The sequence below is a fragment of the Rhyacophila brunnea genome, unplaced genomic scaffold (assembly GCF_057557595.1).
Source record: "Rhyacophila brunnea isolate RB1 unplaced genomic scaffold, BYU_Rbru_1.0 scaffold_11, whole genome shotgun sequence".
Classification (NCBI taxonomy): domain Eukaryota; kingdom Metazoa; phylum Arthropoda; class Insecta; order Trichoptera; family Rhyacophilidae; genus Rhyacophila; species Rhyacophila brunnea.
In genome coordinates this window covers 45,078,052-45,195,000 of record NW_028232763.1, presented here as the reverse complement: position 1 = coordinate 45,195,000, position 116,949 = coordinate 45,078,052, and the positions used below count along the sequence as shown (strand labels likewise).

The 116,949-nt window shown below is 35.6% G+C and overlaps 3 protein-coding genes and 1 long non-coding RNA gene across 6 annotated transcripts; 2 read left to right on the top strand and 2 right to left on the bottom strand.

The window, feature by feature from the left end:
* The first annotated feature begins 31,505 nt into the window (after positions 1–31,505).
* LOC147078755 (uncharacterized) lies at positions 31,506–39,790 on the top strand. Of its 3 annotated transcripts, XM_085960432.1 has the most exons (7): positions 31,506–31,840; positions 31,923–32,253; positions 32,813–32,945; positions 34,508–34,658; positions 37,386–37,607; positions 38,952–39,309; positions 39,536–39,790. In XM_085960432.1, the coding sequence occupies exons 1-7, from the start codon at positions 31,577–31,579 to the stop codon at positions 39,571–39,573; spliced, it is 1,497 nt and encodes a 498-aa protein (XP_085816558.1). In that variant the 5' UTR covers positions 31,506–31,576; the 3' UTR covers positions 39,574–39,790. The 3 variants fall into 3 exon arrangements, with proteins under 3 accessions (XP_085816558.1, XP_085816556.1, XP_085816557.1); XM_085960430.1 differs by having other exon boundaries at positions 38,952–39,540; XM_085960431.1 differs by lacking the exons at positions 37,386–37,607; positions 39,536–39,790 and having other exon boundaries at positions 38,952–39,516.
* A 2,184-nt stretch (positions 39,791–41,974) lies between these two features.
* Positions 41,975–49,640, top strand: LOC147078754 (uncharacterized). Its single transcript, XR_015072208.1, has 2 exons — positions 41,975–43,222; positions 48,335–49,640. It is a non-coding gene; the product is annotated as an uncharacterized LOC147078754 (long non-coding RNA).
* A 308-nt stretch (positions 49,641–49,948) lies between these two features.
* On the bottom strand, positions 49,949–52,171 carry Ssb-c31a (single stranded-binding protein c31A). Its single transcript, XM_085960433.1, has 2 exons — positions 52,001–52,171; positions 49,949–50,432 (listed from the first exon to the last, which is right to left on the bottom strand). Exons 1-2 carry the CDS (start codon positions 52,058–52,060, stop codon positions 50,148–50,150), a joined length of 345 nt encoding a protein of 114 aa, XP_085816559.1. The 5' UTR covers positions 52,061–52,171; the 3' UTR covers positions 49,949–50,147.
* An 8,084-nt stretch (positions 52,172–60,255) lies between these two features.
* LOC147078752 (uncharacterized) lies at positions 60,256–113,286 on the bottom strand. The gene is made up of 25 exons (XM_085960428.1): positions 113,025–113,286; positions 112,754–112,892; positions 109,879–110,060; positions 107,990–108,168; positions 106,511–106,725; positions 104,898–105,015; positions 102,798–102,885; positions 102,603–102,705; positions 99,284–99,437; positions 97,918–98,047; positions 96,595–96,823; positions 96,317–96,414; positions 93,336–93,503; positions 92,137–92,306; positions 91,840–92,004; positions 90,657–90,863; positions 83,958–84,544; positions 80,624–80,821; positions 71,612–73,024; positions 70,804–71,016; positions 67,675–67,720; positions 66,568–66,671; positions 65,587–65,715; positions 64,614–64,743; positions 60,256–60,452 (listed from the first exon to the last, which is right to left on the bottom strand). The coding sequence occupies exons 1-25, from the start codon at positions 113,064–113,066 to the stop codon at positions 60,425–60,427; spliced, it is 5,235 nt and encodes a 1,744-aa protein (XP_085816554.1). The 5' UTR covers positions 113,067–113,286; the 3' UTR covers positions 60,256–60,424.
* Positions 113,287–116,949: the final 3,663 nt, after the last annotated feature.

Genomic DNA, 116,949 nt, shown 5'->3' with positions numbered 1-116,949 from the left:
CTAACCTAACCTAACCTAACCTAACCTAACCTAACCTAACCTAACCTAACCTAACCTAACCTAACCTAACCTAACCTAACCTAACCTAACCTAACCTAACCTAACCTAACCTAACCTAACCTAACCTAACCTAACCTAACCTAACCTAACCTAACCTAACCTAACCTAACCTAACCTAACCTAACCTAACCTAACCTAACCTAACCTAACCTAACCTAACCTAACCTAACCTAACCTAACCTAACCTAACCTAACCTAACCTAACCTAACCTAACCTAACCTAACCTAACCTAACCTAACCTAACCTAACCTAACCTAACCTAACCTAACCTAACCTAACCTAACCTAACCTAACCTAACCTAACCTAACCTAACTAACCTAACCTAACCTAACCTAACCTAACCTAACCTAACCTAACCTAACCTAACCTAACCTAACCTAACCTAACCTAACCTAACCTAACCTAACCTAACCTAACCTAACCTAACCTAACCTAACCTAACCTAACCTAACCTAACCTAACCTAACCTAACCTAACCTAACCTAACCTAACCTAACCTAACCTAACCTAACCTAACCTAACCTAACTAACCTAACCTAACCTAACCTAACCTAACCTAACCTAACCTAACCTAACCTAACCTAACCTAACCTAACCTAACCTAACCTAACCTAACCTAACCTAACCTAACCTAACCTAACCTAACTAACCTAACCTAACCTAACCTAACCTAACCTAACCTAACCTAACCTAACCTAACCTAACCTAACCTAACCTAACCTAACCTAACCTAACCTAACCTAACCTAACCTAACCTAACCTAACCTAACCTAACCTAACCTAACCTAACCTAACCTAACCTAACCTAACCTAACCTAACCTAACCTAACCTAACCTAACCTAACCTAACCTAACCTAACCTAACTAACCTAACCTAACCTAACCTAACCTAACCTAACAACCTAACCTAACCTAACCTAACCTAACCTAACCTAACCTAACCTAACCTAACCTAACCTAACCTAACCTAACCTAACCTAACCTAACCTAACCTAACCTAACCTAACCTAACCTAACCTAACCTAACCTAACCTAACCTAACCTAACCTAACCTAACCTAACCTAACCTAACCTAACCTAACCTAACCTAACCTAACCTAACCTAACCTAACCTAACCTAACCTAACCTAACCTAACCTAACCTAACCTAACCTAACCTAACCTAACCTAACCTAACTACCTAACCTAACCTAACCTAACCTAACCTAACCTAACCTAACCTAACCTAACCTAACCTAACCTAACCTAACCTAACCTAACCTAACCTAACCTAACCTAACCTAACCTAACCTAACCTAACCTAACCTAACCTAACCTAACCTAACCTAACCTAACCTAACCTAACCTAACCTAACCTAACCTAACCTAACCTAACCTAACCTAACCTAACCTAACCTAACCTAACCTAACCTAACCTAACCTAACCTAACCTAACCTAACCTAACCTAACCTAACCTAACCTAACCTAACCTAACCTAACCTAACTAACCTAACCTAACCTAACCTAACCTAACCTAACCTAACCTAACCTAACCTAACCTAACCTAACCTAACCTAACCTAACCTAACCTAACCTAACCTAACCTAACCTAACCTAACCTAACCTAACCTAACCTAACCTAACCTAACCTAACCTAACCTAACCTAACCTAACCTAACCTAACCTAACCTAACCTAACCTAACCTAACCTAACCTAACCTAACCTAACCTAACCTAACCTAACCTAACCTAACCTAACCTAACCTAACCTAACCTAACCTAACCTAACCTAACCTAACCTAACCTAACCTAACCTAACCTAACCTAACCTAACCTAACCTAACCTAACCTAACCTAACCTAACCTAACCTAACCTAACCTAACCTAACCTAACCTAACCTAACCTAACCTAACCTAACCTAACCTAACCTAACCTAACCTAACCTAACCTAACTAACCTAACCTAACCTAACCTAACCTAACCTAACCTACCTAACCTAACCTAACCTAACCTAACCTAACCTAACCTAACCTAACCTAACCTAACCTAACCTAACCTAACCTAACCTAACCTAACCTAACCTAACCTAACCTAACCTAACCTAACCTAACCTAACCTAACCTAACCTAACCTAACCTAACCTAACCTAACCTAACCTAACCTAACCTAACCTAACCTAACCTAACCTAACCTAACCTAACCTAACCTAACCTAACCTAACCTAACCTAACCTAACCTAACCTAACCTAACCTAACCTAACCTAACCTAACCTAACCTAACCTAACCTAACCTAACCTAACCTAACCTAACCTAACCTAACCTAACCTAACCTAACCTAACCTAACCTAACCTAACCTAACCTAACCTAACCTAACCTAACCTAACCTAACCTAACCTAACCTAACCTAACCTAACCTAACCTAACCTAACCTAACCTAACCTAACCTAACCTAACCTAACCTAACCTAACCTAACCTAACCTAACCTAACCTAACCTAACCTAACCTAACCTAACCTAACCTAACCTAACCTAACCTAACCTAACCTAACCTAACCTAACCTAACCTAACCTAACCTAACCTAACCTAACCTAACCTAACCTAACCTAACCTAACCTAACCTAACCTAACCTAACCTAACCTAACCTAACCTAACCTAACCTAACCTAACCTAACCTAACCTAACCTAACCTAACCTAACCTAACCTAACCTAACCTAACCTAACCTAACCTAACCTAACCTAACCTAACCTAACCTAACCTAACCTAACCTAACCTAACCTAACCTAACCTAACCTAACCTAACCTAACCTAACCTAACCTAACCTAACCTAACCTAACCTAACCTAACCTAACCTAACCTAACCTAACCTAACCTAACCTAACCTAACCTAACCTAACCTAACCTAACCTAACCTAACCTAACCTAACCTAACCTAACCTAACCTAACCTAACCTAACCTAACCTAACCTAACCTAACCTAACCTAACCTAACCTAACCTAACCTAACCTAACCTAACCTAACCTAACCTAACCTAACCTAACCTAACCTAACCTAACCTAACCTAACCTAACCTAACCTAACCTAACCTAACCTAACCTAACCTAACCTAACCTAACCTAACCTAACCTAACCTAACCTAACCTAACCTAACCTAACCTAACCTAACCTAACCTAACCTAACCTAACCTAACCTAACCTAACCTAACCTAACCTAACCTAACCTAACCTAACCTAACCTAACCTAACCTAACCTAACCTAACCTAACCTAACCTAACCTAACCTAACCTAACCTAACCTAACCTAACCTAACCTAACCTAACCTAACCTAACCTAACCTAACCTAACCTAACCTAACCTAACCTAACCTAACCTAACCTAACCTAACCTAACCTAACCTAACCTAACCTAACCTAACCTAACCTAACCTAACCTAACCTAACCTAACCTAACCTAACCTAACCTAACCTAACCTAACCTAACCTAACCTAACCTAACCTAACCTAACCTAACCTAACCTAACCTAACCTAACCTAACCTAACCTAACCTAACCTAACCTAACCTAACCTAACCTAACCTAACCTAACCTAACCTAACCTAACCTAACCTAACCTAACCTAACCTAACCTAACCTAACCTAACCTAACCTAACCTAACCTAACCTAACCTAACCTAACCTAACCTAACCTAACCTAACCTAACCTAACCTAACCTAACCTAACCTAACCTAACCTAACCTAACCTAACCTAACCTAACCTAACCTAACCTAACCTAACCTAACCTAACCTAACCTAACCTAACCTAACCTAACCTAACCTAACCTAACCTAACCTAACCTAACCTAACCTAACCTAACCTAACCTAACCTAACCTAACCTAACCTAACCTAACCTAACCTAACCTAACCTAACCTAACCTAACCTAACCTAACCTAACCTAACCTAACCTAACCTAACCTAACCTAACCTAACCTAACCTAACCTAACCTAACCTAACCTAACCTAACCTAACCTAACCTAACCTAACCTAACCTAACCTAACCTAACCTAACCTAACCTAACCTAACCTAACCTAACCTAACCTAACCTAACCTAACCTAACCTAACCTAACCTAACCTAACCTAACCTAACCTAACCTAACCTAACCTAACCTAACCTAACCTAACCTAACCTAACCTAACCTAACCTAACCTAACCTAACCTAACCTAACCTAACCTAACCTAACCTAACCTAACCTAACCTAACCTAACCTAACCTAACCTAACCTAACCTAACCTAACCTAACCTAACCTAACCTAACCTAACCTAACCTAACCTAACCTAACCTAACCTAACCTAACCTAACCTAACCTAACCTAACCTAACCTAACCTAACCTAACCTAACCTAACCTAACCTAACCTAACCTAACCTAACCTAACCTAACCTAACCTAACCTAACCTAACCTAACCTAACCTAACCTAACCTAACCTAACCTAACCTAACCTAACCTAACCTAACCTAACCTAACCTAACCTAACCTAACCTAACCTAACCTAACCTAACCTAACCTAACCTAACCTAACCTAACCTAACCTAACCTAACCTAACCTAACCTAACCTAACCTAACCTAACCTAACCTAACCTAACCTAACCTAACCTAACCTAACCTAACCTAACCTAACCTAACCTAACCTAACCTAACCTAACCTAACCTAACCTAACCTAACCTAACCTAACCTAACCTAACCTAACCTAACCTAACCTAACCTAACCTAACCTAACCTAACCTAACCTAACCTAACCTAACCTAACCTAACCTAACCTAACCTAACCTAACCTAACCTAACCTAACCTAACCTAACCTAACCTAACCTAACCTAACCTAACCTAACCTAACCTAACCTAACCTAACCTAACCTAACCTAACCTAACCTAACCTAACCTAACCTAACCTAACCTAACCTAACCTAACCTAACCTAACCTAACCTAACCTAACCTAACCTAACCTAACCTAACCTAACCTAACCTAACCTAACCTAACCTAACCTAACCTAACCTAACCTAACCTAACCTAACCTAACCTAACCTAACCTAACCTAACCTAACCTAACCTAACCTAACCTAACCTAACCTAACCTAACCTAACCTAACCTAACCTAACCTAACCTAACCTAACCTAACCTAACCTAACCTAACCTAACCTAACCTAACCTAACCTAACCTAACCTAACCTAACCTAACCTAACCTAACCTAACCTAACCTAACCTAACCTAACCTAACCTAACCTAACCTAACCTAACCTAACCTAACCTAACCTAACCTAACCTAACCTAACCTAACCTAACCTAACCTAACCTAACCTAACCTAACCTAACCTAACCTAACCTAACCTAACCTAACCTAACCTAACCTAACCTAACCTAACCTAACCTAACCTAACCTAACCTAACCTAACCTAACCTAACCTAACCTAACCTAACCTAACCTAACCTAACCTAACCTAACCTAACCTAACCTAACCTAACCTAACCTAACCTAACCTAACCTAACCTAACCTAACCTAACCTAACCTAACCTAACCTAACCTAACCTAACCTAACCTAACCTAACCTAACCTAACCTAACCTAACCTAACCTAACCTAACCTAACCTAACCTAACCTAACCTAACCTAACCTAACCTAACCTAACCTAACCTAACCTAACCTAACCTAACCTAACCTAACCTAACCTAACCTAACCTAACCTAACCTAACCTAACCTAACCTAACCTAACCTAACCTAACCTAACCTAACCTAACCTAACCTAACCTAACCTAACCTAACCTAACCTAACCTAACCTAACCTAACCTAACCTAACCTAACCTAACCTAACCTAACCTAACCTAACCTAACCTAACCTAACCTAACCTAACCTAACCTAACCTAACCTAACCTAACCTAACCTAACCTAACCTAACCTAACCTAACCTAACCTAACCTAACCTAACCTAACCTAACCTAACCTAACCTAACCTAACCTAACCTAACCTAACCTAACCTAACCTAACCTAACCTAACCTAACCTAACCTAACCTAACCTAACCTAACCTAACCTAACCTAACCTAACCTAACCTAACCTAACCTAACCTAACCTAACCTAACCTAACCTAACCTAACCTAACCTAACCTAACCTAACCTAACCTAACCTAACCTAACCTAACCTAACCTAACCTAACCTAACCTAACCTAACCTAACCTAACCTAACCTAACCTAACCTAACCTAACCTAACCTAACCTAACCTAACCTAACCTAACCTAACCTAACCTAACCTAACCTAACCTAACCTAACCTAACCTAACCTAACCTAACCTAACCTAACCTAACCTAACCTAACCTAACCTAACCTAACCTAACCTAACCTAACCTAACCTAACCTAACCTAACCTAACCTAACCTAACCTAACCTAACCTAACCTAACCTAACCTAACCTAACCTAACCTAACCTAACCTAACCTAACCTAACCTAACCTAACCTAACCTAACCTAACCTAACCTAACCTAACCTAACCTAACCTAACCTAACCTAACCTAACCTAACCTAACCTAACCTAACCTAACCTAACCTAACCTAACCTAACCTAACCTAACCTAACCTAACCTAACCTAACCTAACCTAACCTAACCTAACCTAACCTAACCTAACCTAACCTAACCTAACCTAACCTAACCTAACCTAACCTAACCTAACCTAACCTAACCTAACCTAACCTAACCTAACCTAACCTAACCTAACCTAACCTAACCTAACCTAACCTAACCTAACCTAACCTAACCTAACCTAACCTAACCTAACCTAACCTAACCTAACCTAACCTAACCTAACCTAACCTAACCTAACCTAACCTAACCTAACCTAACCTAACCTAACCTAACCTAACCTAACCTAACCTAACCTAACCTAACCTAACCTAACCTAACCTAACCTAACCTAACCTAACCTAACCTAACCTAACCTAACCTAACCTAACCTAACCTAACCTAACCTAACCTAACCTAACCTAACCTAACCTAACCTAACCTAACCTAACCTAACCTAACCTAACCTAACCTAACCTAACCTAACCTAACCTAACCTAACCTAACCTAACCTAACCTAACCTAACCTAACCTAACCTAACCTAACCTAACCTAACCTAACCTAACCTAACCTAACCTAACCTAACCTAACCTAACCTAACCTAACCTAACCTAACCTAACCTAACCTAACCTAACCTAACCTAACCTAACCTAACCTAACCTAACCTAACCTAACCTAACCTAACCTAACCTAACCTAACCTAACCTAACCTAACCTAACCTAACCTAACCTAACCTAACCTAACCTAACCTAACCTAACCTAACCTAACCTAACCTAACCTAACCTAACCTAACCTAACCTAACCTAACCCTACAGTTTAAGACTGGTGCGGATCATCCGGAGTCAGACAGACTCAGTTCAACGGTCTCACGCACTCGGTTGACCGAAGTTCGTTGACGACGTTCACTTTCACGAAGGGGAGTTGAACTTCCATCAATTCCCCTTCCTTAGACATGCCCAATGTGCTGAGGTCGCCGCCGTCGACGCCGTCTGGCGACGATGCCAGGCCCTCAGAGAGATCACGATCGAGCCCGAACCTGACTGAGACTGGGAGAACTTTGCGCGCAGCGATCGTGGGAACGGAGAAGAAGACCGGACTTTTAGACGTCCAACCCAAGCCACCATCCAAGCCCGTCACTATTCCCACCTCAACTGCAACAACAAAACCAGCCAAGTCTACAACAAAGATCACTACCAGGCAGACAAGGAAGGCGGTGGAGAAGGATCTCACTTCGGCATCTCCTGAGATGGCTGCTAAGAAGACCGCTCACACCCAGACGACACAACTGATCCAGGACGTCACCCCGACACAGCTTGTTTCCCAGCTTGAATCCGCGTCGTTAAAAACTAACACTGTAGACTCTCTTTCTTTACAGGTTATTAATTTATCAACTAAAGGCCTGCGCATGGTAGACCCCTTAAAGGGAAATATCACGAAAGAGACCAGAGAAGGATTGATGTCCATATTCACGGATATCATCGACCTGGCCGCCGAGTTAACAAAAAAATGCCAATCACAGGAAACGACGTTCCTGAAGGAGAAAATAGCGCTAATTTAAAAGAGCGCTATTATCAACCCTCCCTCAACAGCCGGACCTACCTCATTCAGCTATGCTTCGGTGGCAGCGTCGGGTTCTTCCCATGCTGTAATCGTCAGTGCAGCTGATAAAACCAAAACAACCTCCGATATTAAAGCAGCCTTAAGGCAAGATTTGTGGCCCTCTGAACTGAAAGTTGGAGTCAGCGACCGCCTACGAAATTCCGTCTTAACCGTCAACAGCGACGTCCGAGAAGCCATGATCAGCCAGGGAAGGATAAGTATCGGATACCAACGAGTGCAGGTAGAGGACAGCTGCCCCATTATGCAATGTTACAAGTGCATGGGATTTGGACATTCATTAGCCAGGTGCATGGAGAGCAAAGATCGATGTTTACACTGCGCTGGCGAGCACAAATCCATGTCTTGCACGAAGAAGGATCAAGAAGACGAACAGCACTGCTGGAATTGTATTAAAATGGCCAAAGGTAAGACCGAGGTGTCAAAACACAGAGCCAACGACAAGAACTGTCCTTATCGGATTAAAATGATGATGCGAACCATGGAAAGAGTCAACTATGGCTAACTCCATCGTTCCAAATACCACCGGGACCCAATTAAATACTACAGGCACCACAAAAGTAATTCAGTGGAATTTGGGCCGCTGCAAAGCGGCACAAGAAGAAGCACTAGCCAATAAGAGGGGCGCGGATATATTGCTGCTACAGGAACCTTACACTGGCAATACCGGCAGAATTAATGCTCCGGGGGTCACTGTTTATCGATCAGTGACTTCCAAGGAGCGGGTCTGCAAAGCGGCAATAATTATCTGCAAATCCACGATAAATGGCATAATGCTGAGCAAATTTAGTGACTCAAATACCACACTTGTAAGAATTACCACAGAAACTGGACCTCTTGTTATTGGATCTATGTACGTGGAGCCAAACGCTGACATTGCCCCAACATTGGGAAAACTCACACTACTTGGAGATGTTCCAATCCTCATAGGGAGTGACCTAAACGCAAAAAATGTGTGGTGGGGGAGCGCGAAGACCGATAGAAGGGGCGAAGAAGTCGCAGATTTCCTTTCAGAACTCAATCTGAACATTCTTAATGAAGGAAATCGACCCACCTTCGAAACCTATCGTGACAACCGTCACATCACAAGCGTTATATACATGACATTCTGCTCTTCAAGTTTTCTGGACACCGTTCACAGGTGGAGAGTAGAATCAAATGATAACCAACTCAGCGACCATAATCCTATTTCTTTCGAAATTTCCACAAAGATTTGGAATCCCACAGATCCGAAAACTGCCCTTTATAATACAAAAAAAGCGAACTGGGAAAAATTTTCGAAAGATATTAAAAATAAACTGACGGATATTAACGCTTCTGAAAACTATTTTTCTGAAGTGAGCAACTCGCTTGTGTTGGAAAAGAAAATAAACACATTGATGGATATCTCTGGAGAATCGTGCAAAGCAAGTATACCAATCAGGAAACCTTTCAAAAGACAGCCCTGTCCTTGGTGGAACGCTGAACTCGATAAGCTCAAGAAAAAAGCAATCAAATGTAAGCACAGACTTCAGAATTCAGGAAGACTCCGAAGAGAGACCATAACGCTTCCGGAATATCTTGAAGCGAAACAAACTTATAAAGATGCAATTGCGAAAACCAAAATCGAGTCTTGGAAAAATTACTGCGCATCACAGACAAGAGAAACCGCTTGGTCTGCAATTCAAAGAGTTCTGGTAAACCGAAGAAAGACTACTCCACCAGCGACGCTCAAAGATGGCGACGAGTATTATGCTTCGGCTGAAGAATCCGCTCAGCGCCTATTGGAGAAGTTTTTCCCGGACGACACCATACAAAATGAAACCAACAAACAGATTAACATCAGACGTATGGCGGAAATTCTACCCTACACCCCAAACGACCCGATATTCACTGAAGAAGAGATCGAGGATATAGTATCAAACATAAGTCCACATAAGGCACCCGGAGAAGATCACTTCACCGCCGACATTTGTCTTCATTTCTTCAACGTGGATAGGTCATTAGTATTGGGTATGTATAACGCATGTCTTAGAGTGAGCCACTTTCCAGTTTAATGGAAAATAGCGAGGGTTGTTGTCATTCCCAAGCCGGGAAAAGACGATCTTCAAGACATCAAGTCCTACAGACCGATCGGCCTCATTTCAGTATTTGGAAAAGTACTGGAAAAGCTGATGATAAATCGGATAAACGTGCATTTTCATCGAAAAGGTAAGTTGAGTCACAAGCAATATGGTTTTACGCCCCAGAAATCAACAGAAGACGCTCTAACGCTTCAGTCAACGAAATCAGGACTGCGCTGCAAGACAAGAAGATGATCATAACAATCTCGCTCGACATCAGAGGAGCCTTTGATAATGCTTGGTGGCCATTTCTAATGTGCCAGCTGAGAAGCAAGAAGTGCCCTCGGAACTTGTTTACGCTAGTGAAGAGCTATCATCAACAAAGGAAAGTCATACTGTCACATTTTGATGCCACGCTCCAGAAGGTTACGAACAAAGGATGCGTTCAGGGATCATCTTGCGGACCGAGCTTTTGGAATTACATCTAAGATGATGTACTTCAGGAGGACTTGGGCCCTGGAGCTGAACTGAGAGCATTTGCGGATGACCTGCTATTGATTGCTACAGCCAACAATACGACAGAGCTTGAAAATACGACTGACAAAGCGTTGAAATTCATCACATCATGGGGCTCAAAAGCCAAACTACACTTTGCAGAAGACAAAACCAACGCGATGCTCATTACCAGAAAAAAGGACCGACAACCAAACATTTACATGAACGGAGTTCAAATAAAATACGTGGATCACTTTAAGGTTCTCGGTCTCACCATAGATCGCCACCTTAACTGGTCCAAACACGTCGACAACATTTGTAAAAAGGCCGCAAGCATCACGAACAAATTGATCAGAGCCACCAAACCCAGATGGGGTGCGTCGCCGGGGGTTATGCAGCAAATATATTTAGGTGCTGTCGATCCTCTGATAACGTACGCTTCCAGCATGTGGGCGGACGCGGTAAAGAAAAAAGTCAACCGTAAGAAACTGAACTCCATTCAAAGACAAATTGCCATCAGTTCTTGCAAAGGATACAGAACGATCTCTCTAGTTTCTGCTCAGGTCTTGAGCGGCTTCATGCCACTTGACCTGAGGATCAAGCAGCTTGCAGAATCATATGAGGTAAAGAAGACTCTCACCCTGCAGGACTTGCCGCAAGACAGAGTCTACCAGGGAACCGGAGACTTTTTCTCACTCCCTCATCCCTCGGAACGCAACCGGATTGACCATGGATACCAGTGGCGAAGGGTGGAGGTAAGCTGTTAAGTTTCGCTATAAATAGTGCACACTAAACTTTGTTAGTCATATGTATTTGTTTTTATTGAACTAAGACTACAATTTACAGATGGTATTAGTTAGTTTTTAAAAATCAATTAAACCCTGCCTAAACGAAACCATAATAGATTTGGTCTAATTTGGGCAATGCGACAAAATTGTGTACAATTTTTCATTCATAGTTATTTGTTTTCGTTGGATTAAAACTACATATTACACATATTTTTGCTTCATTTTTTTGATTCATTAAGCCCTGCGTAAACCAAACTATAATAAATAAAAAATATTATTCTATCTATAAAATACTCAAAGTTATGTATGATTTAATTGCATAATTTTAGATATTTTATAGATAGACATGTATTTTTTGACTAATATCTATTATGGCTTGGTTTCTCAGGGTTTAATTGAATTTTAAAATCTAACCCACACTATCTGTTAATTGTAGTCTTATTTCAATGATAACAAATATGTATGTCTGAAAAAGTTTAATGTGCACTATTTATGGCGGATCTTAACAGCCTACCTCCACCCTTCGCCACTTATGGATACTATGATCAGACTCTGCCTGAGGCAACGCAGAATGAGCTGAGAATCTTCACTGATGGCAGTCTCTTGAACGGCAAAGTGGGTGCAGCATTTGTACCTTACGATGGCGTGAGAGAGTTGCCGTCGAGAAAGATCAAACTCGACGACATCTGCTCAGTGTTTCAGGCGGAACTCTTGGCGATCCGAGAAGCTTTGAGCTACGTTCTGAAGAAATCACCAAACAGATGGAAACAAGTAACGATCTTGACAGACTGCAAATCAGGCGTCCATGCAATAACGGACCGAAATTCGGTCAATCCTATTGTCATGGACATTAAAACTGATATCCAGGAACTACGATGCAGAAAACAGAACGTGCACATCGGCTGGATAAGGAGTCACTGCGGAATCCTAGGAAATGAAAAAGCGGACAAAAAGGCTCAAGAGGCTACTCTTAAAAAGACGGCCCCAGATTTTGCCAAGTTTCCGCTCACTTTTGCCAAAAGGAAAATAAAAAGCAGGACTCTTCAACTCTGGAATGATCGATATTTGAAAGAAACGACAGGAAATATTACTAAAATGTTTTTCCCAACAATTTTCCATGTCTTTGATTTCAGGAGAATGCAGGAAGTTGGCTTTGAACTCACACAATTCCTCACGAGTCACGGTGGGTTCATGAGCTACCTGCATCGATTTAAGCTCTCCGAGATCGACAGCTGCCCGTGTGATGATATGACCCCTCAAGATGTCCCTCATCTTTTTATGCATTGCCCCATTTTCAGCTTCCAAAGACAGCAGCTGGAGGCGCGATGCAGGAGTCTGGATGAGGACCTATGCGACATCGGATCCGTGATAGTTCACAAGGAACTATCACAAAAGGTAGTATCATACATGATTAAAATAGTGCAGGATATTGGCAAAATAAACGAAGCCAGGACACAAAATGCCGACCACTCTTCAAGTGAAACGGAAGGCCTGGTGATTTCTGTCAACAGTCCGTCTTCTTCTGAAGAGTTTTCTGTGGTTTCCTCTTCACAAGAGCAAATGCGGTGAAGTTCCTGTTAAGACCCACAGTAGTATATCCCTCCTGTTCCCAACACTATATAGTAAACACTTTAGACTAATAAATAAAGAAAACTCCAATTGAAGATCTACAAACCTTGTACATAATAAGCAAGGTCAATAATAAATGCAACTCCCATATAAAAAAAAAAACCTAACCTAACCTAATGACACGAACAAAAACGCCGACCTTCAGTTGGTGTTTGTGGCAGAGTATGGTTTAACGACATAAATATACGACTCTAGCCTTATAGTCAATTCTACTTCTCAAATAGCCGTGCGACAATCTCACGACAAAGTACAAACAGGATATATGAGTCCCATGGTTCTAAGCTATGGAAGGAGCAGAAATGAAATTGGTCGAAAAAGACCATGAACAGGTAACAAGTAGCGTAATCATTTAGTAGTAGAAAATAAATGTATATTGTTAACCTTTTCTTTTGAAAATGTAATAAAAATTTTACGTTAAAGTTTTGCTTCAGAAAATCGAGACTGCTCGAGTGTAATTGGAACACTGTGATCACAGGCCTCGAAATAAACGCGTCAAATATTTTGACCGCGATCTATTTGAAATATAGATTACCGGATAATGTTCATTAAACTTAGAAAACAAATTATGAGAAAAATTGTTTACGTAAAATTTGACAAGTACATGCTTGAATAATTTTTATATGAGTAATAGAAATGTATGGAAATTGAAAGAGAAAATTTAACATTTATAAATTTATTTACTGTATAATTATGAGCAACGAATTTTAACACTAATTTTATTGAAACAAGATAGAAGCAAACTATCATTATAAAAATATTATAAACGCGTACCTATGTTTATTGACGCGTGATTATAAATTAAAGACTTTAGTAATACTATAACTCGCTAACTATAATAAATATTATAAAAGTAACTACTAGAAAAACTTGAGACCATGGTATGAATGGGTTTCTACCCATAAACAATAATAAATCTCAATCGCGTCCTAGGTAAACAAAAGAATAAAGTATCGCAGCGTAAAACACAAAACAACACGCGACCTTGAACTTTGAAGAAAATCTATTCTGGTCATATGTTCGGTTTGGCTGTTTTACGTTGCGAAATAAAAATAGATTAAAGATTGCATTTAAATTACTATGTAAAAGCTACTATGAAAGATTGAATAAATTGGTAGTTGCTCATAATTAACATCTTGTTAAAATCAAACATTTATATACTTACGTGTAACTGTTAAGTGTGACATTATAGTATTTTTACGTAATAATATTTGCCCAAAAGGTAATTATCGAATGAGAAAGTCACTGCGGGACCAAACAGTTTTATTAAAACTTAGTAAAATTCTATTGGCCTAAAATAACCTAGAGTGGTGGAAAAGACCAGGACGTGGGTGTAGCCCTTTCGTTCTGTCATTTTAAAATTAAAGACTGCCATCCCTTTATCTAGTATGCTAATACCTATTCCGATACCTCGTTGGAAAGCTAAAAACTTTCCCATTTGTTTGAACACGTAAAATTATACAAAATCGACTATTTTGGTTACGTCATCGTAACTGCGCAATTAAGAAACATGTTCTAGAGGGTGTTAAAAACACTCCAATTGAAACCTTATTTTACAAAAATAACGTAGAGTAAATTCAACCCGTTATCTCAGAAGTTATCTCTATTAGAAAGTTGTCAGGAACAGGAGATATACGTAAATTTATCTCATGAGAGAAAGGGACAGATCTGCCATCCTTTACGGACTGTTTCCTATTAAACCTCTATCTTGAGGGTATAAAAGGTGACACTTTTTTCCGTATAATCATTAGTTTTTCTACACTATTCACCAGCAATCTTCAACAGAGCAGCAGTCCTTCCTGCAGTTGCGAGACATGGTTCTCATTAGCATTCGTGAAATCTACATATGGTAAGACCCCATCGGCGGGCAAAACGTAACGCGAATACCACGTATCTGTCGGTAGTGACGTGTGCCGCGGAGTAATTTTTCTTTCATTACGCATCGTACGAGGTGACGCAATCGGAATAAATTACGTGATCGAATTTGTTTAATAAGAACAAATTAATAAATTCAGTTTGTAATAATAAATTTTAGAAATTATTTCGGGATTATAAAATAAATTTTTGAAACTTTATTAAGTAAACAATAATCATAAAAACAAATTTTAGTAAATAAATTTGTCAACATAAATAGACAATAGTGAATAAGTTTGTAAACATAAACAAACCTTCTGTAAACAAGTTCGTAAACATAAATAAATTTTGTAAACAAATTTGTAAACAACAATAAAATAAATTCTATTTTTTTTATAAACCCAATACTATGTGACTAAAGAACAAATTATAATCTTTCTTACGAGAAAACATTTTATGAAATAAACATATTCAAAGAACATCTATGTATACATTCCCTGAGTTAGGTGTGACTTTTCGAAACTCGTGAAAGATTTCACAGAGATTCTATAGCGAACAAATAAATAGTTTACTGACACTTTAATGAGATTTAATTGCGAGAACAATGACAGATAACTTAATTGTGAGACCGTGAACAAGAACCTGAATAAATTCGGTACCACACCAACTGAGAGTTTTATTTGGGGAATCAAAAGTTTTATTACTACAAGGGAGATCCACACCTCCCCAGTTCATCCTCTGCATCCTTAGTGACAGCCCGGCCACATTTAAGAGCTAGCCGCGAGCCGGGTCATGTCACTAACCTAACCTAACCTAACCAGTAGTATATCCCTCCTGATCCCAACACTATATAGTAAAAAAAGACTAATAAATAAAGAAAAATCCAATTGAAAATCTACAAACCTTGTTCATAATAAGCAAGGTCAATAATAAACGCAACTCAACAAAAAAAACCTAACCTAAACTAACCTAAACTAAACCTAATTAGGCGTAATCAGCTTAATTCAGCCCAATTCAGCACAATCCAGGACAATTAAGCCCTTCGCAGACCAATTCAGCCTAATTTAGCCCAATTCAATCCAAGTCAATTCAGCCCATTTCACCCTAATTCAATTTTGGCTAATGCAGCCCCATTTAGCCCATTTGTCTGAAATAGCTAATCCAGCCCAATTCAGCTCGAATCAGCCTAATTCAGCCCAATTCAATTCATTTCAATTCAGGCCAATTCAGGTCAATTCAGCCCAATTCAGCCCAATTCAGTCTAATTCAGCACAATTCAGCTTAATTCATCCCTTTTCAATTGCCAAGCGTAATATAACGCCTTAAATAACGCATCATAGCGTCTTATAACGCAACGTTATGGCGTTGAAAAGCGTTATATACCTCAACATGGCGTTAAGTAACGCATCATAACGTTATATATCGCAATATGACGTTAGATTACGCATTATAGCGTTACATAACGCAACTTGGTGTTCGAAAGCGTTATATAACGCTGTATTAACGTTTTATTAAAGATAACGTGGAATAGAAAGGAAAACCAGTTGTGTGCGGACACACAACGTGGATTGGAAAGGAAAACCCATTTAGTGCGGACACACACAACGTTGCAGAATTCTTCCTTCCGTCCGTCTCCTCGTCAGGTCTCAGCGCTTGGATGTTCGATCCAGTTCCCTCGAGTTAGCAATTTATCTTTTTTGCTAGGCCCTTGATCTCAGTGATTTTGGTATTTGTTATTTTTAATACCTAGGGTGGGTGGGTTCTGAGGCTTGCACTTAAGTCAAGGATCAGACTGACCACCATCTTTTGATATTTAGTTTATACTCGAGGGAAATTCGATCTCCGTGTGATGCAATGGGGTCCCGATTGCGGCCGCTGAAAAGAAATGAAGGTCTGAAAGGAATGGGAGATGTGAGAAGCTAGGGGAAATCATCAGGAGGAATACCTTTCTGGGCCGGACAAATTCTGTTTGTGCGTGTATGTCATACTGTAAGAAGTGTGATATTGTAGTGCTGGGATGGTTGTTGATGGAGCTGTAGAATTGCTCCGTGAGCATGAGGATATGGCTGTGGAGGGTTTCCACGTTAAGATCGCTGTGGAGTGTGGTGTTCCTGACGAACCAGGGTGCATTTGTGATTGCTCTGAGAGCTTTTTTCTGTGTGATTTGGAGTCTGTTGAGATACTTTAGGCTTGCGTATTCCCAGACGGGGCACGCGTAGGTCATGATGGGACGGATGATAGCTGTGTATAATTAATAGCAGCTTGCTGCGGCAGGCAAGTTTGCTCCTATGACCTACCATGCGTCTGAGTTTAGCTAGGACTATGTCGGCTTGGCGTCTTTTTCCGCTAATGTGTTGATGTTTGATGCGTCTATGTCGTTAGGTCTGAATTGATTTTGGAGGTTATCCGTGAATACCTCAAGTTTCTCCTCTATGGTGTATACCGTTTTGGTGTGACCTTTCAGTGTAGTTATTGGACATTTCTTAGTCCTCAGGGCTTTAGAGAGTTTCCAGAAGGGGTCACTACCCTTAAGTAACTCTGTGAGTTTGGTGTTCCAGGCAGCTGATCCAGCAGCATGATCTGCGTTTAATTTCCTAATCTTTTTCCTTAGTTTCTTAAACTTGGAAAAAGATGGCTGATCTCCCAGGATTTGGGCGATCTTTCTGGCTCCGTTTCTCTCCATGATTTTTGGTCATGGTGGATTTTGGTATATCTAATCTATGAGTGTCAGTCAGGCTGATCAACGTGGAGGCGGCTTTGACAGCCTCATAATATATGGAGGCTGTTAAGTCCCTTATTGCTATTTTAGGTGTGGACGAGAGATCTAATGGAATCGTGAGGTGTTGCTCCAAGTGAATTGCAAAAATTTCCCAAGATACTTTGTATCTTTGGGAGTCAGGTGATGTAACTAACGGGTCCAATGCATCCCTGAGGAACATTAGGACCGATTTGTGATCTGAGTTTAGTTCATCTACCGTGCGAATGATGGGTATATAGTTTGTATTACGGATGATGGTGAAGTCGAGAATACTAGGCATGCCTCTGGTCGGGAAATTGGTGGGTGTCAGAGGTGCGACTATAACTAATTGGCTAGCTTGAATGAAATCTATTAGTAATACTCCGCGAGCTGTTAACCTGTAACCTTAGCGTTGCAACCCTTTGCCATGTGTCCGTATAAGTGGCACTTTGCACACTTGACAACTCCGCAAAAGTCACGCACAGGGAACGAATTCCACCCCATGAAAAGTCTGCCATCATTAAGCAGCGCCTCTCGAGCCTTTCCCGGGATCGACATTATCATATTTTCATACGTCATACGTTCGGTCTTCGGTCCCGCCTTGTGGCTCAGTTTGGTTCCAGCGTAACCCTCAGATGCAAGGCCAGACGCCTCCTGGGTATTGTTTATGATTGCCTCCTTGAGCTGCTCTTCTGTCGTCTAAATGGGTACATTAACAATTATGATGCGGGGAAGCTTTCTCCCCGCGACTTGGACCTTTAAGCCAGCCTCAGTCAGCCCAGGGACAATCATGAGCCGCTTAGCCTCGTCGTCACTTTTGGGATGCACGATGATCCCGCCTCCCCGGATCTTGCGTACCCCGGTGATGTGCACTCCCAAAGTTTCAGGCACCATAGTTTTCATGAGAGCTTCCTTTGTGGCAGTCAATTCTTGACCCTCCTTAGTCGGATAAAACATCACCCCCGGCCTGGCGACGGTTTTCGGAGGAACTGGTGGCCATTCGGAGGCTCTAGTTGGTTGAGCCTCTCTACGGGTTACGTCACTCCAAACAGCCTTGGGAGGAGCATTAGAAGGAGCCTGGATGATGGCTCTTGTTAAGGAAGCACGATCCTTCACAATTTCCTTGTGCGCCTCCAGCTCTATCGCCATGGCCCACGTTTCAGCGATTGCCATCTCAAGCTCCGTGGCTACTGCGTTCACAATTGCTCTGGCAATACGACTGTCCTTCTCGAGGGTGGCAAGCGCCCTCTTGATGGCAATCGTCGCCCTGGACGCACTCTTCTGAGAGGGAGAATACTCAAAGCCACGGGACTGATCTCCTCGCAAGATGCTGAGGCTGAACCAGCCCTTGACTTAACGCCCTTTCCCTTTGAAGTGGAAGCGCTCTGCTTTTCTTTATCTTTTTCTTCATTAGGCTTTTTATCCTTGACCTTGGGGGCCTGCTTGGGGTCACCAATACCCTCAGCCACGTCAGACTTCCGCTTCCTAGTGGACATTCCTTCCACTTGCATGGGGTCACCTTTGTGGTTGACCATGGCGCTGGGTAACACTCGTCACACGTTACTCACTCAAACACAATTTATCGCACAATAAATATTATTGTTACAATAATTAGGTAACTATTATTAAACGAATTAAAAGTCACAATTCCCGGGAAATTCCAACGGGAAAACACACAAAAGTTTCACAAATTGTATTCCAAGGGCAGGCGAAGGTATTAGTGAAGAAACGGGATCAAAAACTTGTGAATAGTAGGGTCAAAATTGAAAAAAACGAAAGCGAAATAATAGCGATGCAAAACACGTCCGCACGGCTCGACAGTTCAGTCTCTTCTTTTGTTTCGGAGGACAGAAGATAGTTATGAATTTAACTAAGCCGTAATTCTTCGTGGTGACTAATATCGAGGTTGATTCTATTGCCAGACGTGTGGCGCGCGCGGGTGGCTGTAAGTGTGTTGAACAGTGCTCGATATGAGATTTTACGAGGATGGCTGTTCCGCCACCTTTAGTAAGTATGTGGGTCCTGTGGGTATATGTAGTTCGGTATGGTAAATTGATGAGAAGGTTTGAGCCACGTCTCATTGACGAGAAGTATGTCAATGTCGTTCTCTTGAAGGAAATGTCGGACTTCGTATTTGTCATTGAGGAGGGATCCTCGTGTGTTCCAGAACGTGGTCTGAAGTGATGTTGGTTTTATTTTACCGGCCATATAAGGTGAGGCAAATCATCTCAAGAGTGGAGCGTTATTTACGCATCATAGCGTTGTTATATAACGCAATATGGCGTTAAATAACGCATCATAGCGTTATATAACGCAACATGGCGTTAAATTACGCGTTATATAATAACGCATCATTTGAGCTAAATTGGTCTGAAAAGGCTTATATTGGGTTGAATATGGCTGAATTGGGCTAAATTGGTCTGAATTTGCCTGAATTTATTTGGACAGAATTCAATTGGGCTGAATTCGGCTGATGTGGAATAATTTAGGCTTGAACTGACTGAATTAGGCTGAATTGAATTCGGCTGATTTGGGCTAATTTGGACTTTAATGGGCTACATAGGGCTGAATCGGGCGGAATTAGCCTAACTTCTGCTAAATTGGACTTAATTGAGCTGAATTGGCCGGAATTAAATTGGGCTAAATTTGGCTTATTAGGCTGAATTGAGCTGATTTTAGCTAAATTTGGGCTGAATAAGGCTGTTTTGGCTTGAATTGGTCAGAATTGGGCTAAGTTGGCCTGAATTTTATTGGGCTGAATTTGGGTAACTTAGACAGAATTGGGTTGATGTTGGCTAATTTGGACTAAATTGGGCTGATTTGCGCTAGGTTGGGGGCTTAATAGGCTTAATCAAATTAAGGTAAAATGGGCTAAATTAGGCTGAATTAGGCTGAATTAAATTGGCCTTAATTGGGTCAAATTGGGTTGAACTTGGCTGATTCGGCGTGAATTTGAATGAAAAGGGCAAAAATGTGCCAAATTATGCTGAATTGGGCTATGTAGGACTGAAATGAATAGAATTGAGCTAATTTGGGCCAAATTAGACTGAATTGAGGTGAATTGGCCTGAATTGAATTTGGCTTAATTAGGCTGATGTTGTCTAAATTGGGCTATTTTGGGTTAAATTTGGGCTGAATTAAGCTGTATTTGGCTGATGTGAGCTAATTTGGACTAATTTGGGCTCAATTAGGTTGAATTTGACCAAATTGGGCTCAATTGGGCTAATTTGGGATGAATTGGACGGAATTGAATCGGGCTAAATTGGGCTGAGTTGAACGGAATTGGCATAATTTTGGCTTAATTGGGCTGATTTGAGCTGAATTGGATTATATTGGCCTTATTTGAATTAGGCTAAATTTGGCCCAATTCAGCACAAATAAACCCAATTTAGCTTAATTCAATTTTGCCCAATTCAGTCGAATCCAGCCAAATTCAGCCCAAATTAGCCCAAATTAAGCCATATCAGCACAATTCAGTCCGAATCAGCACAAGTTAACCCAACTTAGCCGAAATTAGCCAATATCCGTCTAATTATGCCCAAATCACCCAAATTCAGCCCAATATAGCTCAATTCAGTCAAATTCAGCCCAATTCAGCCTAATATAGCCCATTTCTGCCCAATTCAGCCTACTTTATCCCAATTCGGCCAATTTCTATTCAGCCCCATTCAGCTCATCTCAGCCCAATTCACCCTAATTTAGCTCAAATTAGCCTAATTAGCCTTTATTAGCCTAATTCAGCCCAATTTAGACAAATTTAGCCCAATTTAGATCAAATCAGCCCAATTCAAGACAAATCAGCCTAATTCAGCCAAATTCTGTTTTTTTTAACATGAAATTACATGCGTTTTTGTCTACATGAGTCGTTTTAGACCTTTTTAGTCGTTTTGTCATTTAAAAAAAACGCCTTAAAATATACCAAAACCACATGTTTTTTCACGTAAGCATGCGTTTTTTGAGTCTTTAAGGCCTTTGTTAAGTCATTTTTTTTGTCGTTTTTTCATGTGAAAAACGCATAAAAAGACACGCATGTTTGTTCAAGTTAAAAATACATGTGGTTTTGCAGTCTTTTTAAGCCGTTTTTTCAAATTTTTAAATTCTAAATTCAAAAAACCAAATTCAAAATTCGAAATTCAGAATTCAGAATTCCAAATTCCAAATTCTAAATTCGAATTCTAAATTCAAAATTAATACAAAATCTTAAATTCTAAATTCTTACTTTTAAATGCACATTTAGAAATTCAAAATAAATAAATTTATTAGAAGGCAAGAGAACGAAAGGCAATTGATGCCTTTGAGATGTGGTGTTGGCGCCGAATGCTTTGCATTTCCTGGACAGAGCACAGGACGAACCAGTCAATCGTCCAGAGACTGAAGATAAAGGAACGGCTCTCGACGATATGTCTGAGAAGAATTCTGCAGTTTTTTGGACATATTGTCAGGCGCGGACCGGACAACCTGGAGAAACTGGTAGTTTTGGGTAGCCTCCAGGGAAGGCGAAGCAGAGGAAGAGCGTCTGCGTGATAGAGCGACCAAGTAAAAGAGCTGACTGGGGCACCATCCATTCTGCCCTGAGAGAAGCGGAAGATCGAGAAGGATGGAAAGTCTTGGTCGCTCAAAGGATGGCGAAATTTAAATGTGGTCACGATCCTCAGCCATGAGTGCACGACCAAGAAGGAGTTAAAGAAACTAAAAATATAAATGCAAAAACCCTAAAATATGCATTTATTTATGAAATATGCACTTATCTCCGAAATATGCTCTAACGTCTCAAATATGCATTTATATGCACAATACAATTTTATTTTTGGATTCTGTGTGTTTCAAAATGGATTTCTGTGCAACTCTCATAGCTGTGCATACACCCAAATAAAACATGCACTAGCACAGGGGAGGGCAAACTGCGGCCCGCGGGCCGCATGTGGCCCGCCGGGTATTTTTTTGCGGCCCGCCATCATTAACTGTACTTCTGATTACGAATAACTTTTTTTATACTTTTTTTAAAAAATATTGACAATAGATTAAAATTTGAAGAATTTGTTGTTTCGTTAATGTATTATCTCAGTACGTCTTCCTTGCGTCTCGTCTCACACTATGTTACTACTTACTATTTTCTATGTTGAACATCGTGACACATTTTAATACTTTTAACTCTGCGTTGCAAGGAAAAAAAATATATGCCCACGATATGGTGAAGAGTTTGAATGGATTTCAATTATTAAAACTCAAGTTGTTCCTTCGACAAATATCGAATAACAACGTGGACCACTTTTCAACTTTGAAGTTGCTGAATATACCAGAATATAAATTTGAAGAATATGGTAAAATTATTATAGCTCTGAATGACGATTTTTTCAACCTATGTATGTGAACAAACATTTTCGATCATGAACCTCAATAAAAATTCTTTACGATCAAATATCTCCGATGCCCATTTACAAGCAGTTTTGAAAATATCAACCACAAAATTAACACCTGAATTTGAAAAAATGTTGAAAAATGTACAACACTTTCAATCTTCTCATTAATTTTTTTGTAATGTTTATTTTTCGTGATAATAAATAGTGTATATCTAAAAATGCTATTTTACTTGCGGCCCGCCGCTCATTTTGAATTCTTGAATTTGGCCCTCCATCCAAAAAGTTTGCCCGCCCCTGCACTAGCATATAAATCCGGGCCCTAATTATTACTTCGTCGCTATTTATCGTCTAACCATCACTCTTCATGGTCCTTGTGACCGACTTATAGCATCCACAGTTCACCCTGAGAAGTAGCGGGACCTGTCAGAGCGAACTGCGGGATTTCCACATATATTACATATGACTCTGCTTTGTCGAGAGTCGTAAGCACATAACCGGTGGTACATTGACTATTACGATCAGATTGAGCGGCTGGGTGGCACTTCTCCTTATGGGAGCGCCCTCACAGGGGCACGTAAATTGTATTTACGTCAAACCCCCCTACTTAAAACCAAACTCCGCCAGAATTTGATCTCAATGCGCCAGCGACCACCCTCGCTTCCGCATTGCCAGGCACAGACAGTTCATGCAAAACTTAAAATTATTCACTATAATAAAGACACTCTACGCATGCACATGAAGGACAAAATTTTATTTTTCTTTCATTGGACTCCGCCCAGCTTCGGGATTCTTATACCTAAATATTTTATTGGCAAGAAATTATACAATGCAAGTTTCGATTAGATAAATATCATTCCCAAGTTGTTGGTGACAGAGTGGTCCGACTTTCTACCTTCCTGACGAGGAATGCGTTACTGGTTTCGGATCTCACGTGGTACCTTCCCATCAGTCGTTCGACGAGGTTCGGTGAAAAGTTTTCCCGATGTGGGCCAAGCAGCTTGTTCTGCGAAAATCGTTGACACATACTGGAGAGCTTCCCCTAGTATGTTTGCGACATGACGTTGCATAAGAGGTAGTTATTCCTAGTTGTTAGTCTAAGCATGCAAATGAGAATGAATAAAGTATATATAAGAAAAGAATCGAAAAAATGAGCAACCACACATTTTTGCTACGCTGCCTGCTTCCACCCTTCGTAATTTGGACAGCTGCAACATAACAATTTGGCGTCGCCCCCGAGTCACGTGCAATGGCCGACCACCGTCGCCTTCCAGCGTCACCCTATGAGTCGTTCATGGCTATCACACGCTTCCGCGGGCTCTGTCCCGGGCGCGATCGTATCAGCGGCCCAGGATTCCGCCTCTCCTCGCCACGGCAGACTCTGGCAATGCACTGGACGAGAGGGTACTCTGCGCACCTTCGTCGCTTCATCCAGACGTCGTGCGCGAGTTCTGGAACGTCGTGTCTCGCCCATGGTTCCGCCAAGTTCGCCAGAAGTTCAGGCAGGCGACGCTCGCACGCAACTCCTACCAGAATCTATTTTGTATGAGGCGACGTGTCACAATCACACACCAACGCACTCCAGTGTGCCCCGACAGTGCACTCGCGATTACTTCAGGCTCCCTCGATGCCGTATCTTAGGGGCGATCGTTTCTCGCCAACCAAGATTACATCTTCCCCCGTCACGGTGAACACTGGCGATGGTCTTTGACGAGAGGGGCAATCCGGCCACCTCTGTCTGGTCATCCCAGGCACGGCGAACGGGTTCTGGGACGTCGTGTTTCGCCCACGTGCGTGGTCGAAGCCACCAGAAGCTACGGCAAATGACGCAACACACCATCTCCGTGTTTATTAGTTACATCGAAAAAAAGATACTGCAAGTTACATCTCGAAATTCCTCATGCACAATTTAAAATTATTACTACTATTAATTTTTCTTAATTGTTAGTTTCAAATTTAATATTAATCACCATTAGCCGGCAGCGGCACAACGTTAATGGGTTATTTTTCTATACAACGTTGACGCCAGTTTCGACGACGCTACAGAAGTACCTACTGTTTGTCGAGCAGTCGTTCAACGCAGGCTTCGCCGCTTCCACCCTTTGGCATCAGTATATTCAATAAGCTATAACATGGCGATTTCATACTAAAATTGACTTAATATTATAGTTTGTTATTCTTAATACTACCTCCGCTGCCAGAATTTGAATTTAATGTCTACTAATCCTGCTAAAATAACAAACCCAAACTATGATTTATTTTCAACAGAGAAAAGAAGTGAATTGATGCGTACATTTTTGCAAATTCGGTTGGCCCCATCATGCATTGCAAAACACATGGCCTGACCCAAAACGGCTACCTGCCAAAATATGCCACCCTTGTTCGGATAGATTTTTGCAATTCACACGTTTTGCTGGACTTATGCAATTCTTAATCTAATAAAATGTGACATAATTTGAAATAATATTTGAATAGGCTTTCGGTTGCCTAGTACCTAGTTAAAATTGGACATGACATATAAATTTTATACAGGTTTACAAAAAGAATATATCTATTACGCTGTCGAAGAAAAGTCAATAATATTCGTCCATCCTCACGGCACTAGAAGCGTGTCCTCCATTCATCATTTCATATTTCACCCACTAACACTATTCTTGACAGAAGACCATCGTCAGCTCCATGGCTGATGATGCAGCGCCGAGCGTGTCACCAGCACTCTCCACGGCCGTTTCCCATCCTTCGGATGCCTCTGGTCCTGCAGGGGCTGCGTTCGCGTTCGCACGCGGACTTCTATCTGGATTCGTCTGCTCGTTCATGTTTCGTTATTGATGCAGCCACATAAAATGCGCGGCATCTGCTCGGCTTTTGACGGTTGTGAGTTCGATATGCGACCAGTTGTTTGTGTGCTCGGCATGATTATACTAATATCTTCGCTGTCTAAAGATGGGGCGCGGCGAGCTTTTGAGCGCGTGTCCATAAGATGTGATGACACCGATTAGTTTTTGTTCCGTTGCTCTAGGGCTTCTCGTTCGTCCGCAATCTTCAGGTGCCGAATTTGGCATGCCCCAGCTTAACTATCACTCCGGATCAGTTGACGCATTATTACGCTGTATCGGGTCGAGATGCCAGTTGACGAGTCGTTGTTGATGTTTACGCGTGTGTAAAAATTGACGTTTTTTATTTTAATTAAAGAAGATAATTGTTTTAATTTATAATTAAATTTATATTTTATCGTAGCGGCGATCATTTATACACGTACGTATTCACTGCACATAATCGGGATTGTTTTTAAAATGTTTTTATCCGATGACATTTCGAAGATATGTGAATTTATGTTTTTTTCAAAAACCATAGTTTTTTATAAAAGCGTTTTTATCGCAGTAGGGGTTGTCGATTTAACAGTACTATATGATATTGGTTTACCAAAACGAGTTTTTAAGATTTTTTGAAAACTATAGTTTTTTACTAAGTATTATATAATTGCGTTTTTATACACTGTTTACTTGTTATTTGATCGCGGTGTACGCATGGTAACACAAAATTTCCAGAAAAACATAGTTATTTCTTATATATTATTATATTTTACATATAGTTTTTATTTTTAGGTTGATATTTCTCAATTTGTATGCAATGGGATATCAATTATCATCGCTTATACGATTTTAGTAAAAAAAGTTGAAAATTATTGTTTATTTATTTATATAGTAAATTACTATATATTTTTCTAAGTTTTATTACTAGGTTTTATTGTCTTATTCTTATTCAATTCCTTCTCAACAGAGAATTATGAAAAAACAAAAAAAAATATTTTTTTATTTTTACCTAGAAATTTACTAAGTATTTTCCTAAGTTTTATAATTATGTTTTATTATTTTTATTTTTATTAATTTCGTACTTGACAGTTGATGTTTATAAGAAAAAGTTAAAAAATGATTTTCATTTTTTTTATATAAAAATTTACTAGGCCTATAAATTAGGTCACTATATATTTTTAAAACGCTAGGAAAGTTCAGTTTATTTGGCACTGCTCATCCCAGTGAGCTTGTTTAACACTGTTTAATGTTCAGTACTCACTGTTCAATTTGTTTTTCTTCTGAATGCTCAGTTTACTATAATTTAATTTATTCCTTAACCCTTTACTGCATGATTTTTTTTTTTGAAAATTTTTATTTTTTCTTTGTGTCAAAATGCCTTGTGAATGAAGGAAAAATAATAAAAAAAATATTTTTCGAAAATTTCATTAAATTTTGTATGTTACTGTGTGGTGTCGCAGATTTACGACATTTGGAAATCTTACATTTTAGTATGACAAAATACAAAAACAAATGAAAACAATTATAAAAAACTAATGTACACACCTTATTTGATGTGTAGATATTTTTATTCAACCTATTTCAATCTTCTGTATATTTTTTTTTATTTATTTACAAATGCGGATTTTTGCGTACATACGAATTCGTCAACTGTCAAAGCAGAAATGCAGAGACTATAATGCAGAAATGCTTTATTTCTTGAAATGTCCAAACAAAATCGGTATAGTAGGATGTTTATGGTAAAACAGTTTTTTAGGCATCGAAAAAGGATATTATTTGATAATTTACACAGATGGCATTGGCTATATAGAAATAGTTTGAAATGTCGCAAATTTGCGACACTATGCAGTAAAGGGTTAAGGTTCAAATAGACTATATGGCGATTGAACACATATGTGACAAGAGAGTTTTAGTGTATATGATCATATCTATGCCATTCCGTTTACACATAAGCCAATATATGTCAAAAAAATCTATGACAAAGGCGTGGGCATAGATTCTATGACACCCATATGTGCCAATCCGTCACACGATGCCGTAAACAGTGTTGCCAAGTCAAAATTTTTAATTTCAATAGAATGTGTAAAAAAAATTCAGTAGATTCGACAAAATATCAGTAGATTTCTGTTTTAGGAAAAAAATTTCGCCGCGGGCCGCAGGTTCCCAATTTTTCATAGTCGGCTTGTATTTTTTAGGAAAAATATTTCGCCGCGGGCCGCAGATTCCCAAGTTTTCAAAAATGGCTAGTTTTTTTCCCGGCTGGTGGGAATTTTGTGAAATGAAGAAATATCAGTAGATTTCAGAAAATATCAGTTGATTCAGTATATTGCTAAAAATATCAGTAGATCTACTGAAATTTCAGTAGACATGGCAATGTTGGCCGTAAAATCTAGTAGATAAAATCCACTGATAAATACTACCAACATGATGTTTATCAAACTTTATGGTTGGTACGCCTTCGTAAACGTCAAACAGATGATAATAATATAAAACGAAATAAATCAGTAGGCTTGTTAGTGAGATTTTAAATTTATTTATCTATTTATTTAACTATTTGGTTCTTGCCCATATCATATTATAATGCCGGCGGATGGAGCTACTGCCGCGGCAATTGTGGCATATTTTATTGTTGGTAGACAATAAAAAACCAAGACGTTGAAGAGCTTGGGTGCGTGAGTGGATTGCAAGACGGGAGACTCTCGGATGCTACAGTAATTTAGTAATAGAGCTAAGAGCTGAGGATATGGCAATGACTGTATAAAAATTTCGTATGCTTGTCGCTGGAAGATTTCGATGCATTATTGTTAAATGTTGAGCCGATTATAAAAAAAGACACCCATATGCGTAAAATCGTCTATTCCGGGTGGGTGCCTGATGAGGTGCCTCCGAATCCCTCGGCTAGCTCTGAGGGTGGGAGTGGAGGTTCATCGATGTAGAGCAGGCAGTAGTCTCTTGGATTGGAGTATTCATGAAGGGGCTTCAAATGAAACTCGTCAAAAATTAATTAAGTCCTTATATTGTCCACATTCACACTTGATTAACAAGTTTTAGTTTAATTATAGTCAAGGGATTGTTTATTGAAACGCAAAATTAATTATTATTTAGTTACACAAAGTCAAGTCAAGGTCCAAGTTCACAATTGTTCACAATTTATCAAAGTTCACACAATTCAAATAAAGCTGTCGCCGATATTATACAATTATTATTACAAAGCGCACGGAGCCGTCACGAAGAAGCTTTGGAAACCGATGGCCAATAAAATAAAAGGTCGAAAAAAAAATTCAGGGCCTCCGTTGAAGAGCCGCTGTTCAAAACTAAAACTTTCGCATCTCCAAATGATTAAGTATTGAAGAGGTATTTATCTTAAAAATCCCGTTTAGGCACCTATTTATAATTTTTCGAGTGAAATTTGAGTCCCAGTTAGGTATTTAACCTCAGGGGGTGACTTTGGTGTGGTAGATCTACTACACACGGAGCCACTAGACTTGAAGATTATGATTTTGTATGGAAAATTTTTGAAATCAAAGACAGAAAAAACACTTCCCGCGCGATCTATGACACATAAACAATAATATATGACAACATGTTTGGCATAGATGTCACAGACATGGAACTAGTGTCACACAAAATTACCGAGGTGTTTACACTGAGCCGAAAATCTATGACATAGAAGGCTGTCATAGATCGTTTGACATATATGTGACAGTCTATGACACTCTATGACATTGTATTTACACTCTGTGACACAGGACGCCAACATAAGAAACGGGTTTTTCGACATTATATGTGACAGATCGTCACAGAGTGTATTTTGAACCATTAAGGTTCAAATAGACTATATGACGATTGGGCACATATGTGACAAGAGCGTTTTATTGTCTATGATCATATCTATGCCATTCCGTTTACACATGAGCCAATATATGTCAAAAAAATCTATGAGAGAGGCGTGGGCATAGATTCTATGACACCCGTATGTGCCAATCCGTTTACACACGATGCCGTAAAATCTATTGTGTCACATATTTGCCACTGATAAATACTACCAACATGACGCTTGACAAACTTTATGGTTGGTACACCTTCATAAACGTCAAACAGATAATAATTATAAAACGAAATAAATCAGTACCTACCTAGGCTTGTTAGTGAGATTTAAAATTTATTTATCTATTTGGTTCCTGTCCATAATAAAAAACCAAGACGCAGACGAGTTTGGGTTCGTGAGTGGATTGCAAGACGGGAAACTCTCGGATGCTACAGTCAATCTGCAGTAATTTAATAAGAGAGCTAAGAGCTGAGGATACGGCAATGTATACAAATTTTGTACGCTTGTCGCTGGAAGATTTCGATGCATTGTTGTTAAAGATACACACGAAAAAAACATCAGGAATCAAGAATTGAGATCACAACGATATGGAATAGAGTATCTTTACCTAGCTTAATAGCCTAAACAAGTCATCAATTGAAAAGAGAACTGAGACTGAATGGTCATAGGATAATATTGTGTTTAATTTCACAGAGCATCTGCCTAATATAATACCAAGTTTCAGGAAGGAACGTACCTCAAGGCTGTCTACACTTTTGTGGATAGGTACCTAGGTACCTTTATACATTTCATAGAATAATAATATACTATAAATACTTTGCAAAGAGAGCTCGTTATCTGAATTGGAATAGCTAGCCGCTAGAGAAACACTTAACTCGATGTGGAATGTCTAATAAAAATCGTTGCGATACTTGCTAAATTTGAAGTAGTGACGACAGCTATCGAGTCACAGCCAAGGAACTTCAGGAGGCCGAAAAACTTTCATCTCACGTGGTACCTGTCGCTGGTCCCTTGGCCACTCTTTGTCGCCTTTTCCTTATTTTTATAGTCTTTGTATTGGCACCGCAAACTCTGCCATTTACGCGTGGCATCATCCACCGAGTACTGAGAACTGCTTTCAAGGCCCAAATCTTGTACGATTTGGACCCTGTTTTTATAATCAGTCAGTGTACAGTCCCACAATAGTGGATTACCTTCTACCAATCCGATTAAATTAATGATTATTTCATCCGTCCACTCCAACACGATTTTGCGACTTCTTCTGTCCATTTTTGACTAGGTATTGTTTCGTTTAGTAGTCAAGATTGTTAAGATGGCGTTTGAAATCAAAGACAGAAAAACACTTCCCGCGCGATCTATGACCCATAAACAATAATATATGACAACATGTTCGGCATAGATGTCACAGACATAAACTAGTGTCACACAAAATTACCGAGGTGTTTACACTGAGCCGAAAATCTATGACATAGAGGCCGTCATAGATCGTTTGACATATATGTGACAGTCTATGACATCGTATTTACACTCTATGACACAGGACGCCAACATAAGAAACGGGTTTTTCGACATATATGTGACAGATCGTCATATAGTGTATTTGAACCATTACATTTGTCATAGCATTGGCCATAGATAATATAGGTAAAGTGGGTGAAGGACAGCAACACTGGTCTCGCTTAGTCTATGACTGTTTTTCTAAACAATAATTTTGACACATTATTTTGACAGCGGTCTCCATAAAAATAAATAAAACAATGAATATTAGAGATGGTAATTCAGAAAATAGTGCATCAAAATTATGCCGCGCCTGTTTAGCTGACCGAGAAGATATGCAAGATCTTTTTCAAACTTGCTTTACTGATGTATTTATTTATTGCACCTCTCTAGAGATATCCGAAAATGACGGATTGCCTTCATGCCTTTGCCGTGACTGTGTTACATTGCTTAACACATTGTATTATTTTAAACAGCAATGCGTCAGATCTGATGAAACATTACGACAAATAATAATTCCACAGGTATTTTAAATTCACTAATTAACATTCTAAACAGCACATAATATACTTTTATAAGATACTTAATTTTTACATTATTTTGTAGGTTAATGGCAATATAAAAGAAGAAGATGGGGCATTTGAATCAAAGTATGACATGAAATACGACGTCAGCTTACCTAATACTACGGAAAGGTCCAATTACGACCAGTTAAGCAACCGTGAACACTCTTTCGGTTGTATAGATGACAATAATTACAACAATGAACAACCTGATTCATTTTTGGAACCGAAGATTCATATTTCCGAATCCATAAGATTAGAAGCTGCTCCCAGCCCCATCGACAACAGATTACCTAAGCCTAAAGCAAGTAATATAGATATTCAACACCCAATAAAAGAAATATTTAAAAGTAATGGACCTCAATTTATCAAAGGTAAAAAATGATTCACCTACATTACGTGTTTTGAAAAAAGCTTCAGCGTATTAGAATAGATAGAGTGGGATTCTAAAACATATTTATCCAAGTCAATACCGCTTAATTGGATCACATCAAGACTTGAGCCTTTGGCCCAATAAAGCAGCTGACCTAATTTAGCAAATTTCACATAAAATTACCCATTCGCTGCTGACCTTTTAGTTAATATTTGATTACCACATTTAATTATTTAACAGTTATCCGTCGTCAAGGAAAAGTCCGTCAAGATTCCAAATCAAGGCCATTTTTTTCGTACCAAAAACTTTCAAAAAACGATTGTATGCTATTTTACTGAAAATATTCCGAGATTGACTCAATACAATAAGTTGCTCAACTTTCGGTTATTGTAGTTATAGAGGTTGGTTATTGATTTGGTAGCATGTTTGAAGCCAAACTTACATGTATTTCGACATTTCAATCATTCATTGCAATCAATGAATCCTTTCCGGTGATTCAACCGCATCACTGAAGATTATATTATTATCCTATATTTTAACCACTTAATAACTTTTTACAGTGAAGAAAAGTATATTAGAACCGAAAAGAAGAAAATTACCGCCCATTACTTGTGAATTCTGTAAGAAACTATTCTCATCTGTGCCACTACTACATAAGCACGTTAAGGAAAAACACACAACTGCAATTAAAAGGTATAAAATCTACACATTTACTTATAATTTCATAACTTATAAAAAAATTGATCCGTGATCCCCCCAGCGACGCATGTATACATGTGAAAGGTGGAACCATAACCATTAATATGCTGAGCTGCGATTACTTCTCGTGTGTAAGAATTAGACAGGTCTTTGTGATTCTTGTTATGATTGGTACTGTACTTTCTCTCGCGTGGTTACCCTCTGACTATGTCTTGTGTCGTGCCAAAACAATCTCACGGCAATGTAGTTATTGTTTCTTAAATCATGATTATTCATTTACAAAATGCAGTAGTTTCTTGCTGTTACTTGGGGAAAATATTTATTGGAATGATTTCTTTTTCTAGTGCAATTTATATTATAATTACAATTAAATATGAAAAAATTTGGTGCAGAATTAATGTCTGTGAGCTACTCAGCACTATTGACGAATCTAACAAAATTCATATAGAGGAGTGTTTTAGATATTGTAAATAGTGCGGGAAAATTCAGTAATTTCTGTGTCAGCAATTTAATTTAATTTCTAATTGAAAAAATAAACGAAATGATTTAATAATATTTTGACCATTTAATGCAGACCTGTGCAAACTTTTTGGATGAAGGGCCACATTAGGAATATACAATGAACAGCGGGCCGCAAGTAAAATACTATTTTTAGACATGCATTATTTTTTATCATGAAAAAGGAATTTCAACATAAGAAAATAAATGATTCTCTAATAGCCAACAATTTAATGAGAAGAATGAAATTGTTTTAATTTCAGGTGTTAATTTTATTATGTAATTGAGATTCTTAAAACTGCTTGTAAATGTTCTTTAAATCTGTGAATCTTTAAATTAGTTGTTCGAATTTGTCAAAATTAAGAGTGTTGTATAATTTGCAGATTTCTTCTCGACGATGCAATTCATAGACATATTCAAATTTTATTTTTCAAAAGGCGTTAAAATGTAGAAAAAGGTAACTTTTTTGAGAACTACGATTAAAGTTCGCGGACTCCACAAAAATACTTGACGGGCCATAGTTTGCCCAGGCCTGCTATAGAGGGTATAAACAAAATATGTTTGCTTTTATTTCTTCAATATTTCAGCACAAACTTTCAATATTTAATTCACCATGGCTTTTAAAACAGCGTTAAATATTATTTGATAACTCAACGATATTTAAAATAAATATTTATTTACTATTCACTGGAACAGTGTTTTCCATCCGCCGGTCCATATAACTTTTCTACTGGTCTGCGAATAGTTTTTTTAAAATACCTCTGTCAATTATCAAAAAAAGTAATATTTTTTGGTTATTTGGGTGTTATAATATAAGATTTTTAAAATTAAACAAAATACTATATAAATAATACTTTTTATTTCTGTGTTGGTGGTCAGCGAAATGTTTGTCTTATTTTCACCAGATTTATTTATTTTATCATATATAAGTGTTACTTTTACCGGTATTTAATGCCTTTCTTTTGATTTGTTTTAATCGTTCATCTCATTACACTAGGCAGTATTTCCTGGTGCTTTTTGTGGCTTTATTTATGAACGAAATTTTATAAAACTTTCAGAAGAAAGAATTTAAAGATTGTGAAGGAAAAATCTAAAGGGCAGCTTTTTAAAAAGGAAACAAAGGCATTATTCAAATGCCCCAAATGTGAAAAACGATTTAAGTTGGCGGAAAGACTAGACGGCCATGTGAGAGAGCATTATGGACTAAAAGTAAGTAAAAATATCAATAATGTTTTCTGCCAGTTAAGTTGGCAGTGCTTCGGACAAGGCATTTAGCATGTGTCAATACCAAATTTGAATCTTGACTGCATCAAACAAGTGTCAATTTTTTTTGTGCAGTTGTTAGCTTTCCTGTGGGAGATATGGTAGCAAATAATATTTTGTAAATTATTATTATATAGGTACACATCAAAGATGTTTAATTATCTTCCTGATAGAACCGTCTGTGGTTTCCTTGTCGAAATTGTTGGAGCAAGCTTCAGTTTGTCATAAGTGTCATTTTTATGCACCAGGCAGTAAAACATACAAACACTTCCAGCGCATCCATTTTATACACAAGACTGCTTTCGGCCGCTATCTAGGGTAGGTTTGTATCAAAGTATTGGTACTTATTGTAACAATTACAATGTTAGTTGTAATTGTTACAATAAGTGCTATGTTTTAACAGCACCTATTTTGACTGTGGTAAATTTTAGAGCATGATAGACGGTTTAGACAGCTAACTTATTGTAATTGTTATAATAAGTGTTAATACTTTGATACAAACCTACCCTAGATAGCTGCCGTAGCGGCCGAAAGCAGTCAGTATAAAAAAGGTTTTCTTCAATTTCTTTGGTACACGGAGAGATTGGTGTACCTTTGGTAAATAGACAAAATATTAAACGTGTTGACAGCATTGTTTGAAAATAATAAAAAAACTGGCGGTATATTAATTACAGAGAATATTAATTATTCTATACCAATGAAACTATACCATAAACATTCTGGAATTACTAGTGTTGTAATATAATATAATTATATTCTACATCTTTATTATTCCAAACCAATAAGATTTTATTTTGCTACTAGAGATGTTCTTATATTAAAAATTTTAGTACTGTTCGGTTATACGGAATACAGCGGAAAACACATTTTGAAAATAGCCGATAAACTGGATTGTTTGTTAGGTTAACTTAACCAAACCTAACCTAACCAAACCTAACCTAACCCAACCCAACCTAACCTAACCTAAACTAACCCAAACCGACAAATAATCCAGTTTATCGGCTATTTTCAAAATGCGTTTTCCGCTGTATTCCGTATAACCGAACAGTACCAAATTTTTCATTACCCACTGCCAGTTTAGACTTGTATGTGAAGTTAGCTGCACAATAGAGAAATAAACCTGTTTTATAGCACACTGCCTAGGGTCGTATGCATGAGATTCCCAAAAACCTTATAGGCTATATACTGCACGTTTGTATGCACGAGTACAAACGTAATTCATTGTTTAGTGACGTCACGAATGTGACGTCATCATGTGTCATGGTGTCCGTATAATGGCAATCTTATAAAATTTCATTCTCCGATCAATAATTCAAAATTTTGAAATTGTAAATGTGTCTGAGTGTGCGAAATTGTGAAGTGTAAAAGTGTGCGAACGGTACCATATAAATTTAATAATTATAAATGAATAATTATTATGAACTTTAAATAATTTATCAGTTATTTTATCACATTTATTTTATAATTCTACTGTACGAAAGGATAAAGTATTGCCAGTAAACATTTCCATTTAGTGGCAATGCTGAATACATACATATTATTATGACTAACTTCACTTCAATTATGAGATGTCAAAACAAAATAAAAATAAATGACAGAAATGCAAATGGATTTAGATAATAATATGTAATGATCTCTGTATAATATTATCATTTATACCAATCACCAGATGACACTAATGATGTATCCAGTGTATTTGAGAGTTGTGCCTTGTTTATTACAGTTATCTTACAATAATTAACTTGGTAGGTAGGTACCATAATATTTTGAACAATGCAGAATGCTTCCAATTGCATATTTTAATGCCAGATTCAGCAGTAGGTACCTATTTTTGCGGTCGTTTAGCGGAAATATTTTATTGTTATCTTACGTAAATCCATCTTATCTCTCCATGAGAAATATTGCGCTTTGTAAGCGAAATAAGTACGACGCATTGTATCAGTTACCTACTATCTAAATTATAGACTAGGGATCAAAATTATACCTATTTTTAAACAGCACGACTTGGAACTGTTTTTAAAGTTCGCAAATGTTGTACAGAGTCTATAAAATGAACGAGGGCCTCAAGCAAACGTTTGTTATTATGAATGCATTATTTAAATGACATTTGAAAGTGACAGATGAAGCAGTCATTTTGAATGGCGTGTGACGTCAGATTCCTTACGTCACAAACAGTGCTATACACTATATGATGGAAAATCGGTTAAATAGCTCATAAAGAATTTGGTAATCTCATACATACGGCCCCTAGTATTGAGGTATATCCGAAGAGTAGGCGTTTGCTCATCTTCTTAGGGAACTTAGTGACTGAGGTGAGCATTATTATTAATTTAAAATGCGTCACCCTTGTCCAAGAATAGGCTACGTTCTATTTTTCTCTTGAGAAACATCTTAGTTCATACATACATATAGGTCACCGTTTAAGAAGTTGGTTTGAAAACCACTGCCTTACGCAAAACATCAAAATCAATTTTGAATGTCAAAAATTATGAATGCGTAAAATCTATGTTTTTAGGTTGCAAAATTAGCTAAAAGCGTCACATCTATGATCTCAATAGTTCTAAGTCTTTGATTCTAGCATATTTTCTTTGTGGTTGTTGATTATTAGTAATTAGTATACATCATGCAAAATTAAATGTTTAATTAATATATACACATATATCGTTTTCGCAGCCTTTCATTTGTAAGATATGCCATAAAGAATATTCCAACCCTCGCACCTTCAGAATGCACTTGAACCGGCACAGCGGGAAGCGAAGTTATGTCTGCAATGTATGCGGCAAGTCGTTCAATTATCCCACCGTGCTGGAAATACATAAACGAATACACAGTGGAGAGAAAAAATTCTCTTGTGAAATCTGCAACACTAGTTTCCTTCAGTCCAGTCATTTGAAGGTAAGGAGTAAAAATTTGTGATAATTGGGTAAAGCTACGTAAGTCAAAAATATCTACTTCACACGAGACCACTTTAGAACAGAAAATAGCGTCTAGAATAGGAGTTCCAAAAGTTATTCGGTTCACGGCACCCTTGGTGCATCAGGGTTTTTCCACAGTACCCATCAGAACATACCTAACAGTTGCAAAAAAAATTACAAAGAAGCCACTCTCATTCCAATTTCCAGGTTGATTTTTGCACGATACTGGTTTTTATAATAGCATATGTACGGACGAGGGTCTGATTTTGTTTCTGGTGAGCATTTAAACCAGTGATCGCCAAACAGTCGCTCGGCAACGGCGGCATTTTCAGTAGCTTTAGGATATTTTATCATATTATTTATAAATTGGCCTCTCAAATTTTATTATTGGACTCCGAACTGAAATATTTCTCACACTGACTCACAGATGTATAGATACTATCATGATAATTGCATTCGGATGGGTGGACAAGGTACTCACTGAGAATTGAGAAAAAGGTGCGAGGAAAGTGAATGCCATTCATTTCACTAATTATTTTTACACTCACTTATTTCAAGGTACTTTTCAATTATTATTTTGTTTAAAAATACATAATTAAAGTACGCATTTTATGTTTTATTGGAAATCCGATGTCCTAAATTATTTTAAGTAATATACCTAAAAATATTATGTATGGTACGATAAAGGACGATTAAAAAATATAAAGAAGGAATACCTATGTGTAAGTACTCATCTGCAACATCTTCTTGGCTACGTGTTAAAACTGTAAACTAACATGCTCCTCCCATTTTTCCATTATAAACTAACAAGCTCCTCCCATTTAGTCGACAACAGCGCCTAGAAGCGTAGCCAAGAAGATGTTGCAGAAGAGTAGCTCACCAGACAATTTCAATTTCTGTAAGTAGCTCACACCTCATTGAGTTTTTAGACCACTGATTTAAACGGTTATTAGTCACATTTTAGTGAAAATATTGGGAAATTCTGCGGTGCCTCTGTGGATCCTGCTGGTCTAGGACGGTTCAGCGTTGACTTCCAACAATTTTTGTTAAGTGTAGAGTGAAGTATGTTTAAAAAATTGGGCCGTAAATTTAAATTACACCATAGTTTAAAAAAGGATCATACAGCGAAAAGCTATATATTAAGGTATAGTGTGAGATGTGCAGTTATTTTCTGTAATGAATTCTTTAAAATTACAGTAGGTATATAGGTATATTTGGTGTAAAATTATAGTACGCTTGTCCAGTCCTTTATCTATAAATGCATAACGTTTTTCACTTTTCAAGTAAGTTATCATAATATAACTGCGTTTTTTTATTTTTACAGAATCACATGCTAACTCACACTTCTGACAAGCCGTACAGTTGCTCACAATGTAACAAGCACTTTAAATCAGACAGAATACTGAAGAACCACGTGGAGAGACACCGCGGCCTGAGAAATTTCGTCTGCTCCATTTGCGGCAAGAGATTCCTGTCAAGCGGCGAGCTGACCAACCACATGCGCTCGCACACCAATGAGAGACCTTACGACTGCTCCCTCTGCCAGAAGAAGTTCCAATCGAAGAGCCTGCTGGCTGTGCACAACAGAATACACACGGGCGAAAGGCCATATAAGTGTGAAGTTTGCCATAAAGACTTTATGACCTCGCAAGTGCTCAAGAGGCACAGCATGACTCATACTGGTGCAAAACCTCATATTTGTGAACTGTGTCATCGAGGGTTCAGCCAACGTTGCTCCCTCAAAACGCACATGAAGTCTCATCAGTTGATTCTTCAGGGTGTTTGTTTTGAGACTGGATAAATCTACAGCTATGCACATAACGTGACTGCTGATAGCTTAACTTGCATTCAGTGAACAGAAGCTCTGGAAACGCGCAACAATATTTAGTATGATTAAAAATCTTTGAGTTCACAATGACTGTGTTCTTTCTTTTCTGAGTTTCTGATGGAGTACGCGTGAGTGGATTGCAGGACATATCTTAATCGAGTGAAGAGGATACATGATTTATTTATTTATTTGAAAAAGACACGTTGAGTACATAACAAATTATTAATTCAGGACGTTCACAACATGACATTTAGAATAAAAATTACAAGTAATCAGTTCGGAAAATCAGAAAAAACAAAGTGGAGGAAAAAAAGAAAGCAAAAATAGTTTTATACAAAAGAAATAAAATTTAAAAAAACAACAATGATTCAAAAAGTACAAATGGTGTAACACAAATAATCGCAATGTTTTGAGACACTTGTTTTCATGACAAACATTTTATAAAGAAAACATCATATTTATTTTTTTGAAAGATAAATGCATTTATGTTTATGTGAATATTAGGTATTTTTTAAATATCAATATTTGTTTATTTATATAAACAATTAGTGTATGCACCATTTTTTTCATCAATAATCCCACTAAAATATCGTCTCTGTTCTGGCAGAACACACTAACTGGAGAATACTAGTTTTGAGTAATTTGACTTTGAAGTTGTTAAAATGTTTGAAATAATGGTCTATCATGTGAGTTTATTAAGTAATCGTAAAAAGAATGACTTTAAAATAAAGACTGTTTATTTATTAAGAAGGTTTCCAGACGGTAAAGTTTGAAATAAGGAACATTTTGGTACTAACTCAATATGTAATTTTTTCGAATTAGTGTCTTCTGCCAGAACAGTGACGATATGATACAGACATTGATCCATAAAAATAATGTTATAAATCCATAGAGTTGTTTCAAGAATTCTCACGTAAAAAATTTCAAATGTACTTTTTAACTTTAGAATAGTTCTATATTCAGCTGACGACTTGATCAATTGATGGAAAATACTTAGAAAATGATGCAGAGGTTTTTTTTATCATCTTCTATATCTCTCGACAAAAATTACATGTTCAGACTTTTTTCACAGCACATACCAGGAACCTCTCGCAGCACACAGTTTGGTGGACACTGGAATAGATTCTCCATACGGGTAATTGTAGAGTGCGAAAATAGTTGAAGTGTCATGGCCGCCGTCGTGGCGCTGCGGTATATTAAGAAAGGATTGTCAGTATTGTAGTTCTCAAAACAGCAACGCTTCACGTTAAACTTGCCGCAGTCTAGATTGTTTGGTTTTCTGGGTTTTATTATACCCTATTCTGTGGAGGTTCTTGTGGACTGCTTTGTGTAAAACTATTTTTTCCAAGGCAGTGAAATATCTGTACACCAGTGTAGACTAATACCCTGTTTACACGTGCATGGATTTACTGCTGACAGTACATATATTATTATCATGGCCATAACAAAAAAATGCATGTGTGAACACGTATTATCGTGCAAATTGTAAGATAGCATGCATGAACCAAAAAAGTTCAGAAGCTTCTGAATTTTCACGCAACAGTTGGGATTTGTTCCATATCTGCACCTGCTTAGTAGAACTATAGTGGTGGCGAACCTGCCAATAAAAAACGAACTACACCGCACACTCATTTTGAGGTTAACCGATTTTCACGACCTGTCAAATAGTACTATAAAATGACAACATCATGTCTCGCTTACTCTTGAAGAGTGAGATTGGCGAGACAGTCAGCACTTTTACGTGTAAACAGTTATTATCGCGATAGTTTAAAATGCACACTATTGGTGCAAGTAAATCCATGCACGTGTACAGGCGATATAAGGAGAATATCATTTAACCCTTTTACTCCCATTCGGCCGATATTTCGGCCCACCATACCTATGCGAAAACTCCATCTGGGCCGATCCATCGGCCGAAAGTTTGGAACCAAATTTACGATTTATTCCAAATTTTTTCCCGTCATATTTCGTCTTGTGTAGACAAAGCATTATATTCACTGTGTGTTGTGTGTGAGTAACATTTATTTTAGTGTCAGCTTTATTTATAATTATGTCATACCCTATTAACTCACAAGTCATAATTGCTCTGCTGTGGAACTTGAGACCAAAGAGGGTCATAAAAATAATAAAACATTATTTTTATGACACATTTTAAATTCTGATATTTGTTTTATTAGTGCAGGATCCCATAGACTTTTCGTATACATAATATGCAGAACGCATTCTGACAATTGGAATAGGTTTTAGGGGTCACCAAGATACGAGGGTGGGTCAATAAGTCCTTAGAAAAGCCGACAGGTGGCGCGACTAGTACTGTAAGCGGTTTGTTTTCATGCAGCGGCACTACCGATTCAGTATGCTGCGAAGTTTCAATCAGATTGGTCGGGTTGTTGTGTGTTTCTCGTACATTTAAAAAAAAAATTTGCTTGTGGAAAATGGAAAATGGAGAAAATTGAGTTTAGAGCTGTTATTAAACATTTTAATATAAAAGGGTTAACAGCAAAGGAAATAAAAAATGAGTTGGATTTAGTTCACGGCATATCTGCTCCTTCATTTGCAACTATTTATAACTGGTTAAATGAATTTAAACGTGGTCGTACATCAACAAAGGATGAACCACGCTCAGGACGTCCTGTAGAGGTGACTACATCAGAAATGATCAATAAAATCCACGATATGGTGTTAAGTGACCGAAGATTAAAGTTGAGTGAGATAATTGAGGTTACAGGGATCTCAAAAAGTAGCGTCATTTCTATTTTACATGACAAATTGGGCATGAAAAATATTTCTGCAAGATGGGTGCCGCGTTTGCTCACAGTCGACAATAAACGCAATAGGGTGGTGGCCTCTAAAGCCCTGTTGTCGCTCATGCAACGCAATCCGGATGAATTTTTTCGTCGCTTTGTGACTGTAGATGAAACATGGATACACCACTATACTCCCGAGACGAAAGAACAGTCAAAGCAGTGGATTGCGAAGACAAACCATGTCCAAAGAAGGCGAAAACCGTAAAATCAGCTGGTAAGGTTATGGCTACTGTATTTTGGGATGCACGTGAAATTATTTTCGTTGACTATTTGGAAAAAGGAAAAACAATAACAGGGGATTATTATGCATCTTTATTGGACCAGCTAAAAAACGAAATTGAAGAAAAACGGCCTCATTTAAACAGGAAAAAAATCCTCTTTCATCAGGACAATGCCCGTGTTCACACATGTTTACGATCAATGGCTAAAATTGAAGAATTGAAGTTCGAATTGGTCGACCACCCACCGTATTCGCCAGATTTAGCCCCCAGTGACTTTTTCCTTTTCCCAAACTTAAAAAAATGGCTAAGTGGACAACGTTTTTTTTCAAATGAAGAAGTCATCGATCGGACAAATGCTTATTTTGAGGACCTTCCGAAAACTTATTTTTCTGACGGTTTAAAAAAAATTGAGAAACGTCTAACCAAATGTATTGAGCTCCAAGGAGATTATGTTGAGAAATAAAAAAAAAATACAAAAATAAAAACTGTTTTAATGCTTTTTTCTAAGGAATTATTGACCCACCCTCGTATATAATGTCGATGTTGCCAGGGGATATTAGTGGTCAATTTTTTTTTATTGAGGTTTTAATTTTTTTTCTTATAACCCACCAAAAATTGTTCTGAGTTCTTCAATAAAACCAAGACGGGATCAGGGATTGATTGAAAATGCAATAATTGTACCATGCCATCGGCATGGTCGTAGAACGGTCCGTCCCGTTTGAAAAAATAAAAATAGCGGGTAGTGAAATGTGTTCAAAATTATCGATTCTTAGGACCCTTCTTGGCTTAAATTATTTTTTTTAGTAGCATTTTTGTATATAATCACCTAAATTGGTTTCTTTACTATATCTATGCATATGACATTCGTTTAAGTATTATGGTTAATCCAGAAACAGTGTAGCTTGCAGATATAGGTAGGTGAATAAATGAAATAACGATAACCACTAACCACACTAAGTACCTACACATTTATTAAAAAAAAGAAACAAGAAGTCAAGTGTTCAAACTGCTTTAGGTATCATGATCACAGTTTTTACAAACAATACTTACACATTTGCACAATGATATTCGTGTCAAAGCCGATTTCTTATAACTACGTGATAATGTACGGCAGTCAGAATTACATTTGCATGGTTTAACCAAATAATTTGGCAGAGGTTCATTCGTCATTTGTCTTGGATACAAATTATTTTCTCATAATTGTTAGAAGTTGTAGGAAATCAATAGGCTCAATAGTGGATCAGATGAGCTTTTCCATAAATAAACTTGTGCTGAAGCCCTTAAACAGTGTAAATGCTTATAATATCTAAGCCTTGGAGATTGTCCCTTAGTGTATGTAGTAGGTATGTGGTGGATTAATTGCAAAGATTTTTTTGTGAGTCCTCAAAATAAATTACAGCTTGTTAAATGTATTTGCAAAAATGCTCCCACATTTGCAAAAATCAACGGAAAAAGTGAGCTGTACATTGTGGTGGATTTGACGACCCCACACAATGGTTTAAATTGCAGGGATCAATTTACACTGACGCCATTGATTTAAAATCAAAATCATTTAGAAGCAGACTCTGGAGTCTAGAATGTTCTGTCATATATTTCATGCTGTAAAAATGCAAAATTTGGAGATTATCACAGTCCCGATACAGATGTTTTAATTTTAGGCATTCATTTCTGGAATTGGTTGCCATGGATTATGGTTTGAGGGATCTCAGAAGAAATTCCATGTTTTAGAATGCCATTTGGCAGCTGAATCTCTTGGCGAAAATATTTGTAATATTATACCAGCATTACATTGTTTAACCGGCTGCGACACCACTAGTGACTGCATATGTACAAAGAAACAAGCTTTAACCATCTCGTCAATGAGTTTTGTTCAGGATGCACTTTCAGCTTTAGGAAATGGTTTATTGGAGACCACAGCAGTTTCAAGACCTGGAAAAATTTTGCACTTACTTATTATATAAACAAAAACCAATAGCGAATGAGCTTCGGCATAAATTTATTTCCCAAAATATTGAATTTAGTTTAAATTTGTCAAGAGTGATATGCACATATGATTCATTGTATTTACACTGTTTAAAGCCTTCAGCATAAGTTTATTTACGGGAAAGCTCATATGTTCCACTATTTGAGCCTCTTGATGTCCTACAACTTGACTATGAGTTACGAGAAAATAATTCGTATCCAAGACAAATGACGAATGAACCTCTACCAAATTATTTAATTAAACCATGCAAATGTAATTCTTACTGCCGTACATTATCACGTAGTTATAAGAAATCGGCTTTGACATGTATATCATTGTGCAAATGTGTAAGTAGTGTTTGTAAAAACTGTGATCATGATACTTAAAGGAGTTTGAACACTGGACTTGTTTTTCTTTTTTTTTAATAAATGTGTAGGTACTTAGTGTGGTTAGTGGTTATCGTTATTTCATTTATTCACCTACCTATATATGCAACCTACACTGTTTCTGGATTAACCATAATACTAAAATGAATGTCATATGCATAGATATAGTAAAGAAACCAATTTAGGTGATTATATACAAAAATGCTACTAAATAAAATAATTTAAGCCAAGAAGGGTCCTAAGAATCGATAATTTTGAACACATTTCACTACCCGCTATTTTTATTTTTTCAAACGGGACGGACCGTTCTACGACCATGCCGATGGCATGGTACAATTATTGCATTTTCAATCAATCCCTGATCCCGTATTGGTTTTATTGAAGAACTCAAAACAATTTTTGGTGGGTTATAAGAAAAAAAATTAAAACCTCAATAAAAAAAAATTGACCACTAATATCGCCTGGCAACATCGACATTATATATCTTGGTGACCCCTAAAACCTATTCCAATTGTCAGAATGCGTTCCGCATATTATGTATACGACAAGTCTATGGGATCCTGCACTATATGATTCATATATCACATTACAAAATGAATTTTGTAATTTTTGAACTAACAATGAATGCCACTGTACTTTTGTTAAGATGGTGAAAAAATACATAAATATAAATATTATTATAAATGATTTAGTGCTTTGAAACTTATTTTTAGAAATTACTTCATTACCATATCAGTTAGTCCTCGATACTGTATCGAATTCTCTTGTGATTTCGTGAATTGAATAATATTCTTGAATACCTTGACACTATACGATTTTTTTTTGATTACTTTATAAAAATTCTATTTCATAGAGAAATAATAATATGTTTATTTTTTTTTCTGTTACTACATAAGGATAGATTATATTATAAAATTTGATATATCAATTATAAATAAAAAAATGTTGTCACACTTGTTTTGTAGTTCAAAATAGTTTTATCCGTTCATTTCTAAATAAATATTGATACATTATTTTTTTCTTTTGTTTTATTGATGTAAACTATCAATATTATTACTTATTATTGCTTTATACACCATTGAGAACACACAAAAAAAGTTTCAAATTTTTAAAACATGTGTAGAATTAGTTATTTAAATAAAACTAAATCGACGATTTTTTGTCAAAAAACGCTTGGGAGTTTTCGCATATGCTAGGCTAAATCAGCTGGGAGTAAAAGAGTTAATAAAATGTCACTCAATAGGTGTTCTTGAGAGTTTACAAAATATTTTATTTGGTTCGCTAGAACAAAAAATAGTCAGAACCACTGTTTTAGATCAACTTGGGAATTGAAATACGAGACCGGTTTTCGTTGAATTTCAGAGTCACTTACTCTTGAAGAATGAGATTGGTGAGACAGTCAGCACTTTTACGTGTAAACAGTTTATCGCGATAGTTTCAATTACACACTATTGGTGCAAGTAAATCCACGCACGTGTACAGGTGCTATAACATATTCTCTCTGCATCAATCGATTACTTGAGATTGGATGTATGTAGTATATCGTCGCTTAAGAAACAACACCGCGTAAGTCCCCATTTGGCAGTTTTGAGTTTTGAATATCATTCGGTAGGTAAAAAAATCCTACACCGTGTTCCTTCTATGGAAAAAATCCAATGACCAATTACGAGACGTTATATTAATAGCAGTATCACCGCGTAACTCCGTGGCTCGCGACTTGGTTAATAACACAGCGGATGTCAGTGGATCAGTCTGTTTCTGTACACCGCGGTGACCACAGGTGAGTGTCCACTAAGTTTTTGTATTTATAGCATTATTCAAACGGATTCGTTATAAAGTTAATTGCTTATATGGTAGATACTTTACTTATAAATATTTAACTGCATTAAATTCAAACCATTCCTAGTCAGTTTTTCGATCATGTAAAAATGTTGAAAGACTTCCGCGGTGTTTACTTTATATTGTTTCGCGGACTTCCGCGGTGTTAATATCTTTTATTTATTTCAACGATAGCCGTCATATCATTGTTTATTCAAATCCTATCACCGTATTTGATTATTATAATAATATACTTACAAATATTGAATTTTTTAATGTCTTTAAGACGCGATTAGGTCAACACATAATAACATTTTAATAGAGATCTATAAAAATACTGTAACACTTATTTGGATTATGAATTTAAAATATTTTACAAATATTATTTGTAATAGATTCATTTTTATTTTAGGTCCAGTGATACGTTTATTCCACAAAAAAAGTTGTAATGTCTGCCCTTGAGTCCGACTCCGACATGCCATCAAGTGAGGAGAGAGAAATTGACGATTTGTCTCAAATTTTGAAAATTAAAACAGTGCCTTCGCAAAACACGACGAACTCATCCAAAGACTTAGAAAATATTGACATTAACAATTTGTCATTCTCCTTTTCTGAAGATATTATATCACTTAACACTCCTTGCCAATTGGAAACCAATCTGGATAGTAACCCTCGGTCTGATGAAAACATACAGACTATTGGAGTTAACAATGTTATTGATGAAGAGCTACCAGAAGTTAAACCAACGGTTGATACTTGGGAAAATGTTGACCTTCAAATTGATATTGCACAGTCGACAACTACTACGCCAACTCCCAATATCCATGGGGATCTTCAAGAAAATAGGGAAAGAAAAAGTAAAGTCAATAAAGATCCTAAAATTTGGAAGAGAAACACAAACAAGAAACTACGCATGGAAGGAAAAGAGTATCTTGGCTACAGGCGAGGAGAGAAAACAGGAAATAAGTTTCAGGTGATAAATGATACTCTGAGAAGTGCCAGAAAAATGGCCCCCCCGTGTACATCCAATAGTTGCTTCAAGTCAAAGTTTCGAGGGTGCAATCAAGTAGATGAAGAGAAAAGGAAAACCATATTTAATTCTTTTTGGTTTATAATGGACTGGGATCAACGAAAAACGTTTTTGTGCTCGCACGTGCAATGTGTGGAAATTAAACAAAAAAAGTGCAAAGGCAAAAACTCAAGACGAGAAGGCAGTCGACAATATTTTTTGACCTCAAATGGCTCCAGAGTACAAATTTGCCAAAAACTGTTCTTGAGTACTTTTGGAATCAAAGAGTGGACTCTTAGATATTGGATTGGTAAGTCAGAAAATGGCATGACACCAAAAACTGCTTTGACGAAAAATGCTCGTACGTCTCCAAAAAAAGAAAGCGGAAACAGGGTTCCTTCTGCAGTTTTTTGACAAACTGCCGAAATTACTGTCTCATTATATATATTAGACAAACAACTTCGAGGCTATATTTGGAGCCGATTATTACAAGTATGTCGCAACTGTACGACTTGTACAAACAGGAATGCGAGAGTGATGGACAGAGGACAGCCGTTAGTAGATGGTTGTTTGACAATAATTTCCTCAAACAAAATTTAAGTTTGTTTAGGCCAAAGATGAGTATGATGTATGTTGCTCTCACAAACATGGCAACACATCAGACATGGTATGGAGTGAGCATAATAAAAGAAAAGACCTCGCAAGGTCCGAAAAAGATGCTGACAAAAAACTTGCCATCATAGGCCAGTGCCACGTTTTCACACAAGATCTCCAAGCCGTGAAGTTGGTTCCACAACTTCAAGCCAGCTCTCTTTATTTTAAAACTAAGAAAACCATGACGCAACTTGTTATTGGTATGACGAAACCAATGGAGGGGTTAGTGTCGTCAGTGTTTGTTACTTATATAATAGATTGTGTAGAAACAGAACTTAAGAAAAAAGTACTTCCAGTCATTTTATATTCAGATGGTTGTGGTTTTCAGAATCGAAACGTGGTAATAAGTAATGCTCTGCTAAATTTAGCGATGCGGTATGGCATTACGATAACGCAAAAATATTTAGAAAAAGGGCACAAGCAAATGGAGTGCGATTCCGTGCACAGCACTATAGAATGCAAGCTAAAAAATAAAGAGATTTTTTTGCCTAGCCAATATGCGACGATTACCAAGGAGGCGAGAAAAAATGCTAAACCATACATCGTTCGCCGATTAGATTACAACTTTTTTAATAATTATTCCGATAAAAGAAAATTCGTTTATGATTCCATAAGACCAGGAAAAATGGTTAACAACCCTACCGTGGTGGACTTAAGGGTTCTACAATATGATGCTAATAGTTACATTAAGTACAAATTGAATTACGAAGATGAATTAATGGACCTACCTCGAAGATCGAAATCCTTCTCAGCACTTCCTAAACTGTACAATCGGCGTTTGCCAATAAAAGAATCCAAATGGAAACACCTCCAGGAATTGTAAAATGTCATGCCTTCTGACTGTCGACTGTCGTGTTTTTACGATTTATTACAACATGAGTGAAATATTATTTGTGTGCATACCTATAAATAGAACAGTACATCTTTAGTAATACTTTCTTCTTTAGTACTTTTTCTCTTTTACATTATTTTTTTAACAATATTTATGAAAACTACCTACCTGTCTTGTGGTTGGGCATGTCAACAATCGAAGAATGTGCATGAGGCAATGCATGAATGTGGAGGAAGCAAGATTTATGTTTAGATTTAACAAAAATGTGTGGCGTTTGAATTTGAAAAAAAAGTTTCGTTTTATAACTTCTTTTATTAATAACATGGTAAATGATAACCTGTTACTTATGTGTTAAAGATTATAAGTGTTATGTTGAATTCACCATTGTTTTTTGGATATTTTTTTGTCTTTTTTCTATTCTTTAACAATCTGTTTATTTTATTTTTAAGACAAGATTGTTGTCTTAATCGAATAAATATGTTTTTTCCGCACAAACAGCATTTTTTTATAGTAGTGACTATTAAAATTATAAGAGGCAACACAGCGTATGTCATAAAAATGCAAAATCCTGAGCGAAAACACTGCGCAAGTCCCGCAACAACTTAACCAAGCACTTTCGAAACAAAATGTTAATCCGTAGGCGTAAATGATTTTTTTTTAACTAAACACAAAAAAAATAAGTTAAAAGGTATCAATTTTCAATTTTTTGAGACGTTTTTTGTTTCCCCTGAAAATTTTAATCAATTGACTTCCACGGTGTTGTTTCTTAAGCGACAATATATGGTATTATTGAAATAGTTAAAAAAAAAATAAGGCAATTTTAATTCAAATTAAGTATATACTTTATTCACAATTTTTTACTTTTCAAGTTTAAAATTTTGAAGTACCTACTGAAGAATAGAATTTTAATAACTAATAAATTATAATAATTTTATGCTATACTTATAATATGAATTCAATTTTAATTATAATAAAAAAAGTCAATGAATAGGACACTTGGTACTAAGTTGATGAATTAATAACTTCATTGATCTCATCAGAAAGGTTGAGAAGTTTCCTCCATAGATCCACAGGCAGGCTGATGCCTTTCTTTCCGGGCAGCATCTCTCCGTTCTTTTCATAGAACTCCCTGATGTCCACGTAGACTTTGCCTTTCCAGTTTCTCACTTTGACTAGTTTGGTGCCTTGCAAAACCCATGTTGGCTCTTTGTCTTCTGTTCTGGCCCCACTTGCGGCACCACCTTTGGAGCCGGAGTTCTTAGACTTTTTTGCCGGAGTAGGATTTCTCTAGAATAAGAAATGAAAATGATTTAAACAGCTTATTGATTTTCAGATGGTATAGTATTAGTGTTGCCAATTCTGTATAAAACATTCGCAGAAAGTGCTGCATGAGAATCAACCGAGGACAAGCTGGATTCAGGAATTCAAATTGCCACATTGCCTTGGCTTCATAGATTATGAAAATGCGTTTGATTCCATAGAGAAGCTCTCCATAATACAGGTCTTAATAGTTAATTCCTTAATTAATCATAATAGGGAATTCCTTGGCCATATAAATACTCTCAATAATGTGGGAACAGCATTTCTGACAATCTTCACAGACATGCGGATTTTTCATCAGCAAAGGTGTCCATCAAGGATGGTATTGGGTTGAGAGTTAGATATGTACGTGAAAGAGTGATTTAAAGTACGACAGATCACTGCTGAGATGTCCACAACCATGTAATAGTAAGTTATAGTCATTGGTAACTTTCCACACAGTAACGTGATTGGTTTAAGTGCTATCTACACCGAAAACTATAAGCCGGCTCGCACATCTAAACTCGTCTCGTCTGCAACATGTTGAATACGTCGACGTGACAATCATCGTTATTCACAAAACACACGTTACCAAATGGAGCTTCCACACATTTGTGGAATGTGACATTTTAGTTTGAAAAAAAAACATTTAAGTGTTGCATGCGACTCACGCTGTGAGTTGAAGCTGCAAGTATTGAGGTCACGCATGCACACAGACTACGAGTCAGTCAGTTCTATACAGCACGTTTGCCGGTCACTAGGCGCCTATGTGCATGGCCCAATATGAAACATCAATGCGATGTTCCTAGGTTTGATTTATGGCTGTGCCAGACGATGCCGAGTTTAGATGTGCGAGCCGGCTAAAGGTGAATCAACCATAACTTATAAGTAAATATTTTGAAATGCGAAGCTTGGGATGTTGAAAGGTGATGTTTCAACGGATGCACCATCAATGATTGATAGCTCGAAACAGCAACCTTATTAGAGAAAATGCAAAACATTGAAGTATAATTCTGTAGTTTTTCCTTGTCACAATGTGAATAGGCTTTAAATAATTTAGGTATTTAGAATCCCTAGCTAAATGATAGAAACCAAAATATGTCAAACCTGTCTGAAAAACTATTGCTACATTTGTAGGTTATATGAACAACCTACGTAATAAGCCAAAAAATCACAGATTTATTGATTTGTGGGCGATATGTTACAGGGTAAAGCTAATAATGACGAAAACGTATATTTTTAGAAGTGGATATAAGCACTTACATTTATTATAAAGGAAATAATTTGTTGAAAATTAATGCCGGTAATCAAAATGCCATCTGCGAAATCGATTGGTGATTAATAAAATTTATGAAAATATTACATATGGGAAGCTTTGTGGTGTTTATCACACAAGAAATCGATGTTTTCAAACTGATAATGGTTAAATATTTAGTTTTTGTAATCATAAATGAAATTTATAGTAGGTACACTAGAAAATTAGTGACGTAAATCGTGTGTAGAAATGATTCAATTGTCATTGTATTTTATTAAAAATATATTATTTATATACTAACGTCAACGGGTCCTTCATCACTAGAACTAGAATCACTCGCCGGCTTTTTTGTTTTTGGCATTTTTAATAAATCAAACGTAGGATGCAAAAATTAAAAACATAAAAACCGCCAACTCTTTTACCATAGATTTTTCACGAACTGACAACCATAGACAATTACTAACAACGCTGCTAATAGTGTTGCCAAATTCCAGTCGACACGGCCGTAGATAATATAATCTATGCCGTAGCTTTTTATTTATTAGGGCGGTGATTGACCTAAAATTTTCATTCTAACGAAAATAATTTTTAGCGAATTTTGTAATAATTTCCAATAAAAATATCGTATACACAAAGAGATTGGACTTATCTCTTTGCGTATTCATTATTAGGTATAGATAATTGTTTGAGGTGGAGAAGGACATAATGAAAGGAGTATTACCTACCAATGAAACTCATTATTCAGGTTGACTTTGAAGTCCTTAAGATAGAGTTTGCTCTTCCTTTTCCGCGTGAGGAGTCATTGTACTAATTTATCCCATTTCGTCTATTACATCGCGTACTCTTGTCTGCTTCCTAACCCATTAGTTTATCTTATGGTCCTTTCGCGTGATGCCCAACATGCACCTCTCCATGCCTCGCTGTGTGACTCTTAGCCTTTGAACATCTCTCGTGTTGAGGGTCCACGTCTCGCAGCCATACGTGAGCACGGGTAGCACACATTGGTTGAACACCCTACGCTTAAGACATAATGGTAGGTCACTCTTGAAGATACTATTCAGACGTCCGAAAGCACTCCATCCCAGCTTTGTTCTTCGAGCAATTTCATCGTGCATGCTTCCGTCTATGGACACCTGCTGTCCAAGATAGACGTAGCTGCTGACTTGCTCGAGTTGGGTGCCAGAAATACAGATAATCGCAGGGTCCGAAAAACAGTTCCTCATCACTTTTGTCTTTGAGACATTTATCTTTAGACCGACCGTTTGACTGACATCCGCGAGTTCATGCATTCTACCTTGGAGGTCTTTCGGGTCTTGTGAGAGTATAACAATATCATCTGCAAAGCGCAGGTGACTGAGGTGCTCACCATTAATTGGAACACCTTTTTCCTCCCAATCAAGTTTCCTAAATAAGTCCTCAAGAGTAGCGGTGAATAGTTTAGGTGACATGGTATCACCTTGCCGGACACCTTTGTTAATGGGGAATTTACACGACCGTTTGTGGAGTTTCACGCATGCTGTGGCATCACTGTATATACTGTTTAATATGTTTATGTAGCGTCTGGAAAATCCTTGGTTGCTAAGGGCGTCTATAATTGAGAATTTTTTGATGGAATCAAACGCCTTTTCATAGTCTATAAAACCAAGATATAATGGCAGCTTGTATTCCTGGTAGCGCTCTATGATTTCCCTGACGACCACATTGCTCGCCGAAAGGACGGCCGCTGGACAAATGCCGTCATCCAATGCTACCCAAGGGGTACGAAACGGCCACAGGGTCGCCCTAAAAGCCGCTGGATTGACGAACTGGTAAAATACGTGGCGAAACGACACAGGACCGAGAGAGTTGGAGAAAGCTTGGGGAGGCCTTCATCCAGCAATGGATTAACCCCGGCTGATGATGATCCCATTTCTTGTCGTCGGTCATTCCTTTTTCTGGCAATACTCAAACCCGCGTCTCCAACAGTGGCAACACTGGTCCCCAAACAACTTTTTATACATAGATAGATTTGTGAGGTTCCTTCTGGACTTCAAAGTCAACATGAATAATAAGAGTTTTATTAGTAGGTAAAACTCCTTTCATTATTCGAATTTGACTTTGAAGTCCTTGAGATATCTGTTTGTTATCACCTGGTGTTGGGTATGCCAAATTCCTGTATGTGACCATGATTCATTGACGAGGTATTATAGTCCAACGTGCCGTTCGATGTATAGGGTTGAATAGAGAAGTTAATGGGTTTTTTTCCCTTCTAATGGTGGTGTGTCCGTCGTTCTCTGGTAGTAGTCGTGAAATGTCGACTCACTACGCCAGTTACCCCTCTCTCAGATGTCATCTATCGGGTAGGTATTTTTCTAGCCAGTTTAAGGAAGCCACCGCTGATCGGACACTGCCTGGTGGTTCTTGTACTCCTGCTTCTAACAGGACTGACCTTATCCAATTCCCTATAACTGCCCTGGTGGCTGGTTTTGGTGGTCCTCTTGAAGATATAAATAATTCTGAAATATTCCCACCTTCCTCTCTCCTTGGGTTTGACACGCATACGGGTTTCCGTAGCCAGAATACTGGGTCGATGTTGCTTAACAGACCACGTGATCGTCGTAGGTCAAAATTGAGATTTTTTTGTATTGTCAAACCATGATCCTGGACACTCCTTAAATGTTGTAGATAATCTATTTATATAATTTTGAAGCCTTAGTATCCTTTATAGTTATTTTAAACATTTTATGACTGCATAAAGTATTTTTGTTACATAAAATAGTATTCTTTTAAACCTCTCGCTCTAATGTTTTAGAATATAGTCATATTTCGGTACATAACTGTGCAGTGGTGTTAAGATTTTTTACGTTTATTAATTTTTAAACGCATTTATGAAACCATTAGTATAATTTATTACAAGATAATTTTTGTAAAATATTCACGATAAAAAATTATATTGATAATCTCTGTGATCCCAAATTTGACAAGAATTAGGCATTTTATTATTCAAAAAATCGGCAAGATTAACACATTTGAAGATGATTCTAAAGATACTTATTATAAGCTATGTTTTTGACCATTCAAGTGTGATAAACATCTTATAAATAATAATTGCTTTATAATAATTATTGACCTAAGAATAAGGTAGTGTTTTTTTGAAATACGCCATTTCTTTTGTCATTCCCCAGTGGTTAAGCTCTAACATACAGCCGTAGCCATAAATTGACAAACTATAATTGAAGTAGGGAGTAAAATGATATTGACGCGCGTGTTTGAACATGTACCGTTTAAAAAAAAATAAAAAAAAATTCGGTTAGGTACATGTTCAAACTCGCGCGTTAACATAATTTTACTCCTTACTTTAATTATAGTTTGTCAATTTATGGCTACGGCCGTATGTTGTAGCTTAACCACCAGGGAATGACAAAAGAGATGGCGTATTTCAAAAAAACACTACCTTATTCTTAGGACAATAATTATTATAAAGCAATCATTATTCATAAGATGTTTATCACACTTGAATGGTCAAAGACATAGCTTATAATAAGTATCTTTAGAATCATCTTCAAATGTGTTAATCTTGCCGATTTTTTGAATAATAAAATGCCTAATTCTTGTCAAATTTGGGATCACAGAGATTATCAATATAATTTTTTATCGTGAATATTTTACAAAAATTATCTCATCATAAATTATACTAATGGTTTCATAAATGCGTTTAAAAATTAATAAACGTAAAAAATCTTAACACCACTGCACAGTTATGTACCGAAATATGACTATATTCTAAAAATTAGAGCGAGAGGTTTAAAAGAATACTATTTTATGTAACAAAAATACTTTATGCAGTCATCAAATGTTTAAAATAACTATAAAGGATAATAAGGCTTCAAAATTATATAAATAGATTATCTACAACGTTTAAGAAGTGTCCAGGATCATGGTTTGAAAATACAATAAAAACTCAATTTTGACCTTCGACGAGCATGTACCCCCTTAACTTCCATCCCGATTGACGATGCTTGGCGATATCTGTCTTTGCGCCAAACACTGGCCATAAAATTATGTGATCACCTTTATCCACTAATCCATTGTCTACTATACTGAGTAGTGTGAGGTCATGAACCCTTCATCCCGATGCGAGAAGCAGCAGTTTCCAGCTCGGTGCCACTAGTAGGTACCTCCCTCTTGCTGAGTTCAGGTGTGCTAGGACTCGTGGAAGTAAGTTTGGTGAGGGAAATATCCACGCCTGTCTGAAGTCCCATACTCGGCTGAAGGCGTCGTGAAACAGAGCGCCACTGTCTGTAACGTCTCGTGAGACGTACGTTACAACGACATGTGCTGCTTCGGATGCGAATAAATCCATATCGGGAACTCCCCATCTTTGAAACAAGGGGACGGTTGCGGTGTTGATGAGGTGCCATTCGGGAATGAGTTTCCTGCGGGAGAGATGATCTGCCACGCAGTTGTATTTTCCGGGGATGTATTGTGCAGTAAGTGTGATGTTGGCTTGACTGGTAAATACTAGGATCTCTCGGCATAGGTTTAGGAGGGGAACAGACTTTGTACCGCCCTCGTTGTTGATGTATGCCAACACTGCTTTGTTGTCCGTCTGCAGAAGCAGATTTGATCTTTTGATTGCATGTACCCGGGATTGAATTGCAGAGAGAACTGCGAACATTTCCTTACTGTTTGAATGCCATGCTAACTGGTCCTTTTTCCACATACCTGATAGGTGATGTTCGTCCAGTTGGACTCCCCAGCCTGTATCGGCTGCGTCTGTCGTCAGGAAGTGATTGAATGTCGGTCTGTGTATCAGTTCTGAGAATCCTACCGCCTGGAGCCACCACATGTCCTTCTGGGTCTGTGGGGGATTGTCGCCAATTGGCGAGGATGGGACCTCGACAATTGATGACTGGAGCGTTGTAACCGTCGGCAATGCAACCTTTCTTGTGTAGTGACATAGGATGCAAAGTTGAGTCGCCCTAGAAGGTACCGTGCCTGTCTGAGGGACCAACTGCCTTTTTGTAACTACGTTAGCAGATGGCGACGGAGTGCTACACACTTCTCCGGCGATAGGAATCTCCGATTGTTGTGTGTCCCACGTGATACCCAAGAACTCTCGTTGTTGGCTTGGGATCAGACAGGATTTTTTCATGTTTATTATCCACCCTAATGACTGTAGGAAGGTTATCATGTATTCCACCTGAACCAAGAGTGTTTCTCGGGATTGATTGGCTACTAAGTAGTCGTCTAGGTAAGTGACTATTCTCAAGCCATTCTTTCGTAGGCGTTCGGTGACCCAATTGGTCAGGGACGCAAACATAATCGGAGCGGCTGACAGCCCAAACGGTGGACACGTGAATTGTAAGAGCTCCCCTTGGTAGGCTAGTCGAAGAAATCGACGGTGTTGAGAAGCTATGGGTACATGGAAGTACGCCTGGATTAGGTCTATTTTTACTAGCCAGTCTTCTTTTTGCAAGAAGGCTGGAACCTTGTAATGGTGAAATAGTTTGAATGGCTTTGGTTGTAGGAACGCATTCAAACGTTTTAGGTTGAAGACAGGGTAGGGCGTAGGGCCCCGTCTTGTTTCCTGATCAGAAACAGGGTTGGGAAAAAACTGGGGCTTGGGTCCGCTTTCTCTAGAACCCCTGAGTTTTTCAACTCCTTGATCTGGAGAGTGAAATCTGCTGATTGTCACGTTTGAAACTGTTTTTGTAAAAGTAAGGAAGGTCTTACCAATGGTGGTTTCCGTACAAAGGGTATGCGGGCTCTGGAAATCTGGATCAAGACAGGTGCTATTACACAAGACGTTGGTTTTCTTCGCGTTGATTTTCAAACCAACGCGAGAGGAGTTGTAATGCAACCTGTCGATTGTCTCTTGAATGCCCTCGATTGAGTTGTCGAATAGGACAGCGTCATCGGCGTATTCTAGGTCGCATAGCTTCACCGTGGGGGTAACAGGTATGTCTTGGTCGGGTGGTATTGACTTTCGTAGTATGAAGTCAAAGAGAAAGATAAAGAGAAACGGTGAAAGGAAACAACCCTGTCTGACTCCGGTCGTGACCCCGAACCATTCCGTGACAGTGTCTCCAATTCTGACACAGCATTCGCTATTCTCGTGAAAGACTTTGATTATAGCAATGATCTTGGGAGGGATTCCGTATGCTCCCAGTATCATCCAGAGGGAGGGGCGGTGCGGACTGTCGAAAGCCTTCTCATAATATACAAAGCAGCAAGCCATCGGACTGTTCAGCTCATGGCTCTGCTGGAGAAGACATCGAAGGTTGTGGATTTGGTCTGCACACGCTCGACCAGGTAGAAACCCGGCTTGGTTTTTCCTGAGGACGTGCATTATTGAGTCCCTTATTCTCATCAAGAGGATGTTTGCCAAAATCTTTCCCGGAACACTGAGTAGCGTAAAGTTGAGTCTACACCAGAAACTTTTGTTCGCAACCTCATAAAATTTAACGATTATGTCTCGGAATAGGGTAATAAAATCGAAGGTGTTGCTACTTGTTGACGTTGCTCACAGAGAGGCAATGTGTTGCGGCAACGGTCATTTTTTCTTGTAAGCCATGGAACGTTCGCCTGATTATTATTATTTATTCGCATTTGTCGGGAGTCGGGATACCTGCTATACCACCTATCAAAAAGCGCTCGATATTTGCGGCTGGGACTCATGCACTCTTTAATGTAGGTAGTGTCAACATCTTTTATTGTTTGTTACATTTCGACACTTCCTACGTATAATATTGTAACTATTAAAATTGAAATCAATAAATAAAAAAATACATTATTTTTTATTATAATGATGTACTGCACTGGTAAATTTTAACTACTTCTTAGTGACGTCATCCACAATTGTTTGGGATCAAATACAGAACGTTATACAACTTTGGTAACAAAGACAGAACTGTATACTATGTGAGTATCAAATGTAGCACTCTTCACTTTTAAAACATGTATATTTAATTATTTACAACAATCAGAATTCTGACATACGTAAATTCCGTTGTGTATTTCTAATTTATTGCGTATTATTATATCTCCAATTTCTTGAAATTTTTTTCGACGCGAAGTATGGGAACGTATTTAGCGACACTATACGCGAGAAACGCACAGAGATTTTGCCGCGCACGTTTAATTTTTTTTTGAAAATTTCCTACCCAACCTGTCATGGCACTCCAACTAGATGCTTGTCATAATTTGATTTGCCCATAACTTATGTAATTTAATGGCAATTACGATAATTTTTGCAGCACTAACCAACACTAATGATTGGTTATTTTGGATTTGGAAATTTATTCGTTTTTAAAAAGTGGGCAGTCCAACTTGACATTTTTTATAATTTGATTTGCCCATAACTTTTGTAATTTAATGGCATTAACGATAGTTTTTGCAGCACTAACCAATACTAATGTAGCACTAACGATTTGCTATTTTGTATTTTATTTGTTTTTCAAAAGTGGGCACTCCAACTAGATGCTTGTCATAATTTGATTTGCCCATAACTTTTGTAATTTAATGGCATTAACGATAGTTTTTGCAGCACTAACCAATACTAATGTAGCACTAACGATTTGCTATTTTGTATTTTATTTGTTTTTCAAAAGTGGGCACTCCAACTAGATGCTTGTCATAATTTGATTTGCCCATAACTTTTGTAATTTAATGGCATTAACGATAGTTTTTGCAGCACTAACCAATACTAATGTAGCACTAACGATTTGCTATTTTGTATTTTATTTGTTTTTCAAAAGTGGGCACTCCAACTAGATGCTTGTCATAATTTGATTTGCCCATAACTTTTGTAATTTAATGGCAATTACGATAATATTTGCAGCACTAACCAATGGTAATGTAGTACTAACAATTGGCTATTTTGGATTTTGAATTTTATTTGTTTTTACAAAGTGGGCAGTCCAACGTGACGTCAAGTTGGACTGCCCACATTGAATTGCCTATAACTTTTTTAATATAATAGCACTAACGATGATATTGCAGCACTAACGCAGCACTAACGACTGGCTATTTCAAAATTTTGAATTTAAAAAGTGGGCAGTCCAACTTGACGTACATTGAAATATATTATAAACCAGTATCGAAATCGTTCAACTGAAGAAAATTCGGAAATGTGCATAAAATTAAAAACTTCAAACTATGAAGCAAATATTGAGGTGTTCAAACTCAAGGGAGTCACTAATGTTTAAATATTGTAATTTTTATGTAGCTTGTATTATTATAGTCAAATATATTTGTCTTACAATAGATTTACTAGTTTTATTTCAGTGGCACGCTGAGTGTCCAGTACTTTGAATTACCTATTTTGTGGCACGCCAATGGATTTGGATTGCCGACCGCTGCCATATATGGTACTTATTGCAATTGGTGAATTCCTACATAATTATACGATGTCGGTGGCATATTGAATAAATTATTTTTATATAATATTTATGTTATTATATAAATATGTCAATATGAAAAATTATTTTTCTTAAGAAGGTAGACTTTAAATAATCGCCTAGTATGGATTCTTCGCCAATGAGATGTGGACAGCAGGCAAAAGAAAACATTTTACATATATGATTTAAATTTATTATTCTGATACAGACAAAAAATAATTCATAACAAATACAATATTCGTTGAAGAAAAATATTAATTAATTTTTGAATGAACATTATTCCATGAAATTAAAATTTATAAATGTATAAAAAAATATTTTTTATGTAGGAGGTGAACAATGTTCTATCGCCACATCGAGAACGATGCAGATCTGAAATGAGAAAAAAGGAGTACAGTTAATTTTGAATTGCAATGTAAGTGGCATATGCATAGTAGGCAAAAAGTGTGTAATGTCAATATTTAACATCTTATCACAACCACGCTGAAATCACTTCATGAGTATCACGCCACAACACCCAACCACAGAAGTGATAAAATATTTTATTTTTATTTTCAGCAGATTTACACATTTTCGAGTGATGTGATCTCATTATTTTTGATTTTAGTGGTTTGCAAGGGACCTCCAAATGACTGGTAATTGACACAATGTTTTTGTAGGATCAGTTTTTATTATTGAACGTTCTGATGGTTTTAGAATATGTCGTCAGCTGAATGCAGAACAGAAGTGTAGTGTTCTTTGTAACATCCTATTGATGTTATTAATTATTTATATAAACACATTTTTTATGCATCATAAATTTCATCAATAGCTACGAGGGTGGGTCAATAATTCCTTAGAAAAAAGCATTAAAACAGTTTTTATTTTTGTATTTTTTTTTTATTTCTCAACATAATCTCCTTGGAGCTCAATACACTTGGTTAGACGTTTCTCAATTTTTTTTAAACCGTCAGAAAAATAAGTTTTCGGAAGGTCCTCAAAATAAGCATTTGTCCGATCGATGACTTCTTCATTTGAAAAAAAACGTTGTCCACTTAGCCATTTTTTTAAGTTTGGGAAAAGGAAAAAGTCACTGGGGGCTAAATCTGGCGAATACGGTGGGTGGTCGACCAATTCGAACTTCAATTCTTCAATTTTAGCCATTGATCGTAAACATGTGTGAACACGGGCATTGTCCTGATGAAAGAGGATTTTTTTCCTGTTTAAATGAGGCCGTTTTTCTTCAATTTCGTTTTTTAGCTGGTCCAATAAAGATGCATAATAATCCCCTGTTATTGTTTTTCCTTTTTCCAAATAGTCAACGAAAATAATTACACGTGCATCCCAAAATACAGTAGCCATAACCTTACCAGCTGATTTTACGGTTTTCGCCTTCTTTGGACATGGTTTGTCTTCGCAATCCACTGCTTTGACTGTTCTTTCGTCTCGGGAGTATAGTGGTGTATCCATGTTTCATCTACAGTCACAAAGCGACGAAAAAATTCATCCGGATTGCGTTGCATGAGCGACAACAGGGCTTTAGAGGCCACCACCCTATTGCGTTTATTGTCGACTGTGAGCAAACGCGGCACCCATCTTGCAGAAATATTTTTCATGCCCAATTTGTCATGTAAAATAGAAATGACGCTACTTTTTGAGATCCCTGTAACCTCAATTATCTCACTCAACTTTAATCTTCGGTCACTTAACACCATATCGTGGATTTTATTGATCATTTCTGATGTAGTCACCTCTACAGGACGTCCTGAGCGTGGTTCATCCTTTGTTGATGTACGACCACGTTTAAATTCATTTAACCAGTTATAAATAGTTGCAAGTGAAGGAGCAGATATGCCGTGAACTAAATCCAACTCATTTTTTATTTCCTTTGCTGTTAACCCTTTTATATTAAAATATTTAATAACAGCTCTAAACTCAATTTTCTCCATTTTCCACAAGCAAATTTTTTTTTTAAATGTACGAGAAACACACAACAACCTGACCAATCTGATTGAAACTTCGCAGCATACTGAATCGGTAGTGCCGCTGCATGAAAACAAACCGCTTACAGTACTAGTCGCGCCACCTGTCGGCTTTTCTAAGGACTTATTGACCCACCCTCGTACCAAAATATGATATACACATTTATCTATACAAATAATAAATAATTTAAATAGATTGTAACAAAGAACTCTCTTCTGAAATATTTCAAATGTGAGTTAGAAAAATACTGCATTCAGCTGACGATGTGCTCATATAACATGATACAGTAAAACCTCGTTAATACAAGTTCCACGGGACTGAAAATTGAAAAAAAAATCGAATTACGAAATGTATGGGGGAAAAATTAAAATTTTGTTTTTTTGATTTTCATTAATTTCGTTTACGATGATCATAGATGTACCTACCAAATTTCCGATACAATTCTTTCAAATTAAAATCTGTGCAAATACCATGTGTCATTAATCCATTAGTTGCAGTTACTAAGCCCTACCGCTCACGGGTGAATTTTGTCACGGTGACAGTTTCGTCGCTGTGGACAAATTGTCGATCAGCGATGCGTCCGCAGCTCAGTTCAACACACAACGTTGCGACGGGAGGACATACAAATAGCATCAGTATCGCTGATGAATCGGAGACCAATGCATAATATGATCTGATAATATCCCAACTCCTCCTTTAAAAGTCCTAGTACCGTAAAATGTTACAACTTTGCCTTTTTAACATAGCATTACCTAAAACAGTCAAATATATTTAGAAAATACCATAATTAATAATAGTAGTAGGTATCTACCTATAAGCTTATTGATTTTTGTTTTAAAATATATTTGTCTGAAACTTTTAGTTTTGTCTTGCATTTCATTTTGAAATACAAATTTATTTGTTAGTTGTGTAACTGACATTTTATTGAACTAGGTGTTTTTAATAATATTATGCAGTAGGCGGTTCTCGTGGTGCAGTGCATAAGGCGCTGGCCTTCTACCCGAGAGTTTTGGGCTCGATTCCGGGTGAGGACACAGTATTAATGTGTTTTTCTAAAAGCCTGGTGTTTGTGATTGTTCAAAATTACTAACCACTTTGTACAAAAAGCAAAGACATGGTTATTAACACTTTGTGGTCCGCCTCCGCCATGTTGGCGTCTTTTGCGTGCCGAACGTTACGCATTGGCGACGCCAACGTGGCGTTTTTACTTATGCATAAGCTTCTTTTTACCTTGGTTTTGCACTTTATTCTGAAATATAAATAATAGTATTATCTGTTTTTTTTTTGTAGGTAACTGGTATTTTATTGAATTGACCATTTTATTCATATTTAAAGCATTAACTTTGCAGTTAAACTTTTTTGTTATTTACTTTGTTAAGTCCCGTTTATTTGTTACAAAGTGAAAAATTGTCATCTATGTACGAACTCAGTGGGTACCTACCTACTGTTAGTTTTTTTTTTATTGCCATTATTATACATAAATGAAAAAAATGATAGTAGGTTTCACCATTATTTTATGTTTTTTTTTAATAAAAAGACAGGATAGGTTTGGAGGTCCTCGTATAAAGTGTAAAACTTTTCCTTGAGTAGCCTCTCATTACTGATGTACCCCAATAACGTCTCTTTCGTGCATTTTTTCTATGTCTGATTATAAGAGCACAAATCACTGCTGCGTCTTCGAAATCCATTGCTAGAATGAAAGCGTGACGGGTGACAGTTTAGTCACCCGTGCGCGCCTGGGCTAAGTAGTGTAGGTAGGTATTTACCACCAGCTAGAATTATAAAAAAATACGAAATATTTTTTATTTTTCCAATTTGTCAACACAATTGTTTGGGCATTGGTTCTCAAGTAAAACTATGTGAAAATCCAATAACAATCAACAATTAAATACCTACAGCCCTGAAACGTGTGAGTTATTATTTTTCCTTTGAGTGGAGTGCAGTTGTACCTCTGATGACATACAGCTGTGTGTGTTAATGGGACATAAAATGTCAGGATTATTTTTATTACCTTCATAAATTAAGTAATTTATGATGTTTTAAGAAAAGTCCATCACAATTTTCAATGACTGGCTCATGAAATAGTGTACTTTATTACGATTTATTGAATATTTTTATATGCCAGGACTCTGAAATCATTTTGAATTAAAGATATGGTTTTAATTTTATTTTTTGTTTTATTTTATGGACTTTTTTTCGCGAAAATTTCGAATTATAGCGAATTTCGAATTATCCGTGTTTTTGTTAATGAGATTTACTGTAATATGTTTCTGACTTTAATCACTCGTCAGCGATTTTTCAGATAAAGAGTGACTGACGTATAGGAGGTTGCACCCACAGGTTGAATCAATGAAATATAACTGACAGCTGTCTAACAATTACATGCAGTAAACAGAAATAGTAAATATACTTTTGGACAATGCAAGTAATAAGAAAAAAGCTGTAAAAAACATTGCAAACACCAAAGATCAAATACATCATTGATATAAAAAGTTTGTATTCTTTCTCTTCCAGTTACAATCTTGCTGAATTCTAAGTAAATACTATCTGAGTAATTAAAAATATAATTACGATTGAAAAGCTGGTGCTGGCTGTGGCTGAGGGATTTGCTGAGATTGCTCGGCGATATTCCCAAAGGTGACCGTGTTTTGATTGGCTAAACTTTCAAATATTGACGACTGTTGATTGCTTGACGCGAATCCTGAATAAAGCAAAAAAAAAATCATTATTATAAAAACACACTCATCGATAAAGTGAGAAACCTAACAAAACGTTTTGTAGTTAATTTTCAACTAGGTATCTGCGGTCAGGAGACAAATAAAACAATGATACAGTAATAAAGTGTGACATCCATGCGCAACCGAAACATTGACATATTATATGGACGATGCTATATACATTTTATACACATTTAGTCCACGATGGCCGCGCGGCTTAAGCGTCGTGGCTCCCAGGTTCGAATCCTGGGTCTGGCAAGTATACATATTGTTTTTCAATTTGTGTATGAGTCAGAGTATGGACCTAATAGGTTGAGCAAGTGGCTGACATCCATTTCTCGTAAAAAAAACAAAATCTGTTAAAACAAACTTGCACTCTGTGGAGGCCCATATGATCTTATTAGGATCGGACATGGTCGAAAAATGGTCCTCTTATACAAAATTTAATTCTTTCGTAATCAGACAAATACAGATGTAAGTGATGACATGAAAAATGAATTCTACCTGTATAATGAATAAGGGTCATTGAATAAAGAATAAAGGTTCGTGTTCATTTTTATATGTGATTATTGTATTATTCTTCCCTAAGTGTCTACACCTATATTCATACATAAATATTAACTACATGTATAATGCAGTGAGGGTGTAAATGGACTACTTGAAACTTGTTAAAATACGAAAGAAAGGTCACCAGGGACAAACATACGATGCTGCCTTGAAACTTTTTGATACTTCATCGTGACTATTGGTTTAACATTCGTTTTCTTTAGGCAAATTTTATGCTACTACGGTTTTACGTTAAAAAAATTGAAACGAATAAAACATACCAGTGTCTGCTCCTGGCGAAGAGCCAAACACTTTTCCAGGTAGAGAAAACGTTGGACTTCCACCAAAGGCAGGTGATCCTCCAAAAGCTGCCGGGCTTCCAAACGAAGGACTGCCACCAAATGCCCCAGCTGTAAGACACATTTATTTTAATTACAATTACAAATTTGTATATGGGATGGTTTACTAAAACATGAAACAAAAGCTTACAATATTTTCATTACAATCCATCCAAGATGGCAATGTTTTAGATATTATACAAGAAGGTTACTTGTAACGACAGGTGTTAATAACCTGGCGTAACATGAGGAATGGTTACGAGCGAACTGCTTTGGAAGTAATGAGGCGAGATAAGGAATTTGTAGAGAGGTGATTTGGTTCAATTTGACACCTATAAAATGGAATCCTACATATTCTGTTTATTTTAAACAATTCTTAATATAGTGGGTGTAGAACAACCCTCTGAAATAATTGTGAAGTGCAACAATGATCATTTTTTACACCAATGATCCTTTCAAAAAGCTTTCATAAAACTAGTAACATTATTGTATATAATATATGGATCATTTTGTGCAGGTGTTACTAACACAATGTGTCAAAGTGTGTGAGGCGATCTAGTATTGTCTTTGGGGAGTTAAGCACACTTGATTTAAAATGTTGCGCAGTTCGACAAAATACCAATAAACACTGCCCAAATTGCAGTGACATTTCACTCGAGAGCTCTTACTTTTTTCGTTGACAGCGGCTGACTGCTTGTATATTGTATCTGTCCAGCAGAGTTGACGGGTCAAAATTAAAAAAAATGTAGTTTTCTGATTGTTCGAAAATCAACTCAGGTCACTGTGTGCAAAAGATGTGGAGCTTAGTTCAAAGGGTTAAGTAAGTTAATCAATCAACTGCCAATAGAAAATTCTATTTTCGCTGTCAATTCAATGAATATTTGAGTTTATGTAGGTGATAAAATTAATTGTTGAATATCATACCGGTGGGTTTGCTGAAAGCGCTCGGAGAACCGAAGGCATTCTGTTCACCGCCAGCACTAAATGAACCGCCAAAGCTTCCAGTTCCAGTAGGAGATGATCCAAAACTAAAATGAAAAACGAAATATAAAATGTCAATAATATTTGTTTTAAGCCATTAATCATCATGTGCAAAGTTTTTTTGTACCTTCGGTGAATTCGACATGGGTAGTACCTTAGACCGTTTCCCTGTCCACCACATTTGTTGAAAATGTGAATTCAGTCTGATAAGTATTTTGATGTATTGTAGTGATTTTTAGTGGGTTGGAGTCATCAATATCAAAGTAAATTTTTTCAATGAACAAGAAGCTTGCAGCTTTGTGTTGGGTTCGCTTTCTGAAAAAGTTCTCTTTGATTGCCTGATTTACCTACTTTCGTTTGGATAGCCAAACTTTCATGTAACCATTAACAAAGAACACAATATGTAGACTCCGATTTCTATAAGTTGGCGTACACGTCATCGCGGCATATGGTTTGGATTAGGCAGGGTTTAATTTATTTTTAAAAACCAACCAACACCATCTGTAAATTGTAGACTTAGTTTAATGAAAACAAATACGTATGACTGACCAAGTTTATTGTGGACTATTTATCTATTTATGTCGGATTTTAACAGCCTACCTTCACCCTTCGCCACTGCCGTGCTCTTATTATCTGTCAGATGCATCTCTTCTCGAAGCTTAATTAATCCGTTCAGCGCTGACGGCACAGCGTTTGTGTCCTCATTAGTTGGCCATTAGATATAATTAGCATGTTATTTAAATGTGGTAATTAAATGCTCCGCGGTGAAGAAGTTAAAATGTTCTCTCCGTTGATGATCTAGGGATCAAGACAGGTGCTATTGCACAAAACACAAATTTTCAAATCAATGTGAAACGAATTTCTCATCCAATCTGTAGATTACTTCTTGAATGTTCACAAGTGAGTTGTCGAGTACTGAGTATAACTTAAGAAGAAGTGAGGTCTCGATTTACACATAAACTAACGTCATTTATCATCATTGTCTGTTCAATATTGAACACGTATATTAAAAAAATATTTTTTGTGGAAATAAAATTAAAAATTCCATACCTTGGCTGGCCAAAAGTAGAAAATGAAGGTGATCCACCAAAAACACCTAAAAATAAATAAAACAAACAATTATAACCTGATTACAAAACAATAATTGCTGTAGATAATATTTTCAAATTCAAGACAAAGAAGGTTTAGGTTCTTCCGAGGCACCCGTACCATGGGTCTAAGGCAGTCATATTTGAAATTATACATGGACCACATTATAATGTTCAACAGTTTCAGCAGGAAGCATGAAAGATAGTGGGCCGGACGCAGACGAGGTGATACAGCAGGTGCAATATAAACACCCTTGTTGATAGTGAAAAAATCGGATTTGCTCACATGAGTTTAGGGATTGCAATACCGAATGAATATGTCAATACCGGTATTTCTTATTGAATACTGGTATTCGTCAAAAGATATTATAGAAAAAAAGAAGAACTATTATAATATATTTAACCACTATTTTATAGCAACATAAAGTACCTACACACATTTATTTAGAACTGCTAATTTTTACAAGTACTGTAAGTCCAGGTACAGAAAAACCTCTCTCTAATTCCACGTTTTGTTAGAAGTATAAACTACCAACGTTGGAACAATAGTAAGTTACCTATAGATTAATGGGAAATATTTACGAAGAATATGTTCTTTTTCAAAATATGATAGGTAATTCATTGCCATAATTTCATAAGTATATTTGAGGGATTTTGTTATAACATTATCTGTTATTTAGCTTTTGTTGGTTTAAAAGTCAATATTTGTGTTTTGGCAGCATAAAACTTATACTTACACTAAATTTAATATTGAGTATAGTAGTAAGTAATGAAAAATAACAATAAATTCATTTTCGGAAAACATAAACGTGTATGCTTTCATAAGACTGCTATCGGTGGCTATCGTGGGTAGTTTATCATATTTATGTATTGAGGATTATAATTGTTACAATAAGTTAGCCGACTAAACTGTCAAAACTGTCTATCTCGCTCTAAAAGTTAACAGCCAAGAGAGGTGCTGTTAAAACATAGCACTTATTGTAACAATTATAATACCTCAATACATAAATACGATAAACAACTCTTGATAGCAGTCTTGTGTATAGAATAGATGCGCAGGTATTCTTCAAATTATGACTGCGTTATATTCCTACACTTTTATCAAGTTTAATTGGACATATAATGTTGAGTTTAAAATATTACAGTTATCCAATTGAAAAAACTCTGTGACCACTTTCATATGCAAAAACAATTTAATTCATGTCATTCAGGTCAAGAAACATCTAAATTAACACAAAAATTAATATATATTTCTATTTGATTTACGGATAACTTCACACTTTTAATGTCACAATATTCCAATAGGCTGCATGGAACTTATACATAAAAAATTGATAGGAAAACAAGTATTGAATATTTACCTCTTTGTAAGATTTTCACAATCAAAATATATCTAATTGAAGCAAATATCAAACCACAAATAATTGAAATTGTTATCAATTGAAAATAAAAATTTTCTATGTTCCCGAATACCATACATGATATATTGCATAGAAAGGTGTCACAGACAATAGGCTTGACTTCAGGCATGTTATTAGCAATCATATTGAAGAAATAATAACCATGGAATAAATACGAAATTAAAATTTTGATTTACATCTTATGCAATGTTTTATACTTAATATAATATACTTATATTGGGAAATATAATTTATAGGTTAGAATTTATGACAAGAAATTTTAATAACATTCAATTGTTTGAAAAACAAATAATAGTTAAGTATTGCCCACCTACTTCTTATTTAAAATGCATATTATTTAACAAAATTTGAATTGACCCAACAACTTTCGCTATACGAATCGGTGATGTCAAAGACATTATTGTATTAGAAAATACAAAATAAGATTCACAGACCCTTGGACTTTATTGCCTCGAAGAAAAAACACGAAAGCCATAACTAAAATATTTTATGGTCAAGCCTTCAGTTAAAAAGTAATCAAATCAAAGAAATTGCACTCTAGATAGAAGGAGTCTATTGAAAGCAATTCGACTATCGAATCAAACAATCATATGGGTGGTTGTATTGGAAACATTTTCATTATTTTCTTCTATTGGCAGCCCCAAAAACAAAATGGCAGTTTGCGTTCTGGTTTGAGGTTTGTTTACATAACCTACGTATGCGTTTCTCAGCATTGCAGGTATTCATCTTAAAAATAATGGTCAATGTACTGCTTTTGGCTGCCTACATAAAATTAACGAGGAAGTATCTTTCCACATGCATTTATAACTAAATTTTATGTTCACATGTCTGCTTTGGTATGGCAATATGTGAGATGCATGAAATATCAAGTCAAATTTAATTACACACTATCTGTAATATATTATAATCATATATGTCATATAACTGATTAGAGTAAAACCTCATTAATACGAATTCCATGGGACCGAAAATCGAAAAAAAATTCGAATTACGAAATGTATGGGGAAAAACATAAAAATTTTGAATTTTTTTTTTTTTTTTGATTTTCATTAATTTCATTTCTGATCACAGATGTGCCTACCGAATTGGGTCATAAAATGTCAGGATTATTTTTATTACCATCATAAAATAAGTAATTTTTGATGTCTTAAGGAAAGTCTGTCACAATTTTCAATGACTGGCTAATGAAATAGTGTACTTTATTACGATTTATTGAATATTTTTATATGCCAGGGACTCTGAAATCATTTTGAATTACGAAATTCGAATTAAAGGTATGGTTTTATATGAAAATAATGTTCAAGGGACTTTTTTTTCGGGAAAATTTCGAATTACGGCGAATTTCGAATTATCAGTGTTCTAACGAGGTTTTACTGTAGTATAATCTGAAATTATAGTGGAATGTCATAGTAGAAGTGTGAAGTTCTCTACGAATGAACCTGTAATGTGAAGTGATATGTAGCCAACTTAATCAGTAGACCAGTGGTCCATTTTTTGCTTCAACTTCATACATTTAAGCTACATCTCTACAGAAGATTTTTTTCAATATCTTTGAACTAAATGGATTTTTAAAATTTCTGAATTCCATTTAAAATGAAAGTTAATCCCGGGATTTAATAGGTTTACAAGATAGACTGATGACATTGTTATAGTAGTGGCAGATTGTTTACCTGGCGAGGCTGGCGATCCAAATATTGATGAAGCGGGTTGGTGACTGGCAGGAGAGGATGCGGCAGGTGATCCAAAGATTGAGCCTTTTACGGGGTTGTTGCTGCCACCGAATATGGAGGTATGGCCGGGAGATGTAGGCGCAGCACCGAAAGGGTTGGCGGACTGAGCTGGCGCTTGGCCGAATACATTTGCGGCCGGCGCCTGGGTGCCACCTATATGGATACAAAAGTTTACCACATATATTGTCGCCAATATGAAGACGCATAAATAGATATGAGTTTAATCTAACATTTTTTGCATTAATGTGTGTTGCGTAAATGAAAAAAGATTTTCCACGTCATGTTCAAAAATGATAATGGCAACACTGTCCGTCGGAGAATGAGATTAAGTCGATGAATCAGTGCACAAATTTGCATGTCCGATTTCTACAGAAAATTGGGTGACTATACACAAAACGCACCATGACTAAAAATGTTGAATGTTCATATAGACCATAGCGTATTTGGTATCTTCTTTTTCAAATTACTTTAAAATTAAATTTTCTCAAAACATACAAAACTAGGGATACAACATTTCTGCGCTATTAAATGAAAATGAAGTAAAATTGGTAGTTTTTATTGTCTACAAAAAGGTGTTTTGGGTTATGAGGTTTACAAGAGAGGATGACAATGATCAATTCAGGATTTATCATGCAAATAAATTATAAGACAACGATAATAATTGATTTAATCGGAGTCAACAGACTTTCAAAATAAACACTTTGTCTTCGAATGATTTTTCCACAAAGATAATGAATTTTACACTTACCAAAGCCACCAAAATTGGGAGTACCTCCGAACACAGAATTAGTTTGCGGTTGACCAAATGCGGAAGCAGTTGTTCCCCCAAAAACTGACGCTCCTGACTGCCCGAAGGCCGGTTGACCTCCAAAAGCTGATCTGTTTCCGAAGATGGATCCTCCCGAGTTGTTGGCGTTACCGAACGCTGGAGCACTGGTTGTAGAGATGCCGGGTGAGCCGAATGGAGATGTGACAGTGGAGGGGATAGCAGCGTTGGCCGCGCCGAACAGGGAAGGGGCGCAGGTGGTCGCCGTTGCAAAGCCGAACACGTTAGCTTGACCAGTGCCGGGGGAAGACGAGGGAGGGGAGAAAGGCAAGTTGGCATTGGCGGTCGCGAAGATTGAACTGGCCGCTGGAGAAGCCTGAAGTACCCCAGAAAACACCGATGAAGTAGTAGGCGTGGTGGAATTGTTTCCGCTGAATATGGAAGAGTTGGCTAGAGGACTGCCGAAAGCTGCTGTTGTGGCCGGCGGTGGGGTTCCAAAGATAGAGGTGGCGGCGATGGGTGAGCTGAAAACGGAAGCGGGAGAAGCTGGACTGCTGAAGACTGCTGTAGTTGGCACCGGAGCAGCGGTGGGAGATGTCGGACTGCCGAATGCCACGGTCGAAGCGGGAACAGTGAAGACTGATGCACTCGTTGTGACTGCGGCGAAGGAGAAAGTCGACGCTGCTTTAGCAAAGATGGAGGCGGGATCAGTTGACGTGGGGGTTCCACCGAATGTCGAAGTGGGAGCCGGCTTAGTTTCGGCAACATATGGTGGAGGTGCCGAAGACATGGGAGGCGTCCCATTCGAAGGCGATTCCACTTTCCCTGGCTCTTCTGGCAGAGGAATAGAAGCAACCGAATCAACAGCAGACTTTTCCGTGGTCTCGGGGACGTTCGCTGTCAAATCAACAGGCACAGCAGCCGGCTTATCATTTGTTACAGGTGGGACCGTTTGTGGAGTGCCGAAAATTGATTTTGAATGTGGGGTGACTGTCACTGGGGTGGACGAAGGTTTTTCAGGTATCGTTACTGACAGGGATCCAAAGTTAAAGCTATTTTCCGGTTTGACTTCGACAATCGATTTGGGGGCAGCTTCGTCGGTTTTCGATATAATTGAGGGCTGTTCTCGCTTGATAGGGGCAAGGGCCGGTACAGTTGTGAATGTCGACCCAGAGAACAGTTGTCCCGAGGGAATTTTCAATATTTGCGGTGCCGTCGAAGTGATCCCGGTCTCCTTAGCCTCATTAGGTGCGACTATTTTGCTGATAGGAAGATCAGATGCGGTACTTTTCGGTACGGCAAAGATAGAAGTGCCTTTATTTCCACCGAAAATGCTGGACGACATTGGAGGTGTGGTGAACGGGTTGGGAAGATTGCCGGGGGCAAAGATTGATCCTGCAACATGGAAAAAAATAGAATATAAGAAGTTTTAACATCAATAAAATTACACTTTTACATTAGATCACCATGTTCGATGACAGGAAGATCAAATGGAGCATGATACACTCTCACATTAGCCTATTGCTAGTGCCTAGGTAGACGTACACTGTAACTTCAGAAAAGGCTGAAACATGTTACCTAATCTCAAAAATCGTCGGCTTAACAAAACATGCAACCAAGCTCCTTGATAACCCGTCAATATATTCTAGTTAAGTATTAAATGAATGTTTAGTTAAGGAAACGTAAATTGTACAACGTGATGGTTGAATGTAATTTAAATTCAGCAGAATCGTTTACAATAGTAAAATCATAATTCTAAATAATAAATACGCAATAATATTAAAATGGCAACACCATTGTAAAATTATTGTTTTGTCGCGTTACTAAATAAAGAGAACCCCATCGCGTTTCCGGTATATATTTTTTCTTGACTGGGTATTGTGAACCCTGTCGAAGTCAGTTAGCGTCTAAGGTTCAACCGCTAAACACTGACTGTCGGGGAGTTTATTAATGTGCTCGTAAAAAGAAAATATAATAAAAGTGAAGCTGCCAAAAATTTGTGTTGCCCGTGAATTACTTATTATTTCACCCGTGTCCCTTTATAACACTACAGTCCCGAGTCTACCGAAATAAAGTTTAATAGATATAATAAAATCTTTGACACCTCGGGTCGCCGACTGAGCTAAGCCCCGAAAGACCCTGAGGATATGTCAACCACCACAGCAAAGAGGTTGCATCAACAGTTTTTTGTTTTTATGAGAAATGGATAAAACTTGTTCCAATTTCTAGGTCTATATTGAGTCTAAACATACATTGAAAAATAACATTTGAAATTGTCAGACCCGGGATTGGAACCTGGGTCACATGAAATTATAAGCTGACACATTACCATGAAGAAAAACATTCAGGTTCAAAAATCTAAGACCAGTTTGAGCTCAGGATTCCGTCCATGTTTAGAGCAAGATCGAAGACCCCGAATGTTTTGATAATAGACATCTAGCTTCTGAAATGAATTAATATTGTTTGGACGTCACAGTTTCGGACTATGAGCAGGCTGTTTTCACTGCCACACGTTTACGACCGATTAAACAGGCCATAATAGCATCATAAATTTGGATACATCCGACTGCAGAACGACAACTTTAAACGAAACATAATTCTTCTTTGTTAGAAGTTTATGTACTGATATATTAAAACCAGCTACACTTTCACTTAAAAAGCTGGTCAATGCTTCCACTGTACTATCAGGATGAAGAGACATTAGAGAAATTAGTCTTTTCGATACCAGAACAGGAGGCAGTACCTGATTTGGTACCTCTAATGTTAACAACTGAACAGTAAACTTGCTGTTTTGACGTTTGCTGCGTTCTACCGTGGACCATATTTTATCATCAGTGCCAGCTGACTGCCAGAAATTTTCTTGGAACTTTTAACGCACCGCAAGAAGCGAGAGGTGGCTTACTCATGGTTAAATTTTTTGTTTGTGACCATAGTGACTGTTGGCCTAGAACGGACAGCAGGGACTGGACTGACCGAAGAGATTGGCTGCACAGCAGTGATAATAATCGATGGCTGCTTCAAGGAAATGGACTCCAGGTCCGAGACAGTCAAGGACCAGACAGGACAGCAGCATTTGTCACAGAATCCAGTAGCGATTACATTCTGGAGTGCTTCCACTCGGTCAACAGCTGACTTTAATAATCCGAGCAATTGAACCAATTCCATTTTTGTATTCAATTAAAATTGTGAGAGAAGAAATGGCAAATGCAAATAAGATATATTTTACAACAGATAATAATAACACAATAGACAATATTATCACTTTCAGTTATTTATTCTGTATTTAAAATTTTATTTTATTGTTTAATTTGTATTTTTTTTGAATTACTGTTGTTTTTTTAATTTTATTTCTTTTTTATAAAATTATTTTTTACCTCGTTTTTTCTCTAATTGATTTACTTGTACTTTTTATTCTAAATGTCATGTTGTGAATGTCCTGAATTAATAATTTGTTATGTGCTCAACGTGTCTTTTTCAAGTTATACTTCTTTTAGGGCGAGAGTGAAATTGAGAGCTGCGCGCGCACACCGTTACGACAGTATGAAAATAGCTGTGAATCAGTCAGTTGTATACAAACGCAAGTTTGATAGTAGAATTGTTCCGTTTCCGAATTTATTATTGTCGGCCATTTGCAATTCCTTATGTAAACAAACGATTATACGTCAGAGTGACAGTTGTTACTTTAAAAATAAAAACAACGAGAAATAACAAGATAATTAAGAGCTAGTTGAAGAATCTAGGCTGTCACAAGTTTTGTTACGCCAAAGAAGTATAACTTCTAACGCACGTACATAAATACAAGCAGTTTTTTTTTTTTTTAAATAAATAAATAAAGCACTTTGGGGCCAACTAAGCACTGACACATAAATATCGATATTGATATAAGCAAACTTTTACTCTTCATTTCACACAATTGATGATTGATCTTCTATTTTAGGTCAACTATTAAAAATGAGGTAGGCTATTAAGATCCGCAATAAATAGTGCACATTAAATTTTGTCAGTCATACATTCTTGTTTCTGTTTGCATTGGAATATAACTATAATTTACAGATGGTGTTGGTTAGTTTTTAAAATTCAATGAAACCCTGCGAACACCAAGATACAATAGATAATAGTCAAAAAATAGTCGTTTATCTATAAAATAACTAAAATCATGCAATTAAATCATATTACATAACTTTGGATATTTATAGAGAGAATAGTATTTTTTATCTATTCTAGTTTAGACAGGGCTTACTGAATTAAAAAAATGAACCAACAATATTTGTAATATGTATTCTTAATCTAACGATCTAAGTACAAATGAAAAAGTGTGCACATTTTTGTCGTATCGCGCAAAATATACCAAAACTATTATGGTTTGGTTTTGGCAGGGTTTAATTGATTTTCAATAACTAGCCAACAACACCTGTAAATTATTGTAGTCTTAGGTCAATGAAATCAAAAACACGCATGACTGAGAAAGTTTAGTGTGCACTATTCATGTCGGATCTTAACAGCCTACCTCCACCATTCGCCACTGATTTATACACCTATTATAGTATTTATATTTTATGTGATAAGTTAGATGTAATAGCAATAGATAGTGTATACATACGTCGGATAATCTAACACATAGACCTTTTGTTTTTGATTGAAACACACAATACGACAATAGGATGTCAATAATTGTCAACAGTCATTAGGTACATATTATGATTATACGAGAAAAACATCGTGTCAATAAGAAAGTCACTGAACATGAGTACGTAGGTATGCGATGTTTTTAACCATTGCAAAATAAAACTTGAATAACTATCCAATGTTTGTGAAATTCAATACTTTCCTTCGTTGATTCTGTACATGTCAGTGGCGAAGGCTGTTGACATCTGACATAAATAGTGCAAACTAAACTTTTGTCAGTCAAAAGTATTTGTTTTCATTGAAAACAAATACTAGAAACTACAATGTGTAGACAGTGTTTATTAGTTTTTAAAATGAAATTAAACCCTGCCTAATCCAAGCCATAGTAGATAATAGTAAAAAAAAAACATTAGTTTATCTATAAAATATCTAAAATTATGCCATTAAACCATAAATCATTTCAGAGATTTTGTAGATAGAAGAATATTTTTTATCGATTATGGTTTGGCTTAGGCAGGGATTACTGAATTTAACAAAACTAACCAACACCATCTCTAATGTTATGTATTCTTAATTCAACGAAAACAAATAAGTGTGCACTATTTTGTCGGATCGCCCATAGGACACCTAAACTATTATGGATTGGCTTAGGCAGGGTTTAATTGAATTTTAAAGACTAACCAGCACAATCTGCAAATTGTATTCTTAGTTCAATGAAAACAAATAAGTATGACTGGCAAAGTTTAGTGTACACTATTTATGTTGAATCTTAACAGCCCTCCCCTCCCCTCGCCGCTGGTACACGTAGGTATATTATTTCGTAAAACTGAATGTGGGAAATGATACATGTTGGTGTAAATAATTCTGTGTGCGAAAGGAAGAGGGCGATGAGTCGAAAATCGGTACTTTTCAGGAGAGGCAAAACAAAATTTGCGTCTTTGAGAATATTCTTAAAATTGTAATTAAACCGAAAATATAAATTTTTTTGGAAATTTTTTTTTGCACTTGTCTATTAAAATTGATATACTATGGCATAAATTTATCAGATTTTCAATAGTTATGGATTTTACTATATTTTTTTGACATATCCCTTTCTTCCTTTCGTATTTTTTAACAAAGAATATAAATTGACAACTTATCTCTTTTGACATGTAGGTACAAAAGGTGTGATTTTATTATTTTTTTATCATTTAGTGACAATTTAAATTATTTTTCCCCTCCAGACGGAGCATATGGATTATTATAATGTCAATAATGTAATCTGGCATTTATTATTGCAGGTGTAAGATGTAATAGTTTATTACTTTCATAGAATATACGTAGCTGGATTAAAGTTATTATTTAATAAAAAAATAGTTTTATTTTAATAGATTTATATTTGAAACAATATGTATAAATTTGATAGATAGTTAAAAATAAAACCAAAGGACATATCATTTTATTTTAATACATTTACATAGTAAATCTTCTTCTTCTTCTTTCAACCTGTCACGACCCAGCGTTGGGGAATAAGGCAAGCACAAGATCGCGCCACTTCCCTCGATCCATCGCCAACTCTTGCGCCTCCCGCCATTCCAGACCTGCAGCGCGTAGATCGCTTTTCTAGCACCGCTGCAGAGTGAGGGAGGACCGGTCACGACGACGGAACTCTTGAGGCTGTGCCACAAGGGTACAAAGTGTCGCACTCTTTTGCGGCATTACATATTTGACAGCAGTTAGAAATAATAACTAGGACATATGATTTTATATTATTTTTTACTTTATATTGTAAATTATAGTTACGTATTTGACACAGTTAGACATAATACCTACTACTTGTCAAGTCTTTCATGAAAATTATCCGGATTTATACATGGTACATTTATCTGGGATTGACAAGCAAAACTCATGAGTTTTTATCGATTAAATATGTAGAATACTGAGATCTTTTTTCTTCTCCTTATTAATTTGCACTGGACCACTGTAACATTTAGGAGGTTCAAGGATAACATGCCTTCCTCGGCGACTAAAAGATATTGACTGGAATTGTTGCAAATCATCCAGGCTATTTTTAAAGAGGATGTTATTAGCCTCGGCACTTTTTTTTTTAAATTGAAACCACTTCATCTGCTGGATGGACCCTTCAAGAGACAGGCAAAATCTAAAAACATGTCGTTGTACATTACTTTAACTACAAAATTATTATCTTTTTTCGTACAATTTTTAAGTAGATTGTACTAGTCTCTCGGTCTCTCGAACTTTCATTAAGTAGAAGTGCTTGTGTTTTGGTCGATGTACTAAGAAATCATTTATCTATTGATAGTGAATACAAATCTCCGCAACTTAAACAATTGAATAATCCTCGAGTAGTCTTGATATTCCTCTAAAATAGCATAGTTGTTTAATACCATTAAATTTATCTTCATTATTATCTTTTGAATCAGAAAATGGCATCATGGCTTCTATTTCTTGGGCTATTTTCCACTGTTCTTCTCTCCGAGAAGCATTCATTATAATATCACAATTAGTACCCAATTCTGTACCTGCAATTTACAATCAATGTAAATAAAGATATATAAGGCATTCTTCCTCGAAATACTATTACACAGGTACTTAAAAAATCAATTCCTTTCACCCATTGCATGTCATTTACTACTAATGGAATATAATATTGTAATTTAAAACAATATAATAATGCTAAATTATTATCTCCTGAATCAGAAAATGGCATCGTAGCTTCTATTTCTTGGGCTACTTTCAACTGTTCTTCAGTAAGACTACTGGTCCGAGAAGCATTCAGTATATCATAATTAGTAGTCAATTTAGTAACTGCAATAACACAAACATAATCAATAGTAAACAAAGATAAATATAGGTACCTAAAATAACCTTCCTTGTAATACTATCACTTCAAAAATCAATTCATTATGACTGTACTAATGGAAGATGATAATGTAATTTGAAACTATAAAATAATGCTAATGATAATATGTGCAGCACTGTTGAGTAAATTGAAATATTCGTTGAAATTGTTGGTTTAAAGAATTATCATCACTTTAATGATTGCAATAATATCGAGGTTATGTTATGACGTTTACTTACCTGTATTATTTTGAGACATTTCCTTCGCGAGCCTCATGATTAATTCGATTCTTTCACGAGACATAGTAATAAGTATATTATTACTATCAAAAATGAACTGTAGATAGAACAATAACCAACTTTAACGTTTGACAGCCTAAAAGCGGGAACAGCAAATAGAGATGACTCGATGACGTTTAACTCGAACTGGTGTGAACAGAGCCAATGGTCGAAAGCAATACGGCGTTGTCGCGACTCAACGCTGTCTTCCTTTCGGCGTGTGACAAAAACTAAAGTTTCCCTGCGAGATGATTACATTCAACGCATTTATGCTTTCGAAATATTACGAAAAATAAATCATCGCATATTGTTAATATACAAAATTTACTTACATAGCGGCGTTAATTCGACTGGTCCCTTTTCTGCTTTACGCATATATGCATTAAGGTTAGTTTTGCATACTCAACTCATTTTACCAAATTTCAGACTCATCGCCCTCTTCCTTTCGCACACAGAATTATGCAATGACTCTTATTATCTAAATAGGTAACAATATTCCAATTGATATTTGAAATAAGCTATAACGGTAATATTCATTTTAATCATTCTATATATTTATTTATATATAATATATTATTTCGAACGCATCTTTTAAATTATACAGAGATGTCGAATAATCGTTTCATTATGACAATATGACCTACAGATTGTAAACATTCTGACCAATCTAACATTTAGTGAAAAACTGGCTGAAATGGCTCTCCTGAGTAGGGTAGTGTTTCCGTGTCAAAAAAAAAAAAATACGCAGCCTGCGAAACCTCTAATAACCACTGATAACGGAAAAAGTATTATAATTAAATATTAATTGTGCATTTATAGTTAATGCATTTATATTGCACCGTTGTTATATTTTTGACATAGTTTGACAATTAAAAAAAAATACCTAAACTAGGGAAAAGCGAAATTTTAAATATGGTACATATTATTTTTAATAGAAAAAGCGAACACAGCTGGTTAAGATACAGTCAACCATAAGAAATATGCTAGCGAACATTAGCGACTCTCGATGGTGTCTATCGCAAAGATCGTTATAGTCAAGATGGATGGTTCTGCATTGCGCTCCAAGAATACAAATTTAACAATCTACAAATTAAGCCCTGCCTACCCAAACCGCTGACATAGTTTAATGTGCACTATTTATATAGCATCCCCACAGTCTACTTCCACCCTTTGTCACTAATGTAAATCATTATGGTTTTAATCATATTATCAAGATGACATAAAATATATTTACTGCACATTGTTTACCTGATGGTTTTGCGATCGGAGAGCATATAGTCTGAAGCATAAATGTATTACTGTCGTTTTGCCTGGCAACATTAGTGGGAGCCACGGTTGACGATACTGCCGCAGTAGACGATGGATTTTGTGGAACAATGGTGGTGAAGGAAAATACTGCCGGCGGAGCTGTCGATTTCATTTCAGGTTTAGGAGGTTCTTGAAGACCTGGGAATGATAATCACAGAAATTGAACTACTATATTAAAGAGCAGTGGCGAACACTGCCTGTTTGGTTGAGGTAAACGATTACATAATACAACAAACTAAAAGAATAACAAATACACATTTAGACAACATAATAAACCTGTAGTATTGTAACAGAACAATTAATACCACCAGGACATTAACACCCATGTAAAAAAAAATCCACAGACATTAATCTATCCGTATAAAATAGAAACTTTTAAATAAAATTTTCCTTGACGCAACAATTGATACAAAAATATATTTATATACGGGAGGTGTTTGTTCAGGAGGTTTATTAGTGGGGGGGGGTTTGGTCTAGCTCTAGGACAGTGGTCTCCAAACTCAACAAGGATGTGAGCTACTCTCAGAAATTGAAATTGTCTGGCGAGCTCTACTTATACATATTCCTCCTTTATATCTTTTTATCATCGTCCTTTATCGTACCATACATAATATGCATACTTTAATTATTTATATATAAACTAAATAATAAATGAAAAATATATTGAAATAAGTGTGAGTAAAAGTAAAAATAATTTATTAGTGAAAAGAATGGCATTCACTTTCCTCCACAATTTTTTCAATTGTCGGTGAGTACCTTGTCACTCCCATCCAAATGCAATTATCAAAATGTACATCTGTGAGTCTATTTCTATATCTCTACTCTTAAGCGACAACTCACTTTGAAATTCTATCAATTCCATTTTTGATGAAGGGCCATCTTCTTGAAAATTTTTGACGATACAGATGGATAGGTTTTCATTTCGTATTCCAATAATAAAATTTGAGAATGCAAATTTATACATGATAAAATATCCTACGTGAGCTACCGAAAATGCAGCCGTGAGCTACCGGTAGCTCGTGAGCGACCGTTTGGTGATCACTGCTCTAGGGTGTAATTGTCCTAGAGCCCCGCAGTATATAATTACGTGTGGCAAACACAGACCCCTCTACACCAACCCGCCTCGCACTACATTAGGTCTCAATCGAGCATATTACGAGGCCCTACGTTTGATGTGAAGCATCAGCAGTTTTCCGCACTGGTATTTTTTTTATATTATTATGTATTTTGTTTATTTATTTTAAACATTTGATGACTGCATAAAGTATTTTTATTACATAAAATAGTATTCTTTTAAACCTCTCGCTCTTATGTTTTAGAATATAGTCATATTTCAGTACATACATGTGCAGTGGTGTTAAGATTTTTTACATTTATTAATTTTTAAACGCATTTATAAAACCATTAGTATAATTTATGTCGACATTATTATAGTGAAATATTTACAATAAAAAATTATATTGATAATCTCTGTGATCCCAAATTTGACAAGAATTAGCCATTTTATTATTCAAAAAATGGGCAAGATGAACACATTTGAAGATAATTATTTTTTTTTTTTTTTTCGACCATGTCCGATCCTGATAGGATCATATGGGCCTCCACAGAGTGGAGGTTTGTATTGACAGATTTTGTTTTTTACGAGAAATGGATGTCAGCCACTTGCTCAACCTATTAGGTCCATACCCTGACACACACAAATTGAAAAACAATATGTGTACTTGCCAGACCCAGGATTCGAACCTGGGACCCACGGCTTTGTAGTCCAACGCTTATGCCGCGCGGCCACCGTGGGTGGATTATTACCGTATATATAATATTGTACCGTTTAAAAAAAAAAAAAAAAATTCGGATAGGTTGAAACACGCGCGTTAACATCATTTTACTCCCTACTTCATTTGGACATAGTTATGCAGAAAGTAGCCAGTCCACAAAAAATAAAAAAAATGAGATTTGATATAGATCAGATGCGAGAAGGTTTTCTCTACATTCTGCTGAAAATAGCCAAGCCGCAAAACATTATTCTTGAAATAAAATACTATTTACAATTTGACATTTTACATTTTTACATACATTTTTAACAATCATGTTGTTACTAAAGTGCCATTATCTCAGCTCGACATTATTGTGGACTGGCTACATTCTGAATAACTATGTTCAATTATAGTTTGTCAATTTATGGCTACGGCCGTATGTTGTAGCTTAACCACTGGGGAATGCCAAAAGAAATGGCGTATTTCAAAAAAACACTACCTTATTCTTAGGTCAATAATTATTATAAAGCAATCATTATTCGTAGGATATTTATCACACTTGAATGGTCAAAGACAGCTTATAATTAGTATCTTTAGAATTATCTTCAAATGTGTTAATCTTGCCCATTTTTTGAATAATAAAATGCCTAATTCTTGTCAAATTTGGGATCACAGAGATTATCAATATAATTTTTTATTGTAAATATTTCACTTTAATAATGTCGACATAAATTATACTAATGGTTTTGTAAATGCATTTAAAAATTAATAAACGTAAAAAATCTTAACACTACTGCACATGCATGTACTGAAATATGACTATATTCTAAAACATTAGAGCGAGAGGTTTAAAATAATACTATTTTATGTAATAAAAATACTTTATGCAGTCATCAAATGTTTAAAATAAATATAAAGGATAATAAGGCTTCAAAAATATATAAAAAGATTGTCTAAATGTCCAGGATCATGCTTTGAATATACAATAAAAGCTCCATTTTGACCAACGCTGAGCACGTCCGCCCTTATTATGTACATCTATTTGAATTATGGAGTTGTTGAGTATCGGAACACAGTTAAAAATTGCATTGTACAACCAAATATTTTTAATTATTTATTATTGAAGTAAAATAACTCCGCAGGCGACTTTTTTACTATTAGAGCAAATTCGTGATCTGTATTTATCTCACTTATCTGGTCGACTCGCAACGCCGGGCCCTTCCTGAGTCTGGGCCCCCAGGCTAGAGACCCCCCTTGTGGGGGCCATGGGTACAACATATGGTTGACCAATAAATTTTTCTATATGACATCTTTTTTCAGTTTTTATACACTTCAGTAATATGGCAATTTCAGTAATTTGGTACCATCTGGTTATAGATGATTAGTGTTCCACCACTGTATATATTTTTTTACAATCAACTTTATTTTTTATAATTTGGTCAACCATAAGCATGAATCCCGTGTGTCCTCAGACCCTCAATTATTCTTCAAAAAAATTTATAACAATGCAGTAAACTTACCGGCGGCCTTTGCTTGATTTGCTTGAACGATGGAAAGCGTACTTTTCCCTTTAAGTGCATCAAGAATTGCAGTCGATTTCCCAAAAGTGAAAGTCGTGGACACTTCAGGCTTCTTGATTACCTCTGCAGGCTTGTTATTGGCCACGGCGAACATTCCCGAGTTCATCGGCACATTACTGACGGACTGGGCCGGTGGAGGTTTTGATGTAATCGTAACACTGGGCTTGGCGATCGGTGCAGAGAAGATTTGAGTAGGTTTAGATGCGGGGATACTAATATTTCCTTTGACTGTCACATTAGATACTGGCACGGGTGTCGGAGTGACTTGAGGTGTCACTGGTTTAGTCACTGGCAGATAATTCGAAGGGTCACAGTCATAGTAAGAAGGATGCCTGGCAGGAGTTTCTACTGTCACCGGTTTGATTCGCACCGTTTTGTGATTGAGAAGGACTTCTCTGAGGGCATTTTGCTTTTTCGCTGTAAACTTTGCCTTTCTTTCGCTGATGGCTTTGTACTTGGCGTCGAGTATATCGGCTGGCTGCAGGCTTAGGTTCAGTAAATTTTTTGTGAGCGTCGATAATGATTCACTGGAAGAAGGAAGACAATAATTATTATTAAATGGGAAAATTGCGATTAGAATTTATTACGGAGATAATTTCAGTGTGATCACAGTGTTGAAGCTTGATTTGATACAAATAGAAAGGATGTCATCCTATACACATTTTGATTTTTTATAAAAATCGATATAACCAACTATGAATATATCAAAAAATCTTTTCTGTATGTTAGAGAAAACTTAATAAACTAAATTTTAATAATAAACATCACCACATAATATGTATGTAATAATAAGATGGGATTCTTTAACAAATTAACATTTTATAACGTTTTTGTAATTCTAAGTTTATCTTTGATTTTAAATAAAAAAATATTTTTCTCCTAATTGTTTTTAGATACATATCAATACGTTAGAGCAGTGGTTCCCAAAGTTGACTGGGCTCCGATCCATCTAACAAAAATTTCCAATCTTGGGACCCACCTCTTAGCTGTCTAAGAGAAAAGAGGGCATAAATATTGGTAACGCTCAGATTCCCTAGTGGCGAGTTGTGGAACTACCTAATGCTGTCTTATTTGTTCTAATTGAAATAAAAAAAATATTTTTTATAAGTTTTACCAATATGAATGAAAGACTGTTGAAATAAGAAACACAACTTAAAAAAATATATTACTTAAATACCTACACCTGCAAGGTTTTTTTTACAAAGTTATTTCAATGGGAAGGATGTATTTGTTTCTTATTTTTCTTCATTACAGTTTTAGAATCAACTTCAACTTTAGTTACTTTTAATCGCAGTGAGTTTGATATATCCAATTTATTTCGGTATTTAGTTTTAATGTTAACCATAGGCGAAAATCCGACCTCACATAGATATGAGGTAGTAAAGAGGAGGAAGACTTTCATAGCTTCATCGAACAGGCAAGGGCAACTGAGAGCCAGAATTTCGTAACTTAATTTATTTCAATTTTTAGGAATTATAAATAGCGGAATGAAATATCAAATTTATCACTTCCTATTTTTTTGAATTCATGTATACAGTGGCGAGGGCCCACTCAATATTCGCCATAGTTTGGGAAACCATGCGTTAGAGGATGAACCACGGAAGTCACGTTTGGACTTTTGTTCAGGAGAGTGATTTTAGTGTAGGTTAAATGTTTGAAACTCTATAACTTTTTAAAGAACTATAGTAATTAGGGCCTGTAAACGGTATTATTCATAATTAAATTTATTTTTGACCATAGTATAGATAGAAATACCAAATTATTTAGAATTAATAAATTAATGGACTTCCGTGTTTTATGTTCTAACAGATAATGTAGAAGTACCACTAAGCAATACTTCACCTATAGATAATACACGGAAGTCCATATAGGTAGAAATAAATTATTTTTATTTACTGTGCATCATATTATTAATAATTATTTTATTATAAATACACAAAATATTTCAGTAAGTCTAAATATGAAAAGGAATTATATATTTTTTAATTTACATAAGTACAAGATTATTTGAAATTTATTATTGCTCTAGAAAAAAATCAACGCAATGATAATTGAAGAGTGACATTCCAAACCGGCCTAAGTCTAAAAATCTGATTTTGAGATAATCATATTTTTGTGATTTGCAATTTACCTCTTAACTTTTCGGTACTATAATGTTTGGCAATTTTATAGAAAATTCAAAGACTCGAAAACATAGTATATAAATAACTTTAAAAAGTATAGTAAAACTCCAAAAAAATTCATTCAAAAACTGACTTTTTTTTCAAAATGGCCCTAAGTCTGTACTAAGTACAGTTTGGGACACAATAAAATAAAGTTTAGTGTCTTTTGTGTATACAATTATGATTGTGTAATAGAATGTGGTCATGGACAGTTCTGTTGGGATGATTAATGAATAAAAATTATATAAAATTTCTTTCACTTTGATGCATTTTTTGATAAAAAGGTAAACATTGTAACTTTTACAGCATAATAATATATTATATAATAATACTACAATGTAGGATCATTTTCAATAAAAAAATAGTTTACTGATGTGCACATGAACTTATAAAACACAAATTCTCTAATATTTCGTCTGACATTTCTAATCTGACGTGTTACAATATTATATTATGGCCGCTTGAAGCGTAAATGTAGCAAAAAGAGTTCAACTGCGCATGCGCATATATCCTTAGGCCAGTTTGGAAAGAATCAACCGTTACCTTAGTGCTGTTTTGAGAAAAAAAAGGCAAATAATACTACAATGTAGGATCATTTTCAATAAAAATGTGCACATGAACTTATAAAACACAAATTCTCTAATATTTCGTCTGACATTTCTAATCTGACGTGTTACAATATTATATTATGGCCGCTTGAAGCGTAAATGTAGCAAAAAGAGTTCAACTGCGCATGCGCATATATCCTTAGGCCAGTTTGGAAAGAATCAACCGTTACCTTAGTGCTGTTTTGAGAAAAAAGGCACATTTCGACATCAAATTTAAGAGACTTAGGATTTTTTGTAAAATATAAGTTTTAGTGAGAATATAGATCTCAACACACTCTATCGGATTCCATCAAAACATGAAAATTTGTAATTTTGGACTAAGGCCGGTTTGGAATGTCACTCTTCAATTATTCCTGGTCATTCTCCGGGACATCAGCTGATGAGGAATTATGTGGAATTCTATCATAAAATTCTTGAAAATCTGGAGATATCCATTGTTTCATAGTTTGCAGATCTTAACCGGACACGGTGGTTTTGCCTCGAAGCTCTTGGCCTAATAGAATCTCCGACTTGCTTATGTGCCGAATTGCAGGATGCCGATCACATCCTCTGGGAGTGTCCCCATATTATGTCGGTTGAAAGGGAAGAGCTTCTCAAGTCGGTTTGACCCTCAGTTGGACCGATCGGCCATTGCGACTTGGTATCTACGGGGGAAAATTTGTCAGCTTTTAAAAAGTTTGCGGCGTTTTACGGCGAGCGAGAAGATCGGAGGTCCACAGTTTGGAAATTTTCATCGGAGAACTTCGCCTTATAACGTAGATAACCAGCGCCATCTTAAGATATAAATAAAATAGAAAAAAAAAGGTGTGCCATCAATATTCTTTTTTCGAGCCACAAAAGGAGCTGAAGATGATGCATACAAAGAGCAATAATTGTTTATATCATTTAACTCCATGTTAATAACTTTAAAAGGCTTGTTTTTTTACATGTCCCTACAAACTGAACCAAATCCCATGGAGTAACAATCTGCATACCGTTCAGCATCTTTTTTGACGTTCTGTTATAGAGTGGTCAGTGTCTATCTCCATGTGTGTATGGCCTCGTAATAGGAATTTGTGATTTATGACTTTCAGCGTAGGAATGGTTTTCAGAAACCAGGTATGTATATGAAAAAACAATCATGATATTCCTATTTCGGCCAGGGCAATTAATTATCATACCAAATCGTCAGCCCTTCAATATTTGCTAAAACATTGCTAAATGCCCATTTCATCAAGCAGCAGCCGATCTTATTGCCACCCCATCCACTTTTTATTTCATCCACATCAGTATTGTGTCTCACTCACCACTTGCATCATCGTAAATTGTAAAATTCAGAGTCTACAATTTTCTCAGATGGAAACTATACGGAGTAGGTAAAACTTCTCAAAGTCAACCATTATTACTTTCATACTGGTAATTTTTCCTCTTGCAAGAGTTTTATCAATCTTATTTAATTGCAGATGCTTCCTGTATGTGGTCTTCCAAAAGGTGTCTTTGAATTTCTTTTTCTTCAAAAGAAATATTGACATCTTAGGGCTATCGCAAGCGTCACAGGTATCATTGCTTGGCAAATCAAACCCGAATTAAATTTTTATTTTATTTAATTGAAAATCCATTTTGAATAGGTATATGGCGATAGAGCCACAATTTTGGGTTCATTCATGTGGTTATATTCTTTGGAGAATAAATTAAACATTTTTGTAATACTTGTTTATGTATAACTAGCTGCATATCCCGGCGCTGCCCGGGAGTTACGTAGAGTGCAAGGAATTGAATTTAAAAAAGTTAAAAAATATAATATTTTAGATTTTTATTGTTTTGTACATTTATTGCATTTAAATATCTAAAAAAGTAGTACAAATTCTATTTATTATTATAAAACTGTCCCCGGGGTGCAATGGGTTAAAACTGAAATTCGGGACTCCGACCACGCACTCCGGCTCTGATGCCACTACATACAATTATTGTCCGTGAGTGAAGCATTCCGATCTACGCGTAACACGTCGCCCGCGCCAACCTGGCGGTTATTAGTTTTTCTAATCTAACTTTGCCATTTGACCTCCGATCAAGCTGAAATAAACGCCAATATTTTTTAAATGTACACATTCTAGCGACATTTTTAATAAAAAATGGGGGTTGCAGCATTAATTTCCGCGTTTCAAGACCTTGTACGCGGCGACTTTTTTTCTGCAAAAACCGTAAAACTGTCCCCGGGTTGCAACGGGTTAAATCTGAAATTTGAGACCCCGACCACGCACTCCGGCACTACTGTCCAAATTTTGTCGAAATCCGACTGCGCGTGTGGATTTTTACAAAGAAAAACGAAAATAATAGTATAGATAATACGTACCTACCTAACGTTTGTTGGACTTCCGTGTTTATGGAATTATTATAATGGTTTATTAACATTTTTCTTAGAGCATAAACATCGTAAAAAGGACACCCGTTGTTTATGCACTAAAGTGAATTGGACTTCAGTGATTTTTTAATTAGCTATATCGGTTAATTTACTACTTATGGACTTCAGTGTTTCATTCATTTATGTAATGAAATAAAAGAAAATTTTCTGCATATTTAACTCAGAAACGGTAAAAACTGGACTTCCGTGGTTCATCCTCTAATGTACAGATATATATTAATTAAAACACTTTAAAATGTGAAATGTCTCAAATTGCAAGCTTTACATTTATACACTGATTTTCCTCTAATGCAAAGTGCCAGGGAGAGAAAAGGCACAAGGAAATTAACAAAAAAGAAAGGAATTTAATAAATATAACAAAAAAACGAAGCTAATCATACGGACAGCAAAAATTATGTGAAGACGCCGCAAATTTTTAAAATGCAAGATAATTGGCCTTTGTGGCGACCAGGTCGGACGGCCCGATGGGCCCAACAGCTGGTTGGACCGACTCGAATAACTCTTCCCTCTCGGGGCACATTCTCGGATATTCCCAGAGGATGTGGTTTGCATCCTGTTTTTATAGTCCAAGCTCAAAGAGCATGGCAGCAAACCCACCGTGACCTGTCAAAAATTGACTGGTGTGTCAACCTGGTTATCTCCAATTGCCATTTAATATCCGGGAAGAACAAATATGTGTCCCGGCCCTTGGTAGATTCATTCCACTTTCGCTGCCAGGTGGTCGATGCTGCATCCAGCGTCAAAAGACGTATTCTCCACTTCAACGAGGTAGGTTACTTTTTCAGCAACAAGCCGAGGAGGCGGGGAAAGGTGAGACAGTCAACACTTTTACATGTAAACAGTTATTACCGCGATTGTTTAAAATACAGACTATTAGTGCAAGTAAATCCATGCACGTGTAACAGTATTTCTCAGTATTATTCAGGCTATACATTAGCTGGGGCACGGTCTAAAACGATCGTGACTACACGACGCGAAGATTGTGCAAACGATGCCTGCAGAATAAAACATAATTTGTCAGAAAAATTCAACATGCGTTCATTTAATGTTCTGTTTATTGTTCTATTAGTAACAATAATAATATATTCATTGACATGTTTTCTTTTTCAAGTGGGTAACGTTTTTTAGTCATCTTTACACGATTCAAGAATTAATACCCCCGTCGCCATCACGAAACAAATTGACGTGTTCACAGCTCGACTTTCGCTCTCCGATTGCCAGTGAGTCCAAAATTTCGTCGCACATAGGTGCGATATATAACTATAGAGTTGAAAATTATTTACCGTTTCACGCTCTTAACTATTTTCACAAATATGCCAAACAGATAGAACATGTCTTCGGTTTGTTATGATTCGATTTATTGACTATCTTTACCTCGAACTGTCACATAGAAAATTGACATGGACTTTCCAGCATGAAAGAACCTTTACCAAATGTTATTTTAGAGGATTAAACGTTCCATATGCACCTGTTACTGAAAGCCTTTGTAGACAAGAGTGGTCGGCCGGTTTTGTTGTTGTAGATCTGCGGCTTGATGGATTCCATAGACTTTTGGAGAGCTTTCACCATGCACTGCTGGCGAGTGAGGATATCGTGCTGCCTCACCAGCGGTTGGTACACTTTGTCCATCGTGGGCATCTTCATCACGTCTTTGTCACCCATGTCTCGGAGGGCACTGGGGAATAAATATTTTATTCTGTTAAAAAAAATCGATGAGTTAGTGTGTAGCCAGTGAGGAAGGGTGGAGGTAGGCTGCAAACTACACTTCAGACTGTCAGACAAACTTATTTGTTTTCATTGAACTAAGAATACAAAAGTTCAGATCTTGTTGATTAGTTATAAAAATTGAATCTAAGACTGCCTAAACCAAACCTATGATAGCCGAGCAACTAACGCGTCGGCTTATAATGTCATGCAAATACACTTATTGCTTTTCATCGTGTGTTTGGAGTCGAGAGTATGAACCTAATAGGTTGAGAAAATGGCCAACATCTGACAATCCGGGCATTCCCTCAAAAATAGTGCACACCTTTTCAGTCACATTTATTTGTTTTTGTTGAATTAAGAATACATATTACAAATTGTGTTAGTTAGTTTTTTTTAACTTATTAAGCCCTACCGAAACCAAACCATAATAAATAAAAAATATTCTTCTATAAATATATAATATCTAAAATTATGGCATTAAATTTTAACAACTAACCAACAACAAATGCTATTTGTATTCTTAGTTCAATGAAAACAAATAAGTATGACTGACAAAATTCAATGTGCACTATAATTGATGTCAGATCTCCATAGCCTCCTCCACTATTCGCCAGTGTGTAGCTATTGTATGAGAATTGAGTTATTGAAAACAGAGCACATACATGCAATGAAATCTCGATTTTACATTTGATGCATATTTTTTGAATGTTTGGCATGCTTTGCGAGAATGTTACTTTCCTCTTGATTCTTGAACAAACATGTTCATTGCTGACACATTATTACGTTAACATAAAATTAAAAATTCAATAAATAAAATGTAAAAATATATGTAAACAATAAGAATAAAAAATGTCAGCAACAACCAACCGTCACATTCAAGCTGAAACGCAGAATGACAAACAATACCGTGTGTTATATTGTCGAAAAATTAAAAACACACTAACTTCACTTTTTTCTTGCACTCATCTTGAAATGTTTCCCATTGTTCGTCGAGAGAATTGTTAATTTGCTTTAGCTGCGTTTCAATGTAATAAAGAGTCCGCTTGATCGAAATCATCCGATTGGCCGACACGGGATCCAACTGTGCCAACTGCTCAAGTTCCAGTGCTCTAAAATGGAGATTATCAGAAAGGTAAGAATAATTAACAGAATTGCATATAAAAATATCATAAGATACGTGGAAATTGATATTTTCCATTCGATACATTCCCAAATGTACAACACATCTGAAATTTACTCACTCTGGTTGCATTCTGGCTTCCGCTAAGATAGCGCACGTCTTGATTAAATTCTGCTTCAGCATCATGACCTGGTGCTTGATCTCCTTTTCCGACCAGACCGTATCGATGGGCTCCCGGTCAGACTGTGCCAGGACCGTTGCAATTGATTTCATTTCATTGCCTGTGCCAATCTGCAATGCAAAGAAGCAATGCTATAATATTATATAGCCTATATTGTACTTATTCTTATTGTACAATTCTCATCGATCTAATACAGACCGATAGATATAAAACATTTAATATGTACAGTAAAACCTCATTAGTAAGAACACTGATAATTCGAAATTCGCCGTAATTCGAAATTTTCCCGAAAAATAAGTCCTTTAACATTATTTTCATAATATTAAACCATACCTTTAATTCGAATCCCTGGCACACAAGAATATTCAATAAATCTTAATAAAGTACACTATTTCATGAGCCAGTCATTGAAAATTGGACAGATTTTTCTTAAAAAACTTTAAATTACTTATTTTAAGGTAATAAAAATAATCCTGACATTTTATGACCCAATTCGGTAGGCACATCTATGATCGGAAACGAAATTAATGAAAATCAAAATTTTTTTTTTCAAAATTTTAATATTTTTCCGCCATACATTTCATAATTCGAATTTTTTTTCGATTTTTGGTCCCATGGAATTCGTATTAACGAGGTTTTACTGTATTGATATTTTCCAAAACGTTTCAACTATAACTAAAGGCAAGTAAGGAATACTAATGTTCATACATTTTTTTATTCATATGGCAATAATCTTGTATCATGCTGACATATTGTGTGTTTATGAAATTAAAATACACTCCTAGTCGCTCATAGTTAATCGATATAATAAATATTTTACATTGTTGCAGGGCTTTTTGCTTGTTTTCTACAATACTTGCAAGTCGTGAATATTTATAATAGAATACAATTTGTAAAAAAACTGATACACCGCAGAATACTGTTCAGCGATTCGTGATATTCCATGCATGAGGGTCAACTCAATAAAATAGGAATATGTAGTCAATTTATCAATGAATAATCTATATATTAAATATGTATAATGGATAAAAGTGGATAATATTGATGGTGAATTGAAGATTTTTATAAACATTGCTTGTTATAATTACATTAAATATAATTGAATAGTAAAAATGAGTAAACTTATAATTTATTTATACCTGCGTATTGATGGTTTGGCAGCGTTTAAGTAAATCATACAAATCCAATTGAAAATCATTCACTTCTTTGAGCAGCATCGCTTTCATCACTTTAGGAGTAGGTATATGTTTTTCTGGTTCTTCGGGTCTGTCAGGAACAGAAGTCGTATGAGGAGGTGGAGGCACCTGCTACAGCGTTAAATAAGATAAAAGATTAAGTATAATATTTAATAAATGTTCTAATAAGTGTTACAACTAGATTTGGAAAAGTTGAATTTTAAATCAGTATTAAATGCTGACAATAATTCATGTCATTACAAATTTTGTAATAAGTTAGTATATTATTATTATAAACATACCACATGATATGTAAGTGTGAGGTTCGATAATTAATTAAAATATGAAGTCATTTCAGTGTAAAGCAGCAACCATTTTTGATTTAGGGATACGATAGACAATAGCTATGTCTACATTTGATCACTTCATCGAGTAGGTTTACGCATGCTTTATAGCTAGGGTTGCAATACCGGTATTTCAAAACCGGTATCTCAGGATTTTTCGATACCGATATACCGGTTTTAAAAATCAGACAATACCGATATATTCGGTATTGAAAGTGGATATAAAATGTATTAATTAATATAAAAGGTATTGCACGACTGTATTTTTTTGTCTATCTGGTTTATTTCCGTTGGCCTTCGACCTTGGTGACCAGTAAGAACATGTGCAAATACACTATTACATTATAAGTAGGTACCTACTTTTCTGATTTTTATTTTATCCAAATATTTTCACCAGTCGCCTGTGGATCTTATAAGTTGTCAGATCTATTTTTAGATGTATCTGAAATTGCGCTCAAATACCCACCTATTGTTTGTTTGTCTAATCATTAGAAACCTCGGCTCTATAGATCTACCATCATAAATTGGCATTTCAGCGAGGGCGCTAGTATGACATTGAGAATATTACCATAACTAACAAAAAAATGTTAATTTATAATTTTTTATTGGTAGTAGATTTCTGTACAAATATTATGCAATCCATAATTCGAGAAACATGTTGTAAAATTAAATGGCATTTGTAACAAATTTATCCTCGATAGACAATTTTAGTTTCAAATTCGACCGGCTGCCAACTTACGATGGTAGATCTTTAGTGGCGAATATTAAATTTATATTATAATAAATAGTAAGTCTACTATAATGGACTTGCTGTGCCTAATAAATAGTTTGATGTTTATCTTCTCAATAGTAGCTTATAGAATAATAGAGAAATTATTTTTTTTAACAAAAAAGTGAGCAATATTGTGTTTGGCTTTATTTCTTATGGGATAAAAGTAAAGTAGTTAAGAGTAAAAAGTGTAATAAAACATTAGGTAGAATTAGTGGGGTACATCCAAGAACACTTCGTAAAATAAATTTATTGAAAGACCATTCGAATGCCTTTACCTATTTTTATATTATTACATACAAATATGTAGGTACTTATGCATTTAGATATTTTTGGGAGAAAATATTAATATTTTAAAGAGATTTTTATATCTATATTTATTGGTTTCTGTCTTTTTTATATTTTTCAAGAATACCGGTATTGTAAATACCGAAATACCAGTATTGGTATTTTCATTCGGTATTGCAATTACTATTTATAGCCCGTTTATGTGCATGGATTTACTGGCGGCAGTACGTATTTGGCGCGACCATAACGATAAAACGTATTATCGTGCACATTGCAACACTGCATGCATGGCTCAAAAATGTTTAGTAAAAAATTCAAACTACACCGCACAGAACATTTTGACTGTTAACAATTTTCACTACCTGTCATATAGCACCATACAATGACAACAATACTATTGCGTCTAAATAGTTATTATTATGATAGTTTAATTGGCACACTATTGGTGCCAGTAAATCCACAGTAGTTTTGTACATGCTTCACTTCTACATCAAATAGTTTTCATATTTTTATAATGCTGATAATACAAAGATGTAAAAATAATAGTATTTTCAAAAAACTATACTACACAGAATATTTTTGTTTTGAATCCTTTAAAAATATAGTATTTTGGCTTATTTGGTGTAAAATTATAGTACAATATGCTATAATACATTTTTCGCAGAATCATTCGGATGGCAGCATTGACATGATGTTGAGAAGTCCATCGGTGCAATTTCATCATTAAAAACGGCCATTATGAAACTGGTTTGAGGCAGGCAATGAGCAGGCTAAGTAAGTACACCCAATCCTCCTTTTGGACGGTTTCGAAATAACACAGTTTAAAAAAAGTACCGATTATTTTTTATTTACACTGATTTTTTTGCTTTAACACACTTTAAAAAAACTAAAAGAATAAAAATACGTATGTATGTACATATTTTATCAAAAAATTGCATTGCAATGGACCGCACGCCACTGGTGTATACATATGTTGTCATACGTACGTACATGGCGCTACTAGTCAGTCACTTCGGGTTCGATATGAGAGACGCGCCGCGTGCTTCGGCCTCAGCGTCATTAAATATTTCCAGCGATGAGTGATTTTTCGCCAGCGAAAAACAGCAGTAAACGGGCACGTTTATTGTCAAGTAGCGACACTGAATGAATATATTTCTCTATGATAAATTTAATGTGAATCTAAAACTATGTATTTTTATGTACCTAAGTATAAATATTTTTATGTATAAATAATAAATAAATTCGATTTATTTTTGAGTTGAAGAATTTCGTATTTTGAGTTGATTTTAAGTAATAGAACCTATCTACTTTGCATCGTAATCTTTGGAACGTATCCCCCGTGCAAAAAGAGGATCAGGTGTACTATGATGCATTCATCTAGTGAATGAAAAAATGTTGTAACATTTTCGATAGATATCACTTTAAAATAACCTAAGTATCTTTAAAGACGAGTCAATACTTACCTTCCGATTCACATCCATTCTACATCGAAGGTTACCAATAATTATATTTTGTATGGTGTAAATTAAATTGTTTAGATTTACCTCAGTTTGTTTGAGTTCAACAGGTTGCACTTCTTTCGGTACTGCCGGCGCTCCAAAAGTTTTTGGTGTAGGTTTAGCGAAAATTGAAGCTGATTCCGCTAAAATAAAATTGGATTTAAATGGAGAAAAACGTTTCTAAGAGCTACATTATGGAATTTTCTACATTGTGTCAGGTCTTCAGTATATAATATTCTATATACATATTCCTTTTAACACTACAACAGACCATTTTTAGTTCATTGAATGAATTATGATATGACATATTAATGTTTCAATACCTTTCACAGGAAGGGCAGTGGGTTGTTGGAGAGTTGTAGCTGGAAATGCTTTGGGTTGGGTCTTCTTCTCTTGGAGAGGAACCGCAAATTGATTGATAGGTGGCTGTTCCTTGGGGGCTCCCAATTGATTGGCCGCAGGCTGCTGCTGTTCCTTGGGAGCTCCAAACAGATTTGATATGATCGGCTTGTTCACCCCGCTTAGAGAAAAAGGGCTAACTGGTTTGGGAACCTGTCAAAGCACAAATCCAATCAACTTTACAGTACTTCGATTAAGAGGTGTATTAATTTACACTGCAGTATAGTTTTCAAATATAATACAGTATAAATGATGATTGAAAATCATGGTAAACAACTTACACTAGATTCTATGAATATGTATACAATAATAGCAATTTCTCATATAGTCGAGATGCGATCAGTCTGGTTTTTTAATTATTCATTTTATTCAGCATTTTTGAGATTTTTTTAAATAACTGACAGGGAAAAGAAAATTAAGTGTTTCTGTGACATCAAAAGTTTAATATAAATAATATAATACAACCATGTACAATGCTTATTGAAACATTTAACAAAAATGTATGTGAATTCAGTTTGTATCTATCAATTTTATTGTGAAATGTTTTATTAAAGCTGATTTATTATGTGCAGGCCACTATTAATTGAGCAACAATTTTTAATCTGGAATTCTGAATTTTTTTGTACATAATGACCACATTGATTTAATTACATTTTGCATTAGATAGAAATAAAAGTTTAAAAAAATGTGTGTGTACTAATTTACGCGCGTAGAAGTTATACTTCTTTGGCGTAACAAAACAAAAACAAAACTTGTTATAAGCTAGATTCTTTGACTAGCTCTTAATTATCTTGTTAAATTACACACTCAAGAGAAAGGATTAATAATGGAACGCCGTAGGTTTATTTCCATACACTTTAACTTTTATTACTAAATTATATAATGGTTTCTCGTTGTTTTTATTTTTAAAGTACCAACTGTCACTCGTTGAAACTGACGTTTAATCGTTTGTTTACATAAAGAATTGCAAATGGCCGACAATAATAAATTCACTGCCTAGGCAACGGAACAATTCTAAACTATAATATCAACTGTATAATCGTCACGATTGCAGTATCATACTGTGGTGTAAAGGTAGTGCGTTCGGCTGATAACCGAACAATCGGTGGTTTGAATCCAATCAATTGCGTTTTTTTCGTGTGAAAAAATAAATTATGTGTTACATGTCACATGTCAAAAGTACACTCCGATCTGTATTACTAAACGCGCCAAAAGAAGTATAACTTCAAAAATCATGAAAGACATACCGTCGGCGTGGATGTCGCAGTGCTCTGAGATATGACGAACGACAGATCTTGAGATGGAAAATTCAAAGTCGTCAATGGCGGAGGTGCCGTTTGTATGTCTTGCCGAACGTTTGGAGGCGTACCAATATCTCTGAAACATAAAAATTAACTGAACATAAAGAGCATAGAAGCTGCAAAGCTAATGTCACAGAAGCAGCTCAAGGATTGCATTCTGCATTTAGAGCAGTGGCCTACAAAGTGGGGTACGTGTTTATATATCTCTTCAAGGAAAACGTAATATTTAAGCAATAAATGAGGAAATAAGTGCATTTTGGAAGAAAATGTGAGAGAGAATTTTGAAAAGGGATGTCTGTAAATCTTTCCTTACTAAACTTGTCTAATTTTATGGCTGAAAACAAAAAGAAGCAAAATATCTTATAATATCTAGACAATTAAAAAAATAGAAATACAGTAAAACCCCATTAATACGAATACAGTTAAATCGAAATTTTCGCGAAAATTCGTAAAATCTATTTCTAGCGATTTCAATCAATTTTAAAAAATTGGAAGATTTCGAGGGAGAGTTTTAGTGTTTTTTTGCCATACATTTTGTATTTTGTGATTTAAATTTTTTTTCGATTTTCTGTCCTGTCCGATTTCAAATTAATGTGGTTTCACTGTATATTTTTGTAATCTAGTTCTATTCCTGTTACTAGCGAAGAATTTTAATAGATTTTATACCCATTTGCTGAAGATGTAAAAATGGTACACCTTCTGATAACTTTTTAAGAGCATTGACATCAGATACAATAAATACAACATTACGATACGAATAATTCCTTTATAATTGATGTACAAGACTGAAAACCGAGTTTTAAATGAACTTGCTGAAGATGTAAAAATGGTACACCTTCTGATAACTTTTTAAGAGCATTGACATCAGATACAATAAATACAACATTACGATACGAATAATTCCTTTATAATTGATGTACAAGACTGAAAACCGAGTTTTAAATGAACTTGCTGAAGATGTAAAAATGGTACACCTTCTGATAACTTTTTAAGAGCATTGACATCAGATACAATAAATACAACATTACGATACGAATAATTCCTTTATAATTGATGTACAAGACTGAAAACCGAGTTTTAAATGAACGTAACAACATTAATTTTATATGTAACCTGAAGTAGAATGGTGTCAGATTCTTCTGGCAGTGTAAGTGACTCTTCAGGTTTTGGTATTGTTACTTTTAAATGCCGCTGACACCACTGCCGCAATGCCAGAAGAATCTGCATTTCCTCTACCTACTTATTTACATTAATGCATTCTGTGTGGCCAGATGATATAAATAGTGGAAAGATTGAGTATAATAATGCTTACGTAATCATCAAGTGAGGCGGAATGTCCAACAGTTCAGGCGGGGAGCAAAGGTTTGGAGAATTTTCAAAAAGATTGATGGCAAAGAACGACACCAGTGTCCCCGTGTGGGACAAAATATGGATCATTGGCATATGCGGAAGAAGTTCATTTTCTCCTGAAATGGAATACAAACCATAAAATATATAAAGACTAATACTATTAATTAATGGAATCAACAGAGACCTCTCGTCGCTGTAGGATTGGTTTGTCGAATAGACCAAATGTCAAATGTTCAGGAGACGAAAAACAAATTTCATTATCCTATATTTAAATACATGGAGGTATTTAAATTGTTGTTTTTACAGCATATGAATGCTGTGTTCATACAAAGTAGTTTACAGAAAAGGATGGTTCTAGTCCATTTAGACACAAAGAATCATTCTGCATTAAAAGGTCGATTTTGACAAAAACAGATATTCGACAAACCAATCCTATAGCGACGCTCTGCAGCCACGTTTAATGATAACATGAGATTCATTAATACGATTGCTAGAATAGCGCAGCTGATAATGTATCTATTGAGTTCTTTTTCAGAAAACACGTGTAATTCTGAAATCTTCATTTTGAGATAATAGCATTTAAACATGATGCACCTGCGCATCTATTCTATACACAAGACTGCTTTCACCCACTACGGCAGCTATCTAGGGTAGGTTTGTAACGAAGTATTAGCACTTATTGTAACAATTACAATAAGTTAGCCGTCTAAACACTCAAAACTGTCTATCTCGCTCTAAAATTTACTACAGCCAAAAGAGGTGCTGTTAAGGGGATGCTCTACAGAATTGCCCTTGAGAATTGAAAATATGATTTTTTTATATGTGGTCCGAAATTGTTGGTCTACTGGTAATATTCAAAGGTCGCCGACAATGCTTCGGTCTAAAGTAAATAATGATCTCTTAATTAAATTTAAATCATAAACACTGTCGAAGTGAACAAAGTATGGGGTGACCAAAAAATGATATCTTCTAATATACGTAAATGTTACTAAATTCAATTTGTTAATCAGCTGTTTGGTGGGAAGTATTGCAACCAATATGATGGATAGCCACGATATAAACTTAATACCTACTATATTAACAACGTTTTAACCTGAAATTGTCCGAGAACTAAACAGACGAAGGATGTTGAAATACTTATCTACCTACATTTTTATTTCATGTGCTATCCAAAAAACATTATTAATGAATAGTATTTATTTTGAATGTGTAGGACCTATTACATAATTATTAAAAAAAATAGGTACATATTGTTTAATTCTAATGCATATTTTAAAAAACGTGGAATATACTGATGTCTGTTTATTATAAAAAGAAAGAGACTTTTTATTACTTACCCGATTGGTTTAAAATTTAGTCTGACACTTTTACAAACAAGTAACGCAACTTTACTTTTAAAATAGGTAGGTACAATAATTATTGTATTTTGTTGGTAAGTAAAGCCAATGCAAGAAATAATTTAAATCAAAAATGATTATTAACGTGGAGTCACCTACAGATTATTTTTTTATTCAAAGCTAGCGGGTCGCTGCGAACATAACAAAGGTACCGACGTATTGAATCACGCCAGGGCTGTCGAATTGCATTATATTCCAAAACTCATCCGTAAAAATCGTTGCCGATTTTATAAATGGAAATTTCTCGGTGTACATAGTAAACAAACCTACGAATAAAAAAAGACAGGGACAAGGAACATACTGATTCATCGCAGTATAACAACTGACAACCAAATTCGCCATTTTTTTGGAAAGCGACGATTTTGCGTAAACAAATATTACATGGTCTGTACGTGTGCGGTAAACTTCGTATGTGTTTGTAATATTGTGTATTTTATGTTTGTGTATTACGCATTGTCGGTCATATTTGCCGGTCTTTCTGATTGCCGTGATTTGTACACATATTCCTTCCTGACTTTTTTTATTCGTAGAAAAAAACAGTATTTTCTATTAGTTATATGAAGTTGACCTTGAATCTGTAATAAAATAATACACAAGATTTTCAAAAAGAAAAAAAACACATTTTCCAAGCTTTCAGCCGTGCTCACTCATGAATGCCATTTCTCATTTACGTAAGTATATACAAATTTTGATGTTATCTTGCAAAGTAAACAGTTATCTGACCTTTTCACTATACATGTATCTACATGCAAATGTAATGTTTTCAAGTAATTGATATGGATTATAGACCATCGTATTATTTTCTCAAAATCATAAAGATAGTATAATATTATTTTAGTATAATATACACCCGTGGATAGTTATATCAATAATCCACCCGAGTTATCAGTATGTATTTGCACAGGTTTAATTAAAAACTATGATGAAATTAACATTTTAACGATTTACAGATTTTCCTGTGTTAATAGCAAGGTTCATATTCCGATATACCTACACCTACTCATATCAAAATACACTTCATCACATATGTGAAATATTTTGATAAGTAAATAAGAACAATACAAAAACGCTTGGAAATGTGTAATTACATATTCCATCTGTACAGGAAGGCATTATTAACTTTCAATTATTTGTAACTCTTTAAAACGTAACCATTAGGGTGATAAAACCAACACGAAAAACGTTACTTATTGTGATTGATTATTAATATCATATATTAATATATTTTGACAGCCCTGTTTTACAGTCGGCGGATAGACGCGCAGGTATACATGTTATTTGATGCTAATAAGAATAAATCCATGAATGAAAATTATAAAATAATAACGTTTCTTGAAATAAAATCTTCGATGATTAGTGGTTCTTGCGAAAAGATCGATTTAAATTAACGTACTGACGCAAAGGTGTGTTTACGACTGAATTATAATTCAATGTCTTTCTCTTGAGGTCACTCTTAAAACATAGCACTTATACTGTTGTGTTGACTTTATACTGTTGTGGGTCCCATGATCGAATCCCGGGTCTAGAAAATTCACATGTTGTTTTTCAATGTGTGTTTGGACCGTCCCCCGTCAGGCCCATAAATGATCCTCTCAGGATCGAACATGGAGAAGTAATAAGAATACGAACTGAAAATTTTGTCCATTAAATTGACGTCCGCAAAATCAAGGTATTGCTGCAGTTTCATAATTATTTTTATGGTTATAATAATGTGAGAGACGATTGGTCAGTCCAAATTTTTTGTAGAAAAGTCAGCACCTTATTGTAAATTGTTGGAATTCTGGTATTAAATTTTCAGAAAGCATCGAAATGTAGGGAAGTTATTGATTTTCACTATTTTATTTAGTATATCAATGATAATTTTAATAACATAAAGCAACTAACCCCATGGGAGTTGGTGTATAGCTGCATCATCATAAGCTACACCGATAGGATAGTTCTCCTGTTTGTCTTCAGTCAACGGCAGTTCCGCTCTAGCTTCATCAGTCTAAAATTAAAACAAATAGCATATTTTTATAAAACCGAATCTATAAAATGCCTTCAAGACAGTAGTCATGAGTAATGAATGAAGAGTCTTACAAGAATCCAATTTTTCCAGTTTGCCTTGTCAGGTGATCCGAGGACGCCAACCTCCATGCTGTTCGCCGATAAAGCCAACATAACTCCCCTGAAATACAATTAAAACAAACATAATATGAATAATCAAAGAAATTGAATAAAACCTTCTCTAAAATAATCCTGAAAAAAGGACTACCGAACTACAGTATACTGTCGTATGCATGAGATTCCCAAAAACCTTATAGGCTATATACTGCACGTTTGTATGCATGAGTAAAAACGTAATTAGCTGTTAAGTGACGTCACGAATGTGACATATCATGTGTCATGGTGTTCGTATTATAAAATTTCATTCCCCGATAAATAATTCAAAATTTTGAAATTGTAAATGTGTCTGAAAGTGTGCGAACGGTACCATATAAATTTGATAATTATACATGAATAATTATTATGAAATTTAAATAATTTATCAGTTATTTTATCACATGTATTTTATAATTATTCTACTGTACGAAAGGTTGTATTGCCAGTAAACTTTTCCATTTGGTGGCAACACTGAATACATTTGGTGGCAATACTGAATATTATTATGACTAACTTCACTTCAATTATTGAGATCTCAAAAGAGAATAAGAATAAATGACAGAAAATGCAAATGATTTAAGACAATAATATGTAATGATCTCTGTATAATATTATCATTTATACCAATCACCGTATGATACTATTGATGTTTCCAGTGTATTTGAGAGTTGTGCCTCGTTTATTACAGTTATCTTACAATAATTAACTAGGTAGGTAGGTGGTACCGTAATATTTTGAAGAACGCAGAATGCTTACAATTGTATATTTTAATGCCAGATACAGCAGTAGATACATATTTTTGCGGTGGTTTAGCGGAGATATTTTATCGTAATCTTACGTAAGTCCATCTTATGTCTCCATGAGAAATATTGCAAGCGAAATAGGCGAAATAAGCGAGGCATTTTATCAGTTACCTACTATCTAGATTATAGACTAGGGATCAAAATTATACGTATTTTGTAAACAGCACGACTAGGAACTGTTTTTAAAGTTCGCAAATGTTTTACAGAATCTACAAAACGAATAAGGGCCTCAACCAAATGTTTTTTGCAATGAATGCAAAATTAAAATGACATTTGAAAGTGACAGCTAGCTGAGGCAGCCATTTTTAATGGCGCGTGACGTCAGATCGCTTACGTCACAAAGAGTGTTATTAGCTATTCGATGGAAAATCGGTTAAATAGCTTATAAAGAATTTGGGAATCTCATACATACGGCCCATAGGCTGCAATTTATTTGTACTAGTAAACTTCATTTTGTTGCGAAACCACAGGGATTTCAATAAAATTTAAGAATCACTCAGTCAAATATATTTTTATTATATTGTTGTTATAAAAGTATGTTCAATTAATAAATTTTTTTAATAGGTGAAGTTTACACAATATTTTGTATATACAGTTGAACTTGGTTATTACGAGGAAGATGAGACCGACTGAATTTGCTCGTTACATATTATAAGCATTGCTCGTTATATCTTTATAAAACATTTTTCGCGCCACATTCTATTTAAGCATAGAACATTAAAAACCTGAAAACCATTGTAAAAATCCCCAAAAGAAGCATGGCATTAATAAACTACAAAAGAAGTTGTTTATTGTAATGAAGTGTTAGCCGCCGGCGTTGGTAGGTACCTACTGACTTCGCAAAGCTTGGAATTTTGACATGCAATTTCAACCATTTGCGTGGATACTTTTTCACTGTTGTCGGCGAAAACACCAATTAGGTACTTAGACACTTAACTAGTGTCATAAACGTAATCCGATCTCGGCGGCATCGGTTTAGTTAACTGCCCGGTCGGATTTTATTGCTTATGGTCGAAAATGTTGTTTTTAAACGATCGACACATTAACAGTTTTGCTCGGTATACCCGAGAAGTAGCTCGTTATGAAGTTGAATAAATGTATGGAGAAAATCATAAACTAAAATGCCAACGAATGTTTCCTCATTACATCCGAGATCTCGCTATTTCCGTGATCGTAATAATCGAGTTCGACTGTATATGTATGGCTTATATAGGCAATAAATATAATTGCTTACCATAATGGCAGATGAGTTAAATTATATTGCGTATATCGGTATCCACCACTGAAACATATATCGTCGTAATTGATACAGGTCGGTGTCCCCGCTTTAGGCGTGTTCACAATCGTAACACCTATAAAGAAAATAGATACTATTAAAATTTTGTAGGGCATAATAAATCATTCAAGAACATAATAGAAAAAGCTAAGCCTATAACAATGATTATAAATATGAAATTCATATTCAAATAGTCATATATTATAGTCAACATTATTTCATGTAGGAAGGGGAATTCATGAATGTATGAATGTCGATTTGGAGTAGGTAAAATAATTATTAAGAGAATAATTATCATATTTTTGTTGGGTAAGATCCTGCGTCCATTACGACGGCAAACCGCTGCAACACGATACAATGGCTGGTCTGTAAGCATAACGACACGCAGTCGGCGTAGGTTGTGTACTATCTGGGTATGTAAAGAGAGGAAGCAAGGTAAAGCGGGGGTACCGCTATGGAAGTAATAAAGTGAGGTAAGGAATGCTTGAGGTTGTACGGATCAAAAAAATCTGGTGGTGAGCTCGACCACCAGTCATTGGGTTGTGTTGTAGTGGCTGGCCATCGTCATGGGAGGTGGTTCTAAGTGTACTTTTTGAATGCTATGTCCATTTACATCAAATATCTATATTAATCACTTAAATATGTGTGCAATCGAGGCGATGACATTTTATTTACTCTCTCAAATAAACATTAATATGAGTAATATTAATACTATCGACCGAAGGTACTTGCTGGAATTTGAATTTAAATTCTAATTGATTTAAGTTTTGTACTATTCCATTTGAGTGATTTTTTGCGACCCGGGTTTCGCCTTTCGGTGTGTATACGTTTGTGTACCTATGTTATACATATATATATATATATATATTAGGTGGGTTTATTTGTGGATTTGTTATTTTAAAAAAATAAAGTAAGTATCATGTAAGAATATTATTGAATATTAAATGTTTAACTAATAACTTCTTAAAGACTGATATCATAGATATATCTCATTAGTTAACGCTATTAAATTCCCAATACGTTACCATTGTTCCCAGAATGGACGATTTTACACCTCTTGAGTGTAGCATTTTTATTGTATACACTAATTACTAATGATATATTATTAGGTTTTGACGATTTATACGCTTATCGAGTGTATTGCTAGTGATAAGGTAGGGGTTTTTTACAAACACTTTAACTATTCATAATTTGTTTGTTATATTTTTTATTGTGATCCTTGACTTAATAGCTAGGTGATAAAGTTTTTAGCTACTTTATTGTATTAATTTGTTATATAAGTAAGAGTTAACTGTATTCGTTGTCAGTGTGTATTTGCCATTTGGAGAGTGCACATAGTGCCTGAAGAGGCTGAAAGGCGAAACCCGGGTCACAAAAAAACGACTCAAATGGAATGGTATAAAACTTAAATCCATTAGAATTTAAACATGAATTTGATAAGTTATCATTCGTAAGTATATATTATTTTGTTTTTGGATTGTTGGTCAATCTATAAAGGCATAAAATATCTCAACGGCATATCAAGTCATGACAGATTGAATATATTAAGAATAAGAAAGAATCGTTCATACATGGTCTCTTCACTGGATCCGCAATATCACTGTACACAACACTATACTGATAGTTGGATATCCAATTGATTGCGATTGCTTTTGTATTATTGTTCCCAAATATCGGTGGCGCTGGAATGGTTTTCACCAGTGTTAGATCTGGTTTATACTGCGTGAGGGTCCCATCAGCGTTTCCGGTGACAACTAGTTTACCTTTTGGGCTCCACGATATGCACCTGAAAATTAATAAGTTGGAATACTTTAAGAATATTTTATCACTTATCATAATATCTATCGTTTCATTTTATCGATTTAGATTACTTTGAGAATAATCTAAATAATTTTGAAAGATTCAGCGTTTACTTGGACCACCAAGTAAACTCTGTAAAGCATTTCAAGATAATTTATATATCACTTGGTATTTACCGGATATAAAAATATTTTATGACACGTGTTTCACTCACACGGTCTCATTTATCAGGTCTATATTAGAAGGAGCTAGTGTTCCACCAATATTAGAACGAATAATTTACAAGATTTTGAGAATGTAACATTCAATATATTGAACATACATAACTTGAAAACACCTCAGATATATACCCACTAGAAAAAATCATATTTGAAAAAAAATACGATGCTAAACGGGATTTGAACCTGTATAACCACTGGTATTGCGCCAACTGTGCATTAAGGTAATTAATATTCCTTGATTTAATACACAAAAACCGATAGTAAATAATAACGCAATTTGATAAGCATTTCATGTATTACCTACTAGTTTAAATTGTCGTAATTAGAGAGGAGGCTCGTAGCATAATTGGTTAATGCACAGTTGGCGCGATACCAATGGTTATACGGGTTCAAATTCTGTCGAGCATCGTATTTTTTATCAAATATGATTTTTTCTAGTGTGTGTATATCTGAGGTGTTTTCAAGTTATGTATGTTCGATATTAGATTTAATTAACGTATTCGATGCCTAAAGAGTAACCATTTTTAAGAATTCACAAACCATCCAATCGAAAATAATCATACTCCATAAGAATAAAGTACGCTTAAAATTAATAGAAATAAAAATATCAACAGGAATAACATAATAAATAACAATTATAAAATCTTAATTGCTCTCAACTCCTCAGAATTTTCCTATAAGAAATTCCCACTCAATTGAAACCTAGAAATTTTATCAACTGTCCCTTTCTCACATAACACACCTCAAAGCACTAACGATAATAAATTGTAGTATTTACTTTACTTAGGTACCTGCAGAACTACTCATGCTTGAAAAAGCTCACTGAGATGTTCTTCAAACGCAATATGAAGAAGTATATTAAAATGTGTTTCCAATATCTTTCCAACACTCAACATATGTAAGAACCCGATGTGTCGTATGACAAGGTTGTGCATCTCAAGCTGAGCCATATTCAATACCGATTGATATATGCTTATGAGAGTTCACGGGTTCAAAAGACTAGCTTATAGGGAAATGTAAGTAAGTTACCTTGCATTGGCCGGTGTCGTTTGAGCTTGGAGAGAGTTTTGCTTGCATTGAAAGACGGAAAGAGCTCCATCGGACGTACACGATGCAAACAAGTCCGCCTGACACGGGCTCCACATTAAACTTCCTAATGTCACATTCGGCGAAGCACTCATGCGAATTTCTTGGAATATAATTGGGTTCTGAAAAAATCAGACATTTTTTTCTTTATCTATAAACAGATTAAGTACATTATCGGGGTGCGTTATGAATTGAGAGATCAAATGATATGGATGCCATCAGCAAGTAAAACCTTCAACTTCTAACATATTAGCGGAAAGTTCAGAAATCAAGAGGCTGCTGGTGTTGATTGTTATTATAACCAGTGGCAGCTGCTCTAATACTACAAAAGTGTACAGCATGTCTAATAAATTTATAAAAGAAAACATCACTCATTTATGCAATCAAAAAGTTAAATAAGCACAAACACAAAGCAAAATATGTATGTGTAACAATAAATGCTTCAGTAGATTATTGTTTTTATTTAATAAAACGCAATTTTTTTTGTAGTACTTATTCCACTTTTAATCAATAGATTAGAACCGGTTTCGTCCGCCTCAGAGGGACATTTTCAAATTTCCCACTTCATCATTGATATTGATTAAAAGTGGAATAAGTACTACAAAAAAAATTGCGTTTTATTAAATAAAAACAACAATACAATGCAGTTCCACCATGAATTGACAGTTAACAAAATAAAAGAAAGCTTCAGTACATATATTAATATTATTCGTTACAATGTATCTAACACAATAATCATGGTTTTTGTGAAAATTGTATATTTCATTTATTTTTTTATGAAAGATATAATGGAATGAATCGATTACCTACTTACTTACTATCATAATGACGTATCATTTTGAAATGATTATGTTACCTATAAGCTATGTCTACATTTGATCACTTTATCTTCCAATTCACTTCAAATTTTAGTTCTGGTATCAACACTTGAGTAGTTTAGCACATGCTTTATACCCCGTTTACACGTGCATGAATTTACTGCTGACAGTACGCATTATCGCGGCCATAACAAAAAAAATGGATGTGGAAACACATATTATCGTGCAAATTGCAAGATTGCATGCATGGCTTAAAAAAGTTCAGAAGCTTCTGAATTTTCACATGACAATTGGACTGTGCGATATCTACCCCTGCGAAGCAGAAGGATAGTGGTGAACCTGTCAAAAAAAAAAAGACTACACCGCACAGAGAATGTCAAGTAGTACCATAAAATGACCATATCGCGTATCGCTAATTCTTGAAGGATGAGATTGGCGAGACAGTCAGCACTTTTACGTGTATGGGATAGGTTAAAATTCATACTATTGGTGCAAGTAAATCCATGCATGTGTACAGGCGCTACTAGGTTGAAAGCGTGTTACGCACAGCGCAACCGTCTACAGTTGTACATCAAATGGTCTTCAATTTTTCACAGGAAGTAGTGTTGTTATCTTTTTATAATGCTGATTTTAATTCAAAGACGTAAAAATTATAGTATTGTGTAATACTTAACAATACTACACAGAATATTTTTTGTTTTGGACCCTTCAGAATTGTAGTATTTTTGGCTTATCTGGCATAAAATATAGTATAATTTACTTTTATACATTTTTCACGGAATCGTTCCGTTGGCAAGTGACATGATGATCCATCGGTAGTGGAGCTATGTGCGCTAGCACTTTCATCATGAATAATGGCTATTTTGAAACTGGTTTGAGGCAGGCAATGCACTGCGATGCGTTCATCTAGCGATGAAAAAATGCCCGAATGTAGACAAGGCTATATATGGATAGGTATTTATCAAATAATTTTTAAAGTAATTGATCAAAATGTAATAATTTTTTTTCCCAAACCTCTGAAGCTAGGCTAGGCACGCTGTACAGCAATGTAACAAGGCTGTCATTTTTGTGGACAACAACACTTAATAAGTCTTTTGTGCAATTCACTGTCAGATGTACTGGATGTGCTGGTAAAGCGATCACTCGACGCGGGCATATCTGGCCGCTGTATTCAATTAGGTCCTTAATCTTAAAAACTGAAAATCAAAATTTCATTACATATTGTTCTTTTGGTTTATAAAAAAATATTAAACTTCGTAAAATTCTTACAAACAATTTTTTAAAAATACCCCTCAAAGGGACAGGGGAGAGATGTGTGAATTAAAAAAGGGTGGGAATTAATCGCACAATGCAATAATCAAAATTCACAAAAAAAAAATAACTTTAACATTTGGAAAGTAGTTTTCACATATATTTAATGATTTCACAAATAAATAGAAGAAATCACATAAAATAGTTTGTTTCACAAAACAAAAATCATTAATCACTCATTGTAAATATAAATTCACTCAATTTTGACAACTTCACACATTTGTAAAATTGTTTTCACCGACAAATAATATATCGCACAAAGAAAAGGTAGAAATTCACAAATGTCAAACTAATAATTGTAGCAGCAATACAATTTATTAGAAGGCAATCGCAAAAATGATGCTTAGATGTCAATATAATTAATGTTTAACGCAGTAATATAAATATGTGTATATTCGTGCTGCTATCGTTCATATATTATTTGATGTAAATCTACAACCAAATAACACACCACCTAGGTATATCTTTTTCGGTTCATCGATATAAATTTTGGTAAATGTGGCGCAGATGCCGTCATGAGATTGTATAAGTATCATTTTTGAACTAAACCTAACCTATTCTAACGTAATCTAACCTAATATAACTTAACCTAACCCAACCTAACCTGACCTGACCTGACCTAACCTAACCTAACCTAACCTAACCCAACCTAACCTAACCTAACCTACCCCAACCTAATATTAGGTACCTAATAATATAATCTTAGATTGTGATAATGAAGTATCAAAATCTATGAGCATTTCAAATTTTAAATTAACAATTATTGGATCGAAAAACCTATGTGCCTACAGAAAAAGGTATTTATTATAATTGTCTACTGGAATAAACTATTTTCGTAAAAAAAATCATAAAAGCTCATGACGGCATCTGCGGCACAATTACCTAAGTTTTAATTAACGTCACTTTCTAAATAGGTATTTATAGTATCATTTGAATCTGAAAGTAGGTACCTAATACATACTTATGTTTTGCCAAAATATTGTTTAAAATCATTAAACCTAATTTTCATAGTGTTTGTATTCTTTTACGATTAATTGGTTACAATAGTATATTGATACGTAAAGACTACTTTTTCCTTAGTGCAAATCGATCATTTGAGTGTTGTAGTTGATTTGTGAATATCATCCATTTCCGATGTGACGTACATCTTTTTAAATGTTGTCAGCGCTTTGTGAAAACAGTCTATTCAATTGTGCGAATATATATTCCCCATTAAAAAAATCTCATTATGTATATCAATAATTGATATATATGGCAATATTTGGCACTAATTACTTCATATCGTCAAAAATACTTGAAAAAGGGCCCATATTCACATTTTTTTTTCAACCGTGTCCGATTCTAATAAGATCATATGGGCCTCGACGGGGTGGAGGGTTGTATCGACAGATTATTGTTTTTACGAGAAATAGATGTTAACTACTTGCTCAACCTATTAGGTCCATTCTCACACTTTAATTTGAAAAACAATGTGTATTTGCCAGACTCATGATTCGAACCTGGGACCCATGACATTATAAGCCGATCGGCCATCGTGGGCGTTAACATTCAAAATATTTAATATAAAAATCAAAATGATCGTATGATACGAGTACAACAATTTACACTATGTGACAATTAAAAATTATTATTGTACAATTTTTTTTCATGAAAACTAAACAAGATGAGAAAAGCAAGCGCAACAATGGCAGGTGGCAACAAGTGGAGTAAGTTTCCAGAAACAATCTTGTGACAGTGTCCTGACACAACCTAGTGAAAAAACCCAGAAACGGATGAAAACTTATGCCCTTTGCAGTGGGCTTTGAGCCATATGTTTTCATTTGTTTCTGTTCTACAGTAGATTGTGTTACATTTTAGATGTCAATTGAGGCGGTCGTAAACCTCCATATTCCACCATTTTAGATAATCACAAAAAATCGTGAAGCACATTTAGGACTGCAAATAAATTATTTTATTTTTACAAACATATTAATTAGTAAACAATTATTAGAAGGAGTGAATAGCAAAATAAAATACACATAAGGTGAATAAAATGAATAAAAAATCATCTTTAAAGTTAGTTGTAGAATATAAAAAAATTGCGGTGATATATAAATGACTGTGAAACCTGAGCAGTAAAATATCAAATTTTCTGAATACATAGTAATACAGTGGAAAAGTACAAAATCAGAACAAATAAAAATATCAACAAAGAAAAAATGGAGTTTACTGACTTTAAAACTACTTACTAACCTCAAATTAGAAGATGGCAATGGATAAATTTCGATGAGGGCTTTTCTCTCATTTTGGTAATTCGATTCAATGATTTGGAAATTTTAATGAATTATGGGCTGTTTTTAATAGGTACCTACATTACATTTTCATTATATTATGTTTACCTTAATTTGTCATTCAGGTAGGTACTTACTTAATAAATACAATTTAAAATTATATGTTGGTAAACATAAGGAAAGTTGTTAATGTGTACTTACTTGCTGTATAAAATAATGCACATACTTATTACTTAAATGTCGAAAAAATTCGAGTTATAGTTCGAGTTCGAGTATAATTCGAGTTGCAATATTATAATTCTTATTACCAAGAAATTGTTTGTCAGGTGTCCCCACAAAAAGTAATCCGAAGCGACTGGCAGCTGCAACTTGGTTGAAGCTGTTGATCGGAGTCTGCAAAGATGAACTGAAAGCTCGAACATGTCGATGACGTTTGAATTGGAATTTCTGGAACAGATAGGTGGTTAACTTAATTATCTTTGGAGAATAGTGTACCAAAATAGTTAACAAAATCGTTGACTACCTCATGTATATTATGTTAAGTTATATTATATTAAGAGATTGGTGAAATAAGCATACCAGAACATCTATGCTATCGGCAGAATAATTGACAATATCCATGTTGGCTTATTGGTAATCTCTAAAATACTGATTAGAAAAGATACATAATATAAGTATAATACTTTTATAATTATTTCTCAACGATAAAGAACTCAGATTAATAATTCTTGTTTGTCAAAAAATTGACAGTAGAGGCTAGGATTTAAAGAGGGAAGAACTTTGTGGTTCAGTCATAGACTAATATACTGGTTCAGTGTTCCGTTAAGCGTGAATAGTCTATGATTTTAGTTGCAATCTTAAAATAATAATACAATTATTATAATACAATGGGTGGGAATTAATCGCACAATGCAATAATCAAAATTCACAAAAAAAAAATAACTTTAACATTTGGAAAGTAGTTTTCACATATATTAAATGATTTCACAAATAAATAGATGAAATCACATAAAATAGTTTGTTTCACAAAACAAAAATCATAAATCACTCATTGTAAATATAAATTCACTCAATTTTGACAACTGCACACATTTGTAAAATTGTTCATCACAAAGAAAAGGTAGAAATTCACAAATGTCAAACTAATAATTGTAGCAGCAATACAATTTATTAGAAGGCAATCGCAAAAATGATGCTTAGGTGTCAATATAATTAATGTTTAACGCAGTAATATAAATATTTGTATATTCATGCTGCTGTCGTTCATATATTATTTGATGTCTACAATCTACAACCAAATAACACCACCTAGGTATATCTTTTTCGGTTCATCGATATAAATTTTGGTAAATGTGGCGCAGATGCCGTTATAAGATTGTATAAGTATCATTTTTGAACTTAACCTAACCTAACCTATTCTAACGTAATCTAACCTAATATAACTTAACCTAACCTAACCCAACTTAACCTAACCTAACCCAACCTAACCTGACCTGACCTAACCTAACCTAACCTAACCCAACTTAACCTAACCTAACCCAACCTAACCTGACCTAACCTAACCTAACCTAACCTAACCTAACCTAACCTAACCGGCGGCTCTCGTGGTGCAGTGGGTAAGGCGCTGGCCTTCCACCCGAGAGTTCTGGGTTCGATTCCCGGTCACGACAAAAATATTTATGTGTTTTTCTCAAAGCCTGGGTGTTTGTGATTGTTCAATTACTAACAAACCACCTTGTACGAAAAAGCAAGGACATGGTTATTAATAATTCTAAAAAAAAAAAAACCTAACCTAACCTAACCTAACCTAACTTACCCCAACCAAATATTAGGTACCTAATAGTTTTCGTAAAAAAAATCATAAAAGCTCATGACGGCATCTGCTGCACAATTACCTAAGTTTTAATTAACGTCACTTTCTAAATAGGTATTAATAGTATTATTTGAATCTGAAAGTAGGTGCCTAATACATACTTATGTTTTGCCAAAATATTGTTTAAAATCATTAAACCTAATTTTCATAGTGTTTGTATTCTTTTACGATTAATTGGTTATACTAGTATATTGATACGTGAAGACTACTTTTTCCTTAGTGCAAATCGATTATTTGAGTGTTGTAGTTGATTTGTGAATATCATCCATTTCCGATGTGACGAACATCTTTTTAAATGTTGTCAGCGCTTTGTGAAAACAGTCTATTCAATTGTGCGAATATATATTCCCCTAATACAATTACGAGCGAATAGGTTAAACCCAAAGAGATTGGACTCCTCCCCAGAGGTAGCAAGCAAATGTCAGTGTGTACTCGTTTTGTGAGAGAAAGTTCTATTTCTCTGAAATTAGGTACACTTTGCTGCAAATGGGCCATACTCGGACATAAAAACGCCCCACTGAGTATTTTTTTTTATCAATACAAGCTTACAACCAATTTATGATAAACGTATTTTCATTATAAAAAGTTCCCGCAATAAAAACTTTATTTATGTATGTATTTTATTTTTAATAACACAAAAAACACAATAATATTATGAAAAATTATACACAAATCAGTTACCTAATAAATAGCAAATGGTTAAATATTGGAATAAGAAATATGGTCTTGTTTTTACATATTGTTCTATATAAAATAACATAGCATTATTGTTTAGATAAAACGGTTAAATAAAAAACACAAATAATTAGTTAATTACAAACAAAAAAAGTTTATTTTATTACCTACCTATTTACAAATGTGTATTTTGAAAATATTTTATGAAATAAAAATATAACATGGGTTCGTTTTTGACATTCTAATATTGTGTATAAAATTACTTGTTTATAATAATATAAACCTATTAGACACAAAATACAGGTAGGTATGTTGAAAATTTGATTAAGGTGAATCGGGGTAAGTGCACCATATAAAATGCATATTTGAAATTTAAAGTGGTGCCACATTTCACAGGAGTATCACATTGCTTTCAAATTTTTATAAGAAGGATATCAACTATTTCTTATTCTAATTATTTTATCACCACAACAATATATGCTGTTTTTAATTGATTTTTAAGTATTTTCATTTAAAAAGTACGAACATGTGCACTTACCCCACTTTCGGGGTAAGTGCATATTATCATATTATTTTTATTAATTGCTCACATAAAGAAAAGGTTCAATCTCCAATGCAATAAAACGCAATAAATACACAATTTCGCTTTATTAAAATACTAAATATATATGTAACAAAGCATATTTAAAATAAAACTGGTCAGGATGGGGTAAGTGCACCTAAGTATTGCTAGTGATGGGCAAAAAAAACAAATGTAAGTAATATGTTTATTTTTTAATCTTGTTTTTCACAATATTTACTAAATGTAATAACCGACCTAAATATATGTTTAAAATTTAAATAATACAGTTAATATCAGAATAAGCAAAATTAATGTGGAAATAATAACTCACAAATCGCCTCGCCTCTATGGCATTTTTGAAACATAGTAAGTACTTTCAATGAAATATAAGGGGAAAATATACATAATGCATTTATTTATGTATGTTGTATAAACATACTTTAATAAATACAAAATGACTTATTGAATATTAAAACCATTAAAAGACATTTTAAATATGAATTCTCCTCGTCTTCCTGTTATGGGATTGGGCAAAATCGATATAATATCTGCGTCATGTACTTCTGATATATCATCAATTTTCGGGTATGAAAATACATAATAATTATCTTTACTTAAATGCGAAACCTTTCTTACGAATTTCGCAATGATTACCTTCTTTCTTTCGTCAATTTTTAAAATGTTGCCTATATAATGTTTGAGGCTCTTCTTTGCCACAAATTTGGCAAGTATCCAATTACCAAGTTCTTTTTTTTCAATATTTAGATTTTGTACATTTATTTCCAATCGCTCGTTAATATCATTGGTATCAAAAGTATCTAACGATAGATCTTCTTCCATTAACAAATTTAGAAAATAATCACTTTCATCTTCAGAACTCGATTGCCATTCAGATTCACTGACATCTGTTTCTGACAATGACGCTACAGTTTGTAAATGTTTTTTATGATTTATTTTTGGTGCTATCTTTTTGCAAATTACTTTAGTTTTCTCCTGGAACTTCTTTTTAGTACTCATTTTATTTTTAGACTCTTCGAGCTTATCATTTAAACGTTTTATGACATCATCATACGTTATAACTTCCGCTCCATGTGAAACTTTTGTCTTTTTTACTTTAGCAGGCTCATTTCTTCGTATAGATCTTAACATGAGTTCTTCAAATGACCGTTTGATTGGCACTATTTCTGAAATATTTTCATCGTTATCCATGAAATCTAAATTAGCTGGCTTAATTATTTTGTCTTCTAAAATTGTTATCTTCTTTAACGGGTCAAGGCAGCTATTTCTTGCAGTAGAAGTAGAAGGCTCGGAATATTGAATACAATCCTCTATATGTGGTTCAAATTGTGTTTCAAAAGGTTCTGAGGTGGAAGGTATAGCATAAAATGCTTCCA

Bases quoted from the DNA above. Each gene is read 5' to 3' on its own strand.
- Ssb-c31a (XM_085960433.1), bottom strand. From the start codon at position 52,060: ATGCCAAAAACAAAAAAGCCGGCGAGTGATTCTAGTTCTAGTGATGAA. The intron at 50,433-52,000 runs GTTAGTATATAA...TTCTTATTCTAG, and splicing joins GTGATGAAGGACCCGTTGAC to AGAAATCCTACTCCGGCAAA.
- LOC147078752 (XM_085960428.1), bottom strand. From the start codon at position 113,066: ATGGATATTGTCAATTATTCTGCCGATAGCATAGATGTTCTG. The intron at 112,893-113,024 runs GTATGCTTATTT...TATCTGTTCCAG, and splicing joins CCGATAGCATAGATGTTCTG to AAATTCCAATTCAAACGTCA. The intron at 84,545-90,656 runs GTGCATATGGAA...TCCTTCTTCCAG, and splicing joins ACAAAGGCTTTCAGTAACAG to TGAATCATTATCGACGCTCA.
- LOC147078755 (XM_085960430.1), top strand. From the start codon at position 31,577: ATGAATATTAGAGATGGTAATTCAGAAAATAGTGCATCAAAATTATGC. The intron at 31,841-31,922 runs GTATTTTAAATT...ATTATTTTGTAG, and splicing joins GACAAATAATAATTCCACAG to GTTAATGGCAATATAAAAGA. The intron at 34,659-37,385 runs GTAAGTAAAAAT...TCGTTTTCGCAG, and splicing joins GAGAGCATTATGGACTAAAA to CCTTTCATTTGTAAGATATG.